We start from the raw sequence: 143,870 nt of genomic DNA, 5'->3' as shown, positions 1-143,870 counted from the left end.
AAAATGTTTCCTTCAGAAATGCATTTGAAGTAATAGCCAGGATGTGGAGCAGAATAATTGGGTGCCTATGGTGACTTTAAAACATGATATATGCTTAGATTTGTAAGCCGTCGTTTCTTTTATTGGAAAGGAAAGAAAGTCTGATATTATTGGGGCCTGTAAGATGATTATTTTTTAAAAATGTCATCAGGTTGCAATTATAGGAAAAAAGATGAAATTATTTAATTTGCCTCTTTGTTCGCTGAATGTCTTGCCTTAGTTCCAACGGTAAAGAGGATCTTAGTTTTCAGCAGTGGATACTATGTGTAAAATCCTTCCAGAAGCCAGGAGAATAATTTTTTTCCCCCATGAACACCCAAACCCTCATGCTGACACAAGGAAGCTGCACCCAGTTATTCTGATAGTAAAAATAAAGATTGCAAAATCCTTCCAGAAGCCAGAATAAGTGTGGCTTTCCCCCCCCAAAAAAAGACCCAATAACAAGGTTGAATTTGGAAAGTGAATATATAAAGCATTGCATGATTCAGTGGGCAAGGAATGTAAAGCTTGAACAATGGGAGAATATGTGGAAGACAGATTTAAAATTTACATTAAATTACAATTTAAAAGAAATCTTTTATCAGATGATGTATTGTTGGTATTTAACACCAGATACAGTAAGTTATGAAGGATGTATAAAGGCATTTCAAATGAACGTTGGAAATGCAAATGTAAAGAAGGGACTTTTTATCATTTATGGTGGACATGTGATAAAGGCAAGAAATATTGGAGTAGGACTCATATTCTAATGCAGAAGATTCTTAAAGTGAATATAAAAATAAAACCAGAAACTTTTCTTTTTGGGTTTAATGGAAAAAGACTTGGGGGGGGATTGGATTTTTGATGTTATGATGTTTTGTGTAGAACGATTACTTTATGCACAAAATGGAAGGAGGCTTCAATCCCCACAATGGATGATGGTTGCAAAAACTGATGGAGTTGGCAGAGATGGCTAAATTGACTGCTCTGATAAAAGGGGAAAAAACACAATTACTTTTGTTTCTACTTGGAATCCGCTTCTGGACTTTCTGCTTGAGGTGGGGAAAAAATATATGAAACTTTGATTCTGGGTTTTGCTGATTAGATAGATTGTTGTTATAGAAATGGCTAGTTTACACTATTATGTAAAAGTAAAAAGTTGAGGTTCGATGTTACTTCTTATTCTACTGCACCAATCAGAAGTCAATGCCTTTTTTTTTCTTTTTCCCTTCTTCTCTACAATTTTCTCTTCCCTTTTTCCTTCCTCCCTTTTTCCTATTATTTGCTTTTGTATTTTTATATGTTATATTATAAACTAACAAAAAGGGTTAACTTTGGGGGAAGATCCAATAACAAGGAAGCTGCACCCATTTATTTTGATTCCCCCTATTCTACAGAAATGTCTGAGCGAGTTATAGTAGCAATTTTTAAATACTCTTCAAGTTTATCGATTCATGTCTGATTTAACTATTTTTGCATGCTGCTGATTGAGAAACTATTCATTTATTTATTAAATTTGCATGCCTGGTAACTGATAAGGATTTATTTATCATCCTTGCAATATTGCATTCTTTGAGAATGCAATCGGACATGATGGCCTGGGACTTTTTTTTCTCCAGTAAATTACAAAAAATATTGCACAATCACAATCTTTTGCAAAATTTCAAGGGTCTCTTTCTCCAAGGCCTGGGCCATCCTGTAAGCAAGACGCTCAAATTTCATGGACTCCATGCAAGAGTATGCAAATCTAAGCAGATTCCACGATGTGGTGAAATTTAGGGTATTTTTTTTTTCAATAAAAGAAAGTCAACAAAGAAATGTTTTAGCCAATAAAATACTTTCACCTAATTGGGATCGTACTAGCTGCCCTAACAGTCATGAATGACATGTTGTTAAGACCAATTTGTTGGATTCTTGTCATGTATGTCAATAACACTGATTCCAAATGCCTTCCAAAGTAAGTTTTTAACCCTGATCCTCCAAAGGATTTAATTTAGCATCAGTTCAGCATGAATTCTATAATCTAGGAGCCATTATTGAAAGTCTACATGGTGTGTAGTTATTTAATATGTCCCAAAGAGTTCTGTATGATTGTGTAGCCTAATTTATAATAGGGAAAGCTTCCCAAGCTCCTGCTTTCTCAGGATAAATCAAGTCTGTCCATGCTATCTAACCTGCCTTACTCAAGATATTTGCAAAGTGCTCCTGCTGAAGAATATAACAAAAACTACTTCTTTACTTATTCTTTTCCTGGATAAATTTCAGCTGTTGCTCGAGCGTCTCACCTTGTTCCTAAATTCTTAAAAAGATTGAAAAGTAATACAATCTCTGCCTGCAGGCTCAACGTCTAATGTAATTGATCCAAAGGGGGAAATGAATGAGGAGGTAATTTGAAAGCATTTTTGGCAGATGCTACTTTTTCAGGCAGAATTCCCACAAAGTCTCTTTTGCAAAATTTATTGAGATGGAAGTGATGAGGTCAGAAGGATTTCAGCAACTAAATTATTTTCCACTTAGAAATAATATCTTTTTATATGCATTATTGTAGAGACTTCTTTCCCTTCCCCTTCCTTCCTTCCTTCCTTGCTTCCTTCCTTCCTTGCTTCCTTGCTTCCTTCCTTCCTTGCTTCCTTCCTTCCTTCCTTGCTTCCTTCCTTGCTTCCTTCCTTCCTTGCTTCCTTCCTTGCTTCCTTCCTTCCTTGCTTCCTTCCTTCCTTCCTTCCTTCCTTCCTTCCTTTCTTCCTTCCTTGCTTCCTTCCTTGCTTCCTTCCTTCCTTCCTTCCTTCCTTCCTTCCTTCCTTCCTTCCTTCCTTCCTCTCACTTTCTTTCTCCTTTCTTCTTCCTTCTTTCTTCCTTCCTTCCTTTGGGGAGGTGAGTTTTGTCATTGATATTTAAAACATTGTTTTCAGTCTAGGAATTGGAGTTTTTTTCCTTTGACCAATAGAAGAGGCTTGGTCATTCTTTTTACTATCATGTTCTTTCTGGAATGAAGGGTCTACCAGTTAGTACCAGCAGAAGACAAGGCATGTCCTCTCCTTTACAAACTCAGAACAACGGCAGTTGAAGCCTCAGGTTCCTTCTAGCAAGGAAGGAGTAACCTAATTAAGGCCGGGAGTTTTCCCTTCTTCTTTTGGTCCTACCATTTGGGAGGTATCACTGGGTAAGGGTCTTTCAGTGTCCTCATTCTTTTAATATAGCAGTTTCTACCTGGCTGCTCATAGAACCAAATGATTGTCGTTTCCGAGGAACATGGGATAAAGCGGGCACGGTCCAGTTGGAATTCCACAAAAAGAAACTGGAAAGGTACATTGGAGACGATTTAGTCCGGTTTTCTTGCTCAATACAAAATACGCCCAAGTTCTTTGACAGATGTCTTCTTCCATCTTATATCCTGCTTGTACAACTCCAGGAAAAGTGGTAGAAAAATTGCTCCTCGTCTTTGCTTCAGTCACTGTTTATTCATCTGGGGAGGGAAGTTGAGCGAGCAGTACAAACAACAAACATTTATAGTAACAAGGTAAGGGACTTTGAAAATTGGTGGCAGGCAGGCAGGCAGGCAGGCAGGCAGGCAAGACTTGGTAAATTAGAATGAAGTGGTATGTGGGAGAGATGTGTGAAAAACACACCTTCAAGCTAATCTCTCCTACATGCCCCTTCTTCATTCTAATTTACCAGGTCTTGCCTGATTTGGTAAATCAAATGTCCTTTTGTATTACTGTGTGGTTTGGAAGTATTAATTCTTTCGAATAGGAAGGCTGTGCAGAGAGTGGGTGAGGACAGCAGAAAAGATAATTGGCAGTTCATTTCCTCCTATCCAGGACAGGACATATAAGCAATGTCTTGTCAGGGTGTGGAGTATTCTCATGGACACTACACATCCTCTCCTTGACCAGTTTTCCTTGTTACCTTCTGGGAGGAGGCTACGTGCTATCCGAAGCAGAACAACGAGATTCTGTCACAGCTTTCTGCCATATAGTATCGACCTTGTTAACTCTCAAGACTCTTTTTTTCCACTATATATTCAAAATGGACTGTGATTAATATACGTGTGTGTGTGTGTGTGTGCAGTGGTGGGATTTAGCCAGGTCACAACACTTCAGCAGAACCGGCAGCTAATTTTTTGTTGCCCGACCTGGAATGGACTTCTGGAAGTGGCATTCACACAGAGAATCGGTGGTTCACATATTTGAATCTCACCACTATGCATGTGTATGTGTATATGAAGATAGATAGATAGATAGATAGATAGATAGAGAGAGAGAGAGAGAGAGAGAGAGAGAGAGAGAGAGAGAGAGAGATACACAGAGAGAGAGAGTGTGTGTGTGCATATGTATATGTGTATGGTTATATATTTATTTTCTTTATCAGAAATAAAATAAATTTCATGTTTTGATGTGTGCCAGAAAAACATCAGGGCATGCGGTTTCTTTAAGGAGTGTGGGTGGTCAAGTGTCCACACTTCATACTAGGCACAGCTAGGAATCTCTCTCTCTCTCTCTCTCTCTCTCTCTCTCTCTCTCTCTCTCTCTCTCTCTCTCTCTCTCTCTCTCTCTCTCTCTCTCTCTCTCTCTCTCTCTCTCTCTCTCTCTCTCCTCTCCCTCTCCCTCTCCTCTCTCTCTCTCTCTCTCTCTCTCTCTCACACACACACACACACAGAGTCCTAAGTGGACCCAAGGTTAGAGAAATGGGTTTGTTGCAAAGAACCAGGAAGCCTTAGATATGAAGAGATTCTGCGTATGATAACATGTAGAAAATCTGCTGCCTGTTTTAAGCCTGAAAAAGTCTGTCTTTTGTTTTTCATTTATACAACAGTTCTCTGAAGCTTAAGAATCAGAAGGTTCAACTGACCAGCTTTGGTCTTTAACCCAGGGATGGGAAAACGTGGAGCAGAAGCCAATCTCAACTGACATGAATCCCCCCCCATCTGTTCTGATAACATTTACATTCTTTCTTTAAAAACAAAGAAATTTAAAAGAACTACTTAAGCCTCCTGAAATAATATGGAAAGCAGAAAGACCACTTTGAAATTGCAACGGACATTATGGCACGACATTAGCTTGATTTAATTCATAATTTTCTCCACTAGAAATTCCAGTCGCTTCGGCAGCCAGATCATCTTTCCATGTGACGCAGGAATCAGCCAAGCAGATGGCAAGCGGTACGGAAAACTGCAATATATCTCCACAGCAAAAGCTCCCAATTGTTCCTTCTGACGTATACCGGTTGTTTTACTGATCCTATACCGCTCTGTGTGGGAGTTAAAATGAATTCAATCTGAGCATTAGAAAACGTTCTCAAGCAAACTGTAAAAAGGAAAGGTGAGAGAAAACATTGGGGGTGGGGTGGGGGGGTGGCTCTTTCCTCTAACAAATGAACTTTGACATGCAACAGTAGAGAGCTGTAGAGCAAACAGACAGTAGTGCAGAAACTCTGCTAATGTGCTTTCAGGGGGATTAAGGAAAAGTACTGTGGGATAAGAACTACAGGAAAGGAAGGGGGGAAAGTGGGAGGATGGAAAGGAAATTAGGAAATGGTAGGGAAGGGAAGGGAATTAGGAAGATGAAGTGGTGAAGTGAAGGGAAGGGAAGGGAAGGGAAAGGAAGGGAAGGGAAGGGAAGGGAAGGGAATTAGGAAGATGAAGTGGTGAAGTGAAGAGAAGTGAAGTGAAGTGAAGGGAAGGGAAGGGAAGGGAAGGGAATTAGGAAGATGAAGTGGTGAAGTGAAGAGAAGTGAAGTGAAGAATTAGGAAGATGAACGTGGTGAAGAGAAGAGAAGTGAAGAGAAGTGAAGTGAAGGGGAAGGGAAGGGAGAAGGGAAGAGGGAAGTGGAAGGGAAGTAGGAAGATGAAGTGAAGTGAAGTGAAGGAAGGAAGGGAAGGGAAGAAGAGGTCTCGAGGTATGAATTAGGAAGATGAAGTGGTGAAGAAAGAGAAGTGAAGAGAAGTGAAGTGAAGTGAAGGGAAGGGAAGGGAAGGGAAGGGAATTAGGAAGATGAAGTGGTGAAGTGAAGGGAAGGGAAGGGAAGGGAAAGGAAGGGAAGGGAAGGGAATTAGGAAGATGAAGTGGTGAAGTGAAGAGAAGTGAAGTGAAGTGAAGGGAAGGGAAGGGAAGGGAAGGGAATTAGGAAGATGAAGTGGTGAAGTGAAGAGAAGTGAAGTGAAGGGAAGGGAAGGGAATTAGGAAGATGAAGTGGTGAAGAGAAGAGAAGTGAAGTGAAGTGAAGTGAAGGGAAGGGAAGGGAAGGGAAGGGAAGGGAAGGGAAGGGAATTAGGAAGATGAAGTGGTGAAGGGAAGGGAAGGGAAGGGAATTAGGAAGATGAAGTGGTGAAGTGAAGTGAAGTGAAGGGAAGTGAAGGGAAGGGAAGGGAAGGGAATTAGGAAGATGAAGTGGTGAAGAGAAGAGAAGAGAAGGGAAGGGAAGGGAAGGGAAGGGAAGGGAAGGGAAGGGAAGGGAATTGGGAAGATGAAGTGGTGAAGTGAAGGGAAGGGAAGGGAATTAGGAAGATGAAGTGGTGAAGGGAAGGGAAGGGAAGGGAAGGGAAGGGAATTAGGAAGATGAAGTGGTGAAGTGAAGTGAAGTGAAGTGAAGGGAAGGGAAGGGAAGGGAAGGGAAGGGAAGGGAAGGGATCAGTGGTGGCACAAAGGCTCAGTGCTTAAGACACTGGGCTTGTCAGCTTGAAAGCCAACAGCCTTGGTTCAAGATTGATCGTCACATGAGAGAGTGAGTGCCCGTCTTTGCCTAGCTCCTTCTCACCTAGCAGTTCAAAAGCATGAAAATGCAAGTAGAGAAAGAAGTGCCACTTTGGTGAGAAGGTAACAGCACTCCACAACGTCATGCTGGCCGCATGACCACAGAAACGTCTTCAGACAGCACTGGCTTATGACCTCGAAAAGGAGCTAAGTGCTGCCCCTTTGAGTTAGCTTGACTAGCAGAGTAAAATCTGCAGTTGACTCCTTTTCTTTCCCATATTTAATATAATTTAATTAACATTAATTTGCATTAAATAATTATCACATCATAATTCAAGATAGGCTGCATCCTGGATCCCACTCACAGATGTTAATTAGACTGTTTTACACATGTATTTCAAGTCTGCCTTAACTTTTGTTTGGTTTATTATCTGTACGACGGGTTTATTGTCTACGACTGCAATAAATTGCATTGAATTAACCAGTGGAGCCACAATACCATGTGCTTCTATTGGCCTGGTATGTACAATTCTGTCCATTTCTGTCCAAGTATAATTGGCCAAGGAGATACTTCTGGAGGGGAAGGAACCCAGCAGAAGAAGCCTCATCCTCACAGATCTACATGGATCTCCTACCCATGAGAAAGGGGGGAAGGAAGACAGAAACACCCTCAAAATGACGCTTCTCAGGAGTTGCTTTGAAGGTACAGTTGAAATAGGCTTCATTAAAGCTTCGAATTCAACAGGCAGAGCTTGCAACTTCCACCAAGAGCAGACATGCCTCTTTCCCTTAGAGGCCTCCGACACTGCAGTACCCTTCACAGGCATAAATTTTAAAAACAACAAAACAAGGCAATGGAAAGCTGGAGAAATGAGTCAGAATGAATCAGGCTTCCCTTAGCCATGAACACCAACTTCCAATGGTTATAAATGAGAGAAGATCCAGCTGCACAGACAGCTATTTCAAAAAAGGCACGACACTGAAAGGTTTGCATTGTGATCACTGCACATGTCGCATTCATCCCTGGCAGCTGCATAAAGCTTTTTCTTTTCTTTTCTTCTCTTTTTTTTTTTGACATAGGAGAGTGGCTAATACAAAAATAACTCCCCTTTCTTTATAGTTCATATTTATATTTTAATTGTGTTCAGGAAAGACAGAAATCGGACACGCTGCGTGCAGCAGAGTGGGTTCTGCATCCTTCATTCATTCCTCCATTTTTTCCCCCTCTTGGGCACCAGGAACCGGTTCTGGGGAAAACAGTTTTTTCACGGACCATGGTTTCTTGCGCTACCTAGATCCCGCGCATGCACAGATGAAGCCGCGCTTGCTTGCATGGCCCAGTTCTAACGGGCTGCAGATCAGTGCTGGTCCACAGTCGAAGAGTTGGGGGGCCCTACCTTAAGGGGGAAAAGAGCCATGAAGTGCCAAACCAGGTGGTGCTTGGTAGTATTTCATGTGTGTGTTTGTGTGTTGGATCAACGTTGTGGGGTGAGGGTAATGAGGATTGTGTGCATGTCACATGGTGCATGATGGTATTTTGTGTGTGTGTTTGTGTGTTGGATCAAAGTTGTGGGGTAAGGGTAATGAGGATTGTGTGCATGTCACATGGTGCATGACGGTATTTTTTTTGTGTGTTTGTGTGTTGGATCAAAGTTGTGGGGTGAGGGTAATGAGGATTGTGTCCATGTCACATGGAGAGGGAAGGAATTGTTTCCATAGATGCCACTCTAGACTTCTCCTCCAGGACCAATAACTCAAACTCTTACTTGCAGATCCCGTTCAAAAATTCCAAAGTCACTAAGAAACAACCCGTCAATATTATTGTTTGGTTGCTAAGTTATGTCTGACTCTTCCCGACCCCATGGACCACAGCACCCATCCTTCCTCCATTGTCTCCAGAAGTTTGCCCAAATTCATGTTAATTGCGTCAATGGAACTATCTAACCCTCTCATGCTTTGCCGTCCCCTTCTCCTTTTGCTTTCCATCTTTCCCAACATCAGAGTCATTTCCAAGGACTCTTCTCTTCTCATTAGGGGGCCAAAATATTTGAGCTTCATCTTCAGTATGTGTCCTTCCAAAGGACAGTCAGGGTTGACTTCTTTTAAGATTGACTGTTTTGATCTCCTTGCAGTACAAGGGACTGTCAAGAGTCTTCTCCAACACCACAATTTGAAAGCAACCTCAGCCAATAGCATCGCTGATTTTGTAATGACAGAAGTAGTCATTGAATGACAGTTAGAAATCTTCACTGTTGGGATGAAGCCACCTTTGATCAAAATAGAATGTCCTTTGTAAACTGGGTCTCTAGAATATGTTGTGCTCTCCCATCATCCTGACATCTGCATGATCAGCTTTTTGAGGATATGAGTAAGGTAGTCCAATTCATGTGGATGGTGTCAGATTTGGAAAAGCAATGAATGTCTAAGAGTGAGGCATTTAGTTATTCACAAAAGGTTTTTCAAGGACAACCTGCAGAGTACACAATATGGAGGTACTAATGAGCTGTGAGACATCTTCCTTGGTGCTTGCTAAATCCCCTGTTCCATCTGATTTTGAAGAATCCAGAAGACAGGGAAAAATATGCTTCTTACAAATACTTTCCTCCCAGTGGTGGCTCAGTCATGACTGAGTCAACTAGATGACATTTTTACACTAGCGAAACAGATCATTCACTCCAGAATCCTCCAATTATCATGAGAAGCATGACACTGAAGCTAGTTTGATATGTATTTGAATAAGACAATTGGGAGAGAGTTTGCTTCAAAATGCATATGCATCTCCGTTCTGCTGAATATAGCACAGCTCACACTGTGTCCCACTGTCAAGGTTTAAAGATGGCTTTATCTAGGCTGTGCATAATTAGAAAGATCTGATAAACATTTTTGAAGAGTGTCATTGTGATGAATAAAGACTTTCAATGAATGTCTTCTCACAAATGTGCAGTAATACGCTCATTTATTCATTTCTTTACTTTATTCAGCTGCTGTTTGCAAACTCCAGAACTTTGGATGGGCTTACAAAGATACAATCAAAATCTCCATAAAACAAGATTTGTAGAGATAAATGACTGATAGGTGATAGGTCATAGATAGATAGATCATAGACAGACAAACAGACAGGACAGAGAGAGACACAGAGAGAAAAACAGACAGACAACATAACACTAAAAAAGAGGCTTTATAAAGCCCTGGAAAATAAATATATATTGAGGGTTTTTTTCTTAACTGTAATAAAGGTAAAGGTAAAGTTTCCCCCGCACATGCGTGCTAGTAGTTTCCGACTCTAGGGGCCGGTGCTCATCTCCGTTTCAAAGCCGAAGAGCCAGCGCTTGTCCGAGGACGTCTCCGTGGTCATGTGGCCGGCATGACTAGACACCAAAGGCACACGGAAGGCTGTTACCTTCCCACCGGAGTGGTCCCTGTTTTTCTACTTGCATTTTTACATGCTTTCGAACTGCTAGGTTGGCAGAAGCTGGGACGAGTAACAGGCGCTCACTCTGTTACGTGGCACTCGGGATTCGACCCGCCAAACTGCCGACCTTCTGATTGACAAGCTCAGCATCCTAACCCACTGAGCCACCACGTCCTCTTTAACTGTAATAAGAAGCGTTTATTTCTGCTCCCTTACAACAGAGTTAATTGACATAAAATTTTACTCATTTTTATTTAATTTCTATAGCCACCCTACTCAATCAAGTGATAATTCAAGTTCTGAAATAGGCTTAATATCTTTGTTTGTTTGTGGAATCACTCAGTTAAAAAATAAACATGCAGGAAAGTCCACAATGCCTGATGTAGGAATTGGCTGGACCATTTTGTATCCTGGACCTGGCCCCTGCAGCTACTATGTACAGTAGATCCCGTCCCTGCTTTGTGTAATAGTATGTATCCCAACGACAATTAGTCTACTCCAGGTCTTATCCATCTGCCTATTTTACTCCTGTGACCAGTATATGAAGTATCTATGGATATCTATGGATGACATTGTTTAAGAGCAATAGGAAACAGATGTCCTAATCCTATCCTGAATACAAAAAGCTCTAATTCAATAACAGTTTTTCAAGCAGAGGGGATTGATTATCCACATTACCTTGAAAGCACATGCACCCTAATATTCTTTGAATTGCTTTCTTTTAGTGCAGTGTGTTGTTATGCAGTGGTGGAAGCCCCACATAGTCCTTCTTCAAAATTAATTAATCTAAGGCTTTGAACGATGCATATTCCACTTCACCGGTATGTCACGGAGAGGTTAGGCAAAGTTCTGACTTAAGAAGAAGGCTTGCAATGGTTGATTTGCAGAGTGATTAAAAGTTTAGGAGGCTGGGATGTAAAAGAGCCAATCTTCTACATTTTCACTGAAGAGGCCTTCCTCTTTACTGATCCATAGTTAAGACAGAAAATAAAAATATCCCTAACCTCATGCATACAAGGCTAAGTTGGTTCTGACGGAGAAGTTGCTGGAATCTAATGGTTTTCATAAGGGGTGGGTGTCAAAATCATCAAGAAGGTGGATGGAGCATTGAGATGCAAGTCTTTTGAACTTCTTTTCACTGGATATGGTTGTGAGCATCTGTCTCTAGAGTTGAATTTGGCTCCCTGTATTCAGCCTGGGATGGAGCCCCAATCTCTCTAAATCAGGACTCTCCAAACTTGGCGATTTTAAGAAGTGTGGACTTCAACTCCCAGAATTCCTCAGCCAGTTGAGGTCCACGTGTCTTAAAGTTGCCTGGTTTGCAGAGCCCTGCTGTAAATTATTCTTAGAATCTCAGCGTTGACTTTGCAGTTCTCTCCAGTGAGTGGAAAAGGAAGCCATCAGATTAACTTCCATTCACATTTTCCACTGTCCTCCATATGCTTATAGACTAAGTTTCTCACCCTTTTAAAATTCTGAATGAATGCCATTGTTCTCTGCAGTCTGTCCTATTGGTATCTCATTAGGGGCAGAGGAGATCATGTTTTCTCCTGGGAAAACTTGCTTCCTTTCGAATTTATTCCCCCTCCTGACAACATACACCTTTTAAAAATCTTCCAGCCATTTCCAAAGGACGGTTGGCCATTGTCCCCCTAACAAGCTGGATTATTAAAGGTTCTGCTTGTCTCTGTTGAATGAATCAGCCAGACAGGCTGGACAGGAGAGATAATACAACAAAAAAGCTAATGACAGCTAAGCAATGCCTTGAAAGCCAAAAGAAAGAATGAGAAGGAGTGAAGGAGGGAGGGAATGAAGGAGGGAGAAGCTGGCTCTTCATGAACTTCAGCGTGGAGTTACTTAAATGAGATTTGAAATACTTGGAAGTTTTTAAAATAAAAAAAAAATAGTTACAGATAGTCCTCGACCTACAGCATTCAAAGGGACTGCTCAGAGATACACTGACACTGAAAAAAGTTGCTCACAACAGGTCCTTGTGCTTACGGCCATCACGGCATCCCTGCAGTCATATAATCAAGATTCAGGTGCTTAAACTCTGGCATGTATTTTCAATGACTGCAGCATCCTGAGATCCCCACTGGCAATCTTCCCAGTTGGTCTGTGACAAGCCGAGACATTGAGGGAAGCCGAATTTGCTGAACCACTGCCGTGATTCACTTAAGAACTGTAGCAAAAAAAAAAGTTGTAAAATCAGGCAAGACTCATTTACCCTTGCTTAGCAATGAAAATTCTGGTCCCAATTGTGGATGCAGTTTGAGAACTATCTTTATTGGGAATCTTGTAGCCTAGAAATTCAGATAGGTAGATGATTAATAGAAGAGAGAGAGAGAGAGAGAGAGAGAGAGAGAGAGAGAGAGAGAGAGAGAGAGAGAGAGAGAGAGAGAGAGAGAGATGCCTTCTACCCTGAGCACCAAAATCAGTTAGGGATGCTCTTTCTGTGGTCTTACCTCTTGATATGGCTCACAGTTCGGTAGTAAAAACTGAGCCTTCTCAATGAAAACTTGCCAAGTAAGGCACTTCAGAGAGGAAGAACAGAAGAAATACAGCTGCCTCCTCTTAGATAAGAAATTCAGGAAATGCTTAGCATACATCTGTGGGATGCCTGTGGAAAACCCATCTGTTCACTCAGCCCTTCCCTGTATGAGTGTGGGATAGCCATGCTTCTTCTTCCCTTATCTATTTTAATGAGTATATTTTATGGGGCATGGTGTACTCCTGTTTTAATGAGCTCTTTATGATTTTATTGCAAGTCACTTGCTTCCGCGTAGGAAGCAGTATGCCGTACAAATAACAAAAACAAGAAGAGAACAAAAAGGAGAGCTAAGGAACAACACTCCCAATAGGCTGAACATTTTAAATTCCCCTGTATCCACCGTTCAGTTTTTACAAGCGATGGAGAAGGGACAAGGCAATTTCTGTCAAAGAAAGGAGGCAGTGAGGAAGGAATGAAAAGTCTTGATTGACTTAGCCTGTTACAGAAATTGAAGGGCCTCGCTTTGCCACAAGGCAGCATTTTGAAGTGCCGGAAAACTCTGGGCTGCATGAAGATTGTTTAATGAAGATTGTTTAATTTTTTATTTAGAAATTAGCAGAGGAACGTTACGCCACACACACCCCTTCCAAAAAAAACCCAAAAAAAAAACACCAAAAAGGTGAATGCCATTTAGATTCCCCAGTGGAAGAAAGACATGACGATTCGCTGTTTCGCTATGAAAACAGACAACTTGAGTGGAGGTTTGTGCTTGCTGGTAAAACTCATTCTTTGCACTCCTTAGAAAAATGGATGAAATTGCCAATAATGACTTGTGACTCTGCCGAAGGACAAAAGTATCTTGCACTCCCGGCTACTCTCAATAAACCAAGGAGCCGAAGGAAATCTTGAAAACAGATGGGGGTAAATTCCAAGTTCAGCAGGGCGAGTGGAAATCGGCAGCACCAGATCCGGTGATCTTTACTGAAGAATCACTCAGAAAACTAAGTTGATGTTGCATCTAATTACGGCGGCAAGACTTTTAGTTGCGCACTACTGGAAGAAGGAGGAATTGCCGACTATAGAAGAGTGGACTTTGAAAGTTTCCAACTTGGCGGAAATGGCAAAGATTTCGGCATATTTGAAAGATCAATCGCAACAGAGATATATTGTGGAATGGAGAAGATGGATTGAATATATTCAGAATAAATATGGGACTAAAAAGTTTCATTTAGCATTTGAATAAGTAGTGGATTTTTATGATGTATGATTAGTTATTTGTTACTTTATTAATATTATGACTATGGAGAGTTAAAGTCCGATAGAACTTAATGTTTTATTTATGTTGTTAGCATATTTTAGTTTATGTTTGTATTATTATACCCTGTATTCAGCTCTGGGAAGTCGGGGAGGGGGGAGGGGAGGAGAGGGTTGGGGAGAGGGGAGGGGGAGGAGGGAGGTCATTGTATTTAAAAATTGTAAAACTTTTCAATAAAATAAAAAAAAGAATCACTCAGAAAACGGGAAACCTCAACTGAGCTGGTACAATCCAGCTGGCTCAGAGTAGAGCAGGGGTCTTCAAACCTGGCCCTTTTATGACTTGTGGACTTCAACTCAACGTGCCTGGCTGAGGAATTCTGGGAGTTGAAGTCCACAAGTCATAAAAGGGCAAAGTTTGAAGACCCCTTGGAGTAGAGACTTGAAGTATACGATAGAAACTCCTCCAGCTGGAAGCAATCCTTTCATCTTCTGAGCAGATGCCAAAACTGCTGCTGTGATCTTGAGGACTGGCTACGTGCTTTGTGCTCAAGCTCTGTTCTCTTGATCTCTCTGAGATCTCCCTGTTCTCCTGAGCTTCATATATTCTCTTCTGATGATTTTGAGAGTTTAAAAAAAATCATTTTTTTAAAAAATTGTAGCATGCTAATGTAGGCTTGCAATGCTAAATCTGTTTTTGGAAAAGTACCTTTGGATATGTGCCTTTGGATAAGTGCTGGATATGTTCGCCACCTTGAGGTATTTGTGAAAAATCATAAAGACAGGATATAACAAATAAATAAACCCTTGCTTTTATTCAGTTTCCCAGGAATGAGAATTACAAGACAGTTCCTCCATTGGAGCTTTCTCAGAGTGGGAATTGGCAATTATTTAGGAAACCCTGAACAGTTATTGAAATATGGAAAGAGAGAGTACGGTATTACAGCCCCAGCAATAATACACCTTCAACTACTTCCAAACATCTAAGTTGCAAGCAATAGCAATAGCACTTAGACTTATATACTGCTTCACAGTGCTTTAAGAGGTTTACAGAGTCAGCATATTGGCCCCAACAATCTGGGTCTTCATTTTACCGATCTGGCTGAGTCGATCAGGACTGAACTGCCGAATTGCTGGCAGTCAGCAGAATTAGCCTGCAATGCTGCATTCTAACCACTGTGCCATCACGGCTGCACCAAAACAAATCAAAATAAATTTTAAAGCTTCCTGAGAATGGGGTACAAACACAAAAGGAAGAAAACAAGACCTTGCAAGGCAAATAAAAGGCATCCCTTTGGGATAGTTGTTGTTGTTAGCTGCGAAGTCGTGTCCGACCCATCGCGACCCTATGAACAACATTCCTCCAGGCCTTCCTGTCCTCTACCATCTTCTGGAGTCCATTTAAGCTCACGCCTACTGCTTCAGTGACTGCATCCAGCCACCTCATTCTCTGTCATCCCCTTCTTCTATTGCCCTCGATCTTTCCCAGCATTAGGCTCTTCTCCAGTGAGTCCTTCCTTCTCATTAGGTGGCCAAAGTATTTGAGTTTCAGCTTCAGGATCTGGCCTTCTAAAGAGCAGTCAGGGTTGATCTCCTCTAGGACTGACCAGTTTGATCGCCTTGCAGTCCAAGGGACTCGCAGGAGTCTTCTCCAGCACCATAGTTCAAAGGCCTCAATTCTTTGGCGCTCAGCCTTTCTTATGGTCCAACTTTCACTGCCATACATTGCAACTGGGAAGACCATAGCCTTGACTATAGGCACTTTTGTTGACAGGGTGATGTCTCTGCTGGGATAGTTGTGCCTCTTATTAAAAACTGTATGAAAAAAAGGCTGCAGGGATTGTGGTCGAGAGGACTTATTACTTTGCCTGCCTTGCTCCGAAATGGACACGTTTGTATAAAAATAGGTTAGTAACAGGCAAGGTTAATTTTTTTTTCCCCACGCAAGGCAGGGATGGTCAGGCAACCGCTCTGTCACTGAAACTGGCTTAGCGTTTCTTTTAATGCAAACTTTGCGCCAAATTCCAGCCTTGGGGGCCTGCCGTGGAATTGAAGTATCAGTCAAAATTCTCGGATGCAAAATGTCAAAGAGAAATCTGAACAGGAAAAGAACCCACAGTTAGAGAGACGTTCTCCCAAATAATGCTTTTCACAGTGCAGAGTTAGAGAAGGGTGCAGAAAACAAATTTTAATGGGATTGTACCCTTATCAACTAGCATGAGAATAACCAGTTTCCTTCTCCCTCAGAATCTTTAAAAGTTAAGATCCCAACATAGGAGCATTAAATTCTGGACTGCTGGATATTTCAATTTGTAGTTGAATTCCAAGGAACTAGAGAGAGTTGAAATAAAAGCTAGGCGTAAACAGACCTGTGTAAGTTCTACAATTCAGTATTGTTCATGCAGGGTTTGGCCTCTAGATCAGGATTTGACCCACTGAACTCTTTTCCCAGTCTTGAATAATACCTTTAAAAAATGGTTTTACATAAGCTTACAACTTTTGTTTTACACGAGCTTCGCACTGGCAGTCCCAAATTAAAATCTAGACACACAAACAAGCAGTTACATTTTTTTCCTTTATCCACAATATACTGCCATCTTAGGAACCCCAGTTCTAAGCCAAAACATTTCATCTCCCCTCTTTGCTTTTCAAAGAAACACATTATTTAAAAAAAAAGAGCAAACAGTGTGAAAGATGATTTTCTTTCTGCAAGATGGCCAAGGAGCTGTGACAACACACACCCTTTCACTTTTGTGTAACCCTTGACATTCTTAATTTATCCTCCACATTGTGCCAACTGTGAGAGATAACACGGTTGTAAATTATTTGGGTGAAATGTAAGCAAGACATAAAATCCCTGCATTACAACATCCAGGAACTAAAATCAGCAAACTCATTTGTTATTTGTGTACAATATGACACAGTGATCTCATTTTCCAACAAGGAAAAAAAAATACAAGCTTCTTCGCACGAGTATAACTTAAACTAATGGGAGATAAACTGCAAGCATGTTAGAAGAAATTTTAGGCACAAACAGTACAGTGGGGGTGGGTGGGAGGGGAAAACAGGAAGAAAGGGGATCCTGGATTGCAAATATATTATTTTACTTTAATATATTTTACAAATACATGTGTTTGTGTGTTAATCCTCAGCATTTCAGGGAAGTCAGAAATCAGCACAGTGTTGACACAGAACCTGTTTTGCAGCTCAAGGTATGTTCTTACTTCTCGGGTGTCCTTTGTCATCTGCTAAAAGCAGCACTCGTAAAATTTTGCTGAAGCATTTAGACTCCGTGAAATACGCTTGGTCTGAATGACACCCCTGAAGCAGCTTTCTTCAATCCTCGGCCTGTTCTGGAAACAAGGTCTTATTTTTGGAACACACAGAAGCATCCAAGATAGGAGAGTGCATCTGAGCTTGTGCAGAGGAACTTTTCTTTCACGTATCCAGCACTGTCAAAGGTTCTTCACAATAAATTTGGGATTCTCACCTGCTGCAGCCCAAGTGAACCGTCCAGGAACTGATGACACAACAGCTTTGTCGTTGCCCGGATGACTTAGTGACAAACCTCAGTCCTAAAACAGAAAACCAGAAGAACAGATCTGTTCGCTACAGTTCACCAGATGTAGCCCAAAAAAGAATCTCTTGGCGTAGAAGGCAGTTGAATCCTAGTAGTTAAAACCTACAACTGGAGCATGGGATCAGGACAGCCTCCAGTAATCCAGTAGCATAGTCAAATGCTGCTAGAAGCAAAAATGAAGCTGACCTCTGCTGAACTTATGGTCCTATTTCAGTAAGTCTTTTATTTTTTTCTGCTTTGCAAAAAAAAAAACAAAAAACAAAATATTCCACTCAACTCAAGCCAAAAACTGCCTTTTTGGAAGCACCCATCAGCCCCCTTGATCCAGACTGACTTCTTCTCAGGTGTCCATCCAACGCTCCATGATGTTCTTGGTCGTCAAGGGTTTCTCCTTCTCCTCGAAAGGAACAGTTTTCTCTCGCTTTTTTTTTGTTCAGCGCAACACGCTTGGAGTTGCCATGCACGACAGGCATGTACAACAGGCACAAAGGCCTAGGAGTGCTGACAAGATGGCGGACAACCGGGAATGGCGCTCGTATTTGATGGCTTTCTTGACCTCCTCGTTGGACTGGGAAATGTAATCAATGGTGTGCAGGATGTTGTACTCAATACTGTCCAGGACCTCCTGTTGTTCCAGAACCAGGATCTCCAAGTGCAAGAAGAGGGAGTGGAGCTCACTGATCTGGGCCTCCAGGTCGAGCAGCTGCTGGTGGCGCACCTGGGCCATGGCGAGGTGCTGCTTGGCTTTGAGCACTTCCAGGTCTCGGCCCACGATGCGCGGCATTGTCAGGCTCTCCACCAGTTGCTTGATGTCCTCCTCTTGGAGATGCAAGCCTGCCAATTCCGTCTGTCTCTGGATTTGCTCCTTCAGCTTCTCCACATAGTGGATTTCCTTGGCATAATGGCGGTTGATGATCTCACGGTAGCGGTTGACCAACACCGAGAACTGGCTGTAGCGAATGCGGCTAATGGCCAGACTCTTAGGGCTGTCCTTGGCCAGGCTCTCCTGGATGCTATTGAGCCTTGGCTGGAGAGCCTTAGCCTCCCGGGTGAAAATGTCCTTCATGGTGCTAAGCTCTTTTTTCTCCTCACCGATGCTTTCTTCCGTGGTGCAGCAGAGCACCTGTTGCTGCTTCTTATCGATGTCCTCAGATGATTGCTCCAAGTTATTCAGAGCCGAGGAGAGGCTGCTGATTTCCTGGAGAACTTTGCTCATCGGACTGCTCTCGTCTTCTTGAAAAGCAGGGTTGTCAAACGAGAAGGTCTCCTCCAGATCCAGAGAGTCCCCATTCTCATACATGCGTCTCCTCAGTTCCTCCAGCCTGTCCTTCATCTTCAGCTCTCTTTGACGCTCGAAACATTTGCAGGAAAGGAGCTGAGCAAGACCCACCCATCGGCTTTGAGAAACATTTTAAGCAACTCCAGAAACTTTTGCGTCAATCTGAGCTGCTGGGGCTGGGAAGCCGGGAGAAAAAGAAAATAATTTAAAAAAGAAAAAAGAAAAAAAAGCTCTTCCCTCCCTCCAGGCTACTGCAAATATTGACCATGGCAAACAGCTTCTAAGCCAGCATTTACCCGGGATCACATGGCCAACTCCGACCGGCTAGACAACATTCCATGCCAAGGGTGGGTGGCACAAAGCCCAACAGTATAATAGGAGCTGCCAAAAGGAATCTTCGGAGAACGGTTGGGAGAAATGGTAACCGAAAGGAGATGTTTTGAAGCAGGGGAAGCCAACTCCAGAGGTGACCCTATTTAACTCCCCTTGTCCACATCAGATTTTGACCCTCCAGCTTGACTGGCATGTGCAGTGCATGCGACTGATTATGCCAAAGGGTGTTCCTTTGGGTTGAATATATCAGGTTTTTAAAACCGAATAGGCTTTGCTTGCTTTAAACCAAAAACCCCAAAGCAAAACAAAGCAAAAAATCCAACCCCAAACAAGTGGTTAGCTCTTTAAGACCCTTTGGGAGAAAGAAACTAGATACAGGGGGGGGACATGATAGCAGTCTTCCAGTATTTGAGGGGCTGCCACCAAGAAGTGGGGGTCACGTTAGTCACCAAAGCACCAGAAGGCAGGACAAGAAACAAAGGTTGGAAACTGACCAAAGACAGAAGCAACCTGGAATTAATGAGAAACTTCCTAACGGTGAGGACAATTAACCAGTGGAATAATCTTGTCTCCAGAAATCATGGACGCTCCATCACTGGAGGTTTCTAAGAAGAGGCTAGACGGTCGCTTGTCTGAGATGGTATAGTTCTCCTGCTTGAGCGGAGGGCTGGACTAGAAGACCTCCAAGATCCCTTCCAGCTCTATTCAATTCCTTGCCCACGTCTAAAATTTGTGCAACCTGCCCTCTCCCAATCAACTGGCAAATAGCTGGGCCTCATTCAACCGAGGGGTACAATGATTAAGATACGGAGAGTCCTCGACTTAACGATCACAACTGAGCCCAAAGCTTTGGCTGCCAAGTGAGATATTTGGTAAGTAAATTTTGCCCCATTTTACGACCTTTCTTGCCACAGTTGTTAAGCGAATCACAGCAGTTCTTAAGTTAGTGACATGGTTGTTAAGTGAATCTGGTTTTCCCACTGACTTTGCTTGTCAGAAGGTCGCAAAAGGGGATCACACGTAACCCCGGGATGCACAATGTGAGTTAGTTGCCTACCGTCTGAATTTTGATCAGATGGTACTTTTAATGGGGACTACTTGCCAGACCGACACATCAACCTGGGCTGTGAATTGTTGCAGCCTGACCGACGGGTCATCGGGAAACCACGCCCAACCCCATTGCCAGTAATGGCGAAAAAGCTCTGATACGTTGTGCGACGTCACATGATGTTGCAAGTTTGACATGTCTGGTATAGGGTCTCGAGCAGGGGATTGGTCTAGATGACCTCCAAGGTCTCTTCTAACTATTCTATTCTTTTATATTCTATTCTGTTCTGTTCTATTCTTAAAAAAAAAGATGAAAAAAGCCACTGTTGCTTTAAGAAGTTAAAAAGCTGAAAAGGGATTGTCAAGGATGGACTGATGGCCGATGAGATGTTTCCAAAAGGCCTTTTCTCGGGTCCAAAGGGAAGGGAGAAGGAGAACCTGGGGACGTCTGCTTTATTTCAAAGGCTTCCGTGAAGAAAAAATCTGCCCGTTCCGTTTTTCAACCCTAAGAGAGGTGGATAAGATTCCAAAAGGTCAGGTGTGAAGGCCATGCAGCCATCCAGATGTGACCAGGTGGCAACTCACGCCGGGCTCACCTCTGGCTGTGTTGGCTGGAGTGGCTGGACCCCTTGGGCCCTCCCCGATTGGAACCTCGAAGGAATATATACAAACTGTCACCACAAAGCAAACAGGTCGCCTTTCCCACCTGACGTAAGATCGCATGACAGGAGCCAGCTTCCTCTTCGGAATTGGTTTCCTCTGCTTATCTAAATGTGCGTAATGGCCACAAGGAACAATGTGCAGCCATTCATTTCCAGAGTGCCACTAAGTCCCGGAACAAAATGTTGGCAGATTTCCAGCTGTTCAAACTCTTTAAATCCCAAACTATGATTTCCTTTTAGGGCAAAGAGGGATTCTCTCCTTGTTAATGATGCAAATTTAGCGCACCATAGGATTGCTCTCTCTTTCTCTCTCTCCTCCCTCCCGAGTGGTACAGGTACTCCTCGAGACCACAACTGAGCCCAAACTATAAGCGAGAAATGTGTTACGTGAGTTTTGCCCCATTTTATGACTTTTCTTCCCACATTTGTTAAGTGCCCCCCCCCCACCTCAATAGCTATGGCCTGCTTAAAATTTATTTATTTATTTATTTATTACATTTTTATACCGCCCTTCTCCCGAAGGACTCAGGGCGGTGTACAGGGCAATAAATACAAAAAACAGGATACAAAAGTTAAAAGCGAATTAAATAAATAAATGCCCAAAGTTAAAACAATAATTAAGATATATTAAACCCCAAACCCCAACCCTAACTCCAACCCTAAACCCCTAACCCTAATGCTTTTGTGATAAAAAATATTCACAGCAAACTAAATCAGCCCTGAGTGTGTTTAGCGCCAGTAAATTTTCTTTCTGGTTTTTGCTTCGCCGTTTTCCTAAACCTTGCCGGATGCCTCTTTCAAACTCTGTAAAGTTTCTCTTTTCATTCCCCCTGTTGATTTCAACTATCAGTTCTACAGCCCGTTGTCCTCTTTTGGAATGTATAACTGATTCAAAGGGGAAAAAAATAATAATCCCAAAGCAATTGTAGTTTAATTAGGTCACCTGCTCTGGAAAAAGTGCAGGTAAATCATTGACAGAAACTCAGAATGACTGAGTCACGCTCTGACATCACTCGGAACAAGTGGGCAAGTGGAGAACTTACTGATCCAGAACACAAAGCATTTTGTCCGACAGGTCTGGAATACATAAAAGGAACAAGAATACTGAAACATTTGTTAAATGGCAAATCTTTAACGAGATGAAAGATTGAAATTCCTTCATGGTTGTATGCACTGTGCTTTCCACTGGCTTTTTTCCCAAGAGCAAATAGATTTTAGTTCTGCTGACAGTGGTCCATTTTGGCTACTTTTGATTTCACTGCTGACTCTATGTGGCGACTGGTCCTTCTTGTATCCCTAAAAAATTCCTATAGAAGAAAGAAAGAAGGAAAGATAGATAGATAGATAGAGAGAGAGAGAGAGAGAGAGAGACAGAGACAGAGACAGAGACAGAAGACAGAAAGAAAGAAAGAAAGAAAAAGAAAGAAGAGAGAAGAAGAAAGAGAATGGGAAGGAAGGAAGGAAGGAAGGAAGGAAGGAAGGAAGGAAGGAAGGAAGGAAGGAAGGAAGGAAGGAAGGAAGGAAGGAAGGAAGGAAGGCTCACTTGCCTCGTAATGAAGCTGAGTGCAATTTTTCAGAATAAACATTAGGTACAGAAGTACATAAGAAGTGAAAGATTGGAAGAATCGGGGGCCATCAAAAGAATAATGGTGTCACAAATTGCATCTGAATTTGCCCACTAAACCTACGGAAGGGCTGAGAGGAGAAAACATGCTTAGCGGACAGGAGGGCTCAACAGTTCAGCTCTGAGCAAACCAGGGGTTGGAAAGGCCAGCCCTTAAATATGACTCTGTCTTTGTTACAAAGCAATTAGCTGGAGTGTTTATGGAAAGTAGCTTTTCAAGTCAAGGCCAGATGGAAGAGACAGGATGTCAGAGGTCCAGGAAATCGGCACTGGTTTCTGCCTTGGGGCTGCAGTTTCTGCCTTGGGGCTCAGGAAGATTCAGGCTTCACGGCAATGCAGCTATCTGCAGAATGAATCATATTCGGTAACACGCAGCCTGGGAAAGCTGATACGAGCAAAGGGTTTAGGCAGACTGCAGACGACGTAGGAAACCCCCGAGGGTAGCATGTGAAGGAGAAACTCAAACCAGCAATCTTCTCCATTTAATCTTCAGGGCCTGTTGGGCAACTGAATCCTCTCTCTGCGGTCCTCAGGAAAATGTGCAGAAAAGCCCTTCTGCCTCTTTCTCTCTTTCCCCCCCCCCCTTCTGTTTTTTCATTCCACTTGACGCAAGGCAATTTGCTTTTGAAAATGTCTTTTGGAAGGAAATCCCAGTGAAATTCTTCTGGCCGGAGTTGCTTTGCATGTGTTGGGACATAAATAGAATAAATAAATAAATAAATAAATAAATAGGAAGAGAACTGCCTTCTGTTTGGCTTTGGCCATTTGGTGATCCAGCTCAGTCCTGTTGATTTTATGAAACGGTGGCTTGACATCCAATAAATGATTAGGATTGCTAAGTCCTCAGAGTTACCTTGATGGTACGATAGGGATGGCCAATAAATTGTATAGAAAGGTAGATTAGAGATTGAGACTGCCAGACAGGCAGACAAAAATAAACCCACAACTGGGTAGATTTGCACCACTTGCAAAGTACAAGGAAATCCTAGTAGGGCTTCATGAAATCTACTCACTGGGGAGGTCTCCAGGATTTCCACTGGAAATTGACATTTTTTTAGGATACCTCCTCTGAACAAAGGAGATATTCCAATTGGCATCCCTGCCATGTTTGTATAAGCTAATCAGACATCCAGATGGCCTTTCTGATGCACCCAAACTGCAGGGTGGAAAAACTGATTCCGATCAGTGTCAACCTTAAAAAGGTAAAGGTAAAGGTTCCCCCGCACATGCCTGCTAGTCGTTTCCGACTCTAGGGGCCAGTGCTCATCTCCATTTCAAAGCCGAAGAGCCAGCGCTTGTCCGAGGACGTCTCCGTGGTCATGTGGCTGGCATGACTAGATGCCAAAGGCGCACGGAATGCTGTTACCTTCCCACCGGAGTGGTCCCTATTTTTCTACTTGCATTTTTACGTGCTTTCAAACTGCTAGGTTGGCAGAAGCTGGGACGAGTAACAGGCGCTCACTCTGTTACACGGCACTCGGGACTCGACCCGCCAAACTGCCGACCTTCTGATCGACAAGCTCAGCGTCCTCACCCACTGAGCCACCGCGTCCCTCTCAGTGTCAACCTTGTTCTTGGTTATTTCTGGATTTCTACTGCCTTGAAATCCAGAATATTTTTTTAAAAAGGTAAGGTTACCAATAATCATCCCTCTCCCATGTTCTCAGGCAAAGTGGGAAGCCCTTGAACAAATATAAGCATTACATGGTGAGCCTGAAACTCACTTAAGGCAAGGACACTGAGCAAGTAGTACTCCAAGGGAGGAAGGATGGATAGAAGGGCTGTGATGCTTCACAATATTTTTTTTTGTGTGTGTTTGTTTGTGTGTGTGAAGTTCTTTGGATGTCTATGGAAATTCTCAGTCATCCTGGTCATGGTTGTCCCAAAGGTGCTTTCTTTCAAAAGCCAACTTGGACTTTCTTGTTTTGCTGCAAGATGTTTCGCTTCTCATCCAAGAAGCTTCTTCGGTTCTGACTGAATGGCGGAGAATGGAAGGGTTTATATTCCTTGCAGTCATCTGATCATTAGAGCTCTTTTTCAGAGTCGCTAAGGCTTCGTTCTTTGGATGTCACGCAAAAGCAGCACTTCCCTGCCATTCAGCTACAGCTTCATTTTTGCATCTACTTTCCATCTGAGACAGACCTGAATCAAGACCCTCTAATAGCACTTAGACTTATATACCGCTTCATAATCCTTTACAGCCTTAAGTGGTTTACAGAGTCAGCCTCTTGCCCCCAACAATCTGGTTCCTCATTTTACCGACCTCGGAAGGATGGAAGGCTGAGTCAACCTTGATCCCATCAGGATCGAACTGCTGGCAGTCGGCAGAATTAGCCTGCAGGAGTGCCTTGTAACCACTGCACATCTAATGGGTCTCCTCAGCTGATATGACAGCAGAGTTGCCAACAGGAAGGCCACCTCTGGGAGCACCATTTTAATCTCACACAATCCCCTTAGTTTAACAACATTTTAGAGAAAGACGAGGAAATCAAGGAATCAACTGGGAATCATCTGCCCGAGATCGATTGGGAGACCAGTTTGAGCCTTTTCTTTTTAAACTGGGCCCAGTGCAGGTTCTGAGATTTCAGGATGTATGACAGACACCAGCTCTGTCTTTGAGATTTGCAACTGCCTGGGTAGAAAAAGACCCGTAGGCTGTGTACACGTGTGTGTTTTCCCCCAGAGGGTGTAGCCATCATCCTGACCTCAAGTGTGTGTGTGCGTGCGGAAAAGGTAGCCCGGTTCTATTTTTTAAACTTGAGTCTTGAGGTGTTGCTGATTTTATTAATTAGAAATTTTTCCTGCCCATCCGTTTCTCCCACCTGTTGCATGTCACGGTGTCATCAACAGGAATATAAATGGCTCCGTCCTAATCTCCTTGGATGCAGCCTGCGCAAGGGGTGGATTAGGTTTGAGGAAGCTCATTGTGTACCTAAAAAGCAACAAGAAAAACTTGCTATTCCCCTCCAGGCCCACCCTCTTCCCCATTAAGCCTTCTGAGAATCAGTAACGGGTGTCATGTTAACTGCGCTTCCAAAGTACATTCGCTTGAGGAGTTACGTCCTTTTAGTTTGCAGGCATATACATAGAATGAAGGCTACTGCTAAGCTTGTAAGCCGCCCTGAGTCTTCGGAGAAGGGCGGGATATAAATGGAATTAAAATAAATAAATAAAATAAAAATACAGGTGTTTGGTTGACTCTTTAAATGACCTTTCTCTGCTTCCCTTCTCTTGAGGTGGAGAAATATAGTCTGGCTTTGCGTACCTGCCGGGATGGGCTACGGAAATAGGGGGCTCATTTTTACAATGTCCTTGAGTGCTCAAATGCTAGATGCGTTTCACCAGTGAAAGTCAGTGTCAAATGAAGAGCACATGCAGTCCTTGACTTACAACAGTACAATAGTGTCAAATATCTGTAGCTCAGGTGTAGGATGAGGGTGGAGGTGCGTTCTCCGAGCTTGAGGGTTGGTTTCTGAATGTTTTGTTACCAGGCTATGTAACATCTTCAGCAGAGTTTAGGGGAAGTTTCCCAACTGTAAATTGGAAGCAACCCTTGTCTTAGAAGAAAGGTCCAGGTTAATGGCTTGGAATGTAGAAATGAAAATGCCGAAGGAGAAGCCAAAGAGGGTCTTCGAGAACAGTTAAAACATGTAGCAAAATTAATGGCCAATAACAAATTTGCATCCCTGTGAACATCCCTTGAACAGCTCAGATCTCTCTTAGGGATTAGCCTCTTTACCACCTCAAGCAACTGCAAGTCAAAATAGGTTGGCTGACTGCAAATCTTCAGGAGCTTGAATTGTCAAAGCTGAGTTCTCTTGAACTTTCAATCACGGGAGGAAATTGAGTCAATTCTGCATGGCCTGTCAGTAGAGGAAAAGGAACTCAGCAAAAGAGCACAGGGCCATGTTTGGAACTGCCACAAACACATCCTGAAAGTCTTCAGATTTATTTATTTATTTTTTTAGGTATGCACCCATTGCAGCTATGATTCAGCCACTCCTATGTGGAAAGATTGTCTTTGAAAAACAGCTCTCTCTCAGCCTCAGATCTGACTGCAAAGGAGACAGGTGCCCTGGGGTCATAATGGAGAGCTTGTGTAAAGTGACAGCTCAGGGGTAGAAAGACAAGAATAATAAATGGGGTGCCCCAAAGGTGCTTTTTCAAGAGGCAACTGAACTTCCTTGTTTTTTCTTTGAAAACGTTTCACTCCTCCTCATCCAAGAATTCTTTGGGACAACCTTGACCTGGATGACAGAGAATCTCCATAAACGATAAATGGGGTGGGAAGCGTAGAAACAAAGCTGAAACGACACAGCCACCCCCCAAAAAACATGGCTTGTTTTGACATTCGAAAGACATGTCCAAATGGAGCTCCAAATCTCAATGGCTAGCAGTAAAAAAGCAAGCAGGTACAAAGGAGGGAATTTTGTAATCACGAAATCAATAAAACAACAGGAAGAAAGCAGCACAGCACGGACCCAAGCAGATAAAAGCAGCAGTAGCAGAAATGACAACTCGATAATAGCAACATCAGTTTCACTGCAAATCTGTGAATAATGCGTACCCACTGAGATTAACAGATTCAACTCTACTTACTAAGCCTCATCTTAAGAAGAGATCCTGCTAATAGGTAAACGCTGGAGAGACGGAACTAAGAGGAACAATTTCCACATTGTAGCTGGCATGCGCAAGTGTTTTAACTGTTAGATCAGACATGTCAAACACAAGGCCCGGGGGCCAGATCCGGCCCGTGAAGTGGTTTCATGCGGCCCGCGAAGCCATCCTGGAAACAGTGAGGGAACGGCCCCTACTGCCTTGGCCCTGGCCCAGAGACCCTCCTTCTGCCAGAGACCCTCAGATCTGTCCCACTCCTGCCCAGGCCCCCATAGGCACCCTTGATGCCAACGATGTAGAGCTGGCCATGCCCACCCAGTAGGCCATACGCACTCTAGCCACGCCCACCCAGTAGGCCACACCCACCCAGCCCACACCCACCCGGCCCCCTGAGGGCAACTGCAATGCTGATGCGGCCCTCAATGAAATTGAGTTTGACACCCCTGTGTTAGATTGTTAATGACTGAAATAATTGGTTCAGATCTGTTGTAGTGTTGAATCTGGTAGTTGAGACCCAGCTTCAAATCCCTGCCACCCATGGAAGTCTCCATGATAGCCACTTCTCCCACCAGGGAATTGGGACTAGGGGACCTCGAAGGTCCCTTCCAACTCTGTTATTCGGCATTCTGTAGACTTTCCTAACCCTTAGGTTAAGCAGAAATCTGCCGCTTGCCTGGTATCACGGAAGCAAAGTCTTCTCTCTCTCTCTCATCTTGCCTGTGCAGCCACCTGCAATTTAGCAGCCTGCTGATATTATGAAGCTCACCCTACCCTGACAGGATAACAGGTACGTGATTTCCTGAGCATCCCGAAGAATGGGTGGGACAAAGGTGTCTCCAAAATGGACGAGGAGAGTCTACCTCTTGTGGAAGTCAAGACAGTTGAGGTAGTACTTGATTCTTATGGCCCATCAAGTCACCCCTGAGGGCTAGTGAGGCAGGACCAAGTTCCTGCAGTTTTTCAGAAGCAGTTTATTCTTACCTTCTTCTTTCTAGGGACAAAGAGAAAGTAATCCAGCTGGCTTGATCCCTAAGCCAAGATTGGCTCTCCCAGTTTCCGTCCCGGTGCCTTAACCATTACACCAAACTACCCTGGAACACATCTTTGAGTCAAGTCTTAACTCTTAGCAACTACGGCAGTTTGGTAGGCAAGGTTTTTCGGAAGTGGGTTTGCCCTTGCCTCCTTCTTGCTAGAGGCTGAGAGAGGGAGAATGGCCCAAACTCACCAAGCTGGTTTCTTGTCTAAGGCAGGATTAGAATTCATAAACTCTTGGTTTATAATCTTGGACTTTCAACCAGTACAAGCCAGCTATCTCATGCAGTCTTCGACTTTAGCTATTAGGAGATGACTCAGAGTGAATCAGGAAGGGCACTCAGCAATAACGAGCTATCAAAGGGAGTGTGTCCCTCGTTTAAAATAACCACACACACACACACAAAACAAAAAAACAAAACACCAAGCTAGTACATCGAGGAGAATGCCAGATTACAATTATTTCCTCTGTGTAGTAAACAAACATGTAAAACACTTACCTGTTTTGTTGGAAGAAACTGGAAATATTGTGCCTTATGATTTTTTTCTGCGAGTACTTGATTCACTCAGTATGTAAACGGAAATGTAACAGTAAGGGAAAAACACACAGAAGATACGGAGAACCTACATTAAAAATCAGGACCACCAATCATATAGTCTAAGAAATCCAAAATGATACCATTAAAAGGTCTGTCCGTTCGTCCGTTCATCCATCCATCCTTTATTTTCACTTCTTTAGCTGCCCATCTCCCTCAGAGTTCTTTGCTTCAAATATCCCTTTGTGTTTCCCATAAAACTCATTTTTTTTCCGGAGAGAAAGTAGAGTATCCAAGGGGATGCAATTTGAGCTAAGACCCCTGGCTCACTTTAGCCCTTATTTCTAGTGAAAGCTGCTCTTGCAAATCATTCGTCTTAAATCAAAGCCCCTTTTGTGGGTCAAAGGACACATTTGGCTGTGATGCTACAGAAACCGCTCCTCCGCTCCCAGCTTTTATACAAGCTTCCTGAATCACTAGCTGCTAAATCTAATTTCCTCTATTGTGCAGATTAATTAGAATATTGATTCCCCCCACACACACACACTGAATGATTGTCCTCAGTTAAGAGTAAGGATTTCTGGTGGTTTCCTTTATTTCTGGGCAAAATGTTCCAAAGAAACACCTGAGGATTAGAGCAATTTACAGGGTAAAAGCTCCAATCTCAACTGAGGTTGTAAATTGAGAACTCTCTGTAGGACTTGTTTCTGTGTCTCCAAAAAAAACCCCCAGTTCCCATACTTTTTGGCTTTTTGTGAGATTCTCCCATACCCTGAACTGACCGCAAATAAAAGACATTTTCAGGAGTGGCATGTTTTAACGTAAATTACCATCATTACCTTTCTTTTGTATTCTAGCGTAACAAAATACAAGAAAGCAAAATCCAAAGAATGAGATGATTTTTTTTTTATTAAGATAATCCCAGAGCTGTAAAATGAAACATCCTAAATTACAATGTGACATTCCTCGCCCACCCAATTCATTCCCACCCCATCTTTTACCCACCCCCAGGGGAAAAAAACTCTAGGGAAAAAAAAATCTTTACAAATTTACATTTTTTACAATACAAAAAAAACAAAAACAAAAAACCACCACTAATATTTCATTGCATATAAATATTACATTTGGTCTGCCATTCTCAAGTGGCATTAAAAATCCCTGAAGCGTTTATAATTTTAAAGGGACCTGAGATAGTGGATGTAAAGGTATGAACTTTTTAGGAACCAACCCCTAAAATCAAGACGAAAAAAAGCAAACAGAATCCGTTTCAATCATGTGCACCTTCTATTTTTTTTTAGGGGGATTGGCAAAAATATTTCACAAAGTCAAGAACACAGCATCTACGCAGGAGATCCGTCCATACAACTCAAAAGTCAACTGCAGAAAACGGCCATTTCTAAACAAAGCTTCCGTGATGCTTTAATTACAAATAAAAATAAAAATAAAAAAAAAAATGGGGAGGGCGATCGGCATGAAATTAAAACAAAATAGACCGAAGGATGGAAATAAGATTAATACCACTTCGTTAAAATTCACCTCTCAATACTGCCAACCATCACTGGAAAAGCACCCCAAGCAGAAATCCATGACAATTTGCTACGGCCAGCTCACCGCAGGACAGGAGTTACACTAATATCAAAGAAATGGTGGAAGAGAATCATTAAAGAAAGGATGCCAAAAGAGGGACAAAACAAAATGTCGAATGGCAAAAATTGTTGAATTGTCCCGCGGCGAGTTGTCCTATTCCACCCCAAGTGCTCTAATCCTACTCTGACATACCGGTAACTTCCTTCATAACTGAGGAGGGAAAAATCAAGACAGGAGGAGCCATTATTCAACCAAGGCAGAGATCTGCTAGCTATGCTATACCATTTGAGTTGGAAAACTTGGATTATCGAAATGTTTCTTTTCATCGGCTTAAGAGGCGATGTGCAGGATTATTAGTGTTTCCAGTTTCTTTTGTTTTAAATTCTTGGCTCGAGTAACAAAGGACAGACACATATTTTACGCATACACATATTTTTTTTAAAGCACCATATTCTACACTGTGAAGAAGTTAAGGCGGATTTAGCAGTTCTACTGAAAAACGAAGCGGAGGAAGTCGGCCGCTCGGGCATGTTCAAGATCAAGGGAGTGAGTGCTTTTGGTTCATCTTAAGAAGGGCTGGCGAGAGAACTGACCAATATAATTGCAATAATATTTCTTGGTGATCCATAATACATGGATGACATTGCTGCTGGCCGACATTCAGAATTCAAAGCTATCTATCTATCTATCTATCTATCTATCTATCTATCTATCTATCTATCTATCTATCTATCTATCTATCTATCTATGTTTGTGTTTGTTCTTTGCGTTTCAATGTTCTCAAGAAATATAATTGCCAAAAAAAATCTGGATTGATATATTACAACTTTTAAAAAAATAATATAACATCTGATCTAGCCAGAGTTGGGGAAAAATGATCTCTTGTCATTTATAATACATATTTTAAAAATAACATAAGTCTCTTTAGGAGTCTTCAACTATTTGATCACCTTTGGGTGTCAAACGGAGCCTTTTATCTATAAATATTAACACTATTTTTTTTAATTGAAAGAAAACATTCTCATAACATTTTATAGCATAACCTATGAAGCCAACACACAAATCTTTAAAAAGCATTTAGCATTATAATATACACTTAAGCAAAAGCAGTCCTCTATAAGTTGCTGACGCACTTAACCTAATTTATTCTTTAATTCATTCTTTTGTTCCAAAGTTATCAGCTGCGCTAAGATAAATTATTCAAGTTAACCTCTATTTTTCTGAATTCCCCACTGCCCCGCCCCAAAAAGGAACCAAAACACAGACATAAAAATTAAATCCCCATTAGTTTTGCATGATTTGGATTATTAAGAAATGTCTTGGAACTAGTTTCTAAGAACAGAGGCAGGATTTTATAGGCAATCATATTCCACTCTATATAAAATTATTAGAGCACATGAGTTGGCTGCTATTTAAGGATTTAGGACTACACGGGTATAAGATGGAACCATCTTATTCGGCTTGAGCAAGAAGGCTCAACTAGCATCTAGAAATTAATAGCTACTTGAAAAGATTACGTCTCCACCCTTAACTCTTAAGGGTCTGCTTGCTAAACATTCATTTATATTTCTAAAGGGATTCTGGCTTTTGTGAAGATAATGCTTAGTTAGACGGTGGGGCTCGTGAATTTGTGATGTGGCCCACCCTTCTTGTTAATTACCACACACACACACACACACACACACACACACACAACCCGCAAGCCCTTTTGTTTCCTGACAAAAAAGAACCAGAGAAGAAACTAGTTAAGACCTTAATAGATTTGACCACCCATTTCTAAGATGCTCTCCCAACTTCACAAGTTCAAGGAAGCATTATGCACATCAGAAGCATCTGTTATTGCTCGAGAGTAGCGCAAGATTTCATGTCATCACGGAAAGCACGTATATAAAAAGAAACCTCGAGTTTCTGTTTGGAAAAAAAGAACTTTCTCCAGATGTACTTTCTTCAGCCCAAGAGCCTATAAATAGGATTGTTCTTTCCTCATGCTTCGTGCCAAGCCCTTTCTCAGTCACGGATGCTCCACCTGGGCAATTCTTTGGATTCAGTTCCAAAAAGGGGCTTAGAAATGAGAACAATAAACCTGTCATCAACTCTTTTAGAGCAGGGTTGTCTGGGTTGCGGGAAGCTGCAGGAGATGCTCCTATCATCTCAAGAAAAAGATGTGGCTGCTTTAAAGAGTTGTGAACAAGCGTTATGCTCGTGTTTTTGGTTGCTCCAAAATTAGCTTTTCCAAATTATTTCCAGAGCATTGCATTGTCCTAATTAACACAGATCCAATTAATACTTCTCAATAAAGTATTCCTTTTTTTTTACTGCCAACTACATCCTCCAAGGAGCTACATCTAAAGAAAGAGGCTGATTTGCCTAAATCTATTGTCTGTGTTTTAGAGAGGAATTAAACCAGTTTCTCTTATCACAGAAAAATTCTGCCTACTCAATACCGGTACGATTCAGTAAGAATTTGAACAATGAAAATGAAACATCTATCCTTAGACACAACTTTTTGTTATTTGGAACAACTTTTATAGTCCTGGGGTAATTGTAAGACTATGGGATTATGTCTGCTTGATACAATATCCTAAATTTAAAAAAAATAGAGATTTCTTGGAAACACACCTGCCAGCTATGTAAGAAACACATCCTGAGTTATTCCTCCTGTAGAGAAATATGTCCTTGGGATGAAGAACATTCTTCAATTTGAATAAACGGAGCAGATCCGCATTAACAGAAGATCAAATACTTCCAAACACCTACTGATGGAACTGCAGCAGTTGTTCAATTAAAATGGGCTCTAAGATGCTTTATTCTTCTTCACCTGTCACCTTTTACAAATTTGACCACACCACAGCAATTTGGTCAGTGCCTTCCCTCTCGTCTAAAATACAGCATGGATTTGCGTAGGTTGTGAGGTCTGTCCGTGCTTCGGTGTGATTTTAAATAAATGCTTCAGCCCTTGCAAGAACACAACACCTCTCTACTAATACCCTAAAGCAGCCACAGGCATTTGTGAAGCTTCCAAGGTGCTTTAAGGAGTCGATTCATTAAAGCAGCTCTAAAAAGCCAAGCCTCTGTTTGGAGGGTCATTTAAGGAAGAGTAAGGGATGCTAGACTCACATGAGTTCCAAAGCATTTTCTCCAAATCAGCTTTGAATTACCCCAAACCCAAGTATTGGAGTATATATTGCGTTACGAAAGATCTATGCTGCATCTGTGTGCAGACTTTTTATTACGTTATTGTAGATCCTACTCTTATTTCGTGAAGAGCAATCAACACCAATGATTGGGGCCAGGCCAGCCCCTCCCCCCAAGAAAGCACCTGATCACAAAACTGGAAGAAGAAAAAAAAAACTAACAAACCTCTTCCTCTTCCTACAGAATGATTGCTACTGGGAATTCTATATATGCACCTTGTCCATCTCAGAAGAGACAAATATACCTTAGGAACATTAAACATGCTACAGCTGCAAGGGAAATGAAACTTTTCTCTGACTGGGTGACATATATTGAATATACTTTTAAATGCAAACACAAGAGCCCCCTGTGCAAGACTTTTTCCCCTCCCAGAATTAAGTAAAACGTGATTATTTTCACTCCAAAAATCTCCAGCGAGCCAAAATTCATATTAGATGTTCCATTATTTGTGAACTTCCATCTATATGTCAATGGGAGGGGGGAAAAGGTACACAGCATGCAGAACGGAAGGAAGAGCAATTCCATCAGCTCCTTCATTGAAACAAACAGAGGAACTAAAGGAAGTTTATCTTATAAATCTCTGGGTGAGGAGGTCTAAATTCTTTCCTGGAAGCATCATGAGTGACTTAAAACATTAAAGGAAAAACAAAAACAAAAAAAGATACAACAGTATGTGCATATTAAGTGAGCCAGCAAGGATACCTCAATGTCTTTAAATGGAGGTGTTAAGGTTTGTTTTTTTTAAAGAATCAAATAAAAAGATTATAATAATGCTAGGGCTGCACGGGGGAAATGCACGCACAGGGCGGTCCACCTCCACGAGGTCTGTGAGAAGCATCTGATGACTTGATTGTCGGACTGGAGACCAACGACATTACTCTGTAGTTTATCAAATGATTTTGTTCCTGCCACATCATCTATTACAATGTCATTATTTCAAGAAGGAAACAGACTAAACTCAGAAGTTGGGAAGTAGCTAAGCTGCTGAAGGAGACATTTCTGGATGAGGAAACCATTCCATATCGATGTCAACATCTTGAGACCATCTCAGTGTGTTATCATCCTGAGACCATCTCAACTGGATGTCATATAAAAATGAAAAAGGGCGGCAGGAAAAGAAAAACACAGATGCAAGGGTATTATTTGCGTTTGGCACCTGGTGTATCTTAGATAATCCTAGTTCTCAAGTACGTTGTTCGTAATAACATTAATGTAGGTGTTAAAGAGATTTCACATCTTTGATTTGCTACATTATTTACAAGGCACCAACCCACCCACCCTCTCCCTTTTAAAACATAAATTAAACAATAAAAAACAATGGGGGGAAGGGAACAAAGCATATCAGGACATCCCTATGGGAGCATATTTCAGTATCTATCACAAATTTGGGGACTTTTGGCCTGGAAAGGGGGTGGGGAGGGGGGAGAGATCAAAAGTAATCTGGATCCTGCGCACAAGAGAGAAACTGTAAACATTTTATAGCTGCCTTTTAGGATCTGTGTATTGTGCAAAAGTTATTATGATCGGTAAGGAAGTTCATGGCAGACAATGTTTTAAAAATCTTGGTGAGAAGGTGCTGCTTCTATAATGCACAAACACACACAAAAGGGGGGGGGGAGAAAAGAAAGCAACAAGGAGAGACTTTGTAAGCACAAATTTAACTGCCACGAGTCCTGTGTGACCAACTCAAGGTTTAGTGTGATTAAAAAGCATTTCTGCAGGTAATAGGATGTGCAAAGAAGACTTTGGTAGCCCGCACCAGCCAGCAAGCAGAAGCCTTCAAACACCTTATGGAAAAAGCACCATGGGGAGGTGGGAGGGGGGGCAGGAATCAGCAGATTCCCTCCCCCAGAATTTGCTTAGCGGATTTTCTGGCGTGAAATTCCCTGCAGTAAAAAAAAAGCCTTGGAAGTCCTAACGTCGCAGTTCAGGTCTCTCCTCCTCTGCCCACGTCACCATTGCGCCGTGTCGGTTTAATAATTCCATCCCATAAGATGGCTAACCCTGGCTTTCTCGGTCATTTTCCGTACCCTGCCCGACCTGGAAGTACCAAGGTTCAGGGGATCCTCGGTGTGCACGAAAGTGTCATTGTCCGAATCGTCGTTGTATAAAACCGTCCGCCGGCCTTCGTTCCTGGTTTTAATCCGAGGGGGCCGGCCGAAGCGGCTACCAAAGGCGTTCTCGTTGAAGCGGCCGCCAAAAAGGTTCTCGAACTCGTCCTCGGCCATGCGGGGGCGCTTGGCCCGCGAGGCTCCTCTCCCACGGCCTCTTCTTCCTCCTCGGCCTCCTCTCCGTCCCTGGCCGCATCCTCTTCCTCCCCGGCTGCCTCGGCCCCCTCGGTTCCACCTTCCCCATCGGCCCCAGCGCCCTCGCCTTCCGGTCCCCCTGCCCTGCCAGTTCCTCCGCCCTCTGGGAAGGCTCCTTCGGAGTTTTCTTCTCGGCTTTGCTTGCAGGGATTTGCTGTAGTCGTGGTCTCCATCGACGTAGTCTTGATCTGTCCTACAGCTGGATTCGGAATCGGAATCCGAGCCAGCTCTGCTTTCGGAACTGGAGCCCGAGTCTCCGCTCTCGGAGGACAAACCGGCTTTTTCTTTTGGTTCTCTCTTCTCTTGGCTCCCCACGTCCTCCTCTTCGGAGGCACTGGAAATCTTCCTCTTGACCCCCGTTCGAGATTCTTTCCCGTCCCCGTTCGTCAGAGGCTTTTCGGAAGGCTGATCTAGAGAGACCCAAATCGATGCAGATATGAATGCTAATACCAAGTTATCCTTAGTAGCCCAATGGTGAGAAGACCCCCGACCCCCCCCCCCCAAACTAGGACAACCGTTCTAAGGATTAAGTTCGCTAACCGGTTAAGTTCGTGTTGTCTGAATGGATCACCCCACAGTGTATAATGGGGAAGAGAAACACAAGCTGCTAATATCTCTGGAAGGCTGCGTTTTCCTACGAAGGCAAAATGGCACCACCATTGCAAACCATCTCAGTTGCTCAAGCATAGATGTAAGATGCCATTTGTGGATTCGCCTTCTTGGAACTGCTTCCGTGCTGATCGAAGGGGGGAAAAAGTCCCTGCTTATTTTGCTCTTCTCCACTCCCAAAGAGAACCGAGTCTCCCTCCCCCCACGCCCCCCCACCCCACCCCACCCCCCAATAGGCTACCCCATTATTAAAGCAGAAAGAAACAAAGGAGAGGCAAAAATGAGTCGCTCCTAATTTAGGGCAGGGTTTCCCAACCTTAACTTACAAGATGCGTGAACTTTTTAATTCCCCAGAATTCCCCGGCCAGCGGTACACAGAACTTTAAAAGCATGTGGCCTAGGGGAACTCTGGGAGTTACAAGTCCACACATCTTAAGGTTGCCAAAGGGGGATTCGTAAGAGGATAATCAACCAAAAGGAAAATCCCTTTCAAGGAGGGGAGGGGGGGCAGAGAAGGAAGAAAGGGACAAGTTTTGACGTCTGCAGTTTCCTACCTTGTTTCACTGGTGTGGATTTATTTCTCACCGGCTTATTTTTTCCTGCTTCGACATCATTTCCACTACGGTCCTGGCTGCTGTTGGAGCCAGACGAGGAGTGCCTTTCCATCTCTTCGGCAGTAGCCGAGCCGGGGGCTTCCTCTGTATCTGAAACTTAAGCAGATGCTCAGCAATGGGGGAAACAGATCAGATAAAAAAAGGAAACCTCAGCCTAAATCCTGGAGACAGAAGGGTGTTTCCCCCCCCAGCCCCCCAAGCAAAAGCCATTTGCTGGGGGGGGGCACTCTCTGATACTTAAGATCAGCCTGCAACAGATTACTGAATTGCTAACTTTCTTCTAATTGCAGGTAGCCCTTGCTTAATGGAGAGTTGTTTTACAGCCGCTCGTTCTTAATAATGGCCACAGAAGGACAGCTTTAAGGCCCTGGTCACTGTAAATGCGTTGTCTCCCTTCGGTCACGGGACTACATGCCGGGTGGATCGGTTTTATGACCGCTCGAGAGATTTCATGGTCACTATGATTCATGCTTTTTGCTGAGTTTTGGCCAAAAAAAAAAAAAGGTCTATTTAAATGAATGGCCCCTGGGGGAGGTTATTATATGGCCACCCTGAAGCCTATTAAGCCCAAATACCTCTCCAATATCAATATCTAGGGCAGGAGTAGGCAACCTTGGCTCGTTGATGACTCGTGGACTTCAACTCCCAGAATTCCTGAGTCATCAAAGAGCCAAGGTTGCCTACCCCTGATCTAGGCTAACGCAGAACATTCTTGGAAAATGAGATGATATCTACTGACCTGAATTGAATCCAGCTTGCTGGAGTAAAAATTTATGGCACGGCCACTTGAAACATGTTTTTAATTTATTAAGGTGCTTTGCCCTTCAGAGCCCCCTGGCCAAGATGGGTGGCTGTACAAATTGACCCGACTGACTGAACGAATACATGAACCAACTAATCCTACTTACCATGAGATGAAACTGAAGAATTAGTCCTAGTTAAAGGCAGTGAGGTATTCAAGTTTGCTTTGGGCTGCATCTTCACTTGTTTTTGTTTTCCTTTTGGGCTGAAGGCATGGAAGAAGGAAAACAAATAATAATAACAACGATAACAATGATAATAATAAAGTTGGAAGGGACCTTGGAGGTCATCTAGTCCAAATTGAACAAGAGATTTTGGTTAATCGTAGGGAGCTTGTTGCATGTTTTTTTTCTTCCCTAGTTAGACACTATTCTGGCCCTTCCTTTCCTTTTTCCACTTTACAAAGTCTGACCTAAGTCTGATCAGCAGATCTTACTCTCTGCTACGTCTTTCACTGTATCATGCACTGCAGGGTCTTTGAAAATTGCTTTCGACTTCCCTTCTAAAAATCTTCCCATTCATTTTCTTGTGTGCGCAAAGGGCTGCAGTGGATTGATGGCCACAATTGAAAAAGCAGGAGGACACCTAACATTGGATAGGATAGGATAGGATAGGATAGGATAGGATAGGATAGGATAGGATAGGATAGGATAGGATAGGATAAGAGAGAGAATAGAATAGAGAATGGAATAGAATGGAATGGAATGGAATGGAATGGAATGGAATAGAATAGAATAGAATAGAACAGAATAGAATAATGGAATATAGAATAGAATAATGGAATATAGAATAGAACAACAGAATGGAGCAGAACAGAATATGGGTGTCAAACACGCCGCATCACGTGACATGTTGCAACGTATCGTGACTTTTTCTGCATTGCCAGAGCTGGGGTGGGCGCAGCCTGCGTAGAATGCAACCAGCCCACGGGCCGGCAGTTTGACACCTGTGGAATAGAATAATAGAACAGAACAAAACTGAACAGAACAGAAGAAGAAGAAGAATGGAGTGGAGTGGAGTGGAGTGGAACAAGAATAACAGAACAGAATAGAACAGAATACTTTATTGGCCACGTGTGATTAGACACACAAGAAATTTGTCTTTAGTGCAGAACCTCTTGGTATAAGCGCAAAACAACAGAGTAATAACAGTCATAATGATGATACCAATAAGAGGTTATAGTAGAGAGATGAGAAGGACAGTAATAACATAAGCACCATTTCACACGCAACAAGCCCCTTCGGCTACTACCTTGGCTCTTTGCTGCTAGAGGAAGAACCGCTGCTACTACTTCGGAGCCGCTTTCGGTACCGCAACCGCGGCCTTCGCCTCTTCTGACACTGAACAGCTGACTTGTACTCAGAAATGATGGTTTTGATGTGGTTTTCGAATAAGGCAGAGAGTCGGAGTGTCATGCTATAGATCTGTGGAAGGAAGGGAAGAAATATTTGCATTCAAGAGCGATGTGGACCAGAAAGTTTTCCAACCTTACATTGGTTTGCTTGTTACCCACGTTCCAGCAGAAGCTAATTCCTCAAGTATATCCTAAGTGTTTCATAGATTCGGCCAAAAAACTAGCTGCACAGAGGTGTTTTCAGTGGGGCAAAAAAAGCTTTAACAAGAAAGGAGTCCTTTAGCTGATATTGGCAATGCGGTTTTTCCCCCCAGATTTATTACAGGTAATCCTCAACTTACGACCAAAGTTTCTGTCATAAAGCACGTCGCCACGTGACTGGACCAGAATCTATGACCATTTTTACCATGGTTGTTAAGCTTCCCCAGCCGATCGTTATGTCAGAAACTGGCTGGGTTAAGTTGCAAATCACAATCACATGACTGCAGGACACCGTAACAGGTGCATAAATGCAAGATGGTTGACAAGCACTTGAATTGTGAACGCATGACAATGGGGGGGGGGGGCAGTGCAACAGTTGCAAATGCAAATGGTGGTTGTAAATCATTTTTTTCCTGAAACCATCGTAACTTTGATCTGTCATTTAATGAACAGTTGTGTAAGTTGAGGAGCTGTATAATAGTTTATTTTATTTTCCTGGGCTCCAAGATCACTGCAGATGGGGACTGTAGTCAAGAAATTAAAAGACGCTTGCTCCTCGGGAGGAAAGCCATGGCAAATCTAGACAGCACACTAAAAAGCAAAGACATCACCCTGTCAACAAAAGTGTGTATAGTCAAGGCTATGGTCTTCCCAGTTGCAATGTATGGCAGTGAAAGTTGGACCATAAGAAAGGCCGAGCGCCAAAGAATTGAGGCCTTTGAACTCTGGTGCTGGAGAAAACTCCTGCGAGTCCCTTGGACTCCAAGGCGATCAAACCGGTCGGTCCTAGAGGAGATCAACCCTGACTGCTCTTTAGAAGGCCAGATCCTGAAGTGGAAACTCAAATACTTTGGCCACCTAATGAGAAGGAAGGACTCACTGGAGAAGAGCCTAATGCTGGGAAAGATTGAGGGCAAGAGAAGAAGGGGACGACGGAGAATGAGGTGGCTGGATGGAGTCAATGAAGCAGGAGGCGTGAGCTTAAATGGACTCCAGAAGATGGTAGAGGACAGGAAGGCCTGGAGGAACGTTGTCCATAGGGTCGCGATGGGTCGGACACGACTTCGCAGCTAACAACAACAATATAATAGTTTATTGGCAAACATGACTTTGCCAACAGGGCATCCCTATCGGAAGCGAAGGTGCTAATGTAAAGAAGAGAATTAAGAGGAGTGGTTAAAAACAACTCTGACTGGAATGAGAGAAAACAGTTAATTTTCAGTTAATTATTTTCAGTTAATTTCTTAATTTTAAAACATGACAGTATTTAAAAGCTGCAGGGGGGGAATATGCATCTTAGGCAGGAGATATATAGAATAGCTACTGATTACATGTTCATATCTTACCCTTGATTTCTTATTGGGAGTGTACGCTTTGGAGTTGTAGAATATCAAGCGGATGTCTTTGTAGAATTCGAGAGGATTCATATAATTACCCGCCTCCAAAGTTTCTTTCACAGTGCTGAAGTCCATGGGAGTGTCCACAATGTCTCGATAATCCTGAGAAGAATATTTTTTGCACCTATGAAAACTTCAAAATCTAATCAAAGTGATCTGAAGGAGACGTTTATTAACCCGGTGTCAATTTATTCACCCCCGTCTGACTGAGGAGAGTTAAGACTGCCCCCAATTTTCCCATCCCTGATGTTAAAGGGAGGATATTAAAACTTCCTTTCCCTAAGTCTCATGGAATATTCTTACTCCAAAATGTACTTCAAGCCCAAGAATCAACTGGAGTGCGCCAGATGCTTTTCCCACCCTGGGTTAGTGGCTGGAAATGCTAGAGCTCTGGGTGTGAAGAGCCTCAGAGACAAGACTGCATGGTCTCGGGCGATTTGTTTTTCCTGTCCTCCCAAACTCAGGAAAAGAAAAAAAAAAAAGCAAAACTCACAGGGTAGGAAAAGAGATCAACAGGTTGACGAAATGGCTCGGAGTCTTCACGCTCATAGATCAGACTTAGTAATTGCTTGCACTGGTCTTTCCAGGCATCCACGTGTCCCTTTGAGGGTTGCCTTTTCATTTGCCTTTTGACCTTGAGATTTTTATTTTTTTTAAAAAAAAACCCAGAACATATAAGCTGAATAATCGTTTAACACAGGCACCAGGTATCCAGAATCACAGTAGTACAAATGAGTTCCCTTTTTAAAACAAAAAACAAAAAAACAAGACCGCGTCTTATATTAATTTTTGCTCCAAAAGATGCATTAGGGCTTATTTTCCGATTAGGGCTTATATTCGGGAAAATACGGTACCAAATGCATCCGTCTGGCTGGTGATCTTAATTGGGGCTTATTTTTGGGGTGGGGCTTATTTTCGGGGAAACATGTTATGTCCATAAAATAGCTAACTTTTAATGGAGTTTTTTTTTTTACAGGGAAAAAAAAACATCTCTAGTTAGGACATCTCAAGTTGATTTCTATTGCTCATTAAGTTACCTGTACATAATTTTATGTATGTTAGTCGAAATCACGAAACTTTTATTATGGGCTTTAACAATACAAAATGAGAGGATATAGAAGGGCATAAAACTATAATATAAATTGCAAAGAGGGTACCGAAGTATAAAACTATAATATAAAATATGGGTATAACAGGCACACAAGACTCATCATAGGGGATCCATTTCTAAGAAAGAATAAGATTAAAATATGGTAAAAATGTATATTTTACAAATACATGCATATACATGTATACATATAAATGCCCACCCACAAACACACACACACACGCATGCATAAACATGAACATTAATACAAGTAGGTCTTGTTTAGTGAATATTCAGAGTTACGACTATCATGAAAAAGCAATTTTATAACCAGTCCTCTCATTTATGACCGCCACGGGTCTATAAAAGAAAGGAAAAGATTAGAACAGTCATAGTTTCACGTAATGACCACTCTGTGTAACAAATGAGTTGCTGGTCCAAACTGTGGTCGCTAAATGAGGACTGAATGCATAGAAAGCAAGTAAAGATAATTATTAGTCAAACAGCCCTCACAGTGCTCAGGACAAAGTGTGTTGCATCCATAGGATTAAGGCTCTTCAATCAATATCTGTTCACAAATTTAGCACTCTGTCTCAAGCAAGCAGTTATTACAGTCGCGCACAAAGTTCCCTCTTCTGCATCCCATAATCCTAATCCAATCCAAGATTCCCTTTGCTGCATTACTGACAAGCAATAAAACTGATATTCCAATCAGTTAAATAGTGGCTGGCAAGCCATGTTCTGACCTTATAGTATTCATCAGGGGAAGAAGGACAGGGAGATTTATTCTAGACAGGAAACAGGAGCATTTTATTCTTATTTTTTTTTAACCTGGCTTCTGTCTCCACCTTTTTTTGATACTTAATTCTGAATGCTGCTTCTACTTCTATCAATATTTGGGGGAAATCCTGCAATGGCAGGGGGAACGCGAATGCCTTTGTTCATGAGAACCGGACTTTTGACTTTCTTTAAAGGAAGAGAAAGTAGCTTGGTTTTTCTAACTTAAGAAGCATTACATCACAAAGAGAAATCAAGGGGCACCAGAGGGCCACACAACAATCCCAAGTATTTTTGGAGTAAATAGGCTTGAAAGAGAACTTAGGTTGCTTACCGTTAGTTTTCCAGAGGAGGTTCCTGGACCTTCTGAATCAGCGGATGCTTCTGCCACCTACAGCAAAATGTGATTACTACATGCGAGAGAACAGCTAAAATAAATTAATTCAAAATACACGCACACATGTACACCACACTCCTGAAAATTATGGCCTCGGGCAATATCTTAATATTTGATGAGATGACAAATCAACCATGGGCTTTTTGAGGGGGAAGAGAAAAGCTAGTTCTGCAATTTTTATGGCCAGGTTTTTCAGAAGTGGTTTGACACTGCCTCCTTCCTAGAACCCTAACTTTTGGGTCGCCCCCCCCAAATTCACTTCTGGTCCAAACCAATTCCTCAAAGAACCTTTGCTTTTTACCTGTTCTTCTTCATCTGTGCTACTCAAGTCTTCTGCTTTCACTTTGTTGTAGATCTCCAGAATATCCGTACAACTCTGATCCCTAAAGAGTAGTAAGAGGATCGGCATTAGGGCTAAATAAGAAATTTTGAAACAAAATAAATACCCCTCCCCAAAGGACATTATGCTCACTGATTCCTAGAGCAAAAGATTCCATTAAATGTTCACAGATCACACAGCAGAATTTCTACGGTGGGAGGAAATTTGACTTGTGCCTTTTTTATTTTATTTTATTGGATTTATATACCACCCTTTCCCGAAGGACTCAGGGCGGTTTACAGGATACTAAAACAGTGATACAAAAATTAAAAAGCAATTAAAAAGAATTAAATTTGATCCCTAAGAATAAAAACCCCAATTAAAACTAAGAACTCTCAGCCCGGACCGGGAAGCTCAAAGAGCCAGGTCTTCAGGTCCCGGCGAAATGAACGAAGGTTGGGGGCAGTCCTAGTTTCCACGGGCAGCTGGTTCCAGAGGGCAGGCGCACCCACAGAGAAGGCCCTCCCCCTAGGTGTTACCTGCCGGCAATCTTTAACCGGCGGCACCCTGAGAAGGCCCTCCCTGTGAGAGCGCACTGGACGAAGGGAGCTTGATGCTGTCAGCAGGTGTTCCCTCAGATATCCCGGACCCAAGCCATTAAGCCATTTTTAAAAAATTTGGTCAACAGACAAGCACACAGAAGGAGACCAGAGGAGGAAAACATCTGATCCAGGCAAGTTTTCAGAAAAATATTCCCTTCAACCACAAGGAAACTGACTGCTTACCCAATGTAGTGCAGCAAAACATCGGTGACGATTTTGGCTGCTTTGACAATAGGGCTCTCAGGCTCATTAAAAGTCCTTGCGTTATGTTCAATGTATCGTACCTCCCACATTAATGCCGATATTCGCCTGAAAAAGGAAAGAAGACAAGACACTTTTTCTCATTATCTAGCCCAGGGGTCCCCAACCCCCACGGTCTGTGGACAAGTACCGGGCTGCGGCACGCCAGCAACCGGGCCGCACAAACAAGCGAAGCCCCATCCACGGGATGCAGGCAGCACACAAAACCAGGCCTCCTCCGGTCCGCAGAAAAACCTCTCCCCACGGAACCGGTCCCTGGTGCCCAAAAGCTTGGGGACCTCTGATCTAGGCAACTGAAAAGGGTTTGGACAAGACACACCATACATGGGCTCTGCATACGGTGTTTTAAGAGCAAGTCCAGTTTTTTGAAAGTTAATAAGAAAAACTACGGGTGCCCTGGGCGCCATTCCTTTAAAGAAAGCCCTGAACTTCAGAATGGCATGCAAAAGTTGTTAACCGTTTACTGAAGAGACTCACTGTTGTTAGTTAATTAAAATAGTTTTGTTTTAAATCAACTTTGGTGGACTGCAAAACCTACTTATAAATACAGAAGACACCTAGCTTCTCAAGATCACACATCCCAAGTCCAGACTTGAAAAATAAATAAAATAAATAGAAAAAGACCTTTGTGTTTGCTAGGAAATTAGTTGGCCCAATCAGAAGAACTTACAGTTCTCTTTAATTAAGAAGTTGCAACAGATTTAATTTAGCGTAACATCGAACAATGATAAGAAACTCTTTTATACATTACTGAGAGCAAGCATTAATCCAACCTGTAAAATCTGTTTTCAAGTCTTCTCCTTATTGTGGTGAGGTCAGTTGGATAAGCAACAACAGTGCAATACAGAGGATAGGCACTAAGGTCAACTGCAACTGCAAAGGGATTGGAAATCTCTGCGGAAAAATAAAATACAGCAAAGGTGAACTAAATAAAACTTTTTAAGTAAAATAGTAGAAGCATTACGTGTTTTTAGGGGGGAGGGGGAACCTCTCTGAAAATGAAGTTTGACTTTAGATAAATATTACTCTAAGCCCTAATACCAGGAAATGTTCCCGAGATATTCTCCTAATTCAAATTTTGACAAGAAACAATTACCGGTAGATTTCTTCTGTTCGTGTTATGATGTTTCAAGCCAGCCTCGCAGGCCTGGAAAGTTCATCATTTAGATTATTTAGATAGATTATTACAAGGAATTACAAACAAGAACAGATGCTTCTTTGTTGTTGTTGTTAGCTGCGAAGTCGTGTCCGACCCATCGCGACCCCATGGACAACGTTCCTCCAGGCCTTCCTGTCCTCTACCATCTTCTGGAGTCCATTTAGGCTCACGCCCACTGCTTCAGTGACTCTAGCCAGCCACCTCATTCTCTGTCATCCCCTTCTGCTCTTGCCCTCGACCTTTCCCAGCATTAGGCTCTTCTCCAGTCAGTCCTTCCTTCTCAGGTGGCCAAAGTATTTGAGTTTGGTACAATATTGGTTGTTGTTGTTAGCTGCGAAGTTGTGTCTGACCCATTGCAACCCCCTGGACAACGTTCCTCCAGGCCTTCCTGTCCTCTATCATCTTCTGGGGTCCATTTAGGTTCACGCCTGCTACTTCAGGGACTCCATCCAGCCACCTCCTCCTCTGTCGTCCCCTTCCTATTTTGCCCTCAACCTTTCCCAGCATTAGGCTCTTCTCCAGTGAGTCCTTCCTTCTCATTAGGTAGCCAAAGCATTCGAGTTTCAACTTCAGGATCTGACCTTCTAAAGAGCAGTCAGCAGCAGATCTCCTCTAGGACTGACTGGTTTGATCGCCTTGCAGTCCAAGGGACTCGCAGGAGTCTTCTCCAGCAGATGCCTCTTTAACGTATTGCAATTGATAATTTTCTTTATCTTCCTCCCTCTTTCTTTTCTTCCTTCCTTCCTTTCTTTCTGTCCTTTTCCCCTCTTTTCTTTTTTTTTCTTTTCTCTTTTTCCCAGCAACTCTGGGTAGCTTAACAATTAAGAATTAACAATTCTGCTGATTCTACCCCAACAGGGGCAATGGGACAAATCCAGACCTTATGAATTAAGGTTGCCATACCTAGGGAAAGCAGCTGATCGATGCCTCGGAGAACCCGCACGCATTCTTCATCTCGGGAATGGGAGCCCCATTCTCCTTCCTGGGGCTTGTATAGCAGAGATGCCAGCTCCTCGGTGGTCACGGGGACTCCAGCCCCCACCTCATCTGGATAAGCCGCTGCAGGGGGGGAGGAGGGAGGGGGAAAGAGTGAGTTACCTGGATGCATCAGGTTGCTGCATTATGGTAATGATATATAAAGTGTCTAAAACAACACTATCCATCTTTCACTTAAGGCAACCTCTGCAAACGCGCCACAAAACAAAATCTGGGTAGGGCTGAAATTATGCTCCAGTTTTAGATGCAACTCATGATTATGGTAACAAATTCAAAGGCAAGCGATGTTCTTATAAAACTCATATGACAATACAGGTAATCCTAGACTTAACAAGCACAACTAAGCCCCAAATTTCTGTGACTAAGCGAGACATTTGTTCAATGAATTTTGCCCCATTTTACAACCTTTCCTGCCACCGTTAAGTGAATCAATACAGCTGTTACATTAAGGACACGGCTGTCAGCGAGTCTGGCTTCCCCTGACTTTGCTTGTCAGAAGGTCACAAAAGGGGACCACATGGCCCCGGGACACTGCAACCGTCATAAAACGTGAACCATTGCCAAGTGTCTGAATTCTGCTCATAGGACCACGAGGATGCTACAAAGGTCGCAGGTGTGAAAAATAAGTCACTTTTTTCAGTGTTGTGGTAACTTTGAACCGTCACTAAACCTGTAATGCCTCTAACCCCATCAGTCAACATCATCTGCCTATCCCAGGGGTAGGCAACCTTGGCTCTTTCATGATTCGTGGACTTCAACTCCCAGAATTCCGGAGCCAGCATGGCTCAGCTTGGAAACCTCTCCCTTTCCCCTCAGCATGGGTGGCTCAGGAATTCTGGGAGTTGAAGTCCACGAGTCATAAAGCGGCCTAGGCCTAGGCCAGGGGTAGGCAACCTTGGCTCTTTTATGACTCGTGGACTTCAACTCCCAGGCTGGCTCAGGAATTCTGGGAGCTGAAGTCCACGAGTCATAAAAGAGCCAAGGTTGCCTACCCCTGGCCTATCCCAAACCCAAATTTAAATTTATAGGCCATCCAAGTCCACCTTATGTAGTGTGATCCTCATCTGAGAAATACATTACTCGAACTTCCCTCCCTCCTTCCCCAAAGGAAAATACCATTATTTTTGTATAAGAAAACCCTCTGTTATGCAATTAAAAAGTTGATACGTTGACCTTCTCCTGTATTCTTCAAATATATCCTGTAGAGCAGTAGTTCCCAACCTTTTCTATACCGTGCCCCTAGAACGTTTCTGATGTATTCGCGCACCCCCCCTTACAAAAGTCTGAAATAATGGCAACGAATTATGCACATACACTATGATTTTGAAAACCCAAGTTTTCGCACCCCCTGGAATATCGTCTCACACCTCTGATTGGGAAGCCCTGCTGTAGAGTAATTGTTTGAAAGGGCTTTCATTTTAATTTTACTATGCTGCTGTAAAAACTGTGTGTAAACCGAAGGCAGCCCATGAGGTCAAATTAAATATTGTTGTTTTAATTTGCACCCTATTTCTGTATTACTTTAGATTACTTTCAACTAGTCACTGAATGAAAAAAAGAATAGAATTCTTTTTTAATGTAAAGGCTTGGCAAAACTGAATCTAATTTGATCTAAAATGCTGCGGTAATATTTTGCCATTGTAAAAAACGTAAACTCTATGAAAATGGAGGTAGAAAACAAGCATTATTTACTTCCTTCTGGAATTGATTCCATGTCCCAGGGGCTCATATTTTCTCTTTCATTGTTGTCCCAGCTATAAAATAACAACAATAACAACCACAATAAAACATCTCAGAAATAGCTTAGTCAAGTTAAGACATGCACGGAGAGACTTTTAGGAAAATTTTCTTGCAAATCTTGGGCAAGATCCAGTCCATATTTCAACACAATCTTTTTCTTTTTTTTATCAGTTTGTCCTTCCTACCTCCACCCCACCAAATTTGTTCCCATTTTGTCTATTCTGCCAATAAAATCCTAACCCAGTGTACACAATTTATTTCCAGCGTTCCGCCGGGTGGCAGAAATTAAAACAAAATGTAAAAAACAGCTTTTCATGGCAATTGAGCGGAAATCTTGTATTCTAAGAAATTGGGATGTCAATGCTGTGACGATGGATGTTCCCGCTCTTGACAACTGAGGGAAATGGCAGCCATTTTTTACTTTGCTTTCTGCGTGCTTTCTCTGTTGCTTAGGAATTAAATGTAGAAAGGGGGATGGGGTGAGTGCTTGAGCTCAGCTAGCCATAATAATAATGCCGATTCGTGGGAACTCAAGGACACAAGCCGATAACGTTTTGGTGGGCTGAGAAGATGCAGAGGGAGCCCATGCTTCAGGTTAATTGAAAAATGTGATTTATGACTGCTTCACGGGGGTGGGGTGGGGTTTCAACTTGTTACTTTGTATCTGGGGGAATGGAATTTAGTTTTGGGTTCAACTATGTAGTGCCAATACCGTGTATCCTAACAAAATGTTCTTTGAAGAAGAATTCTTGCCTTGAAGTTCTTTTGATGGGTTCATTTATTGGAACCATGACATTGGATACAAATATTTCAAAACCAGCGGATTATCAACACTAAATTTATGTACAAATTTATGTTTTTTCTGGGAATTTGTGTTTTTTTTTGCACTAAAATTCCAACACTTAGATTCATCCTTACTGAACACTATAGCACTGGAAGGAACTGTCTGGATATTCCGCTTGGAATGGCTGTTGACTCTCTACGGTTCCAAACCACCAGGCATCATCAATTATGCTACGAAATCTATCCCCTGCAATAAGAAAATCAGAGAAAACAAAGTAATATCCGCAGAGGCTTGTAAAATAACAGAATACCAAAGATGAAAGGCACCTTGGAAGGTCTTCCTAGTCCAACCCCCCCCCCCCCCCGTTCAAGCCCTCCATGTCCTCTATCATTTTGGACAAATGGCTGTCCAGCCTCTTCTTAAAAAACTCCAGTGATGGAGCACCTGAAGGCAACCTATATCAGGATCCATGTTTTTTGAATGGCGGCAGAGATTTTGGAATGATTGATTCTGAAAGCGTTGTTCTGCTTACCCAAGTGAATGCAGAATATACATCATGCTGCAGAATAATGTTAAAGCAAGCCTTCTTTTAGGGACCAGGAAAAGCTCAAAGGTTCCACAGTAAACAGGTAAACATACCGATCTGCCAGTTTCTTTCTTTGGCTTCATTGTAAAATTGATGCAACACAAGGAAGTCAATAACATCAGGCATGTCATGATACCTGTGAGACAAAAGCAAAATGACTCAGCCAAGAAGACCGAGAGGGTGGTGATAATAATAATAATAATAATAGAGCCAGTTGGGTGGAATGGTTAAGACAGTGGTCTTCAAACTTGGCCCTTTTATGACTCGTGGACTTCAACTCCCAGAATTCCTCAGCAAGCATGCCTGGCTGAGGGATTCTGGGAGTTGAAATCCACAAGTCATAAAAGGGCCAAGTTTGAAGACCCCTGGGTTAAGACATCAGGTGAGAAACTAGGGGACTGTGAGTTCTAGTTCCACTTTAGGTATGGTCTAAGGTTGCTATGTATGGTTGGTGAGCAGTAAAAAAAAAGAAAAAAAAAGAAAGAGATCTCCATCATACGTTTTTGGGAAGAACGAAAGGCACATGTAGCATCTCCCAAAATGCATAATTTTATTAAAATACTGTGGCTGAGACAGCCAGTTTGGTGTAGTGGTTCAGACGCCAGGCTAAAAACTGGGAAATCTAGTCTTGCCACAGGTACAAAACCAACTGAGTGACATTTGGCCAGGAAGAATGGAAGAAAACCACAGGGACCAGTCCAGGCAATTGCAGGAGCCAAAAACTGTTATGAAGGCACTGCCATAAAAAGAATAACAAAAGCAGTCGTCGCTTACGGACTGTCTCATTCAGCAACCGTTCAGAGTTACGATGGTGGTAAAAAAAGTAACTTGGACTAATCCTCGCATTTAAGACCTTCACATGTCCCTAAAGCCAAGGAAGTAAGCGCTTATGGAGAAAGATCACTTAGCAACTGCTTTGCTTGGTGACTTAGTTGCCAGTCCCAATTGTGGTTGTTAAATGATAAAAAAATAAATAAATTGAAACAACTGTGGTGCTCGATGACTCTGGGTGGTTCATAACAATCCAGAGACATTACAAGAGCCAGGCCTTTCTAAACATAACATTTTTGAATTTATTTAAGTATCACTTAGGCCTTCAATTATTGTTCCGTATGTGGAATTTTGCATGGATGTCAACATGACAGAATGATTGCGATACTCCTCCACCGGCAACTTTTTGGGGAATCCCTGGCAAAAAAAAAAACACGACTGGAAATAGAATGGGAGGGGAGGGGAGGGAAGTCAACGGCTCAAAAGCATCACCAGGAAGATTAACTAGAGCTTTAGTGAGCTACTCACTTTATGGAAAACGATTCCCCTGTCATTTTGCCCGAGACGGGGTCAAGAAAGGCAAGCTTCAAGCAGCACAGCGTAGGCGGTCCAACTTCATACTTAATTCCTACAATCTTCACAAACTCTTGTTCCTGTTTGTCAAAGAGAAGAGTTCAAGAGCTAAGGGTTGCTTCCGGTGCTAAATTTCAAAGCAAACCTAGGCAAAGAGCATTTAAAGGGAACCGCACCTTTGAACGTCTTCTTACTTCAATTCTAGCAATAACGAGAATAAAACGTGGATGCCATCACTGCATCCTTAGAATCAGAGTCAAATCAGGACAAGGTTATACAGAACCACCGTACTGTTTCTTTGCTGGTGGCTTAATAAACAAGGGACATCCCCCCACCCCACCAACCCCGGTCACAGCTGTTATAAGCTGAGTTCTTTATTGTTTCACACCTATAGACAGAATCTTCCCAGTTCTTTATTGTGTGAAATAATAAAGAACTCGGAAGAATTGCCATATGTCACTCTTGTTTTTGGACCTGATATACACAGTGGCCCATTTTCCTTATAGCATGCTATACCTACTTGGCTCAAACTTATTTATATTTTATATTCATCCATCTATCCGTTAATTCATTGGTTCAGAAGCCAATCAGGCAGAAACGTTCATGTCCTATCAAACTCCTCCATCAAAGACAGGACTGTTTTCAAGAGCTCTTTGTGCCAGATTCAAATCATGGCATCCGCAGACGGGACTGGGGGGGGGGGGAAACCCTTACCTGGAAACTATTACCTAAAAGCTACTTCTGAATAGAACACAGCTGGGTGGGGAATTCTGGGAGTTGACATCCACCCATCTTAAAGTTACCAAGGTTTCTCAGTGCTGGGCTAAACTAACGGTTGGACATTAGTTTATCAAGTGCATTCTGGCCACCATCAATAACCCACCCAAAAAAATATTCTCGGCCGCTTACCCTGAGTTCCATTTTATTCCATGGCTGCTTTTGCAGGTTAACACTATAAATTTTTGCTTTCCGAACTGCACGCACGTAAGCTTCGTGCCCCTGCCTGAAATAGATGATCTGGAAGAAAGGAAGGTGAGAAAACAGGGCTGTTTATACGATGGGTTCAGAAAGCAACTTCCGTTAAAATGTTTCAAACATGGCCTCGTAAAAATAAACCCTGGGACGCGGTGGCTCAGTGGGTTAGGACGCTGAGCTTGTCGATCAGATGATCGGCAGTTTGGCGGGTCGAATCCCGAGTGCCACATAACAGAGTGAGCGCCTGTTACTCGTCCCAGCTTTTGCCAACCTAGCAGTTCGAAAGCACGTAAAAATGCAGGTAGAAAAATAGGGACCACTCCGGTGGGAAGGTAACAGCGTTCCGTGCGCCTTTGGAGTCTAGTCATGCCGGCCACATGACCACGGAGACGTCCTCGGGCAAGCGCTGGCTCTTCGGCTTTGAAACGGAGATGAGCACCGGCCCCTAGAGTCGGAAACGACCAGCACGCACGTGCGGGGGAACCTTTACCCTTAAAAATAAACCCTATTTATTTGTTAATTACTGCTCATCTTTGGAACTCTGGAAATTATATCAATTTGCATATTACAAGATAGAAAGAAGGGGCCCCGGAGTACATCTGCTAATGAATCGTAACTTCACATGTTTCAGAGTCCATTTGCTTGTTTCATCAAATCATAGGAAAAAGAAAAAAAAGAGAAAGAAATGTTTTTTCACGGTGTCCAAACCTAGAGACATAGTCTGTTGCATAAAGTAAATGATAAGTTGTCTTTTGATCAAAAGAACTGACAGCTGCCTGAGCAGATGAGCTGCTTAGGTATCCTGAACACGCAAAGGGGCACCGGACTGAGACGGCAGCATAACTGACACTGAATTCTAGTCCTTGGGGACAATTTAGGGTTCCACTTGAGACAACTTCTGCAAATGTGTTTGTAAGCCGAATCAAGAATATCAACAAGCCTGGAGTGTTTTCCAGTTTTACTTGCAATTCATAAAAAGGACAACAAACTCAAAAGGTCGATGTGGAAGAGAATAGAATAGAATAGAATAGAATAGAATAGAATAGAATAGAATAGAATAGAATAGAATAGAATAGAATAGAATAGAATAGAATAGAATAGAATAGAATAGAATAGAATAGAATAGAATAGAATAGAATAGAAAATAGATTAGAATACAATAGAATAGAATAGAGAATAGAATAAAAAATAGAATAGAATAGAACAGAATAGAGTAGAACAGAGAATAGAACACAATAGAGAATAGAATAGAAAATAGAATAGAACAGAATAGAGAATAGAATAGAATATAGAACAGAATAGAAAATAGAATAGAACAGAATAGAGAATAGAATAGAATAGAATTAGAATACTGCTATTTCTTCTTTTCTTTAGACTAGCCATTCTTCACGTTTTAGCAAATTCATAATACCAAATGCTATAATTTTATTAAACAAATTTAGATAGCCACCCAACTCACACATAGGTGACTCTGAGCAACTTACAAAATGTAAAAAATAAAATAAAAGCTCAACATGTAAATAAATAACTTCTTCAAAGTTCCACCCTTGCAATAAACTCCCCCCCCCAGAAGTACTTAAATACTTTTGGTATAAATACTTTATTCCAAATAGCATAATTCTTATGATACTTTGAATCTACTGTAGTCATTCCCCAAGGTAAATTCTGACATGAATTGGGATTGTCCCAGCATGTCTGAAAAAAGTTGATCCCTTTAAGTTTTATTATGTGTGGCTAAAATTGTGCAAATTTCACTGGGGTCTCATCCATCCATCCATTTTTATTACGGTTGCAGACCAGCACTAGACATAAAAGCATTGAAAACAACAACAACAATAATAATACAAAATAATATATTACGGTTAGTGGTGGATTATCAGTGGGCAGTTACAAGTCTGCCTAATTTTCCTTATAGCATCATGAAATTTGGCCACATTCAAAGAAACTGCTTCGCGCTGATCTGATAAAAGAAACTGTACATTAAAAGAGATCAGAATTTCCCGGGTTATTAGGTCAGGTATTATGAAATGAGTCAGTAAGCCCTTAGAGAAGGTGCGGTGTAGTCGCTGGAGATTAAGTTGAGCCAAACACTGCAATCTGCGAGTACCTCATCTCCCATCTGTGGGACAAAAGGAGAACGCCGCGGGATGGTGTCTAAGATCCAGTGAGGAGCAAACCATTCTTCCGTAGGTTCAGCATCCATTGACAGCAATCCACTGGGTTTCTTAAAAAAAAACACAGAAACATTTCTAGGTTCAAAGACAAGCAGAAGGACCGAATAACTGATGCACAGATCTTAAGGCGATGGGGAAGGACCTTGCCTTAAACGAACACTTTTTGTTTTGTGTGTTGGGGTTTTTTTTTTGGGGGGGGGGGGAATTCGCTTACCTTTTTCCGAGTCTGCTTGGCTTTCTTGCGCTTCTCTTCCTGCCCTTTTGTCTCTTTGACATGCTCATCTTCAGAGCTGCTGCAGATCTGGCGAGCCGCTTGTCTCGTCTGTCTTTTGGGGGGCTGGAGATTGATCCCAGCGTCGGCGGTCCAGTCGGAGTATTCGCTGGACGAATCGCTGGAATTGTCACGTTAGGAAAGAATGAGAAACAAATGAATGGGATGAAAGGCAATTCCAAGGGCTTCAAAGGGACGTTAAGAGCTTGTCGCCTGCCTAAAAGAAGTCACAGAAAGTTTATTCCTTCCTAGTTTAATAGTGGTTAATTTTTTTCTAGTTTAATTCTAGTTAAATTTTCATTTGCCACTAAATTCTTCTTCTCTCTCTCTCTCTCTCTCTCTCTCTCTCTCTTTCCATTCAACCCTGCCAATTCTCGTAGACTGCCTGGACGAGACATCTGCAATTTTCTTGGCAAGGTTTTCCAAACGTGGTTTGTCATTCAAGGCAGGATTAGCCTGGTGCCTTAACCACTACACCAAATTGTCTAAATTCTAATAATTCATCTACCACATATTCTTGATGCAATTTCATTCATTCAATCATTCAATCATTCACTCGTTCATTCATTCATTCCAGGGCCTCAGAAGAGCATCGAGAAGCAGTGTGCTTTTTGTATAATTAAAATATTCTCTTTTCTGTGAAGGGTAATAATCAAAAACACCTGGAGCTGCTTTCGCTTTGCCACGCAGCTACGTTGTCATCGCCAGAGCCATCACTGGTTCCCACGGAATCATCTTCCTGAATTGGAGACAAAAAACCACAAACGTTCTTCGTTCCTTTTCCTTTGGGTGAGGTCCTCCTAAGTTAAGCTTAGCAATGGAAATTCTGGTTCTCAACAGCGGTCGTTAAGTCAAGGACTACCTGTATAATTTATTTTTATTTTTATTTTTAAATGAAAGGGAAACAGCAAGGCAAAAGGCCATCACACCCTAAAGCAAACCAATGAAACAAGCCTGGGGTGTCTTCCCACCGTCATAAACCAATAATTCTAAAACACGATTCTCACACAGCTGCAATTTTTTTTATTTTTTATTTTAATTCCGTTTATATCCCGCCCTTCTCCGAAGACTCAGGGCGGCTTACAAGCTTAGCAGTAGCCTTCATTCTATGTATATGCCTGCTTATTAGGGCTTTCACACCCCTCCCAAGCGGCATTATTACAAAGTCAGCTTAATTGCCCCCAACAATCTGGGTCCTCATTTTACCTACCTCGGAAGGATGGAAGGCTGAGTCAACCTTGAGCCTGGTGGGACTCGAACCTGCACTAACTTAAGGAGGCATTAGCCCACTGCTCCACCAAGGCTCTTGCCTTGGTTAATTGTTAATTGTTATGGCTAACTGAAACAACTCAAGCTTTCCCCCCTTCTCCATCTGAAAATACCAAATAATAATAATAATTTTTTTAAAAAAACCCAATGAAGACAAAAGGTAAAATGGCTACAGCTTCTCAGTTGTCGCAGCGCTGACACACTTACCTCAGAGGAGCTCTCCAAGTCTTCCTGGGTGTGGGAACTTCTCCTTGCACTTTGTGAGGGATGTTCAATGGTGGAACGTGTCTGGTAAGCGTGTTGCCGCCTGCGCTGGTTTCTGCGCAAAGACCGCCCGCTGCCGGGTTGATAATCGCTCTTTTATGATAACCAGGGGGGGGAAAAGATGATAGAAATTTAAATTTGAAGGGGGAAGCGTTTGCTGCAAGAAATGTTTTAAAGTGAACCAAGTTTTTATGTTCTTGAATGTAGCTATGAATGTAGCATCTCAAATTCTAGGCACACATGCCTGCCTGCCTGGCTGGCCTTTTTTTTTCTTGTACAAACGTAAACCGCAATTACAAATTTGGAAACAGTCCAGTTCATTTATTTTATTTTTTAATTCAGGTAATTCGGTTATTTGAAAGTTTTAGAATTAGAAAACAGAATCGTGTTCAAATACAATGCTCTTCTCCATCGGCTTCGCTTCTACCAAGAATTCCCCTAGGTCTAAACCTTCCTTTCAATGCATCCTATCATCCATCCGTATACAGAATGGCTACATTTCCAACTAGTTGGTGAAGAGGGTCCGTGCCTGGAAAAAAATAAATCCCATTTTTGAAAACGTTTCTCACCCTCTGCAAAGTGTAGGATGGCTTTCTCTTCTTTTCAAGAGTATACAGGTGGATTTCCAATTCACCTTTGGCTGCTCGGCATTCTTCCTGAACTCTTGAGGAAAAAAAAGAACCAATTTGGGTTATTGTCCAAATATTTTCAAAGATCTCCCATTACTTGCTTTTAAACTTTTTTTTAAAAAAATTCTTCTGAGGAGGAAGAGTGACTAGCGGTTTTACCTACTCTTTGCAGCTGAGGCATTCTGCTAGGTCCTTAAATTGCTTAGACTTGTGTTTCTCAAGCTTGGCCATTTTTCAGGTATGTGGACTTCGACTCCCAGAATTCCCCAGCCAGCATGATGGGCTAATTTCCCAAGATGCTAAAGAGAACTATAAAGGTAGTCCTGGACTTAGGACCACAAGTGGGACGCAGAACTTCATTAAGTCAGGTGGGGGTCATTAAGTAAGTCATCACATCACTAGGGTCTTACAACCTTTTTGGGGCACAGTTGTTAAGCGAATCTGGCTTTCCCTCCCCCAGAAGTCCCCTGGGAAGATCGTGCGTGGCGGTCATGTGACCCCGGGATGCTGCAATGCAACTCTTGTAAATACACATGCCGGTTGCCAAGCCCCCCAATTGTCATCACGTGACCAAGGGGGCACTGTGATGGTTGCATTTGCAAGAATTGGTGGCCATGTTTTTCAGCACCATCACAACAGTCGCTAGAAAGACGGTTGTAAATTGAGGATGGTGTCTCTAATGGGAAACTCCCAAGGGTCATTTTCAGCGACCCCCGACCCGCGTGTCCTTGACAAAGCCTTTTTTTTTTACCTGCTAAGTCCAGCAGGCAGCTCGTTTACTACTACCCTCCTACTCCATGCCATGAGATCTCTCTCTGTGGCCATCTGGCTTCTTGGAGCGTTGTGGTGCATCTGACGGACCCCTTCAATCTGACCGCTCCGTCTGAGCCCGACATTTGTGGGGGAAGCCATATCCAAGCTTGGGCTCCTCAGAACTACCAAAATGAGCAAAACAAAATCAGATCAATAAAAGAGAATATTTGTAGCTCAGGGCTGAAATGAGGGGTTTCTTGGGGCTTTCTAAGCTTGGTGGTTTTCTTGCAGACGTTTAATTACCCAACTAGGTAACATCGTCAGTGCTAGGAGGGAGAGGGGTTTGTGGAAAGGAGGAAGAAGAGGAGGAGGAGGAGGAGGAGGAGGAGGAGGAGGAGGAGGAGGAGGAGAACAACGGTCTGTGGGGTCCTTGTTGCTCTGACCTTGGTTGTTTTCTTGCAGACATTTCATTACCCAAATAGGTAACATCATCAGTGCTAGAAGGTAGTGGAGCTTGTGGAAAGGAGGAGGAAGACTGTGGGGTCCTTGGTGCTCTCTGAGCTTGGTTGTTTTCTTGCAAGCGTTTCAGTACCCAACTAGGTAACATTGTCAGTGCTAGGAGGGAGAGGGGTTTGTGGAAAGGAGGAGGAGGAGGAGGAAGACTGTGGGGTCCTTGTTGCTCTAAGCATGGTTGTTTTCTTGCAGACGTTTCATTACCCAAATAGGTAACATCATCAGTGCTAGTGGTTACTTAGTTTGGGCAATGAAACATCTGCAAGAAAACAGCCACGCTAAGAAAGCACCAAGGGCCTCTCAAAATCGGAACACCCTTGTGCTAAGCAAAAAAAAACAAAACCTGCCAGCATTTTTGCTTCATCAAAAGGACAGCGGAGACAAGTTGTGATTTTCTAAAAGGTAAAGGTTCCTCCGCACGTGCGTGCTAGTCGTTTCTGACTCTAGGGGCCGGTGCTCATCTCCGTTTCAAAGCCGAAGAGCCAGCGCTTGTCCGAGGACATCTCCGTGGTCATGTGGCCGGCATGACTAGACGCCAAAGGCGCACGGAACGCTGTTACCTTCCCACCGTAGTGGTCCCTATTTTTCTACTTGCATTTTTACGTGCTTTCGAACTGCTAGGTTGGCAGAGGCTGGGACGAGTAACAGGCGCTCACTCTGCTACGCGGCACTCGGGATTCGACCCGCCAAACTGCCGATCTTCTGATTGACAAGCTCAGCGTCCTAACCCACTGAGCCACCGCGTCCCTCTTTTTCTACACTCTTGCAGATGAACGAGAGGAGGGGACTCTTACTGTGCACAGACTGCGATCTACTCTGCGGAGGGTTTGGGGGCGGTTCGCCTTCGCCCAGCCTTCTCAGATCTTGCTCCCGCTGCAGCTCTCTAATCATCCCATCAAGGATGCTCTCGTCTTGATCGTTGGTCTGTTGCCCGATCACCTGCTCCACCACTTCACCGTCACCTTTGTGAGACCAAAGAGAGTGTCAGGACTGTTGCATTTTTGGAGGGGCAGGAGCACTGGAAGGGGGAGAGCTTTGGAGATTTTGGGGGGGGGGGAAACAGCTTCCTTAGCATGTCCAGGCTTCAAGCATCAATCCTGCCCCTAATAGCTCCCCTCACCATCATAGAGAACGTGGCTTGATTTCAGGGTCCTAAAAAAAAAAGAGAGCCCCATTCTACCCCTTAAACATCCTTGCAATACTAAAAATGTTGGTCCTACTGTGTTTCCCCGGAAGTAAGACCTATGCTGAAAATAAGCCCTAGCTTGATTTTTTTTGGGAGGGTGTGTGTGTGTTAATATAAGCCCTACCCCAAAAAATAAACCCTAGTTTGGGGACAAGGCGCACACCTAAAAATCAAGCTAGGGCAGGGGTGGGGAGGTGGAACTGCCCCACACGCCCCACACCTGCTTACCTTGCAGCCAGGACTCTCCTCACTGGCCCACCTCTTCTGCGGTGTGCCCCGGCCTGCATTTTGCCGCCAGAGTTCTTTCCGGAAGGCCTCTGCAGCCGAGTACCGAGCTATGGATTCAGTCTGTAGCTTGGAACTCGGCTGCAGAGGCCTTCCGGAAAGGCCTATGACTGCAAAATGCAGGCCGGAGCTCCATTCTCGTCTGCAGGATGAAGCTGCTGCTTCAGCCCCAGAAGAAGTGGGGTGGCTGGACGGGGTTGTCTGTGCCAGAGGGGAGTGGAAAAGACACACACACACACACACACACACACACACGTCCCCAGAATAAAACCTGGTGCCTCTTTTGGAGGCAAAAATTAAAAAAGTCCGGCTCTTATTTTGGGGAAAATACGGCACCTGCTTATTAGTTGCTCTGTTCTTGTGTTTGTGATGCCTAGACTCTGATGCTTCCCCCCCCCCACATCTTCTTTTTTTAGAAACAGAGATTCCCGTTAGATCTAACCCACAAAAGACAGACCAGGTGCAAGCAAACACTCTCTGTTTGCATCTACGCCATTCTGGAAGAGATTAACACTATTGCTCTTCTGTAAAATTGTGGCAAAAGTGTTGTTTCCTGGCCAAAAAATGGGGCAGACTGCAAACAGCTGTAAATATGGACAGGTTGTCAATTGTCCAAAATGTGGTCAAGTGAACCACAGGGTGGGGGGCAGCCATTGCAACTAGGCCGTAAGTACCTATTTTTTTGGGGGGGGGGGTTTCTATCATAACTTTACATGGCCAAGAAGCCATCGATCCTAAGTCCTCCACTTATCACCTTCGTATAGTGACATGTTACGACAACACTGAAAAAAGGGACCAAGGACCGTTTTCTCATACTTGCAACCGTTGTGGCATTCCCCCATGGTCATGTGATCAAAATTCAGATGCTTGGCCACTGATGCATATTTACGACCGTTGGTGTGTCCCAAGGTCACGCGGTCCCCTTCTGTGACCTTCTGACAAGCAGAGTCAATGGGGCAGAACTCACTTAACCCATGCCTCGCTTAGGAAGATACATTTGGGGCTCAATTTTGGTCGTAAGTTGAGGATTACCTCTATTACATTCCAAAGGTGCCAAGTGTACAGGCATTTTTCAAGGAATTACCGTACCATAACTGGACCCCAACTAGCAATATCCATGTTACCCTCTCTGGGCCCTTTTCACAGACCGTACCACAAACGAGGCCTAGGTGATGCTCTAAGGATCCCCACCACCTCCGGTCACTTCAGCTCTTGTTAGAAATTCTGTACCGTTTGCTACGTAGCCCAGTTGAGGGATAAGTTGTTCATCTTTGCAATTTTCCCGCCCTGGCACCAGTCGCTGGTATCTTGTGGGGTGGGGGTTCCCATCCACATCTACCAAGAAGGGGGGAGGCATGAGATGTGGGGCTTGTTGGGTTTGTTCATCTAGCACATAATTGTTAGCGTCACGGATCAGCGGCCGATAATCGGTATGGAAGAACATCTGATCTGGAATCTACATGAATCACAAAGAACACACACACACACAAATAATTATTATTATAAATACAAAAAGCAGGCTACTTGGAGCAATAGTCTTCCCTATAATGGTGTACGGGTATGCGAGCTGTAGACACCAAGAATGGCTGATCAAAGAGGAACTGGCCTCTTTGAACTTGTAGTGCTGGTGTAAATTACTGCATGTACCGTGGACAGCCAGAGTAACTAAGAGAGGTTGTTGTTATTGTTGTTGTTAGCTGCAAAGTCGTGTCCGACCCATCGCGACCCCCTGGACCACGTTCCTCCAGGCCTTCCTGTCCTCTACCATCTTCTGGAGTCCATTTAGGCTCACGCCTACTGCTTCAATGACTCCATCCATCCACCTCATTCTCTGTCGTCCAATAGAGAGGTGCTGAATGGTATAATGCCAGATACATCACTAGAAGCTAAAACCACAGGACTACGTCTGATCTGCTTCGTCTATGTCGTCCGTGCAAATTCATGAGAGAAGGCAGCAACGCCAGGAATGGTTAGTGGAACAAGAAGAAGGGGGCAAGCAAAGAGCACGCTGGCTTGATAACATCAAAGCTGATACAAAAATGAATATCCAACAACTGAAAAAAGCTGTGCATAACAACAACAAGAGTTGGATAACAGAATAGCATGGAGAAAACCAGCCTATAAGGTCACCAGGGTTGGACACGAGCGAACAATTAAAACGAACTCTTGATACAACTCAAAGATTGCGTTAATGCTTTAATCTTAATATCTTTTTTATGGAGAGAAATTGTCTGGAAGTTGGAAAGTTTCAGCATGGCCTCATCCAAGCATTCAAATTTATTTACTTATAACTTAGATGCTGCTTTAAGGATAAAGCGGCTCTTTCCAAAGGAGCAGATTGAATCAAAATCACACATCTGATGTGTATGCAGAACAGAAAAGGTTTTGATGATTTGTTGTTTTGATTAAACAAGCCTAACGTTTGCTCTTGTCAATGCAAACAGACGTTCTGAAACACGGGACTAGTGGTGTATATAATTTCAAAAATCACAGGGATTGGGATAACTCCCAGTTTCTTAGGAGAGTGAATTTTATTTATATATATATGGCACTTATTTTCCCTAATCCATTTATTTCCAAGACCAATTCAAGGTATGATGGGCAGAGATTATGGGACCTGTTATCCAACATATCCCAAATACACCATTGGAAGGAATCTGCCTTAACTATTACAAATATCACAGAGCAGAAACAACAAAAGGTAATTTATCGGAAGCCTGCATTGGCTTGAACGGAGCCCAAACCACATCTTTAAGCTTACCCGTACATTGACAATATTGATGACAGTTTAATCTGAATTATGTAATGCACATAAAGGTAAAGGTAAAGGTTCCCCCGCACATGCGTGCTAGTCGTTTCCGACTCTAGGGGCCGGTGCACATACTAAGCTTATTTCCAAGGCAAATTCAGCTCTAGGAATGTTCAACCTTACCTTTTCAAAGTGCTTATTGCATCCAAAACCAAACAGCAAGAGGTGGCCGTGTGAATCTGTGCAAGCAAAATGCTGACCATCTGGGGAGAATTTGCAGTCAAATACTGCACCGTGGCCCTGGCCCTCAATCTGTTAAAAGAAAGAGAGAGAGAGAGAGAGAGAGAGAAGGAAAGAGAAAGACTCCATGTATATAACTGTTTGACTCAGCATTCCCGTGTCTTTAAGAGGCTGAGTATAAAAAGAAAGTTTTTTTCCTGGAGTTAATAATAATAATAATTTGGAAGGGACCTTGGAGGTCATCTAGTCCAAACCTCTGCTCAGGCAGGAAACCCTATACCATTTCAGACAAGTGGCTGGCCAGTCTCTTCTCATCCATTTTCTCTCTCATCCATTTGACTGCTGTAACTGCTATGTTTTGGACTTTGCTGTTTCACCATGGGTATGTATGCATTTTATTTCTTGTGTATATTTGTAGGTAGCGGGTTATAAACCACCATTTAATACAAACCACTGTGTACTGCATTTACTTCTGGGCTACCTCAGCGCAGTAAGACTGTGCATGCTCTGACACTCTCAATAGTTATGCGAGTACATCTGTGTGCATTTGAGAAATAAAGACATGCTCAAGGAAGTCATGTTATTTCTCTCAGGTGAAAAAGCCAAACAGAATAGAACGTATTTTCACCTTGTATATGATCATGATTACCACTATTACTTGTATGTACACTGAGACCTTATGCACCAGAAACAAATTCCTTCTGTGTCCAACCAAACTTGGCCAATAAAGAATTCTATTCTGTTCTGTTCTGTTCTCTATTCTGTTTTGTTCTGTTCTATTCCATTCCAATGTTCCAGGCCAGGTCTTACCATGTTGAAGTAATTGCGAATTTTTGTTCCTTTCTCAAGGTCCCAAATGAAAATGTTCCCATCGTGGCCCGCAGAAAGCATAATCCTTTGGTCAAACGGGTGAGCTTCTAAAACAAACACTTCATCATCGTGGCCCTGTAACAAATATAAAAATAAAGAAAAAGATACAAAGTCTGTCCGCAGGTGGATGGTAGTTTTCATACTTACATGAGGACGGTAAGATTCTCATAGCATGGTGCTGATAAGCCAGGCTGAGTTCAAAATACTTGGAAAGCCAGATAACAATAACAAGAATAATAATAAAGTTGGAAGGGACCTTGGAGTTCTTCTAGTCCAACCCCCTGCTCAGGCAGGAGACCCTATACCAGGGGTGTCAAACTGCCGGCCCGCAGGCCAGACGCATCACGCAGAAGCCGCGCCCACCCCATTGCTGGCAATGGCAAAACTGTTGTGATACGTTGAGCGATGTCACGTGACATCACGAGTTTGACATGCCTGCCCTAGACCATTTCAGACAAATGGTTGTCCAAGTCTCTTCTTAAAAACTTCCAGTGTTGGAGTATTCACTGCTTCTGGAGGCAGGCTGTTCCACTGGTTAATTGTCCTAACCGTCAGGAAATTTCTCCTTAGTTCTAGGTTGCTTCTCTCTTTGATTAGTCTGCTTCTTGTCCTGCCTTCAGGAGCTTTGGAGAATAGCTTGACTCCCTCTTCTTTGGGGCAGCCCCTGAGATATTGGAACACTGCTATCATGTCACCCCTCCCCCTTCTCTTCATTAAACTAAAAGGTAAAGGTAAAGGTTCCCCCGCACATGCGTGCTAGTCGTTTCCGACTCTAGGGGCCGGTGCTCATCTCCGTTTCAAAGCCGAAGAGCCAGCGCTTGTCCAAGGACGTCTCCGTGGTCATGTGGCCGGCATGACTAGACGCCAAAGGCGCACGGAGCGCTGTTACCTTCCCACCGTAGTGGTCCCTATTTTTCTACTTGCATTTTTACGTGCTTTCAAACTGCTAGGTTGGCAGAAGCTGGGACGAGTAACAGGCGCTCACTCTGTTACGCAGCACTCGGGATTCGACCCGCCAAACTGCCGACCTTCTGATCGACAAGCTCAGCGTCCTAACCCACTGAGCCACTGCGTCATTAAACTACACATACCCAATTCCAGCAACCGTTCTTTATATGTTTTAACCTCCAGTCCCCTGATCATCTTTGTTGTTCTTCTCTGCACTCTTTCTAGAGTCTTGACATCTTTTTTACATTGTGGTGACCAAACTGGATGCTGTATTCCAAGTGTGGCCTTGCCAAAGCCTTGTAAAGTGGCATTAACATTTCACGTGATCTTGATTCTATGTTACGCAAACCTGCTTTTGAGGCAAATCCAAAAGTAACATGGAATTCTCAGTCCATCTTTCCTCAAGGAAGCCTGCGCAGCTTTATTTGCCAAACTGCCAGCTCGGTGATTGGAAAATAAAACATTAAATGTTAAAGTCATTATTTCAAGCACATTATTTGCACCATATTGGTGCCTTGGGTATCTCTGACAAAACTAAAGGTAGTCCTCAAATTACGATCACAACTGGGAATGGAATTTTCATTGCTAAGCAAGATGATTGTTGAGTGAGTCGCACTGGATCCTATGACCTTTGTTTGTTTTTTTGCCATGGTTAAATGAACCCTTGCCGTTTTTAAATGAATCACATAGTCATTAAGTGAATCCAGCTTCTCCTAGTGCAGACATGTCAAACACAAGGCCCGGGGGCCGGATCCGGCCCGCGAAGTGGTTTCATGCGGCCCGTGAAGCCATCCTGGAAACAGTGAGGGAACGGCCCCCACTGCCTTGGCCCTGGCCCAGAGACCCTCCTCCTGCCAGAGACCCTCAGATCTCTCCCACTCCTGCCCAGGCCCCCATAGGCACCCTTGATGCGAACGATGTAGAGCTGGCCATGCCCACCCGGTAGGCCGTAGGCACTCTGGCCACGCCCACCCAGTAGGCCACACCCACCCGGCCCCCTGAGGGCAACCGCAATGCTGATGCGGCCCTCCATGAAATTGAGTTTGACACCCCTGTCCTAGTGACTTTGCTTGTTGGAAGCTGGCTGGGCAGGCTGCAAATGGCGACCCCGGGACCCCAGGTTGCTTCAACCCTCACAAATAATGATGGTTGCCAAGCACCCAAATTTTGATCATGTGCCTGTGAGGGGGGGGGGGGGAAATGCTGGATTGGTCGTAAGTGTGAGGACTGGCTGCAAGTTGCTTTTTTCAGTGCCCCTGTAACTTTGAATGGTCACTAAATGAATGGTTGTAAGTCAAGGACTGCCTATGTTTTACAATTAACGCAGCCACCCTGGATGATAGCAGGGGTGCTTTTCTGGTTGACGGTTAGTGTAATAAAACATGGAAAGGCAGGGGAATAAGCCACATGAAACCAAAACGAAGCAAATTCGTGCAGGCTGCCAGCAAATTTGGGTTTTATTTTATCGTATTTTATTTGCGGGGTGGTGGGGGAGAGAAACAAAGTTCAACAAAGCAGAGACATTTACAAAGAGAACAGAAATTGGCTGGTGCCTTTAAAGCAGCGGCCCCCAAACGTTTTGAGCACAAGGGAGCGGTTCCGTGGAAAAAGGTTTTTCCATAGACCAGAGGTGTGTGTGTGTGTGTGTGTGGTTTTGCATGCTGCCTGCATCCCACAGATGGGGCTTTGCTTGTTTGCATAAACCGGTTGCTGGCATGGGACCCCTGCTTTAAAGTGCTGCTATCTTAGATGTCTTATTCGAAAGCAGCTCCAGCCTTGTTGGCCAACATCCCTTGGGGCTCCACGTTTTTCGCAAGCCTGATCCAAATTCGGATTTGAAGAAATGCAAACTGGAGGCATCCGGGTTTCAAAGTCTGAAAGACCTACAGAACTTTAAAATGCTGATCTCTGCAACAAACCCAACTTGGGTAGTTTTTTTTTTCCTCCTTAAACTTACAGATAAAGTATGGAGAAGCTGTCCAGTCGAAGAATTCCACACTTTCAGAAGGAAGTTGTTCACTGCTGTAATAACAGTGGCATCGTAACGATCCCAGGCTACCATTGTCACCTTCAGCTTCGTCACTTTGTCTTCTCCAGACAGGACGCTGTTCCTGGGGAAATTAAAGCAACAGCAGCATAGCAAATGATCAATAATGACAAATTGATCGATACTGAACTACAATACCAACAGAAGGGAATAGTTGTAGCTCAGGGTTGAACTGTGGGCTCCTTGGTGCTCTCTGAGCTTGATGGGTTTCTTGCAGACGTGTCAAAAATTAAAATTAAATTAAATTACCCAAACGAGTGCTAGAAAGAAGTGGGGTTGGTTCTTATCCGTGTTGGTGGGAGTGCTCTTGGCAGTTCCTTGATTAAATTGTTGTTTAGTGTTAACTTGTCTGCATTGGTGTTTCTTGATCAGGGTATTGCTTACTTGATTGTTAGTCTAGTGTTAATCTCTGCTCAGCTAAAACAAAAAGCTTTTTGATTTTTATTTTTTTTTACCCGGTCATTTTAGTGGCCATATCCAGGACTATGTTCTTCCATTCTTGCTGCTGGTATTGCCAAACTCTGGCCGTGCCATCTCTGCTTCCGCTGACAAATCTTAACCTGCATTTCAGAGTTAAAGGAACAATTACTCCATGCTGTTTGGATCAGGCCCTGCTTTATCTGTGTCCATTTCAGCCTCCGGTCTTCTTCCTGCTCAAAGCCTGCTCAATAATCTTCCCATCAGTCTTCAACCAGTAACTATGTACAAGCTAATATCAAAGAACATTAGCTTTTCAGATGCATATATAACACACACACAAACACCTACAACTACACTGAAAGACACACACACACACACACACACACACACAAACACACACACAGAGAGACAGAGACAGACTTCATCCAATGAAATGCTGTTTGATGCAGCCGGTTCACATTCAACTTTCACTGCATATTTAATAACTACGTACTATAAAATTAAGGAAATAATTGAGAAGCTACCCATAATCTATTACTAGCTTACATTTTAATTTAGAGATTATTCAACAGCTCATGCATTTAATGAATGTACTTTCACGGAGGGTTAATATTTACAGAACGTGTAACGTGTTAACAATAGGCAGGGACGATATGTATACCATCAAAAGTTTAGAACTGGACCTTCTAGTTGTGTCTCTTTCTTAATCACCCTTTTAAGTTTGTTTGTTTTTAATAAAGCATTTGAGAAAAAACAGCATTCTAGTAGAAGAACATCTTAAGAAATCCTTACCTGTCTCCATTGTTGCAGAACTGAACGGCAACAACCTTGTCCTTTGGAATAATAGAACAATGGTTGGAATCAACATCTTTACAAAAACATATTTCATTCAGGCAGCTGTTTGATATTTCTTCCCCTCTGTTCCATTCCTCCCACAGGTATTTGTCAGAGTTGATGCAACCCAATTAAGGGTATCCTGAACTGCATTAGGCCTGTTAGACCCCCCCAAAACCAGGGAAGACATGTGACCAATCTTCCAAGCAAGTTTCTTTATTGTTCCATGCCTACAGACAGAATCTTGCCAAACTGAAGCAGGCTACTACCTACATCAAGCAGAGAACTCTTATAAAGCATCTGAATTCCAGGTATTGGAAGGTTGTCAGATCACAAAAAATTGCTCTGCACTGTCAAATTACAAGACACTGCATCTCTGTGAAATTATACTTGTATTTTCTTATTTGCTAAATCATCAGTGTGCTGGTGTACATTACAACTATTGCAATGGCTCACAATGAACATTCTAGTTCTTTGAAGAAATATTACACACAAGCATTGGTAAGCAAATACTATCTATTTATTGGAAAGTTTCCTATAAGATTTCCAAACGAACCAGTAAAATTGCCTCTTCCATTTGGGAAAAAAATGTAGGCCACCCAAGAGTTCTTCTCTAGACTTGTGTGTAGGGGTTAGAACACCAAAATTTTCTCTTCAAATTTAATCCAAGTTTCTCCTGTTTAACCCTTACCATGTGAGATTCTAGCTCTGCTATTTTTTCAGGAGATTCAGAGCCCGAATAATATATTCGGATCACGTGGTCTGTGCTTCCTGTTGCAATAAACATGCCGCCTTAAAAAAAAACATCGGGAGAAAAAGAAATTGAAAATTATCTTTAATATTTCAATCCCCAGAACAGTTCGCGCAGTCATGGCAGATTCCACAATTAAGTTTTTCAAAGGAGCGACACATTTGATGAATTTTAAGCATTCTGTACATGCCACTAAAACCTTTCCCTAAAATTGCCGCATCTTTATTACAATTTGAGGAAAGTGGGTCTGAAATGCAACCAATCAGCCTAGTGTTTAGAATGATGCTACCACGGAGCTAAAGAGAGCCACCTGCATACTTCATTAATTTGTTTTTAAAAGGGAAATAACAAGACAACATATTATAGCAGTTGTCTCCCTTAGGTTTCAAGAGAAGCATTCAAGGATGAAGATCCTTCTAAGATAGTTTTGCATATAAAGTAAACTGTTAGCAGAACCGGTTTGTCCCAAAGCTGAACATAAATCCGATGCTTGTTTGTTTTATCACAAGCTACAATTTCCATTTATACATGTACAAAACTTTACATGGTCAAATTTTTTAACCAGAGAGCAGTTAGTGCAGGACTAAGAATCAGAATAGTTATTTACTTTATTTATTTATAAAATGTATTGCCCACCCCCAAATCCCATCTTAACATAGGGTAAAACTCTGGGCGACTTACAGTCACATATACTGTTAAAACATAAAGAGTTAAAATCAGACATTGAAACCAAAGACACATGGGGGGGGATGGATGGAATGGAGAAGTGGGATATGTCAATCAACCACCTCCATGGCGCTGTTTTCCCACGGGGTCCCCCACATCTTTAGGCCAACCTCACATCAGAAGGCAAGATGTTCCAGAAAGCAGGAGCAACAGCAGAGAAGGCCCTCCCCCTCCTGGAGCCCGCCACCGGAATAATCGGGTAGCATGCCTCCTCTGCTGGCACTAATGTTCTGAGCCAATCCCAGTGGGGCTGAGGCAGTCCCTCAAATAACCTGGACCCATGCCGAGAAGGGCTATTTCAGTAACAAACTGCTTTACACGCGTGTATAAATGATCGTCTCTGAACGAAAGTAAACTCATTTCCTAGTAGCAAAATGCTTGCTGGATATTTTGGTCAGTGAAGAATGGAAATAGTTAGAAAGCTTTCCTGTGTATTCCAATGGTAAAAAACAACAACACCCTGTACAATGCTTCCCCCCCCTTTTTAAAAATATATATATATTCCTGATATAAAGCTGCAAATTGCTATGTGATTTCTATTTATACATACCAGAACTAAAAGATGAACAAGATATTTGAACGCCAGGTCTGGATCTCTCTGCAAATTTCACCGGCCGTTCCCTGAAGTTAAGAGACGACGTTTCAATTAGTTTATATTAGATAATGCAGAGAGACTAAGCCTGCAATTCTACATTCAACTTGCTAGGAATCTGTATCAACAAACCCAAACACCATTACTTTTCAGCATTCCTAGATAGTACTGTACTGTTGGCTAGATTTCGTAAGACATCAAGATTTCGTTAATTTTTGGAGTCTCATTCAGTATGATCGTACATTAGTTGATCAGATTTACTTTCCAAGAATTTAGCTGGTCTTTTTCGTAACGGGTTTCCCGATACTCCCATGTAACACCTCTACTCCGCGAGCTGCATTGGCTTCCGGTTGCCCTCCGGGTGAAATTCAAGGTGCTGGTTATCACCTATAAAGCCCTACATGGCCTGGGTCCGGGTTATTTGAGGGAACACCTGCTGCCGGCATCAAACGCTCTTCGCCCAGTGCGCTCCCACAGGGAGGGTCTGCTCAGGGTTCCGCCGGTGAGAGATTGCCGGCGGGTGACACCCAGGGATAGGGCCTTCTCAGTGGGAGCGCCTGCCCTCTGGAACCAGCTGCCAGTAGAGCTGAGGACTGCTCCCGACCTCCGATCATTCCGCCGGGGCCTGAAGACCTGGCTCTTTGAGCTCTCGGGCCCAGGCTGAGGGGAAAATTTTTAACTGGGGTTTTAATGTACAGGGTGAATTTAATGCTTTTTAAATTGGTTTTAACTTTTGTATGTTTTGATTTTTAATTCCCTGTAAACCGCCCTGAGTCCTCAGGGAAAGGGCGGTATACAAATGCAAATATTAAATTAAATTAAATTAAACTTTCTTAATTTCCCCTCAAAAACACCACATTCTGCCTAACATTTGGATGTGGCACGCCTGGGAGAAAAAAAGATTTGAAACTTTTGTTTGAAACAGGGATCAGTGTGGAAACTTGCTTTGCAGGGAAAAAGCCCAAAGGCAAATCTTTATCACCCTCAGTAAGATCCTGCTATGAAGAAATATACAAATGGGATCAAGGCAGTCAAGTTAAAAGGATTTTAGGGTACAGGAGTGTGAAATCTGTCAAGAGTTTTGAGAGCAGGTTGGTTCACACGCTGCATTAAGCCAAGGTTTTTCAACTATGGCAATTTTAAAGATCCATGGACTTCAATTTCCAGAATTCCCAGATAGCATGCTTGCTGGGGAAATTCTGGGCGTTTTAGTCCACCCAACTGAAAATTGGATTGAGAAACACTGAGCGAAACCAAAAACTCAGGACAAACAGATGGTCCAATGTATGTAATGCCAGCCAACTGAACTGGCTCCTTGTAAAGGCAGACATCAATTTTAATCCAAAAATACATAAAGAGATAAACTGGGATTTTTTTCATTTCCTCAAACAATGTTCTCCATTTCCATATTCTTCCAATTTATCCCAGAAAAATCCTGTATCCTTCAGGCATCTGGAATTTTAACATCTACATGCCTTACCCAGCAAATTCAGCCGGAAGGTTTATACGAGTCATTATCAGAAAGACCCAGAAGAATTCAGATTGTTTGTCCGTCTTCATTCTCAGCTGATGCTACACTGAATTATAATGTACACTTGTTTCATCTTTATATCGCTGTTCTGCATCATTCTAGGGATTCTAATAAATGCTACTATCCCCCTCCTGAAATTTATCCAGCATTGCTGCTCAATCGTGAAGGCTAAGAGAATAAATTGAATAAAACAACGTACTTGAATTTCATTGTGTTTAAATGCCATTGCCAGAAACAAATTGTTCCATCAGCACCAGTAGAAGTGAGGTATCGAGTTGTTCCTTTTCTTGCAGGGGAAAACTAAAAATCAAAAGAACGAAAGTTCTAATAAACAGGCAAAATACTTTTTCCGTATGCTTCTATAAAAATGTAACGGCCGCCCTCTGCTACACAAAAAGTTACTGTGTACACTTTTTTTTAATATGGGCTGTATTCACTTTATGTTAAGAAAACTGACAGATCAGACAAGAATGTTCAAAGAGCAAGCGATCTGACGAAGTCAAAAATTGTTTGAAAATTACTAGCCCAGATGTAGCAAGGAAATGCAGTTTTAATTCTTGCCGTTTAGCAAAAAAGTTTTGATTCTCGCCATTTAGCAAAAAAAGTTTTAATTCGCGCCATTTAGAAAAAAGTTTTGATTCTCGCTGTTTAGCAAAAAGTTTTCATTCTCGCCGTTTAGCAGTTTTGATTCTCGCTGTTTAGCAAAAAAAGTTTAATTCTCGCTGTTTAGCAACAAAAAGTTTTAATTCTCGCTGCTTAGCAAAAAAAGTTTTAATTCTCGCTGCTTAGCAAAAAAAGTTTTAATTCTCGCTGCTTAGCAAAAAAAGTTTTAATTCTCGCTGCTTAGCAAAAAAAGTTTTAATTCTCGCTGCTTAGCAAAAAAAGTTTTAATTCTTGCTGTTTAGCAAAAAAGTAAAGACATGGGGAAAGCAGAGGAAGCCCTTTTTTCCCTTACCTGTATGGAAGTAATGGAAGCCGAGTGGCCCAACAGCACCGCCACCGGTGCACACGTTCGAAGGCACCAAACTCTGACTACCTTGTCACAACTGCCTGCGGCAAGGAGGGTGTTCTCATAACTGACCGCCATGTCAGAAATTTCAGCTGAATGTCCTCGGAGGGTTGAAAGCAAGCGTCCGTTATCGGTAGCCCAGATTTTCACCAAGCAGTCATCTGAACCCTAATGTTTCATACGAAAAACAACAACCACCAAAAAACAGAGTTTGGAAGGGATCTTGGGAGATCTTCCAGTACAGGGGTCCCCAACCTTTTGGGCACCAGGGACCGGTTCCGTGGAGAGAGGTTTTTCCGCGGACCGGAGAGGGTGTGGTTTTGTGTGCTGCCTGCATCCCGCGGATGGGGCTTCGCTTGTTTCTGCGGCCCGGTTGCTGGCGTGCCGCGGCCCAGTACTTGTCCACGGACTAGGGGTTTCTAGTCCAACCCCCTGCTCAAGCAGGAAACCCTATACCAGGGGTAGGCAACCTTGGCTCTTTTATGACTCGTGGACTTCAACTCCCAGAATTCCTGAGTCCACGAGTCATAAAAGAGCCAAGGTTGCCTACCCTTGCCCTATACCATTTCAGACCATTTGAAACCCCAAAGTCTAACATGCAGAAAAATACCACTCTTTCCCCTAATACTCTGTATCAGGGGTAGGCAACCTTGGCTTTTTTATGACTTGTGGACTTCAACTCTCAGAATTCCTGAGCCAGCCATGCTGGCTCAGGAATTCTGGGAGTTGAAGTCCACAAGTCATAAAGGGGCCATAGTTCCCCATGCTGGCTCAGGAATTCTGGGAGTTGAAGTCCACAAGTCATAAAGGGGCCATAGTTCCCCATGCTGGCTCAGGTATTCTGGGAGTTGAAGTCCATGAGTCATAAAAAAGCCAAGGTTGCCTACCCCTACTCTATATGGTAGAGTTTCTCAATTTTGGCAACAGTAACTAACAAATAAATAACATTTATTTGTAGGATTCAGTAGTTGAAACATTTTAATGGAAGTTGCTTTCTGAAGCCAATAATGATACAGGAATACCACCCAGTTTCAGAAAACGTATTTCACAAAATTGAGTATACAATCCACAGTACAAGCTATTAAAAAATAGAGCATAGCAAAATTATTCAACGTTATGGAATATTTCAGTTCCATTCCATACTCACAGTGAAAATTCGTCTGCCAGTACGATCAAATGCTACACAATACACAGATGATAAATGACCCAGAATTCTCTTGTGCATCTTGATGTGTTGATAAAAAGACGTTGGGAACAAATGGCTGAAACGTCCATATCCAGTCAACTGTCTGGCTCCTATTAGGTTCGCTGCAAAAAGGGGAAAAAATGCTGTTATCCTCCTGATTATACTTTTCTTTAATTGGCCTCATTTTAATGGTCTATTCCTGTCCACCAGTAAGAGAGAGTATTATCCTGGGTAAGAATTAGCACTGACTTAAATATCTGCTCTATGAACATTTTGGGAAAGAGGTGACATAGGGAAAAAATAATAATAATTATCTTCGCCGACTTCCAACGTGGGACTATCTAAAACTTTTGCCACTGCTTTTAACAAACGATGAAAGTCCAATTTAGAACGGGACAGCCCGATGACACACCACCAATTTAGGGAGTTACCCAGAGAGGAAGACATGCCTAACGTGGACCTTCTCTGTGTTTCTTTCTCAGTCAGTCACAGTAATGTTTATTCGCTCAACGATCGGCAAATTACTTGAGCTTGAGTTTGGGTATCTAGCTGAAGTCACAATGAAGCCCTGTCCCAATTTAATCATTCTGTTCCTGGTTGCATTCCTAAAATTATGATGGATCTTTTTGGCTTAAAATAGCAGCCCTGCTTTTGTTATTAGGGGAGTAGAGAGAAAGAAATCCCCTCTATTTTAGCTTTGCGACGGTAGGCCACCATTTCCAAACTGACGCACTGAACGGTTGCTTGCTGTGGTTAAGGTACCAAGCTGGAAAGCCAGAGGTCTTGAGTACAAGTCCCGCCTCAGCCACGAAAGCCAGCTGGGTGACTATGGGCCAGTCTCTCTCTCTCAATCCAACCCACCTCACAAGGTTGCTGTTGTGGGGAAAACAGGAGACAGAGGCGACTACATTGGATAGGTTCGCCGCCTTGAGTGATTTGTAAAAATAATAAAGGCAGGATACAGATAAATAGCAAGAGCAAGAGCCCTTAAGACTTCTTTACTGCTTCACAGTGCTTTACGGGCCTCTCTAAGCGGTTTACAGAGTCAGCCTCTTGCCCCCAACAATCTGGGTCCTCATTTTACCCACCTCAGAAGGATGGAAGGCTGAATCAACCTTGAGTCGGTCAGAGTCGAACTGCTGGCAGTTAGGCAGAGTTAGCCTGCAATACTGCACTTTAACCAATGTGCTACCATGGCAGAGATATTAATAGCAATAGCACTTAGACTTATATACCGCTTCACAGTGCTTTACAGCCCTCTTTAAGCGGTTTACAGAGTTGGCCTCTTGCCCCCAGCAATCTGGGTCCTCATTTTACCGACCTCGGAAGGATGGAAGGCCGAGTCAACCTTGAGCCTGTGAGAATCGAACCGCCAAACTGCAGGCAGCCAGCAGGCAGCAAATGTAGCCTGCAGTACGGCGCTCTAACCACTGAGCCAGCACAGCTCATAAAACACTGGGACATAACATTAGTGCGTAACAAAATGATTCCTTACCCACATTTGGTGGCTTCCAGGAGTTGATGGGGACTTCGGGAGGTCTGCCCCGATGCAGTGCTGCCAACGCGGAGCCCTTCCAGGCCGTATGCCTGCATTCTGTGCAAAGGGGATTCAGAGGGGATCAAAAGCCTGACCCGAGGCCTCTGCGGTTCCAGTCGTTATTATTATTTTCCCCCCGCTCAAAACGTATCAGCGTCAGTATCCCCTTTCTGCTCCTTTCCTTCTCTGCCAAGCAGTTTGCAGGAAAGGGTTTTAGTTAACTTGTTTCAAAAAAAAAAAAGAAGACATGGCACAAAATCCTTCCAGGAGAATCCGTGTTTCCAAAAGCCCCTTTCGATGCTTTTAAGGTTTTTAATTGACTCGTTTTAAGTTACGCTGCTATTAACTAAGAGGGATGTGGTTAAAAACAACAACAAACCCCCCCCCCCAAAAAAAATGCTTCAACTGTTTTGTCTGTGGTTCTGGTTCTATTGTTACGTGGACGTTGGCCCGGGGTCGCCTTCCTTGCCTCCGCAAGGGGGAATAGAAATAAAAGAACAGTGTCTCACCTTTGGCTGCCCTTAGTAAAGACTGCCGTCCCACTCCTAGTAAAGTCTGCACTCCGAGGACACTTTGTGGGATCTCCTTATCCAGCAGGGGCCCAATTCGCTCACAAATTTTGAGGAGGTAATCCGGGGGGATATGGGCGTTGGCTGCTACCTGAATATTTAAAAACAGAAACAAAGAAACATGAGGGGGCGTTGCTTACATCCAACCTTGAGAGAGGCAAGCAGAAATCAAGGTTAAAAAAACATTTCAGGTAGTCCTTGACTTATGACCACAGCCAGGACCACAATTGCCATGGCTAAGCAAGGCAGTTAAGAAGACAGCCGTCTCGGATTTTATGAACATTCCGGGACACGGTTGTTAAGTGAATCGCTGCCGGATGGAAACTAACCAAGGAGAGAAGCAACCTGGAACTAAGGAGAAACTTCCTGACAGTTAGAACAATTAACCAGTGGAACAACCTGCCTCCAGAAGCTGTGAATGCTCCAACTCTGGAAGTTTTAAAGAAGAGACTGGACAGCCACTTGTCTGAAATGGTATAGGGTTTCTTGCCTGAGCAGGGGGTTGGACTAGATGACCTCCAAGGTCCCTCCCAACTTTATTATTATTATTATTATTATTATTATTATTATTATTATTATTATTATTATTATTATTATTAAACTGTTAAAAGAAATCAGGTTGCCCCCGTGGATTTTTCTTCATGGAAGCCCCCGCCCCACGGGGAAGGTTAGAAATAGGGATCACATGACCCCAGAATGCTGCAATTGTTTGCAAATATGGTTGCCGGTTGCCAGGTACGTATGTTTTGCTCATGTGACTGCAAGGGGGGGGGGGAAAGAATGATGAAGTGCAATGGCGCAAAGATTGGACCGCGTTCCAGAAGATCAAGGAGCAAATCTGCCTTCAGTCCCCATGGAGACTTGAACCGGTTCCTTTCTCTCAACTGGAGGTGCAGAAGGTGGTTCTTCTGGAAAAATTTGTAGGAGGAGGTGCTACAGACACTACGGTGAGAAAAGGCAGATGTAAATAAAAGGAAACAAACTGCTCCACCAGTGAAGTCGTGTAATGGTACATAAAGGGAAAGGTCCCGCCTTGTCCGGTTGAGTTTGTCTTTAATTGGATGTGCTCATCTCTGTTTCTTAGCCGAAGGAACCAATATTGTCTGAAGACTCTTCTGCGGTCATGCGGCTAGCAAGACTACATGCCAAAGGTGCGTGGAATGCTATTAACCTTCCCAACAAAGTGGTAACTATTTATCTACTCGCATGCTTTCAAACTGCCAGGTGGGCAGGAGCTGGGGCAAGTAACGGGGGCTCCCGGTTGCAGGATGCTTGTGTCTCAAGCCCTGGCTGTCAGCTTTCTAGCTGACAAGCTCAGCCTCTTTAACCGCTGCATACTTGATAAATTAAGAAAATCATATCAGAATAACAGAATAAGAAAGTTGGAAGGGACCCTGGAGGTCTTCTAGTCCAACACCCTGCTTAGGCAGGAAACCCTATACCATTTTCAGACAAATGTTTGTCCAATCTCTTCTCAAAAACTTCCAATGTTGGAGCATTCACAACTTGAAGGCAAGTTGTTCCACTGATTTAATTGTTCTAATTGTCAGGAAATTTCTTCTTAGTTCAAAGTTGCTTCTCTCCTTGATTAGTCTCTCTCCCCCCCCCCGCCCCCCCAGCTGCTTCTTGTCCTGCTCTTCAGGTGCTTTGGAAAATAGTTTGGCTCCTTCTTCTTTGGGGCATCCTCTGAGATATTAAAACACTGCTATCATGTCAGCCCCTCACCCTTCTCTTCATTAAACTAGGCATACCCAATTCCAGCAATATCAGAAAAACTGGAGATCTAAATGCCCCGAGTAATGCTTACTAAGAGGTCCAGTTTCCCACAAAAGCCAAATGCAGCGCTCTGCAAAACCCGTAAGCGTGAAAAGAAGAAACCTTAAATCTAAGAACTGAAGAGCAGAGAGGTGTCAGTCTACCCCTGACAACACATTTAACTATTATTTTAATTACAGGTTTAGAAAATAAACTCTGATTCATGCAACATGCTACTCTATAAAGCATGGTTTATATAATTCCATAGCTGCTTCCCACATTTCATTTAGCCAAAATCAAAGAGGACCCATTAAGGCTTAGCAAAATGCATTAATTCAGACGCTGTCTGAATTGAGAAGTTTGTTCTAGCTAAGAATGGTTAACTTTGCCTATGCCTGTTTCACGGTAATTTCACCTAGGGCAGGGGTAGGCAACCTCGGCTCTGTTATAACTCATGGACTTCAACTCCCAGAATTCCTGAGTCAGCATAGCTGACTCAGGAATTCTGGGAGTTGAAGTCCATGAGTCATAAAAGAGCCGAGGTTGCCTACCCCTGACCTAGGGATTATTACCATATTTTGGGAAGAATACCGTTTGTTCATTACATTTATACAACCATAAACATTAAGAAAAATACTTGGGTTTTTTAAATTCTTTTTTAATTAAATTGTCAGAGAATGCTCCCTTAGGTGGTCAGAAATAAGCAAAATTCAATCACTGCCAGAAAAACCAATACCAGTTGCTCAATGTAATGGATGTTAACATTGCAGTTGGGATACCTAATGAACTGTACAGCCTAAAAACATAATCAGTTTTCACCCTTAGAATTTTATACGCAATAAACTTCTAAACACACAATGTCAAAATGTTCCCTGCATTTTGGAGAAATGGATTTGGATTTGAGCAGCCCCGGGTCATATGGACAACACTGAACTGAACATCACACTGGTCATGATAAGATGAACAGATGCCCTCTATAAATGGGACAAAATACCATCACCGAATTGTGATTGTGGGGCTGAAAAACAAACTATCTAACACACAGTGACAGAGCCTATAATGGAGATTTCGCTGATTTCCTAGCTGCGACAAATGAAGTAAAAAATTATATTTGCAGCTTAGATGTACGTTTGCAATCTTCCTGCTAAAAGAGTTCAGATTTTATATTCTGTGTTTTGTATTTTAGCCCCGTGCTCCTTTTTACTGAAATATGAATAAATAAATATAAATAAATAAATAAATAAATAAGCTCCTAAACAGACTGGGACGGTCAAATGTTATAGATGCAATTCATTTGTAAATTAAGAACTATTTGATGCTGGCAGACAGGTGTTAATGGAGGAACATTAAGATAGTTGGAGAGCTGGAGGTGGCAAAGTATCTTGGCTAAAGTGGGGGGGGGGTTAACAAAACAATAAAGCCCCTTTGTGTTGTAAAAACAGCTGCAAACACAAAGAAGGGGACGGGACATTTTCACACCTCTTAGGAACAGTGTCCTTTATTATTCAGCTGGTGACCAGAGTGCATAGCACAGTGCTTTCTCAGGCCATCTACATTTTCATAAGCAATGCCCCATCATTGCTTTGTGGCAGTTTTATTCCTAATTTAACTGAGCTGGGAAGCAGGCCGGCATGTGCAGCGAATTGGATTTGCTTTTTGGTGTTCAAATTGTTCAGACTCAAAAGTTACTCTGTCAAGGTTCTTTAAGATTATAAAATGGAAGTGTGGATGGAATTGGGAGTGACATTTTAACTCCCATTTGCCACAGCTAGCATGCCAGTGATGTGGACTTTGGGAATGTTAATACAAGCCAGGAAAAGAAACACACACAAAGGAATCATGAGTGGTCATACTGAAGAATAACACTATGTACTTTTCCAAGTAGTTTCTTGTACTTAATGGGACTCCCTCATAGCTACATGTATCAAGGGCTACAGTCCTAAAAGCTATAATTCATTTTAAGATGTATTCAAAATCATTCCAGTCTTAGCTGATTAAAACAAGAATAAAGAGGATAAGCAGTTCTCAGTATGAGGGGGAAAACCTGCAGTTCTTTATGCATTTTCACGAATCTTACCTTTATCTTCAAACTATGCTAGCTGATTTCAATTATTTGATACTGGTATGACATATTAAAACAGACAGGGTAAAGAGGAAAAGGAGTATCCATTACAATTAAACAAATCAAGTTTTAAATAAGGTTCCATCTTCCGATTCACACAGATGATTTCTTAGGAACTGTATCCATTATTATTCCAACTTTCCTCCCTGTTTGTTTATTTTTATTTATTTATTTATTTATTTATTTATTTATTTATTTATTTATTTATTTATTTATTTATTTAGATTTATATACCGCCCTTTCCCGAAGGACTCAGGGCGGTTTACAGGGCATTTAAAAGAGAATCAATACAAACATTAAAAGAAATTAAAAAAGATTAAATAAAACCCTGAGAACAATAAAAAAACCCAATTAAAATTAAAATTAAAAAATTCTCAGCCTGGGCCAGAGAGCTTGAAGAGCCAGGTCTTCAGGTCCCGGCGGAATGAACGGAGGTTGGGGGCAGTCCTAAGCTCAGCAGGCAGCTGGTTCCACAGGGCAGGCGCACCCACTGAGAAGGCCCTACCCCTGGATGTTACCCGCCGGCAATCTTTAACCGGCGGCACCCTGAGGAGACCCTCCCTGTGGGAGCGCACTGGACGAAGGGAGCTTGATGCTGGCAGCAGGTGTTCCCTCAAATATCCCGGACCCTCGCCATTTAGGGCTTTATAGGTCATCACCAGCACCTTGAATCTCACCCGAAGGGCAACCGGAAGCCAATGCAGCTCGCGGAGTAGAGGTGTTACATGGGAGTATCGGGAGACCCCCATCACGACTCGCACGGCTGCATTCTGCACCAGCTGAAGCCTCCGGGTGGTCCTCAAGGGCAGCCCCATGTAGAGAGCGTTGCAGTAGTCTAAGTAGTCATGAGCGCATGAGTGACTGTGCGTAGGGCATCTCGGTCCAGGTAGGGTCGCAACTGGCGAACCTGGGCAAAAGCCCCCCTGGTCACGGCTCCTATATGGTCTTCAAAAGTGAGCTGCGAATCCAGGAGGATGCCCAAGTTCCGAGCCCTATCAACGGGGGGGGGGGGGTAACACCTCGTTTAAACAGCAGTAATGTCAAAAAAACACCCAAAAACCCCCCCCCTGCCATAAACATGCTGGAAACTTCCCAAAACTTAGGGGGGGGAATGCAAATTGATCCTGGCTTTCTAAGAAATTATCAGTTGCAGGGTAAAACTGGGATTATTCTGAGTCACTAATTTCACTCTGCTCTCCACTGTATTTACTCTTTGAGATAAAGGAAATTACTTCAGAGAAGGCATATCTTCTAGCCTATGACAATAAAACTGAAAGTTAAAGAGTATAAATGTAAATATTTTGCTAAGGAAAATCAACACTGAAAATTGCAAAATCTCTAACCCAGTTCACAAACATTCCTCAGGAGGATCTCTAGTATGCTGGTTTACCATTGATCTGAACTTATAAATGCCTGCACTCAAAATACAAAAATTCTGTTTTTTGAACTAGTTCCTTACAAGTGTTGTAAACAAGCCAACGCTATGGAATCAACGGAGGCAGGCAATGTGCCAATAGTATTTAGAAAAATTTGCTACTAATACTTTCTCTTACTCTCAGGTGTTCCCAATTTATATAAAAGTACCAGATATACTGAAATAACCATTCATAGTTCCCAAAAAACAAAAAACAAAGGGAAGGTCAGTATGGTGTAGTGTTCAAGGTGTCAGGCTAGAAATTGGGAGGCTGTGAGTTCCAGTCCTGCTTTAAGCCCAAACCCAGCTGGATGACCTTGGGCCAGTCCCTGTCTCTCAGCCTTGGGAACCCACTTCTGAAAAACCTTGCCAAGAAAACTTCAGGGACTTGTCCAGGAAATTTCTAAGTATCAACATTGACTTGAAGACACACACACTATCAAAAAGCTACAATAGAAGGTATATTTGAACTGAAGTAACCATAACATGCAAGCATAAACAACTTCGGTATGTTGATTATGTCGTATCAAATATGGTATTCACCTACTGTGCAAACGATTTTCAAATCAGAACTGAAAAGGTGATCCCACATACTTTGCATCGAGCAAAATTAATTTGCACCAATGCATTAGTGGCCCACGTTCAGGGAACCGCTGCCTCTGAACTCCATTTCTGCATTATTCTTTTATCAGAATAAAGAGCTATAATGAACAAGTTCCGTGAAAACTTCCTATCAAAGACATATTTTTTTTTGCTATTACCACTTTGTATAAATTGGGGTAACAGCTCTTTTATTTCACAAGGAAATGTAGGGATTTTCTTCATTTAAGATTATATACATGTTCCACGCCTCTGCAAGCAAAATATAATTGTTACGTTTAAAAATTCATTTACATTTACATTTTGTCATCTGGGCCCTAAAGGGACTAAATGACACCAACTCTCAATAATTTTTTCTTTGTAACATGACAGGAGAAAAGGCGTAACATTTTTTCTTACTAATCCAGAAAGATGAGGGAGGAAAAAACACCTCCTTCCCTTGGTTCCTGTACTGAAAGGTACAACCAATCAGCTGGCACCTCTCATCACCCACAAGGAAGTCCTATCTAATAGACGCAGCACTATTGGTCTGGGTTGAAACTTCTTTTACGTGCCCTTAAATAACCCTCCCCTGCTTTCTGGATGGTAGATTTTCTTAGGAGGGAAAAAAAAAATCACACAGAAAAAATTCCACAAGCCACTCAACAAGTGACTCCTAACATCCACACTTTTCCTTTTTCCAGATTTTCTACTGCAACTGTGAAAAAAAAACAAAAACCCACAACAACCCGAAGAGGCTTCCCCACACCCCAAGCCAGCCCCCACGACGCTGAAATTTAAAAGCCAATATTCACTCACTCACCAGATCCTCAAAACTTCTTCGGTGTTCCTTTCCCTGCCAATCCAAGCGCCTCGGGATCAACTAGCAAAGAGGAGGGGGAAACAGTTGGCTCACCTTGAAATACTGGGTGAAGTGGAAGGTCAAACAGCTCGTTCCCCCTCCCCATTAAGGCATGATATGCAGGGGAGGGTTGCACTTACCCACTGGATGCAGCTGCGCTTTCTTAAAACTATGGTTTAGTGTCCATAAGCTGCAACAAGCCAAGTTAGGAACTGCAGCTCACAAAGGAAGGGTCCTATGCCACACCATCAAAACCAAACCACATTTTGGCTTACGGTAGTTCAGAAATGGGAATGTTTGCCCTGGAGCACCTGTGCCTGACTTCTGAATGGGGTACTCCCTATCCAAAGCAGACATCTAGGAACCATTTCTGGACGGGGACACACACACACACACACACACACACACACACACACACCCTCCCCAAAGGCTGCATTTGCACTTCCTGTGTCTGGCAAATTTGGTCTTCTATTCATATGGAGCCGGTCCCTTGTCAACCCCGCTTAAGGCTTTGCCCTGCCAGGACCAACACAAAAGCTGTCCCAACCAACCAACTCTGATTAAAAGAAAAGAAAAACGGGGTGTTTTTTTTCTCCCCTCTCTATCCCCCCCCCAAATCCCATAGTAGAAATGAGCAGGGTCTCGGTCCAGAAAATCTAGGAAAAAAAATATCCACAAAGTGGAAGATGGTCCAAATGCTTTGGATCAAACCCATCAGGCAAAAAGCTTGGAAAAGCCGCTTTCTCAGTCGTCTAGCTATCAAACTCACGCATGTGCGTGCCTCAAACTCACGCATGTGTGTGCCTGTTTGTAGGCGTTGTGCATCTTGTATACAGGGAGAGAAAAAGAGAGATGCACAAACATTTTATAAAGGGAGAAAGTGAAAAGAAGAAAAAAGAAAAAAAGAAAAAAAAAGAGAGAAAGGAGTCCGCTCCGTGGATGGGGGGACCCTTCCCACTAGGAATAAAAGCCTTGAGTTCAGGGGTCCCGCAGCAGGATGGCTCCCGAGGGGCTCTCCCATTAGCCTTAGGCCAGGGGGTCCCACATCGGGACGACCCCCCCCAGCCCCCTCTCCTTTAAAAAGAGGCAGGGGGCACAGTGGGGGACCTTCCCCTCCCCCATTTTTAACCCCCCTCCCCTTACCTGGTGCTCCTCCAGCTCGGCCACCAGCACCTGCGGAGGGGGGAGAGAGAGAGAGAGAGACAAAGGGGTGAGGAGGGGGCGTCCCCGACCCCCTCCCCAACTGGCAGCCCCCCTTTCCTCCCCCCCTCCGGACCCCTCCTCACCTGGGCCGATTTCTTGCAGGGTCCGGACTGGAGGAAGCGGGCGATCAGGTAGTAGAGCTCTGCGGACGAGGCAGGGAGAAAGGCTGCGGTCAGAGCAGGCCGGGCAGACCCCCCAGGACCCCCCAGCCCCGGCCCGGCCCCAGCCAGCCCCCTTCCTCACCGGCTTCCAGCTGGGTCGGGGCCGCCGCCATCCTCCGTCCGGCCCGGAGGCGCAGGCCCGTCGGCGGGCTCGAAGCGGGCGGCGCTCCTCTCTCTCTCTCTCTCTCTCTCTCCGTCTCACGGCCGCCGCCGGCGAGCGGGGCGAGGAGTCTGGGCGGCCGCCTTCGCCCTCCGCCGCCGCCGCGCCGCCGGCCCCATGGAGCTGCGCCGGCCGCGGGACGGCCCTCCGCCCGGCGCCGCGCTCCCACCGGCCAAGGCAGGAAGCGGCGGCAGCGGCGGCGTCGCGAGGGAGGGAGAAGCCGGGCGAGGGGAGCGGCGGGGCGGACGAGACCCGGCAGCCCCGGGGAGCCTCCGGCCGCGCGGGGGCGACGAGCCGGCCTGGCGGGCGAGCGGGCGGGCGAGCCTGACGGACGGGCGGGCAGGCCGCTCTCGGAAGAGGCGGGGAAAGAGGCCGCGGCCTGCGCCCGAGCGACGCCCGGCCCTGCCCTGCCCAGCCCTGCCGCGGCCTGAAGGGGAGGGACGCCCGAGGGTGGCGGCCTCCCTCCCACAACAGCCCGGTGAGGTAGGCCGGGGCTGGAGGAAGGACCCGCCCCCATTGGGCCTCCCCCTTAGGTGGTATAATTGGGGGTGGGGGGTGAGTTTTAATTTTATTTTATTTGTTTATTATAATCCCCTCACGATTTAGCCCTCCGCAGGAGGCCTTAGGCTGCCCCATCTGCAGGTCTTAGGCTGCCCCATCTGCAGGTCTTAGGCTGCCCCATCTGCAGAGTGTGAGGTATTCGGTATACCGTACGTGTAAATAAATAAATAAACACACACACACACACACACACACACAGAGAGAGAGAGAGAGAGAGAGAGAGAGAGAGAGACATACAGACACACAATATATGTATGTGTGTGTGCATATACACACGTGTGTATACACACACACACGTATATACACGCATGCATATAGATAGGGATATAGTTATGGATATCTCCCACTGGACTGCAGCACCATAGAAAGTGCTAGTAAGTAAGTAAATGAATAAATGAATGAACAAACAGATAAGTATGTTGCACATACACACATACATACAGATAGAGATATAGTTATGGATATCTCCCACTGGACTTGATGCTCTCTGAGCATCATAATAAATGAATGAACAAACAGATAAGTATGTTGCACATACACACATACATAGAAATAGAGATATAGTTATGGATATCTCCCACTGGACCTGATGCTCTCTGAGCTTGGTTGTTTTCTTGTAGACGTTTCATTAACCAACTGGGGAACATCATCAGAACTAGAAGGGGTTTGCTCTCTGCTTATATGCAATATCAGCAATTCTAGTTGCCCCTTGTACACACAGAGAGCAAACCCCACTCCCTTCTACTACTGATGATGTTACCTAGTTTGAGTAATGAAACATCTGTAAGAAAATAACCAAGCTCAGAGAACACGAAGGACCCTGCATATAAATGTAATAAATAAATAAAAATACACCTACTGTATTTCTCTGAGCACATATGCACATCTTACATTTATTTACTGGTGGTTCTATGCTACTCCAGAAAAGTGGGGAGGGGGAGATTATTATTATCCTGCCTATAAAAATAAAAATATATAAATCAAGGTGGTGAATGTGCCAAATACACCTGTCTTCTGTTTTTCCCACAATAACAGAAAAAGTATACGTGAAGGTGCATCTCTCTGTATACTGTATATATTCCGTATACATCTCAAAGTTTGTGTGCTACTATACAGACGCCCCAAAATATTATATGAACAAGGAACCTGCCTAGTATTTGGATACACACACACTCTTTAGAAAATCTCTAAGGCAGTTGCCCAGTGTGAGCAGCTGTAAAATGTCCCAGAAAAAAGCAGAAGCAAACCATTCCATTTTGCTGCCCAAATACTTTGGAGAATTATCACCCCCCCACCCCCACCAAGTAGAGATCAACAAAGTTTGTGTTTACTTTTCCTGGGGCTACACCAAATGGATGTTGCTATGTGTGAAATTATACATAATTGGGACATTGTTTTGGGGGTTTTTTTTGCTTTTGATAGGCACCCAAGTAGAGTCTCCTGTGTTCCTGTGGCCCTTCCTGTAATAAAAGGTGGAAGACTCGCCAATCTCTGTGTTAAGGTTAGTAACTTTCTGGCCATTACTCTGATTGCTTGCATCAGCCATCCTAAACCTGATAGGAATCACAACCCCATGAGCCAATTCTACTTTATTGTAAATCTGAAATACAATTCTCTCCTTCCCCGCCTTACATCTCCTTTACAGACCAAGAAACTAAGAAGGGTCCCTTTTAAGCCTCTTCCCCTGTCAGTTATCCATCTCTAGGCTACTGTAAGAGATGACAGCTATGCTATCTCTTATCTGATTATTCCCTTGGCTGTATCTCTCTGCTTTGTCTTCCAAGGCCATTCCTACGCACCATTACAAAGAGGAATTGAAATTTAGAAAATAGGTAAGTTTCTTCTGAGCCTCTTGCCCCTCCCATTATCCAGCCGTGGGCTACGCTGTCTCTTATCGGACCATTCCCCTGCCTGTGCCTCTGTTCTGAACCAGCCCTCTTCTGGCCTTGTAAAGGCAAACCCCTATTTAAGAAGAAGAGACTGGAGAGCTTCCAAGGCTAAAAGGCATCTGCCAAGATTTAATTACGCAGTTAACAAAAACACAAGAGCTTGTCTTCTCAAGCGGAAAAGTTGCTTTCAGCAACCAGCCCCTCCCCAAACACTCCTTTTATAGAGAGCTCAGGGCGTGGTCTCCCTGTGCCTCCTCCCGAGGAGTCTCACAGCCTTTCTTTGTTTGTTCCTGCTCGACTGCCTCCTGCGTCGGGCGTCCTTGAACAGGGCCAGCTGTGGGTCATCTTCCTCCGCACTCTCGGGCTCACGCAGCTGAGAAGAGGTCCCCGGCTGAGGACTCTGCAAAGCCTCCAAATCATCATCAGCCGGTTCGTTTCCCTCCTCCCCCACATCTGAGTCATCCGATACATCGGAGCCGGCTGTCGGACCCACAGGCTGGCCCTGAGTCACAACAGCCTCTTGTCCTGGTGTCCCAAGGTCTTTCCCATAGCTCCAGGTTGAGAAGCAGATAGCAATCACAACCAGATCAGCTAATTCTGCTTCATTGTAAACCTACATTGTAAATCTAGATCTAATGGAACCGACCAAAAAGATTCTATCAACGTAGCTTTACAGTAAAGTAGAACTCAGGAGAAATCTCCTGACAGTGAGAACAATTAATTGCCTCCGGAAGTTGTGGGTGCTCTGTCGCTTGGAGGTTTTGAAGAAGAGATCGGACAGTGGTTTTTGTTCAGAAGATCTCCAAGGTCCCTTTCAACTCTGCTATTCTGTTATATGCCATCACAGTTTGCAAGCCCTTTGTCCAAGGAGAAGAAAAACCTAGCTTGCTTACAGGGCCATCTCTCCTTGCTCGCATCTACCCATCCCATCCATTCGGGCAGGATGAGTGTGCTCTGTGTTCTGTCAGCTAAGGAGTGTGACTGTCAAGACCCAGAAGGAGTCTCTTTTCTGCCATGGCTTCCACTTTCTGGAATGTTCTCCCTCTAGAGATCAGATTGTATGCTAGCCTGACAGCCGCGGATAGGAAGATATTACAGAGGGTGGTGAGCACAGCACAAAACATCATGGGCTGTCCCCTGGACACCACTGGATGACCTCGCCAGGGCTCGCTGCCTTGGAAGATTGAGGAAAATTCTCAGGGACGACTCACACCCTGGCCGGTACCTCTTTACTCTCCTACCATCGGATAGGAGACACAGGAGTATAGCTAGCCGTATCAACAGGCTGAAGAACGATTTCTACCCATGGGCTGTCAGGCTCTTGAACGGGAAATAACTTTAGGTATGATTGACTTGTGGGGCCGGTGCGTTGTGTGTAATTAGCTGACATGGTGTAACAAGATGGTGGGTTTGTTGTCACTGTGAGTTGGGGGGGCACGAGGAGAGGCTCAGCCAATCTCAATGTATACATGTTGTACTTTGATAATAAAAGTTCATTCAGATTGGTTCCATCCTTGTTGGGCTTCCATAAGGCCCTGAACTCGTGGCTTTCTAAGGAAGCCTGGGTCCCACATATGGGATGAAACCCATTGCTCAGCTGTGTTGAATTTCAGAATGTAGCTTTATGATCTTTTTTCCAGCTGTTCTCTTTTTTATTTTTTCCTACATAAATCAGAATAGAACTAGAAGAGACTTTGGAGGTCATTATTATTATGTTTTTTATTGTTTTTAATAGTGTACATTGTCCAGAGTCAGATGTGCGAGATGGACAGTTGTGTAAGTCCTTTAAAATAAATAAGAAAGTATATTTTTGGGGAGAAATAGTAAGGGAACATTGGTCATCTGCCATGACATAACGAGGTGCAATTTCTTTTCAAAATAGAGTCTTTGGCTGACGGGACTGAACTATTAGAAACATTTTGTCGATGTGTATAAGCAAAATAAACAGCAGTTACTTTCTTTCAACTCCTGAAGTAGTTGCTGTGGATAAATTATCTTTTTATTTTAGAAAGAGAGGGGTGGGGAGGAATATTCATTGTTTGAATTTTGTGACATTTTGTATGGGGTTAGGGTTAGTGTTCTGTTCCAGCCTACTACCGGCCCTGCAGAAAAGTCAGGGACAACCCCTTTACAAAAGGCAAAAGGCTGGAAGTAAGCCCGCCAAATTTATTTACAGAAAACGGATCCAAAACAGAGCAAACTGAGCAAAACAAAACACGAACCACTAAAACAGAAGCTGCTCAAACGGTTGCCTTCAGCAACCAGCCCTCCCACACATTCCCCTTTTGAACAGTTTCAAGGCGTGGCTTCTCTCTGTCTTTTTCCGAGGTGCCCCATTGCCTTCCTCTGTTTACTCCTGATTGACTGCCTCCTGCGTCGGGCGTCCTTGAACAGGGCCAGCTGTGGGTCATCTTCATCCACGCTGTCAGGCTCACACAGCTGGGTCTGAGTAGTAACCAGATGGGAGGGGCCTGGCTGAGAGCTCTGCGAAGCCTCAGAACTGTCCTCTGCAGGCTCTCCAAACCCCTCCTCCTCCTCCTCCTCCTCTGAATCGTCCGACCCAACTGCCGAACCCACAGGCTGACCCTGAATCACAACAGTTAGGGTTACTAACTGAAAACAAAAACCATGGGGACTTGGTAGAGTTCAGTGAAGCATCCATGTTGTTCCGTGAAAGTTCTTTCGATCAAGGTTTTCTTTCCCAAAATGTTGGCTGGGAAAGTTGAAACTATCGTTCACGCTGTTCCTTTCAGAATTTTTTTTAAAAAAACTAAAACAATTGATAAAACTAAAATAGATGATACGCTTGGAAAATAGCAATTTTAAGGCAGTGTTTTTCAACCTTGGCAATGTTGAGCTGTGCCGGCTGGGGAATTCTGGGAATTAAAAGTCCACACAAATTAAAGTTGCCAAGGTTGAGAAACATTGCCTTCAAGTAAACCCTATTATATTAAATATCAAAAAAGTCCCTCTTTTAGGGAGCTGGGTGGTTCAGAAACAGGAAAAATAAAATAAATAAATAAAAATGTATAGCAAGGTCATTATTCTCTCAGAAGATGGCAGCACTAAGCCAGCCTTGGCTGATCTTGAAAGTTAAACAAGGTCAGCCTCCATTAATAGTTGGATGGTACATTTTGACTAACCGGGAAATCCTAGGACTGTAGGCTAGGCAGAATTTTTTTTTTTGGAAGAAACAGTGACAAATTGCTTTCGTAACACTGCCCAGAAAACTGCTTAAATGCAGTCATTTAGGAACCGAGTCTGTCAAGGTCATTATTTAAGTTACAGACTTTAACGTTTATATGTTTGGGGGCAGTTTAAATGTCAGTATACATGTAAGCCATACTGAAGTGGTAAGGATAGCTTAATTGACACATGTAGAATATGGCTTTGCTTTTGAAATGACCATCATTTCCGCAAATTATGCCTTCAGTTGTGTTAAGAAACAAGCAGTGCAACTTCTCCACCCTCATAAGGAAGTATTTAAGGAGTGGCCAGGAGAAGAACTGAGTCAGCCTCTGACACACTAATTATTTTATTTTGCTGCCTTCCTAATCTTCCTCATCTACAACTGATTAGGTAGCTTAACCTTGCCTTCCTCCACGCCTTGTTAACCTAATAAAGAGTTAAATTCCCAAAGCAGCATACCATGGGCTATTTTCCAAAATGCATTAAATAAATCCTGGTTTGGCATCCCATATTAACTGTATTCCCCCAGCTAATTCTGTCTCTCTGCTGCACGTCTCTCTGATGGTACATAGTTTTCTCAAACAGCTGTTTACCTCCTGACATATATCCTTAAAAAGCAGCACAGTACTGTACATTAAAAGAAGCCTAATTTCTTGAACGTGTGTGTTCCTTTAATATTTTTTTTTCATTACCTAATTTAAATGAGTATTTTAAATATAACATTAAGGTAAAGGTAAAGGTTCCCCCGCACATGCGTGCTAGTCGTTTCCAACTCCAGGGGCTCATCTCCATTTCAAAGCCGAAGAGCCAGTGCTTGTCCGAGGACGTCTCCGTGGTCATGTGGCCAGCATGACTAGAGGCCAAAGGCGCACGGAACGCTGTTACCTTCCCACCGGAGTGGTCCCTATTTTTCTACCTGCATTTTTACGTGCTTTCGAACTGCTAGGTTGGCAGAAGCTGGGATGAGTAACAGGCACTCACTCTGCTACGCGGCACTCGGGATTCGACCCGCCAAACTGCCAACCTTCTGATCGACAAGCTCAGCGTCCTAACCCACTGAGCCACCGCATTCCTTGCAAATATAACATTAGGGGTAGGAATAATTTTATAGAATACAGGTAGTCCTTGACTTACAACAGTTCAGTTAGTGGCTATTTGAAGTTACAATAGCCCTGAAAAATATGATTTATGACTGTATTTCACCCTTATGACTGTTGTAGCATCTCCATGGTCACGTGACCAAAGTTTGGACGCTTGGCAACTGACTCATATTTATGACGATTGCAGTATCCCCTGGTCATGGGATCACCCTTTGTGACCTTCTGACAAAGTCAACAGGGAAGCCTGATTCACTGAACAACTGTGGCAAGAAAGGTCATCACATGGGACAAAATTCACTTAACAACCGTTTAACTGAACCACAGAAATTTTGGGCTCAATTTTGGCCATAAGTTGAGGACTATGTACTTGTAAATCACTACTGGATACAAAATGTAGGTTTTTACAGGGGCTAGATTTAGTGAGCTATTGGGCCTTTTATGTGACTGGGCCTCCTAGCAGATGTGTTAAGAACTCCCCATTTAGAGTGGGTTTATGTAGTTTAACAAATCTCATAGCTATGCTAAGTGCAAAGGGCCTTGAGTTCAAATCCTTGTGGAGCTTGCACCTCTGTGCCTGATGAGTGCCAATAAACCGATAGCCAGATGTGTAGTGCCTCCTATTGGTCAATAGCAATTATTAACGTTCCCAAAGTGTGCTGCGTACAGTATTTAGGGTCAGCTATAAAACTTTGATATCTTTTGCTTTTATTTTCCCACTGTCTCTAATCCAATGCCTGTAGACAAAAATAGAGATTGGTGATTCCTCTCTTGGAGAGGCCTTTGGTGCTCTCTGAACTTGGTTGTCTTCTTGAAGACATTTCACTAACCAAACTAGGTAACGTCATCAGTGGCATTATGGTAGGGAGTGGGGTTTGCTCTCAGTTTAAATTCTATAGCTTGTCCTGTCATTATTGGTGAGGATGATCTTGGTGGTTCTTTAATTGGGATGTTTGCTCTGAGCTTGTTTGGCAATTCCTTGATTGAGGTATTGTGTACTTCTTGATGATTGGACTGACGTTAATCATCCATCATTATAATAATGAAGTTGGAAGGGACCACAGAGGTCATCTAGTCTAACCCCCTGCTCAGGCAGGAAACCCTACACCATTTCAGACAAACGGCTGTCCAGTCTCTTCTTAAAAACATCCAGTGTTGGAGCATTCACCACTTCTGGAGGCAGGTTGTTCCACTGGTTAATTGTTCTAACTGTCAGGAAGTTTCTCCTTAGTTCTAGGTTGCTTCTTTCCTTGGTTAGTTTCCATCCGTTGCTTCTTGTCCTGCCTTCTGGAGCTTTGGAGAAGAGGTTGACTCCCTCTTCTTTGTGGCAACTCCTGAGATATTGGAAGACTGCTATCATGTCACCTCTCGTCCTTCACTTCATTAAGCTAGACATGCCCAATTCCAGCAACCGTTCCTTATATGTTTTAGCCTCCAGTCATAGTTTAATCTATGCTCACCTGGGTGTTTATCGATACCTCTCTTAAGAGTTTACCAGCTCCTTCCTGTAGCTGATTTTTTAAAAAATATTTTAAAATAAAAGCATATTGCAATCCAGTGAGAAACCTTGTAAGGGAGCAGAAATTAAAAAATACCTAAGTGAAATGGTAACGACAGGTTGGAAAGAAGATATAAACTTTCATGATATTTATGGATACAGTTTTATCAAACATTTGTTACGGCTTGACAATCAAAGGTAAAAAATAGTAGAAGACAGGATATAACACTATTTGGTTTGAACCTGGTAAATGCTACATTGCTGTCACTTCGGTTTTTCTCGCCACTCCTGATGTGATTTTTTTTCCTGCATTATTGGGTGGGTGGGTGGGGGTAGTGATATATTTTGCACACTCCTTTATTTTGTGTATAAAACTACGATCCAGCAGATTTCTTTATAAAGTACTTGCATATGTGTCTTGAGTTGAACCATTGAACAATTTTTTGTTGTTGTAAAAGCTTTGCCACCTCTTCTGTCAATTTGTTCTTTGCTGATCCCTAACCCTCTCCCAGAATTTCAAAAGCACCACCCTGCCTTGTAAATATAGGTATCCTTGCTTGTTTTGTAAAATGAGGAACTCTAGAAGTCGTGGAAAAATGTTGTGTGCTTCAGATTCAATATCATTGATCTCTCTGTCAATCTGCATCCCTCGAATATTTCCTCTAGATGGCGCGCCATAATTAAAATTGCAATAAAGTTGATCTTTGTCCTTCCCTGCATGATTTCAAATATCTATTGCCAATGGAGCCTATGAAATATTAATAAATTACTCTTAAGTAATTTTTTTTATTATTATTTTAATCCTATTTATATCCCGCCCTTCTCCGAAGACTCAGGGCGGCTTACAATTCTAAAGCACAAATCAATATGCTTAGCAATAGCCTTCATTCTATGTATATGCCTGCTTATTAGGGCTTTCAGGACCCCCCCTAAGCGACATTATTACAAAGTCAGCTTATTGCCCCCAACAATCTGGGTCCTCATTTTACCTACCTCGGAAGGATGGAAGGCTGAGTCAACCTTGAAACCTTGAATAGTTAATTGGTGGTAAAAGAATGCATATACTGTGTCCAAAATCAAATTATTTTTTTTTTAAATTCCATTTATATCCCGCCCTTCTCCGAAGACTCAGGGTGGCTTACAAGCTTAGCAGTAGCCTTCATTCTATGTATATGCCTGCTTATTAGGGCTTTCACACACACCCCAAGCGGCATTATTACAAAGTCAGCTTAATTGCCCCCAACAATCTGGGTCCTCATTTTACCTACTTCGGAAGGATGGAAGGCTGAGTCAACCTTGAGCCTGGTGGGACTCAAAACAAAAGATTGGGAGACTGGCACAAGTCTGGAGTCAACTCCAGTATTTTTCCCTTTATGTATAATTTGTTCCACATTTATTCATTATTTCATGTTTAATTAATCAGATCAGTAGAGATTTCTAGTAGAATATTAGTTTTTCTTTTTAAAAAATTCTATGATAAAGCAGTAAATTAGTAATATAACAAATAGCATGAGAAACAAATATAAACGTAAGATACAAATAAGATACAAATGTAAATGTACTCTAATGCTTATATACTGTTAATCAAAAACATATAAAATATACTTTTTAAATATAATTATCTGAAGTCTCCCTCTTTTGAAGCTTCTTTTTGGTTTTATCTCAAGCTCTTTTTCTTGAATTGTCACCTATTGGGGATAATGATTTACTTTTCAGGTGATTTTTATGTATCTGCTTGATGATAATAGATAAACCTGATCGAGCAATGAGCTTTTGAGTGATTTGGTATACAAAAAAGTTCTCATGCTTCTTTTTCTTTATTTACGGTCTTCAAACCATCAAGAAATCCACCAATCTTCCATAGCAATTTATTATAAAACAAAGTAAGTTGAGTTACAGAAATAAGGAGACTTGCCCACACATCACCATTCCATCTGCTGTATTCATTTTATTATTACTCTTATAAGCTCTCTCTTTTGATTCAGCTCTCTCTTTTGTCTTTACTCCATCTTCAAAACATTTTTTAGACAGTGGAACCACAGGGAATTGAAGCTCTGATAGAAGTACTTTTCTGATAGAAATGTGCTAATTGCACACGTTAAAAAGAAAATGATTCTATCACACTGGAAATCCAAAATGAAAAGTAAGTAAGACACAGTTGGTAAAAAAAATGATTATTTTTATCTATTGAGTCAGTTTGGTTTTCATATCCTTCTTTCTTTAGGCATTTGGCCAGGCACTTATAGGAACAAGACTTCAGGGCTGGATAAATATTTTATCCTTATAGCAATCTATAGCCACGTTTAATGTTATACGCATTTAATCCATCAAGCGAAACTCACTCATCACTTTGACTTAAGGCTAAGTTAAATTTGGCATAAAAGGAGCTTTCAGCTCAGTCCTAAGTCATGGCTAATTTAACAGTGAATTGAATATGCCAAAACTGGCTGGTTTTACTGAAAACTAAACCATAAACCTTGATTTCCAAACAATGGTAGCTGATTTCAAACAAATGGTACAGCTTCCTAATTCCCATTAGGATAGTATGATGTTGCAAACATGTTTTAGTTTGAAGGTTGCTTTCTGACTTTCAGAATAAAAAAAATAGCTTTCTTTTGCTTATTTTTAACCTTAACTATGACGAATCTTCTTTCAGTGCACAAATCTGCTGCCATCAAATCTACATGGGTGGTTGAGTATCTACGAACATTCTCAGTCATCCAGGTCATAGCTGTATCAAAAGTGGTTTTTATTTTTGAAAAAGCAGCTGATTTTTTGAGGAAGAAGTTGTTTTGCTTCTTATCCTGGAAGCTCCATCAGTTGTATATTGATGAATAGGATGTTAGGAAGTGAAAAGATTTCTTCCTCAAAAAAAATCACTCTAGTTGCCTTTTCAAAAATAAAAACCGCTTTTGATACATGGGTGGCTGCTCTTATATAGGTGATTTATTAGGGCTTTTTGTGGCACAATGCTGAAATATAGCTTGGTGTAACGACTTAAATACTTGTTTCTAGAAATGTCAGATGTTAAAATCCATTTCTGCGAGTGAAACTGTACTTAAATGATTCTACCTTTGAAAAGTTAAAAAGTTCCATTAGAAAGTTCCATTGTTCTACATTGCTGGGACCAGGCTATAAACGGGCTAATTATACGAAGAATATATCACTGGTCTTATCACAACTTTACTGAACACCTTGCTGTTCCTGGGCATAATTTAAAGGGCTAGTTGTGACTTAAATAATTCCTTGGAGGTTTGTATTCTCCTTCCCCAAGTCTTTTCTGGACTTAGCATATGGAAGAAGCCCCCAACCCCCCATTTTTTGACCCATCCTTACAAGAGATACTTTTGCATGGAAATTCTAGAATAGACTGTTTTGGTGACTGCTTCCCTGAAGTATGCAAACTGCAGCCTACAAAAAAGCACTTTTGGGGGTCTTGGGATCTTCTTGGATGGTGCTAAATTTCTGATTGAATTGTACATGGACTATTTCATTTTTCTTTCAGTATTGATATACAAAACCGTGCACGGACACTGCTATTATTTCAAACCTTTGATCTAGGAGTAATATTAGGACATGGTTTTGTATTTCTCCATTCTACACCACAGTTTTCTTGTTCTCTGTCTGGTAGGTTAGCATGCTTCGCTTATATGAATCTTACAACATTCCATTCCATATGAAGGTCTTGATTGTACCTTACAGCACGTATGTCCCATTGTTCCTTGTGCGATTCAATCTCTTCAAAATTGCAGCTCGCCTTTCTTTTTCCTTTTTAATTTTTACAAACTCTGCGGTCTTCTTCTTCTCCAGGTTTTATTACTGCACTTCCAGTTCACTTTAAAATCGTTTTCTGTTCATGTAAAATGAACGCAACCCTCTTGATTGAATGGTGACAATGGTGGATCAAGTAAACCTTTAATTTCCCACCTTTGGAATTCAGATCACCCTCAGAAATCTGTTTTGTTTCTGTGTGCACGCAGCATTTTTCTGATTAAACTATGCCTCTTATTTTTCTGCCCTGATCAAGTAACATTTTTAGATGCCAAACTGTAGCGCTGCTTGCTGTTCCCATATGAATGCTGAAGCTCTCGATTATATGACTTAAAATGACAGCGTCCGTCAACCTGCTGTAGCTATCTGAAATACTGGGAATAAACACTGAGAATGACCTCCTCCTCCAGACATACAAAAATCATGTACATGAAAACTGAAAGCCTCAAATAAGAGAGGCAGTATATGCCAGGCCAGTTATCCTCAAATAAATAAATAAATAAATTGTGGCTCCCTCTGCATTAGCTGTTGGGAGAAATGCATTCATGTTCCTTACCATCAGGTTCATTGTGTACTGTTTTTGGACTAATTAGGACCATGGCATGATCTAAGGTCAGAAATGGAACAAATGGTTTTTGTTTTTCTTTTAGTCTGACCCATCCACTTTCTCTCCCCACTTTTAAAATGCCATCTGCCATTACTGTGACACTGCATTTTGCTCCCCCCCCATCAGCTTTACTCTAATAACTAGAATATATGCAAGGTAATAGAGCTATTTCCTTCCCCCAGGGGAAAAAACAACAACACAGACCTAAAACTGCTTCCATTCTGTTTCTTCTCTTTTCCAGAAGCTCGCAATTTAAAAAGAAAATTGCGCTGAAGGAACAAAACAATGTTTTATTTTAAAATCATAATGGTACTAACTCAGCTCCCCATTTTATCATGCAAGCAGCTGCAGACTCTTTCTCTTCCAAATGGGTGATGTAAGAGCTTCTTTGTCAGCCAAAGCTGTAATGAATAAAAACCTGAGATCCTAAATCCCAGCAATATTTGAAGAAGCCTGTAAGGATTCTGGTAGAAGAGACAGAGCTGTTGAGTTCAAGCTCGTAGGCCTGAAATGGAAACAAAGATATTAAAATTCTGTTTCTGCAACTTGCTAGACCTTTTTTTTTTTTTTTAGTTTTTCCTTCAGATGGGAGGAATGGATGTGTTGAAGCATCAAACCCCAAATACTGGGCCTTCAACCTTTCCATTGCATGTAGAAGAATATTTCCTATTCTGCACTTTTGCACCTGAAATAATTTCATTTCCTGTGGGTAGTTCGACATAGATCCATTTTGAATTCAGGATGTGTGTAAGTCTAAGTTCCAGTATTTTTAATGACTAGTGAGATCCAGTTTGATGTAGACTCAGGAAACTGTGAGTCCTAGTCCCACTTTGGGCATGAAACCAGTTCCCGTTTCTCAGCCCTAAGAATCAGACAAGGACAAACCACTAACAAAATCTTGCCAGAAAACTGCAAGAGCTAATCCAGGCAGCCACCAGGAGTCAACACAGACTGGAAGGCGAGCATGCACATGGTATACCTAGCAGATGAAGTTCAGCAGAAGAGGAGCTGAAAACAGCAGGACCAATAGAAACTTAGCTAGTATCTGTGGCTCTTTGCCTTCTTAAGTGACTGAGATGTTTGTTATCCACTGTGTATCATCGGCTGCTTTTCTCTTCCTTCTCCAATATTCTTCCTTTTATGCTATCTCTTTTAAATAGGTAAATTTGCTGGCAGTTTGCTTCTTAAACTCTTCTGGAGCTTTTTTTCCTATTAAATAGTAGGTTAAATCACACAAGAAATAAGTGACGAAAACTACTTTTCGTGATCAGCAAATTCCAAATATTTTTTTTCCCTTGTTATACCCCTGTATAACAAAAGGTGCTATTAACGTGTGCAGGTAATGTTTGAAAATTTTTCTCCTGTCTGTACAGAAAACAGAACATTAGGAAAAAGGTTTCCTGATATTCTCAACGTCCTATTTTTCTTTATTTGGGAGATTACAGCAGGACTCTTTGATTTCTTTGGGGATATTTTGTACTTGAGAACAAGCACTGAGCCAGTATTTTTAAATCCACTGGAAAAATATTCATAAGGAATCAATGTTTTTCATGATTACTGTATAATCTGTTGCTTGAAATTGTACGTACTGTATTGTTTATGGGGTCCTAGTCTTGCTACTTCACATTTGTGAAATCTTCAGTGAATCCCATGCTCTCTGTGTATTTCATAGATGACTCAGTTTAATATATTTATAAGTATGTTTCATGTTCAGTTAATCACATATTAAAAGGTAAAGGTTCCCACGCACATGTGTGCTAGTCGTTTCCAACTCTAGGGGCCGGTGCTCATCTCCGTTTCAAAGCCGAAGAGCCAGCGCTTGTCCGAGGACGTCTCCGTGGTCATGTGGCCGGCATGACTAGACGCCAAAGGCGCACGGAACGCTGTTACCTTCCCACCGTAGCGGTCCCTATTTTTCTACTTGCATTTTGTCGTGCTTTCGAACTGCTAGGTTGGCAGAAGCTGGGACGAGTAACAGGCGCTCACTCTGCTACGCGGCACTCGGGATTCAACCCGCCAAACTGCCGACCTTCTGATCGACAGGCTCAGCGTCCTAACCCACTGATATAAATATGCCCGATTGTTTGTTTTGAAGATTAGTGATGGGAAATTAGAAGCTTATGGAAAGACTTTTTAACAGGTTTATATATTAAGATTTCCATATTCCATAGAAATCCTAGAAACAGTCTTCTATCTGCGGTATCTTTAAAACATTGCTCTGTCATTCAAGAAAGATGTGGATATTTGAACGCAGGCCAGATTCAGTTTTTACTCATCTTTAACTTCCGTGTGTAGTACTTTTTCTTCCCCAAGAAGAAATTGCATATTTATAACTCAAACCAAAACCAAATATCAATCCACCCGCTGCCTTATTATTTTTTTTAGCCTTTCTCTGAGTTATGGCAGCTGATAAATAAAAGAAGATTGAACTCTCGTTGTTGTATTAGAGTTTAATCTGCCTTTTCAAATGCAAAGATGCTTTTTAAATATATTGCCCATTGTTTAACCTTTAAACCAAAGCCTTTTTTCCAACTTTATAGGCAACAGTTAATCAAAAGCGAAATAAAGAAGTTACTATGGTTGTATAAATTAGCAATGCTTGCAATCTTCCCTATTCAATAATATATTGATTAAGGAGAATAGTAGTCAGTTACTGAATAGCATGGAGACAAGTATGAAATATCATTATGTCTACAAAGGGTTAGGGTTTTATTTTTATGCTTTGCCTCCTGAAACAAGGCAGTTGCCTAAAGAATAGCAGGATAAAGAATAACGAACAAATTAGTTCCTTGGGTTTATAAATTACATCTTCAACCCAAGGCATACTGTGCTATTTTCAAGCAGTGGAATATGAAAGAGCTTCTGCCTAACAGGTAGTCCTCGATTTACAACAGCTCATTTAGTGATCATTCAAAGTTACAACGGCACTGAAAAAAAGTGAATGATGTCTGTTTTTGATATGATCGTTGCAGCAGCCCCATTGGTCACGTGATCAAAATTCAGACTCTTGGCAACTGACTCATACTTATGACGGTCGCTGCATCCCAGGATCACGTGATCCCCTTTTGCGACCTTCTGACAAGCAAAGTCAATGGGGAAGGCAGATTTACTTAACAACCATGTTACTAACTTAACAACTACAGTGATTCACTTCGCGACTGTGGCAAGGAAAGTCGTGAAATGAGACAAAACTCACTTAACAAAGTGACTTATGACCATTTTTCACAGTTACAACCTTGGCAGCAACCCCAGGATCATGTGATCAAAATTCAGACACTTGGTAACTGGTTCATTACTTACGACCATCCCCATGTCCCGGGGGGGGGGGTCACGCGGTCCCCTTTTGCGACTTTCTGACAAGTAAAGACAATGGGGGAGCCAGATTCACTTAACAACCGAGTTACTAACTTATCAGCTGCAGTGATTCACTTAACAACTGTGATAGTCGTAAAAAGGTACCAAACGCGCTTAGCAAATGTCTCGCTTAACCACAGAAATTTTGGGCTCAATTGTGGTTGTAAGTTAAGAACTACCTGTAGATGTCTTCAGGTAGACGTTCAAAGAAAATGGGTGAGAACATCAAGCCCTGAGACCAAATTATGAGCTTCTGGCTCAATTTCTCCCACCCTGCCCATGTTGTTGTTAGTTGCGAAGTTGTGTCCAACCCATCGGGACCCTATGGACAACCTTTCTCCAGGCCTTCCTGTCCTCTACCATCTTCTGGAGTCCATAGCTCACGCCTACTGCTTCATTGACTCCATCCAGCCACCTCCTTCTCTGTTGTCCCCTTCTTCTCTTGCCCTCAGCCTTTCCCAGCATGAGGCTCTTCTCCAGTGAGTCCTTCCTTCTCATTAGGTGGCCAAAGTATTTGAGTTTTAGCTTCAGGATCTGGCCTTCTAAAGAGCAATCAGGGTTGATCTCCTCTAGGACTGACCGGTTTGATCGCCTTGCAGTCCAAGGGACTCGCAGGAGTCTGCCTGCCCTGCCCATACCACATATCTAAGAGAAGGAAGGAAGGACCAGTGAAAACCAGTACCTACCCTGTCCCATTGCCCCCCTAATGGCGTTGAATAACTTATTTCCCGGGTATTTGATCTTGAATCAAATGTCTTACCGCACAGGGCCTTCAAAATCTTCATCAACAGATAACAGCTTTGGAAAAACAATTCTTCAGACTTAGAATGATATCTGTTTTTTTTATTTATTAAATTTTTAATGCCCTATAAGTGACTCTGGGGGATGGGGGGGGGGCTGAGCAGAGAAGCCACCGTCACCATTTTTTTATTCACACTGCATGACGCTCCATTATAATAGATTGTTGAATAAGATAAGAGTGATGGCTGCTATGCTACGCCCAATTCATTAGAAACCAAAGAGGGAGCCTCCTTTTTTGAATACGCATTCGTATGATTACATAACGAAGCAGCCAAAGGAAAAAGTGAAAAATTAACAGCGATTTGCAGGCAGAGCATTGGCAGTACATAAGCACAATAATACCAAGGAGTGCCATGCAAATTGGAAAAAAAATGGTTTTGTTACAAAGTAGACGGACCCAAAATATGCAAACATCTGCTCTTATGCAGAGTCTAAATTGTTCCAAACATTATAATTTTCCAAATTTAAAAAGTTGGCAATCGCGAGCAATTGCGTTTTATCAATATACTTTTTTTTAAAAAAAAAAATCTATCCCGCTTGTCAGCAGCATTCAAAATTGTCTGTCTTATGGCCATCGAAAACGCTGGTGTTGGGGGGGGGAGAGGGGGGAGGGGTAGTTATCTATTGCTTTTTTAGAGGCAGCTGCTGCCCACTCAGAAACAGATGGCAGGAATGTTTGGAATAAATCTGATTATTTAGCGTTAAAAAAAAGAGAGGTAAACTGGTCCTTAAGCATAGCATGCCATTTTATGCATGCCACTGATCTAATGGGTTGCTCATCCTATCTATTCATTCGCAGGGCTGTTGATGCGAGGGCCCATCTTTGAAAGCAGCTTTCAACAACTGTCTTTTAGATGTGCCGAATTCCAGTTCTGTTACGTCCAAAATTCTTTGCCCATGTTGATCATTGTTTCTTTTAACTTGTTCCTCTTTCCACCTTTAAACTTAACATATATTTATAAAGTTTCTTCATCGATTTTTCATCTGCTGTCAGTAGTATCTGGTCAAATTCCGTGTACTTTATATAAAATCCAGATGTTTAAACATCTTTTTCTGTATCTCGTATGGATTTGCAGATATGGCCACCATGGTAAGTCAATACCCTGTTCTTCTAATTCTTGTCTTATTCAAACTGCCTTTATAGGTCACAGTTAACTATGAATTCCAGGTCTTGTCACCTCCAGCTTTGTAGCCACTGAGATTTTTGCTAATTTGAGTTTTTCACTGTCCCACCATTCCCTCTGCTTTATAAAATGATTTGCTACACATCTTTTAAAAAACCGTTTAAAGCATTTATGAATATTCTTAAAGGCCATTAAGTTTGATCAGCTTTAGGTAGCATCAGTGAGACATATAATACAAGAAAATCAGCCATAGCTAAAATTAACCTGTTCTATTTGCCATATAAACATCCTTTTGTTTTCCTTTTTCCTAGATTCATTACAGCTGGCATTGGGCAGCCGTGAGTAAAGTTTTTACATCATTTTAGTGCGTGTCAGAATGAGCTGGAAATCCCAATATTTCAAATAATGTGCTGGAAAGCGCAATATGGTGGCCATCTGGAATTATTAGCTGGATTTTAAATATTTGCAATAGTAATGATACAGTGTTTACATTTAGAACAAAATCAGTAGGTCAGTAATGTAGTATGTTTAGTGGGTCACCTTAAGAACGACACAGCCTTACTGTATCTTTTAAGATGAGTTTGATTTTGGCTTTGTGTGACATACTGATCCAGCCAACTGTTATTTATTATAGACACTGTCAAGCAAGCATATGCGTTTCTGGTTTAAATCTATAATCAACCAAATATTTGAAACTGTTAAGAAAACAAAGTAACTTTCTTATGAACTTTGAAATTATGTTTGAATAGCAAGACAGGAAACAACACTGGAAGAGTAGTAATCTTGAGTGGCTGAAACGCAGTTGTATAGATCTTCTTACTCTTTTTCAGAATTCAGTGTTCAGAATGATCTATAGGCCTGCTCATAAAACTCTGCCTACATTTAAGATGTTAGTTGCGAAGTTGTGTCCGACCCATCGTGACTCCTCCAGGCCTTCCTGTCCTCTACCATCTTCTGGAGTCCATTTAGGTTCACACCTACTGCTTCACTGACTCCATCCAGCCACCTCATTCTCTGTTGTCCCCTTCTTCTTCTCTTGCCCTCAACCTTTCCCAGCATTAGGCTCTTCTCTAGTGAGTCCTTCCTTCTCATTAGGTGGCCAAAGTATTTGATCAGGATCTGGCCTTCTAAAGAGCAGTCAGGGTTGATCTCCTCTAGGACTGACCGGTTTGAACGCCTTGCAGTCCAAGGGACTCGCAAGAGACATTTAAGATAAAAGTGTTTCTCAATCTTGGTAACTTGAAGAAGTGTGGACTTCAAGTTCCAGAATTCCCAGCTGAGGGAATTGCCTGAGGAATTCTGAGAACTGAAGTCCACGCATCTTGAAGTTTACCAAGATTGAGAAGCACTAATTTAACATCTTGGGCTTTCACTGTACTTTTGCAAATATGGTGTTGTGGATTCCTTATGCTTCCTCACTTAACTTGCAGATAATCCTTTCCAAATAAAAATGGAACGGTTTCCGTCTGGAGGATACAAAGCTGCCCGATGGTGGCTTCCTTAGAGACCACCAGGTTCCACAGCTCACCTGTTAAAAGCTCTTTTTAACCTTCAAAACGAGGCCTGGCGCTGACTTTCCCTACAAGACTGCCTCCTCATAGCAATAGTGCTTAGACTTACCCCCCCCCCCCCGCCCGTGCTTTACAGCCCCGAGTGGTTTACAGACTCAGCCTAACAATTTGGGCCCTCATTTTACCGACCTGGAAAGGGTGGAAGGCTGAGTCAACTTCAAGCCCTGTCAGGATTGAACTCCAGGCTGTGGGCAGTTTGCCTGCGATACTGCACTGCATCACCAGGGCCTCTGGGTGGCTAATCCTTAGCAGCAGTCTCAAAGCACCTAAGATTGCCATTTAGTACAGCCATGTTTTGTGAATGCCGAAATCATCACGGCAACTATTTTTGTGAATGAGCTATCAACCCCTCCCCATTTCTCACCATCTCAAATGAACCAGGAATGGCGAGGGCTTCTCCACATACATACTGCATCTCTTCTCTCTCTCCTGCTCCTCAGTTTGCAGGGAAATGCTATTGGTTGGCAATAGTCTGTACCGAAATTCGGATCTGTGATAGTGATGGAGCAAAGGAATAGCCAGGCTCAGAGCAGGGTAGCTGGGAAACCATGTTTTGCCAGGATATTAAACACAACTTGGGCCTCTTTCTTCTTTTTAAAGAAAATGCAGAACCAAAGATCAAATCCCCAGTAACATGAAATGCAATCCCAGTTAAGTATATCGCCTTTCCCTGCCCAAGGGACAGGAAGAAGAGAGCCTCAAAGGCAGAAAATATGTCTATAACAGACATGTGAAACACAAGGCCCAGGGGCCGGATCCAGCCCCCGAAGGGGTTTCATGCGGCCCGCGAAGCCATCCTGGAAACAGTGAGGGAACGGCCCCCACTGCCTTGGCCCTGGCCCAGAGACCCTCCTTCTGCCAGAGACCCTCAGATCTGCCCCACTCCTGCCCAGGCCCCCATAGGCACCCTTGATGCGAACGCTGTAGAGCTGGCCACGCCCACCCAGTAGGCCATACACACTCTAGCCACGCCCACCCAGTAGGCCATGCCCACCCAGGCCACACCCACCCGGCCCCCTGAGGGCAACCGCAATGCTGATGCGGCCCTCAATGAAATTGAGTTTGACACCCCTGGTCTATAACATAACGCAGCCCAAAATCACGAATCTTTCGAGGAGACATTTTATTAAGATAAATCCAGCAAAATTCCTAACAGTGGGTATATTCAGTCAAACCTGTCCTTCTCTTTTTTAAAAGGTTTTTTTTTGTATTTCATTTAAAAAGATGATTACATATTTTAATATTATTCTCCAAAATGTGACAAAATAAAACTACATTTGGGATACAACAAGTTTCCAGCTTCTTAAGATTTTTTTCATGAAAATATCTCACCTTCTTTATAAAAGCAAGTCACAGAACCACCGGAATGTCTGACACAATTGTGGTTTTTGTGTGTGTGTGTGTGTGTGTGTTGTTTTTTTTTTTAGACCTCCCCACGTTAAGAAACCATACAACACGTAACAAGGGTAAAATTAAAATCTGAATTCCGTATGACTGACACACAAAGGGATTATATACTGATAGAAGTCAATAGCTACCACCACTGATTCTTTCTGGGTACCATACAAACTATGACAATCACAAAATTTTAAAAACAATGATTTTTTGTTGTGGTTGGTTGGTTGGTTGGTTTTGAAGTCCAAGTAACCGAGATGAAGACGTTCCATGATTAAATTCATGCTAAAAAAACCTGCATTTATAAAATAGTTGATAAAAATATTCCTCTCTTAACAATACAGTATGGAGGTACGAATACCGAATGATGGAAATGAAGAGGGCTAAATCTGTTACTCGGACTTGGCTTCCTTGTCATCAGATACTTCAGCAGCTGGTGCCTGTTAGTGTTGGAGAGAAACAGAAATTGAATTAGGCTAGGAAGAGAATCCATTGCAGAGGACGCTGGCTGTAACCGTAGCTCAGTCCCAGAAACAATGAATCCTGCACACTTTACCCACTTCCATCCTTGCACACGACAGCAGAAGCAGACTCCCAGGTTTCGCTTATCAGCTAACTCTGGCACCAAACCGTATTTTTCCCCCCTAACTCTGAACTCCTATGGGCACAATGCCCATCAGTCTGTAAGGAAGCCATCTTGAAAGCATGGCATGGCACAGCTTCCATGTATGGCTACCCTCTCCCATTATACGCAGAAGGCAGCTGCTGAATTTAAAGAAAAAAGACATCCCTTTTAAAAACACATTTTTGCCCAATAGGAACCTGCACACGTACATAAATATTGCTGGCAGTTTGGATAAAATAAAAAACAAATAATGTGCTACATAGAAGAACAGAGAGGGAGAGCGAAAGAGAGAGAGTGAAATATTTGCATGTTGGCTGAGGAAAAAAAAGAAAACAGGCAAATAAATGAACTAAAATGGCCAGCTTTCTGGCACTGGAGACTAATTTTTCCCTGCAGTGCATGCCTTTCCTTTCTCCTGAACTGCTTTTCCTAAATAACTATTATCTGGGAGGGAGGGAGGGTGTGTGTGCGCGCCAGCCTCCTCCATGCTTGTTTTAGGGAGAAGCTAAGCTAAAAACGAGATGTAAAAGTTAAAACGACAAGTTTCCTTAACGACTGCGTGGTTCACTGCAGCGATCTGCTTAACAACCATATCAAAACAGTCGTACAACTTGAGCCTGACTCACTTAACAACTTTCCTCATTTTAGCAATGGAAATTCTAGTCTCAATTGTGGTGTTAAGCCAAGGACTACGTGTATAAGGATTGGATACAAAGCGGAAACTGTTGAGTGGAGTTTCCCAATTCCCTATGTCAGGAGGTCCTCAAACTTGGCCACTTTAAGACTCGTGGACTCCAACTCCCAGAATTCCCCAGCCAGCCATGAACTGGTGGAGCAGTGGGCTGATGACTCCTTAAGTAACACCAGCTGCCTGCAATTAGTGCAGGTTCGCGTCCCACCAGGCTCAAGGTTGACTCAGCCTTCCATCCTTCCGAGGTAGGTAAAATGAGGACCCAGATTGTTGGGGGCAATTAAGCTGACTTTGTAATAATGCCGCTTGGGGGCCCCCGAAATCCCTAATAAGCAGGCATATACATAGAATGAAGGCTACTGCTAAGCTTGTAAGCCGCCCTGAGTCTTCGGAGAAGGGCGGGATATAAATGGAATTAAAATATAAAAAAAAAAGTGGCCAGGTTTGAGGATCCCTGCCCTATGTATTTGAAAACGATTCTCGGGACGGCGGGATATATCGTACCTCGTTAGTTTTGGTATCTCCATTCTCAGAGTGGTTTTCTTCTTTAGCATCTTCTTGCTTAGTTTCATCTTTCCCTTTGGCTCCCTTCTTCCCTTTTGTTACCTTTTTGTCTTCTTTCTTATCATTCCCACCTTTTTCTCTCTGTTAGAGGGAATCATATGCACACATTGTCTCACTTGGGTCACCAATCCACGGCCTAAAACTGGCACTCAAATATAAGATTAGTATCTTTATTTGTTGAGGGTAAAGCAGTACAGTTAGTCCTTGTTTAGCGAGTGCCTCATTTATCAACCGTTCACAGTTACTACTGATGAAAAAGTAACTCTTTTTTTTTGACAAATCCTTGTATTTATAACCCTTTCAGGACTGCTACTTTTCTACCGGCGCATATTATCTTTCATATTTTTTATCTTTTTTAAAAAAAGGAGGTATTGGCAATCTCATCCTGAGGTGTATGGACACTACTAAAAATCACCGTCTCAAATAATAAAGCGTATACTAATGATTGAAGAAATCTTTTATCCGTGCTTTCAGCACAAGATTAATCACATTTGGATGCCATGCGGGGAGAACAAAACCTTGAGATCAGTGTTTATGTTAATGCAATTAAAAAGGCTGATAAAAACAAAATGCATCCAAACTGTACAGAGGTTTCCTATGCCAGGATTCCCAGCTACTTTCTCTGCAGCGTTGGCTTATGCAGACTGAATATATCTCTTTGATTGGATAAAGAAAGGTTTATTTATTTTTTCTTAGCTAGCCCAAAACAAAAGAAAATAGATAAAATGTTTAGCTAAAGCCTGGCCTGACTTTAACTCATTTCCATCGTACATTGTAACCTATGTAGAATGACCATTTGTAAACATTGTCAATCTGAGTTTCCAGGATACATTGCATGCTGCAAGTAATAATGTACATATATAAACCTAAGGGACGCGGTGGCTCAGTGGGTTAGGACGCTGAGCTTGTTGATCAGAAGGTCGGCAGTTTGGCGGGTCGAATCCCGAGTGCCGTGTAGCAGAGTGAGCACCTGTTACTCGTCCCAGCTTCTGCCAACCTAGCGGTTTGAAAGCACGTAAAAATGCAAGTAGAAAAATAGGGACCACTACGGTGGGAAGGTAACAGCGTTCCGTGCGCCTTTGGCGTCCAGTTATGCCGGCCACATGACCACGGAGACGTCCTCGGACAAGCACTGGCTCTTCGGCTTTGAAACGGAGATGAGCACCAGCCCCTAGAGTCGGAAACAACTAGCACGCATTTACCTTTACCTATAAAACTAAAGGGGGGGGGGGGGGAAATGCCAACTGCAAGACTAAATTTATTTTCTATGAATTAGCTAGAATCTTTTTTTTGTATATATTTTATTAATTTTTGTAAGGTTAGGGTTAAGATTAGGGGTTTTTAAAATAACATTTTAAATATTTAGCAAACAGCATATTGTCCGGGTTCATGTATTTAAAAAACAATAAGTAAGAGTTAATTTCTATATTATCATAATCAGTATGTTAGTTAATCGCTCAATAGTCTTCTTCTTACTAGTATACATTCAATGTTACATAGTACATATCATGTTCCTTTCTCTCTAACTCGTTTTTCTAGCCATTGGTAAAAATTGTCCCATGTTCTAAAGTACACTGAGTCTTCTTTCTCTTTAATGTCAATCTGTCTGTCCATTTCTGCACAATCTGAAATTTTCTCAATTAGTTCTTCCATTGGTAAGTTTTTCATTTTTCCCAATATTGGGCAAATACAATTCTTGCTGCAGTTAATACATGTAAAATTAAATATACACAATCTTTCTCGTAGTTTCCTCCTATTATGCCTAAGCTGGAATCTTGATGTAACTTTATCTCAGTTTCATCATCACCACCACCACCAGATTCATTAAAGTAAAATTTTGAAACTTTTATTTACAATCCAGCCTTTTCATTGAAGCTCTGGCCAAGCTCAAAATCATACAAAATCCAGTCAATATAGCACAGGGCTAAAATCAAGTGCCCTTCTAAACGCATTGGACTTAGCTAAGAGATTTTGTTACATTTCCATACGGTTTTCTCCTCCCTTTTAATAAATTCACAGGAAAATTATGAATGTAACTGAATAACAGAGTTGGAAGGGACCTTGGAGGCATTCTGGTGAATCCCTGCTCAAGCAGGAGATCCTATGCCATTTCAGACAAATGACTGTCCAATCTCTTCCTGAAAACCTCCAGTGTTTGGGCACCCACAACTTATGGAGGCAAATCGTTCCACTGAACAATTGTTCTCACCGTCAGGGAATTTCTTAGTTTTAGGTTGGATCGTTCCTTAGTCTCCATCCATTTCTTGCCTTCAGGTGCTTTGGAAAATAGATTGACCCCCTCTGCTTTGTGACAGCCCCTTAGATATTGGAACACTGCTATCGTGTCACTACTGGCCTTTTATTTTTTTCAATACAGGTTCCTTGTTCTCCTCTCACAGTAACTCTAAGACAGGGGTCTTCAAACTCGGCCCTTTTATGACTTGTGGACTTCAACTCCCAGAATTCCTCAGCCACCATGCCTGGCTGAGGAATGCTGGCAGTTGAAGTCCACAAGTCATAAAAGGGCCGAGTTTGAAGACCCCTGCTCGAAGCTAAATTGAAAGCTAGCAGCCACCTTTAAAGATAGTGAATTAAAACTGTCCTTCCCCTCCTCTACCAATGAAGTTCTGCAGTTTAACCACTAAGTATCATTCAGTTACCTCCATTTTACTTCATATATCTTCTTTCCCATGGCTTATGTGAATGACAATCTGTCATCTTCAGATATAATCTGATCAGGCCAGAGATTTTACTTGGCTCCCACAGATGAACAGTCTGGAAAACGACCGCCTTGTTGATTGTTTTAGGATGCCAAGCCTATCCCAGACTCAAACAGCCTTGGCACCGTATTTTGGATTGCTAGGGATGTGTTCCCCTTATAAAACCATCTTAGTCACGGTAGACAGCAAAGATTCTTAGGGGAAGGAATTTTCATTAAAAACTCCAGGGTTCACTTGTTGTTGTTGTTAGCTGCGAAGTCGTGTCCGACCCATCGCGACCCCATGGACAACGTTCCTCCAGGCCTTCCCGTCCTCTACCATCTTCTGGAGTCCCTTTAAGCTCACGCCTACTGCTTCAGTGACTCCATCCAGCCACCTCATTCTCTGTCGTCCCCTTCTTCACTTACCCTCTTTCAACTCTGCACACCTAAGAGAGCAACACAGTTGCTCATCCTTCCCCCCCCCCCCTTTTAGATACGTCTTAGCTACTCAGTTCCTTGGCCGTACAATTAAAACCGTGCTCTCAAAGTAAGCAATTGACTAAATAAGATGGGAATCTCACCTCCATATAATCAAAAGCCCCTAATGCAACCTCTCCAAATATATTTCCCCCCTAGTAAAAGTAAATATTATATTTTGTCGTTATCATCATCATCTATATCAGGAGTCCTGACTGGTACCGGGCTGCGGCATGCCAGAAACCGGTCCATGCAAACAAGCAAAGCCTCATCCGCGGGATGCAGGCAGTACATGAAACCAGGACGCCCTTCCTGTCGGCGGAAAAAAAAATCTCTCCACGGAACCGGTCCCTGGTGCCCAAAAGGTTGAGGACCTCTGATCTATATCATGTCATTCATACAACCTTCTTTAAGTCTATTCTAACATTGAGGCATTCTAAATTGAGGCATTCTGGACACACAAAGATGTCATTTATTTACCTTCGGTGCTGCCTTTTTCGGTTTGGGCTCTGGTTTGGGTGGAGCAGGCTTCTGTAAGAAAAGCAGATAGATATGCTGTAAAATAAACACAGAGTTCCTGTTTGTTCAATTTGCTGTAACAGTCTCAAACCTCTTCGGTCCCTTTTAAAATGTCTGACGTTTCTGGCCCTTAGGATTACAAAGGTAGCCTTAAAATAAAGTGACAGATGTATTTCATAAACCACCACTGACTCCGGGAACATTTATTCCAGTGCATAGGTTGTTTTTGGGCATGATTTCTATTTTGGATCTGATTTTTTTTTTAAAAAAATATTTCTTTCAGGTGTTGCAATCTACAAAAGACCATGTATTTGAGATGGGTAGCTATAATCACTGAAATAATTTCCCCCCTATTATAATTGGCGAAGTAAAACAGATATGTATGGTTACAAAAAGAACAAGGATATAGATCAGTGTTTCTTAACCATGGCAACTTCAAGTTCTATGGACTTCAATTCCCAGAATTCTTAGCTGGCTTAGCCATGCTGGCTCAGAATTCTGGGAGATGTGAAGTCCATCTATTTAGAACAGGGGTCTTCAAACTTGGCTCTTTTATGACTTGTGGACTTCAAGTCCTAGAATTCTTCAGCCAGCCCTGCTGGCTGAGGAATTCTGGGAGTTCAAGTCCAAAAGTCATAAAAGGGCCAAGTTTGAAGACCCCTGATTTAGAAGCTGGCAAGTTTGGAAAATACTGAAGCCTTTAGCTCATGATGTGGTTTATCATGGCGAAGCAATAGTTTCATCTATTTATTTAGAGTAAATATTCCATTTAGACTTGGAAATAATTCACAGGAGGCTACTTGAATGATATTTTGAAAGATCTATCGATTGTAACAGCTTTAATGTAATATGGATTTTCTTTTTAAAGAGGCATGTACTCACAGCAGATAGTCTAGCCGATCGTCTCTTTGGCTGCCAAAGACAAGAACAAATTACTAAAACCAAACATCAGTTTTCTTTAAAATAGAATTCACAGAAATTCAAAACATACCTTAGGCAACCACACTGACTCAATTTAATGCGAAAATTCCATTACATTGATTAAGGTTTTCTTCCAAATAAATATGCATCGGATACAGTTTTGCAAAAGTGAAATGTAATATTGAAGGAATGTCAAGACTGTGGGCTGGTTTGCAACTCTTACAGCACAGCAAACCATAGCTGACTGGAACAAAAACAAGCATTATGTCTACATACTCTCTTCTCTTGACACTTTTATTAATACAGTAAACTCTAGGGTCAGTTAAACTAGGATTGTCTTAAAACCGAACTGGGATACTCTTGCTTATCTGCTGACTACTTATCAGGATGTAGAACTTAGTATGGTTAGCAGTTTCCCAAAATGTTTGCTTCGTTGTGCATAAAAAAACCCAAAAATGATACTGATGGACAACAGCATTTGTTATCTGCCCAATTAAACACATTTTGTTGGACAGAAATGTGAGAATGAGCCACTTGGGTGCATTAACGAAAACACCAAGACACCATGAGTTCTAGTCCCACTTTAGGCCAAAGCCAACAGAGTGATTGTTAGAATCTTAACAGTGAGAAGGCAAGGGCCAACCACTTCCACAATTGTTGCCAAGAAAACTGCAGGGAGTGTTCTGTGTAGTTGCCAGGAATCCAAAGTGATCTGAAGACAAGAACAGAACTAGCCATTTCCTGGGTTCACTTGTATCTCCGTTCTCCAATACTTACGTGGAGTTTTATTTTAGCTTTTGACCAACTGCAGTTCTGTGTGACACTGAAATATGGTTTGAAAAAATATTTGAACCCGAAGCCTAATGTCATCCTGGCCCTTCCTCACACTAATCACAACTTAAACAAAGCTACATAGTTTTTACATCAGGGAAATGACAATTTAAATTGAAAAGTAGAACTCTCTCCCTTCCAGACCCACAGATGGAGAAAAAGAAAAGAGAGGGGAACAGAAGCCATATTGGCTTGAGGTTGGCTGCAGCACATTCTCCAAGCAGAAAGACTGGTTTCTTGGTAACAATTAAACCGAGGCAGAATCCTAAGCCACGTTGTGGTTTACAATCTGTGGCTCAAAAGATTAATGTACTGAATGCAGCCAATTGTGGCTGATAGCATGACAATACTATGAAGAAAACGGGGGGGGGGGAACCCAACATTCTTACTGTTTTTCTCTTTTAAGCAAGTCCAACTGCGCAGATTTTTTTTATTGCATGCATTAAGAATTCTGCATGCCACTCTGCATATAAATTGTGTGTGCACTGCTCAGTTTGCAAATTCTTGGCAAAGTCAATCTTCCAACATATCCTTGCCATGTAGATTTAAAATCCTACCACATGCTCACATTGCATGTCAGCCCTTGTGCTGCAGAGCAGCATGTTCAGCTTAGCTTTTCCCAACTCCTTTGAAGACTCACTTCATCTTGACAACTGAATGTGTGTGTGTGTGTGTGTGTAAAGAAACTTACCTCCTCCTTTATTTCACCTTCAGCTGCAGCCTAGTTTTAAAAAGAAACAAGCACAATATAAACTACTGTTGTTCCAATGTGACTAACATAAATGGTCTAGTAAATAGGAGACAGCAGACATTTTTAATATAAAACGCAAAAAAAAGGCTTTATTGGGATCAATCAAAACTATCTACAGAGTTCTGATTTGTGGAGGCAAATGATAAAAGAATTAACCGAGCGGGCAACTAGGTTTACACATACAGGAGTGCAAGAAAACTTCAGTAGGAATTAATTTCCCTCTGGACTTTGTCAATTCTACATCAAGCCTTCTAACTTTCCCTCTACGTTTCCGGAAAAAAAATCCCAATAAAATATAGCATAGGACACATTTTTTTTTAAAAAAAAATGGGGAACTGATCAGATTCTTCTGCCAACAGCTGCAAATTTTAATAGTCCGGAGGCTTTATTTTTACATGGTTTGAACTCTCTTCCAAACTCCCGGACTACACATCCCAGAATGCCTTGGGCAGGTCCGTTTTGCTTAACGTCATCGCGTCCCAAATTTTTTAAAAAAAAACGGAGGAAAAAAAAAATTCCCGCCAAATAACCTGCAAGAACAAGGTCGTTTGCAAACGACCTGCAAAGGGCGTGGAGCATTTTAAAAGCGTCTGGCTTAGCTTCTTCCCTCCTTCCCGGGGAGGTGGGTACATACATCGGCAGGCTCGTTTGCTAAACTACAACTGCACAATCCGAGACACCAACCCCCCGCCCCATTTTTATTGCATGCTTTCTTTCCCCCCCCTCCCCCCACGCTCCTTATGTAGCTGCACTTCCAAAAAGGGAACCCCGAGGGGTAAAATCTCAAGTAGCGGATTTGCAAAAGAATAAATGAAAAAAATAAAAATAAAAAGAGGAGCAAAAGAAAGTGCGCGCGGGGGGGGGGAAGCTAAGCTTGTAAGCCGCCCTGAGTCTTCGGAGAAGGGCGGGATATAAATGGAATTAAAATAAAAAAATAAAATAAATACTGCTAAGCTTGTAAGCCGCCCTGAGTCTTCGGAGAAGGGCGGGATATCAATGGAATTCAAATAAAATAAAATAATAAAATAAGAGAGACGCCTCTTTGCTAAAGTTGCATCGATCTGGGGCTTCGGAAATCTCTTGCCACATCTCTTCCCCCCCCCCCCACTTCCACCACGGAGGGCAATGGCAAAGCTCTGCGCCCCCTACCGGCTCCGCCTCGCCACTGCACCACCATCTGGTATGACAAGTAGGAGGAAGGAACACGGAGGGAGGGAGGAAATAAAAAGAACAAAGGCAATCGCAGGAGAGCCAGAGACCCCGATCGGGGGAAGCCTCGGTCCAAACCCCGTCCAAACGCCCTTCCGACGGCCTAAAGACAGCTCGGGGGTGTGTGGGTGTGGGGGCTCAGCAAGGCTTTTGCATTTTGGTGGCGGAGGAGGAGGAGGAGGAGGAGGAGCGCCAGCCGAGCCTGCGGTCAGCAGCGGCACTATGGCTGTTTGCAATCCAGCATGGAGACGCACCGAGCAGGCTTCGTCTGGCAAACAAACACCCCCCCCTCCACCACCACAACTAAACTCCACTCTGCCCGGCTTTGGGCTGGTGGCGATCGAGGCTGCGAAGCGCTCTCCCTGCCTTCCAGCGCCGCTTGCCACGGCACCAGCCAGCCGCCTGGAAAACGCTTGCACGAAACCGCACGCACACACATACACACAGCACACAGAAGCAGCAGCGCGCGCGCGCGCGCAAGTCAAGCCATCTTTCCCCCCCCCCTTTCTCCCCGCGCAAAGGGGTCTTCTCACGCGTCTCCCTTCCTCGGTCCGTTGCCCCCCCACCACCATGTTCGTTTGCTTACCTTTCTTTTGGGCATAGTTGAGCCTTTTAACAGTTGGTTGCAAACCCGAAAGAGATGCGGATTTTTGCAAAGGGGGAGGAGGAGGGAAAGGCGGCCGCCCTCCCCTCGAAACAAATGCAAAAAAGATGAAGGGGGGGGAGGAAAAAAAATCAAAGCACCGCGCGCGAAACAAACCCGCTTTTTTTAAAAAAAGGCCCGATTTTGGTTGGTCGGTTGGATTTTAAAAAACAAACAAACAAAACAAAAACAGAAAGTCTTTTTCTTTGCAAAACTGTATAAAAGCAGCACGAGTGAAATTGCAGCAGCAGCGGCGGCGGCAAAAAAAAAACACCCAACAACCCTGATTCTTTTTTTTTTTAAAAAAAAATAATAATAATCCCCCTTCTTTATTGCAAACAGTAAAATACACCAACACTCAACCAAACTGCATGAATGGGAAGCGCGAGGAAAGTCCGGGCCTAGAATGACGCGCGCCTGGGCCAATAGAAAGCTCGGGCCAGACCTGGGCAAAGACGCCGATTGTAGAATTCGGGCGAGAGGCGGAGCCAGACTCTTAGCGCGAGAGAGGCGCTCGCGCGCGTCGCCCGCTGCTCTTCGCCGTCTGCGCAGGCGAGCGGCCCTTCAAAGCGCTTCCTGACCCCCCCTCCACTCTTTTTTCCCCCTCTGCAAATGGGCAAGATGGCCCGGGGTTCCCAGACCAGCCCCCCCCTTGTATGCCCCCCTCCTTCCCCCTGCCCCCCCCTTCTCTAGCTTGCAACACCCACGTCGTCTCTCCTGGCGCCCGGCCCCCTGGGGCAAGGAAAAGGGGAAGGACCCCGTGCAAAGTCGGGCGCTCGCCACGGCCTCTTGGCAGCACCCCGTCTCCCTCTGCAAGAGGCGGAAAGTTCCCCGAAAGTTCCCCCGTGGAAGGGGGCTTGGGCAAAGCCGGCGGGCAAGCGCGCGCGGGCGAGCTCGCTTTCCTTGCACGGCTGCAACATGGCTGCCCTAGCTAGCGCCTTCCCTTGGCGAAGGCAGTGGCTGCGGAGGAGGAGGAGGAGGAAGGGTGCAGATGGAGGAGGGGGTGCTAAGAGCCCCGGGGTGGTGGTGGTGGGAAGCTGGGTCCGATGGGTCTTGCATGGAAGGATCGCCCCAGAGCAGATTGCCAGGGGCGGCAGCGTGCAAGGGGACGCTTTCCCCGCAGCGGAGGTTGGCTTGAAAGGGGACGAGCGTTGCATTGCTAGGCCGGAGACCCGGGGCTGCGCCGCCTCTTTCCCCTCCAAACGGATTAGGGGAAGAATTTGGGACCCTGCATTCCTTATTATTATTCCTGAGTTTAATTTGAGGGCTCTACCGTTCTTCTTTCTGAAAGATTCCAGAGCGCTTTTAAAGGAAACCATGGACAGTTTTAAATAAAATTCGCCTCGCTCAAGCGTCGTACCTTTCTACTTAAAAGCACTCGAAGGGGCTGTATATTGTAGCCTGTTTGTCTGAAGCGGTACTCTATGCATGCATCTTTAATCCGATAGCAACATTTGTAAACTCCTAACCGACTTGTGGATTGGGGCTGATTCCCACATTGGATGAGCTATTCCCCCTTAAGAGAACTTTCAGCAGTAGGTGTGGATTAACGTGTTATTGTTTCGAAGTTGTCACCTTTTAAGCACCTTTCATGCCTATGGTAGGTAGATCTGATTAGGACCTCAATGCCAGACAGTTAAAGAGTTACAAATGCCCACTAATGACTTTGCAGACTTTACTTTGGAAAGATTGTATCTGACGTTATTTAAAATGGCTTTCCTCTTCCTGAAGATATTTTTATTTTTTTCCCCTAAGTGAAAAAAAATATTTCTTTGGGAAAGTAAATATATATATATATATATTTTCTTGTTTGGGAAATATTTTCTTGCTTGGGAGAGAATTTTCTTGGGAAAGAAAATGGTTTGTGGTTTAGTTCTGATTTGCTTTGAGTTTTGATAATAGACTTGAAAATGTGAAGGCACATCTAGTAAAAAGGGTGTTCCTCACTTTTGTGGAACCAGCTTTAAAAGGTACAAGGATAGTGTTTCTATGGAGTGTTCTTAGCAAGGGTGAAAACAATGAGCAGCAAATCTGTGCAATGGATGCTCTCTCTAGTAGAAATTTTAGAGCAGTGGCTGCCCTCTACTTGGTTTTAAGAAACAAGTCTGGTGGTCTTTCCCTAGATTTTGTTCACTGGTGGTGTATGGCTGCGGATTCCATGCTTTGCCAGTCTCTGCTTCTTCATTTCAGGGCAGGCAAAAGTGTAAAGACCACCTTGCATAGAGACAGGAGCCAGGGGCACCACTCAGCCAACTCTTATTTTACTTGGTTGGGGTTCCTTGATAGTTCATTGAATGGTGCCAATCCAAAAACTGAGCTAGTCGATAGGAAAATCGGTTTCTCTACCCCAGGAAATATAGACCTTTATGCTTACCTCTATAGAAGGTAAGAGATTTCTGGTGTCCAGATAAGACATCCAGTTGACTTCAGCTAGATCTAAGTTGCAGGGATTGTTATTCTTAGTGTCTTTCCTTTCTGAGGGAAGGTCAACAGAAATACAAGTATAAAATAATAGGAACTAGTTTGAAGAGGGGGAAAAAAATCCCTCGGATGACAATCACTGATCTTTCATTCCGAGGGATGAGTTGCAAGTGATCCGTCAAACCTGTCTGGTCTACTTCTCCAGATCTAACCATTTCTTCACTTCAAGCAGGTCAAAGTGAACAGAACACACCTTAGGGGCAGATGCCTTCCATTCCCATTTTCGCACAATCTTGTATTAAAGCAAGAGTGGACAAATCGGCACCAAAACTGTAGTGGATTTGGCCAGCTGAAACCCAGCTTCTTGCCTGCTGTACCCCAAGGTAGATGGGCTGGGCCGTCGTAGAAAAAAAAGAGATCTGGAGATTTTTGTAGATAGAATAAAATGGGTGGAACACCATGTACCTTCCTTGGTTTTGGCAGTCTGTTACAAAAAGTTAACTGGTATATTTTGAAAACCAGGGATTATGGCTTAGCAACTGTGTAAATCCAGTTTTTCTGATTTATAAACTTTAGTTTGAGGGGTCCTTGTTGCTCTCAACCCTGAGCAACAAATAATCTCCTTTATTAAAACTTTAATCTTTAATCTTGAAGATGTTTCATTACCCAAACTAGGTAACATCATCATTGCTACTAAAGAATGGGGCTTACTACTGATGATACCTAATTTGGGTAACGTAACGTCTGCAAGAAAACAAGCTCAGAGAGCAACAAGGACGCTTCATTTCAACCCTGAGCAACAAATAATCTCCTTTATTAAAACTTTAGTTTATTGCTTAGTACATGGATCGCCAACAGAGCACTGGCAGCACTTCTCTTGATTTCCCTGATTGTCGTTTATGTGATTAAAAACAAGATAAGGGCATGTTACTACTAAGCAAAGCACCTCAGTCTCAGATATTATAGTACTCTTACTCTCAAAAGATATGTCTGGGTTCCATGTAAACCCCAGAGAACATCTTGGAGAGTAAATTTTATATGTGGTGGTAACTTAGGAATTTGAGAAGTATGTGTCCCTATCCAGAAAAGGCAAAGGGAGATTATGATCTTTTAGGACCATAAGGGCGTCCAGGCTGACACAGCGGTTTCAGATTCCATGGTTGGATCCTGCGGCCTTCTAAAAGCTTTCATGTATCCTAAATCAGGGCTTTTTCAAGGGGAAGCTTTAATCCCTTTAAACAAATGTAATTAGTTTTACCCCCTTTAATTGACTCTGTCTATGGCTTTTAGAAAGTTTCCCTTGAAGGTAAACAGGCTTAATTTAAAGCTAAAGCTTTTTGCAATTGCCCAGCCTTTCAGTCCGGATTGCAACATTGTGACACGTGACAAGCCTGAGGCAGCTTATTAAAGAAAAAACAACAACAACCGGAGTTTATGTGTTTCTTTATTTTGTGAGCCTTTCTTGCTTCGCACTTGATTCCTGTGTTTTTAAGGGTACAGGGAAGGGATTGTGTTTGTGGTGTGTGTGTGTGTGTGTGCATTCTTACTACACTGCGGAAAGAACTCAGAAGGGAGAGAGGAAGAATGGCCACCAGCTAGCTCAGGGGTCTACAAACTTAGCAACTTTAAGACCCGTGGACTTCAACTCCCAGAATTCCTCAACCAGCCATGATTGCTGAGGAATTCTGGGAGTTGAAGTCCACAAGTCTTCAAAGTGCCAATTTTGAAGACCCCTGAGCTAGCTGGTAGTGGTGCATATTAATAAACATGGATAAATTCATCATACATTTGTCAGTGCAAAGGGAAAGTGATTCAGCAAAGGCACAGCCACCAAAGAAATTAAAACTGGTACTTTTTTCCTTTTTTTCTATAGTTTGTAATATTTTATTAGATTATGAAATAAAATACAAAAATACAAAAGCAAATAGTAGGACACAGTGGAGAGGAAAAAGGAGGGAAAGTGAGGGGGGAGAAGGGAAAAAGAACAAACTTCCTCTATTGCAGTAGAAGGAAGCAGTAACATTGAACCTCAACTTTTTACTTTTCCATAATATTATAAACTAGCCATTTCTATAACAACAAATGAATCTAATCAGTAAAACCCAAAATCACCCCCCCCCTTTTTTTTAGTCATCAAGTTTTTGGCACCTTGCTAAGCACTGGTGGTACTCAAATATTGTCATGTTCTAAAAGTGGTGTTAGTTGCGAAGTCGTGTCCGACCCATCACGACCCCATGAACAATGTTCCTCCAGGCCTTCCTGTCCTCTACCATCTTCTGGAGTCCATTTAAGCTCACGCCTACTGCTTCAGTGACTCCATCCAGCCACCTCATTCTCTGTCGTCCCCTTCTCTTGCCCTCAACCTTTCCCAGCATTAGGCTCTTCTCCAGTGAGTCCTTCCTTCTCATTAGGTAGCCAAAGTATTTGAGTTTCAACTTCAGGATCTGGCCTTCTAAAGAGCAGTCAGGGTTGATCTCCTCTAGGACTGACCGGTTTGATCGCCTTGCAGTCCAAGGGACTCGCAGGAGTCTTCTCCAGCACCATAGTTCAAAGGCCTCAATTTGGCTGGACGTACACATTAAAGAGCCTGTGAGCCAAGATGCACCCCTATCTTACTTCTCTTTGAGTTGGCCTTTCTTTAACATACTGGCTTTGCCTATTGCTGTACACTTTTATTTTCAAGTTCTCCTGGAGTTTGCACATCAGCAGAAGTTGCCACCTGTCTATGGTAATATTTTTGAGTTTCTCCTAATCTTTGTTCTGAAGGTATAAATGCCAGTGGTGGGTAAAGCAGAACTGGGCTTGGACAAATATTTTTTTCCAACCAAAACAGATGAAGCAGCCCGTCTTTTGCCAAGATATGTTCTGAATTGTTTGTTATATGGGTGCATGGCATGAGGCTTGCTTGAAAGGTTAATGTGGTGATTATGAGCGTAATAGATGTGATACAGTATGATCCTGAAAGGGGGGGAAAGCTCTCTTTAAGGTATTTGTAAGAAGCAACCCCTTAAGGATCGTGTTTAACGTTTTCTGTTTAGAAATGAAAAGCAAAAGGTTGAGGTGTTTTTCTTACTCTGTTGCACTGAAAAGAATTAAAATTCACTACTTTTTTCTTTCTGCGATTCTCTAACTTTAATTTTTTAATTGCATTTCTGTTTTATCTTTATCTTTATCTTTATTAGACTTATATACCGCCCTTCTCCCGTAGGACTCAGGGCGGTTCACAAGGTTAATTTATGATAAGTTTTAATACAATGTTTTCATTTTTGAGTTATTTTACTACATAATTTATAGTTAGGTTTTTAAAATGGGCAGGGAAAGAAAAAGTAAGGAATTTGTTTTCTGTTTCAAAAGAAGACTTTTAACAGTGTTGGTCTAGATTCCTTGTTTTTCTCTTCCTTCCTCATTCTTTTTTTCCTATTATATCATGTTTCATAGGTAGGAAAACGTCAGGTCGAGATGGCCTTATTTTGTATTAATTGTTACAGAAGACACACTAAGAGCCTTTCCAGATGGTGAATAAGGTGTAAATGCTTCAGCTAAACAATACATTAAAAAGCACAGTAATTGAAGCATGGGAGTGGTGAAATACTTGCATACCCTCTGGTTTCATTCATCCTGTATGTTCATCAAAGTCCCAGCTACAAAATATCTTACTTAAAAAAAAACAAATGCAAGCAATGAATAAATAATACCTTGCTCTTCATCACTTAACTGAGATACTTTGAACTGAACAGAAGCAGAACCAATTCAGCCGACCAAATTATCATCCTTCATGATAAGAGCACCCCTTGTTCTTCTTTGTTGTCACAAATGAGGATAGCGTGTTTAATGGCCCTCTTCAAACATTTTGCAGCATAACAATGATTTCAGGACCAGCCTTTTTGGTCACCTGTTATCTTGCAAAGCCAGTTCCTTCTCTGGTTTGAAGGTAAAAAGAGAGGCTTTATTGAGCAAACCAGGCTGTTTCTAACTTCCCTGTGGAAGTCAGGTAGCAGTTGACAAAAAAGATATATATTTTTTCCTTCCCTGCCAGTTGTGGTCTGGTAGATGCTAGTGAATTTCCCCTGACTCTCCAGCTGCTTTTTTGTGGAAAGAGAAGAGCAGAGTGTTGGCTGGTTTAATGGAAAAGACAGTGAAGGAACCAGAATGTGCAACAAGGGCATGCCATTTTATAAGGGTGGGGTGGGGGTGGGGGAAAAGGGGATGGACATACAGAGCTCTATGAAGCCAAGGTGCTTGTCCATTGGTTGGCTTGCATCCGGATGGGTTGCCTTGGGGGTCTGGTCCCACCCACTTTACCTTTAGCTCCCCACCACCACTGCCCAAGAATATAGTCAGATTATTGCATGGCCTGTAAATATAGCTCTGCCCTAATCCACACCCCCCCCATCTTCTAATCAAATTAAACCCAGAAGCATCTTGACCAGCTCTCATCGAACTGCCTTCTTGAGACAATGGAAGAAATATTGCATGCTGTTTATTTGCAGAAGTAAAAAGACACTTAGGACGTGAGTCACATGGCTAGAGGGCCAGATTGCCTGTCAAAACTCCCTCTCATTTTTTCAGTTTTTCCCCCCTATTCCGCTGCCCCATAATAGGTCTGTGGTGACTGAGATAAAATATAAATACTGGATAGAATTGTGCTTCCTTCCTGTGGTGTTTCATTATTTATCCGCAATGTTTTCTAAGGTAGCAGTTGAAGAGTCCTTGTTAATCCGCATCTCAATTGTTAAACTGTTGCTCCACCAGTTGTCATGGCCATTATTTGTTGCTTCTTCAGAGCAAGGTGCTGTGGATCCAGACCAACCGGTGAAGCACCTATGCAGCTCGTGTTTTATTGCGAATGAGGTGTAAAGAAACCTCTGGCTATTGGGCAGTTTAAAATTAAAAGTAAATACATTTCAAAGCTATGTAAAGGAAAGTTGAAAAGTGGCGGGATTTATGCATCATAATAAACTAAGATGTACTTTGTTCACTTTCAGCCTAGTAGGTTCTGCCATGCCTCTTAGTTGCAGGTTATTAATTAAGCAGTTGGTTACTTGATGTGTAGAACTCCAGGCTTTCAATAGAAATAGCACTGACACATTTTGTAGATATCTGCATTTTTTTTAAATAAAAAAATAGAACTAAGGTGGCTTGAACATCCCTTCCCTGCAAGGAATAGGAGGAGGAGCATTGTATATTGAATTTTGCATTTCTTGCTGGAACCAGTTAGTCTAGCCATGCTGTCTGGGGAATTCTGGGAGCTGAAGTCCACACGTCTTTAGGTTGTCAAGGTTGAAAAACAGTGAGTCAGTCCCTTTAATTTTCTTGGAAAAGAAACAGCTGTTCCAGCAGAGGTCTCTCTTGAGTTGCAAAGTAGAGCAATGCTTCTTATACACTCAGATCTGAACACCCACACTAGCATGACCACCACCCACCATTTTCAAATCCCAACTCCTTCAGATAGATGTGGTCATATTGAAAGTACTGAAAGTCTCTCGACATTTTGCAAAAAAAAAAAAAAGTTTGAAACTCAGGAAACCCATCTGCCCATCTTAAGTGTCTCAGACTAGACGAGCTTGCTTATCTGTCTGTCTGTCTATTTTCTACATCTCTCTTCTCTCTTAACTGACTATGATGGTCACGAAAGGGTTCAACCAAGGCTAGCAAAAGCTTAAGAAGCCACGGATCCTTGGGCTTGGTACAGCAGGCTGCTGGCACATCCCTGGGGGTGGTGCTAGCCATTCTTAAAAATCCCCACAAAGGGTATAAACTAATGTGCTGTGTTATATTTTTACTCCAGGGCTTCATTTACTTCATTACATGTCATCAATTTATACTTGGCCCATGTCTCAGGGCAGTGTATTTTCCTCAGGGAAGACCATACTATACACACAGTCCAGACCAGCAACATAAATACAAACATAACTGCTGGGGGGAAAGAAAACAACTTATTCAGCAGGTCCTACCACTCCCAGATTCATACCTTCCAAAAGCCAGCCTGGGAGGCAGGATTGGAGCTAACCAAAGTGTTTTGGGCGGAAAGGGGTGCTGTTCCAAAAACAAGGACTGCCCTAGGGTCCTTGTTGCTCTCTGAGCTTGGTTGTTTTCTGGCAGACATTTCATTACCAAACTAGGTAACATCATCAGGGCACCCAAATTAGTTAATACCATCAGGGCATCAGCACTGATAACGGTCCCTAGTTTGGTAATGAAATGTCTGCAACCCAACCCCCCCCCCCCCGCACACACACACACACCATTTCAGATGGCAGCAAGGACCTCACAGTTCAATCCTGAGCTAGAAATATTCATTTCTATCAAGAAGAAGCACCAGCGGAAAAGCCACACTTTCTGGGTTCTGCCAGATGATGGGACCTGACACATGTCCACCTAGAAAAATGGAGAAAGAATGGGGTTATTATCACTACTACCAGGAAACCTTAAGGATTCTTAAAATGGGCCTGACCCTGTGTCCTACTTGCCTTCCTTTGTACAATTCTTACAATCCACTGAGATTGTAAGGTAGGCTATTTGTACCTGCCTACTGATACCTAAACCGTGTTTTTTCCCCACCCTGGTTTCCAGCTTTATGCAATATCCTAAACCGTTTAAACTTTCAAGCATGACTTCAATTCTGGGAGCTGAAGTGCACACATCTTAAAAGTTGCCAAGGTTGAGAAACACTGCCCCAAACTACAAACGCACCAACTGGATTTGCACAACTTACAATGGGGTTGGCTACTGTTTGTGTTATGCATATGGAGCTGGTAGAGAAATTGTTTCCTTTTGTTGAAAGTAACAAAACCACAGGAAGTGAAGACATGTGTTATGTATGCAGGCATCTGCATAGCAACAGCCCTCAGGGGGCGTTGGCCTGGACAGTTTCGGCGGGAAACCTAGGGCCAACCCCATTGGCTGTTAGCTTACCTGGCCAGGTATATAAGGAGGCCAGGTAGCCCTCATTCCTCAGTTCACTTCCCCTTCCAATAAAGAGCTGAACTCACACACCGGCTGGCGTCTCTCTTGCGTCGGACCCACTACACAATAACATGTCTCCTGGAATTACAACACAGCATTCTTGGTTACCTCAAATTGTTGATTGATCAAAAGGCTGAAGATCTAGAAAGGGAACAAATGATGATGCTCTAGTGCAGTGTTTCTCAACCTTAGCCATTTTAAGTTGTGTGCACTTCAACTCATGCTGGCTGAGGAATTCTGGGAGTTGAAGTCCACATATCTTAAAACGGCTAAGGTTGAGAAAGATTGCCCTGAAGGTCTCCTGCAAAGGATACACTTGGGTATAAGCAACTAAGAAGCCTTAACCTTGTAGAAAATGTGATATGCTATATATAAATCTGAACTCTGCAGATGCTAGGTTATGCCACCCATCTCACTGTTCAAAGCAACTTGGTTAACCATTATTTGTACCGCTAGCCAATTTTTTGGGTTCATACAACACAGTACAACCCACAATTGCTGTACATGCCACACTTTAAACCAAATTCAAACATCTCATTTGGATGTGCTAAGTTCTATGAACCATACCTGTGGCTGAAATACATGCCTGACTGCCATCTTATGTGTGCACTTTGTTGGACAAGACACACTTGATTTTACACAGACTCTGAACAAAATACAAAACAAACCACATTAGTTTGGTATGCTAACCCAGACAATTTTAACTTAAGTCAACTAGGGGTGAAATGAATTATGGTTTAATGCTGTGTTTCTTAAAAGACCCTCACAGACCACCTCAAAATCAAAATTGCTTACCGGGCTGTTGCAAATAATACAGTATTAAAATCCCTGCATACAATTATCACAAGTGGCAGCCCAATCATTCCATTTTAATATTTTAATATGGTAAATATTGATAAATAGACCTCATGCAAACAAAAGCTCATGGTGCGTGTTCCCCATCATTTTTAAAAGGGGGGAAGCCAAAAGTTCAAGAAACACGGATTGAATCTAAAGCTCAAATTCAGCCAGTGCCTTTGAAGGGCTTTGATTAGGCAAAGCCACAATAAACAAGGTGAAGTATATTTGGAGCATTTTGTAAAAGCCTGGCTTTATTTTTTTTTAAAAAAAAAGGAAAAATCAAAAGGGGACCTCTTTACGCCCGTGACCCGGGACCAAAGCAACCTGGAAATAAGGAGAGATTTCCTGACAGCGAGAATTAATGAATGAATGAACCTTTATTGTCAAAGTACAACCACGTATACATTGAGATTAGCTGAGCCTCCCTTCGTGCTCCCACCCACACCACACACTGGGCCTCGCAAGTCAATTCTGCATAAAGTTTATAAAAATTATTTCCCCGTTCGAAAGCCAGTGGAACGACTTGCCTCCAGAAGCTGTGGGTGCTCCATCGCTGGAGGCTTTTAAGAAGAGGCTGGACAGCCGCTTGTCCGGAATTATTATTATTATTTATTTGACTTATATACCGCCCTATTCCCGTAGGACTCAGGGCGGTTTACAGGGCAGTTCAAATCATAACATCATAACATACCAAAATTAGAAAAAGTTAAAACAATTAATTAAATTTAAAGCCCAGAATTTAAAAGTTAAAAAACATTAAAAACCAATTAAAAACCAGTTAAAAACCCCTCAGTCTAGGCCCGACAGCTCAAAAGAGCCAAGTTTTCAGGTCCCGGCGGAATGAGCGGAGGTCGGAGGCAGTCCTAAGTTTCATCGGAAGCTGGTTCCAGAGGGCAGGCGCACCCACAGAGAAGGCCCTCTCTCTGGGAATAATCTTGGCCACAGGTCTGCAACCCGCGGCTCCGGAGCCACATGCGGCTTTTTCAGCCGTCTCCTGCGGCTCCCAGTCCTCTGCCATGTGCAGTCCAAAAAAAAAAAAAATTGGGACTAAAAAAGTTCAACCAATCAATTCAAATATGCAGGGTAGGTGCATATCTCGCCTTGGCTCCACTGTTCAGTCAATACCTGTTCTGCGCATGCACGCATGTACGCACATGTGCACACATTTTTTGCGGCTCCCAGTTTTTCCTTTTGTGAGGGAACCGGTTCCGAGTGGCTCTTTCACTGTTTCAGGTTGCTGACCCCTGCGTAGGCCCTAGGGCAGGGGTAGGCAACCTGGGCTCTTTTATGACTCATGGACTTCAACTCCCAGAATTCCTGAGTCAGCATAGCTGACTCAGGAATTCTGGGAGTTGAAGTCCATGAGTCATAAAAGAGCCCAGGTTGCCTACCCCTGTCCTAGGGTCTCCTTGGTTGAGCCAGGGGGTTGGACTAGACGACCTCCAAAGCTCCCTTCCAACTTTGCTCTGTTCGGTCCAGCTCTTTTCCCCAGCCTGGCTTGAGCGAGGATGCTAATATCCCGGAAGATGGGAGTTGCAACCTGGAGCATCTCAAAAGGCGGGCCAAAGGCTGGCTTGGCTCCGGGCCCGGAAGGGGCCGGGGTGGGGGGATGGGGATGGTTGGAGCGCTGGCGGAGACGAAGCCAAGCCTTCCCAGCCCATCATCCGCCGTCTTGGCGGGCTTGCTCCGCATCGCAGCCCGGCTCTCTCTTTCGGAGGGGCTTCCTCCGCCCCGCCTTTTGCCCGGGGCGTTGCAGACGTGCTCCAGGCTGGGGAGGGAGAGAGAGAGAGAGAGAGAGAGGGAGGGAGGGAGGGAGGGAGGGAGAGAGAGGGAGGGAGGGAGGGAGGGAGGGAGAGAGAGAGAGAGAGAGAGAGAGAGAGAGAGAGAGAGAGAGAGAGAGAGGGGCAGGGCGCGAAGCTCGGGTCTAAGAGCAGCGGCAGCCGCGGGGAGGTGGAGCCCTCGGCCCGCTGGACCCCGCCCGGCTCGGCTCCAGCCTCTCCAGCCCCACCGTTCTGGCGAGGAAGCGCCCGCGCCGGTCCCGCAGGATGGTGATCAAAGTCTACATCGCCTCCTCCTCCTGCTCCACCAAGGTAAGGGGGGGGGGGAAAAACCCTCCCCCGCTTCCCCTCCCCGGCTGCCTCCCAACTTTCTTCGCCTTTGTCCCGGGGGAAAGTTGCAACCGCAGCCCCCCCTCCCTCCCTCCCTCCCTCCCCCGAGAGGGTCCCTTCCCGTGGAGAGGGTCCCTTGCTTTCCCGGGTTGTTTTTTTTTGCAGCGACCCCTCCTCCCTCTCTCTCAAATGGGAGCGGGGCTCAACTTTCGCAGGGCTGGTGCTTTGTGGCTGTATCCCCCCCCCACCTAATTCTTTACACACACACACACACACACACACACACACACACACACACACACACACACACACACACAGGGTTTGGGGCCATAGGATTCCAATTCCATGCACTGGAAGGCTGGTGTCTGGATTTGGGAGCTTCTCGGTTGAAATGAATACCTGATTGTCTTGCTATTGAGGGTGCATAGGAGGTGGGGGGGGGGTGTCTCTTAGTTTTCGTAGGCTGGCTGGCTGGCTGGTCTCCTCTGTAGTAAGACCTACCTGGTCAGTGCATTTTACTCCTAGGTAAAGAAGAGATTTGCGGCTTAGTTTCTCCCTCTGGCTATAATAGTCCAGTCTATCTTCATTGGATGGAACTCTTTCCTGCTCAGGGCTGGACCGCAGCAACCATTTTCCATCTCCTAGGTCCCCTGCTTGAGGCTTCCTAACTGTGTGCAACCCTGTTTCCAATTTAGAGGAAGCTTTGATCTGAAGCTTTTGGCTAGTCTGGAGAGCATCTGCCTCTTGAAAATGTACCGATTCTTTCTCTGTGCAAAAATTCTTTTTTTTTCTTCTTCTTTTCTTAGTGCCTTCTAAGGCTCAGGTGATAAAAGTTGCCTGGGAGGAATCAAGCTGCCAGTTTGTCATTTTTCCTCCTTTGTATATTCACCTTTAAAAAAAACAGATTGCTGATATTATCGAAACAATAAGCATCCCTTTAATCCACTTAGCACCTGGCACTCGAAGGGAAGATCCTGCTGCTTGAAACCCAAAGCTTGGGTCTTTTGTTTTGATTTCAGCAAAGGCATTAGTGCACTCCCAGTTGTTTGCTGTTGGCTCCAAATTTTATTTTCGTTTTGCGGTTTTTCCCAAGCATCCGGTCCTGCAGAGCTGAGTGTTTACAGATTTCTTTACGGTGCTGCTCGGTTTTCATCCAAAAATGCCTCAGCTGTGGGATGCATAATTCGGTAAATGAAATTTGTGACTCAGCATTGATGAGGGACGTGCAAAGCTAGAGTAAAACCAAGGGCTGTTTCCCACAATGCACGGGGGATGACCAAAAATATCGCATTGAGTAGGGAGAGGTGCTGAGGGGAGATTTGGAGGCGGCAAGCTTGGTCTTCAAACTTAGCCAGTTGTGGGTTTGTTTGTGTGTTGTTGTTGTTTTGGTCAATTCTCTGACTCGCCTGATCTATCTCTTGGATGACTAAGAGTAACGCTATGCCCAGATAACCTTGGGAGACAGGAGGGAGGGCTGCAAACTAGACAAGCGGCAAGCAAAAGATGTCTCGGCCCAGAGAAGCAGAGAAGAAGTTATGGGAAACATTTCAGAAAATGCCCTCCTTGGTTTTCTGGACGGAGGGAGTGCATTCAGTCTTGCAAGAATCTGTTAATATTATGCTTGCAATAAATATAAAGCTAGCTTCTTGTCTAGAATCATCTGGGCAGGGCTATCACTTAAGAAAACAAAGTGTGGAGAACCTTTGCAAGTCCTCCCTTCTTATGCTTTAAAGAAAGCAATTGGGTGTTACCACTGGACAGACTCTTTAAACGCCAGCTTAAACTGCTAAATCATAGTTCTCACTTGAGAACGAATCTTGGGGGCTGCTTAATACTTTTCTGAGTCAATCATCTGACACTTTGCCTCTTGCGCGGGTGACCTTTTTTTACAAGTCCAGGGTTGACTCTTAAAAGTTCAGGTGGAAAACTCTTATTGAGCTACAGCTTTAGCCTAAAGGCCTTGCGGAAATCTGAGAGCTTCGGGAAAACTAACATAAAGGCCTTTGCGCAGAATTTCTCTCGCAGAATTAGTCTTACTAAGTTCAGACATGGTACTAAACCAGTGTGTGTGTGTGTGTGTGTGTGTGAAAGTATTGTGGGTGCTCTCACGGGTGGAGTCACTGCTTTAAAGTGTAACCCATTTTAGGCAAAGCCTATCATTAAAAAACTGTTTTTAGCCAGGCTGAGACAATGGCGGCGTAGTAGGCAATTTGTCTTGGCGTTGAGATTATTCCTGAAATTTCACTCTACAAAATGGTAAACAGGGAGGAAGAAGAGTCTTCCGTTCCTTAAGCATCAAAGCTATCGGAAGCCATCTCTGCAATAGAGATAATTAGCTTTCATCCTTTAGTCAGTATTCCCAGCTGAAATATTTTAACTATTATTGTAATTGCAGCTGCTGCTTTATGCTTTCTGACTGGTACCCTTTCTTTCTTTTTTCTTTTCCTTTTCTCCTTCATAACTGGACTATAAACCTCTGAGGCAGGTGTATTTCTGTCGTGAATACCACTTCATTTCTTTTTTGAGCAACATCCACAATAAACAGCCAGTTGAAGATGGCTGCTTCGGTGGCCATTTGGAGATTCCCAACAAGTGCGCTTTGAATTCATGCAGCAGGGGAGGCTGGGGAATTCTGGGAGTTGAAGTCCACACATCTTCAAAACTTGGCAAGTTTGAAAAAACACTGACTTAGAGTCAAAGATGCCCTACCTACAGGTGGCCCTTGAACATAATAAGCACAATTGGCACCCGAATTTGCATTGTTAAGCAAAGCAGTTGTTAAGTGACATCTCATTTTATGACCTTTTTTTGCCACAGTTGTTAAGCGAATCATGCAGTTGTTAAGTGAGAAGCCAACTGGGAAGGTGGCAAATGTGATCACATAGCCCTGGCTGCAACCATTGTAAATACACGCTGGTCGTCTGGGGCCCAAGTTTTGATCATGTGACTGTTGGGTTGCGGCAGTGGTTGTGAGTATGAGGACCAGTCATAAGTCACTTTTTTCAGCGCTGTGAATGGTTATTAGATGATTGTGAGTCAAGGACCACATCAAGGGCCTGCAAAATATCTAGGTCTCAGCTAGTCCATATCTCTTTATAGCCTGTACATTCTGATTTTTCCAAGACTGGTTTGGCCAAAGAAGATCCCTGAAGTGTCTGTAAGTGTGAATCCACTTACAGGCTGGATTCACACCCTCTAAGGCAGGGGTCTTCAAACCTGGCCCTTTTATGACTTGTGGACTTCAACTCCCAGAATTCCTCAGCCAGGCATAAAAGGGCCAAGTTTGAAGACCCCTTGCTCTAAGCCAGGGTCTCAGTGTGCTGTATGAACTCAAGCATCGTGGTTTGTGTACGCTGTGATTCATCGCTGAGTGCAGGATTGGATGGTTGGGGATCACATTCAATATTTTTTGAGGACTAGAAGTGGGTGGATGGTCTCATTCATCCAGTCTTCCTGCTCTTTGGATTCTTTCCTTGGTTCTTTTAAAAATTGTTTTTAGCTTTATTTTAGACCTTGTACCTGTGGTTCTCAACCGTTCATCTACTGGCCATTAAAAAGTGTTTATTTTTTTGGAACAATCTGAACAAACACCTTTAAAGGAGGGTAGAGCTCAAGTGGGTGAGACCCAGTGTGGTGTGGGGTAGTGATTAAGGCACCAGGTTATAAACCGGGAGACTTTGAGTTCTACTCCTGCCTTGAGCACAAAGCCAGTTGGGAAATTTTGAGCCAGTCACTCTCTGAAGCCCTAGGAAAGAGGCAATGGCAAGCCACAACAACAACAACAACAACAACAACAACAACCTTTGCCAAGAAAAACTGCAGGGACTTGTTCAGACAGTCTAAGAATCAGACACAATTCAACAGAAGGAGAAAAAAAAAAGGCTTAATCCAGGCTTAATCCAACTGTTTAAGTAGTTTCCAGGTCTCTGATTTGCTAATAATGTTGGAACTTCCCAATTCATTTTATTGTTGTTGTATAAGTACTCTTAGTTTGGATTTGTGCACACTGTAGTGAAAGAGGCTGTGTGTGGCTAAATGCTAAAATCTGCCCTGAGTGTATATATTTTTTAATGATCATACAAAGAGAGGAAATCTAATCATGGCACTGGGCTTTGGTGGATAAAATAAAAGTCTATGAGAGCCTGCTTGGATGTCATCTTTAAAAGGATGGGTTAGATGTGTATAATAAGTTATAATTGGCAACATCTGTTGTTCCAAACCAAGCTGGAAAATTCAAAAGGAAAAAGCATGACAACCAGTCTTTAGGGAGACATAATTCTTTAATTCTGTGGTTTCCTGGCAAGCTTCACCAAGCAGCCTTTCTGAGAACTACCCTAAAAATATGAAAATGTAAATTGTTAGGAAGACTCAGAATCAGTGGCGTCTTTAATAGTGCAGACAAGTGGAAAAGGGACATTTGTGTTTCAACCAAACAGCTAGAACATCAATTAAAGGAAATGGGTGGAAAGGTGAATGCAGCTAGCTGGAATATCCTACAGATGTTCTTTGGTGATCCTAAGGACTAGCAACTTAACATTGAACTAAATGAAGCGGGACAACCAAGGTACTGACTTTTATATTTCATGCTATTTTTTTTTCTTTTTTGAATGGGATACTGTTTGAATGGAAGCACCCTTGCCAAAAAACAAAAAAAACCTATTCATCTTGAATTATTCTGGCTGTTAATCCTTGAACTGTGGTTGGCAAATGTGATGTTTTAAATACCTTTAAAAACAACAGAGGGCAAAGGTGAATCAAACAGTCTTAGGGTATGTTCAGCAGAGCTCAGTAAGCAAGCCCCCCCTCCCCACTCGCTTTACTTGCTGGACCTTTAGCAGTTAATGGATAACCATGTTAAGCCTGCTGCCCTCCAGCCAATGGAGAGGTTGCCTCTGTGTTTATTTTGGACGATACAAAAGCCATTTTCAGAGCTTTAAAAGTCAAACATTGTTTGGCTGATTTCAGAGCCTGCCAAGAATCTGGGGCTTTCCTACTGAAAGGCAGTAAAATTGGGTGGCCTCTTGGATAACTGCTGTCGTCCCACTGCTTTCTGAAGGAGCTCAAATTGTGGCCACAAGGCATTCTTTTCAGACTGGATCATCCTACAGTTAGTGGCTGGCATCCAATTCGCCCCCCCCTCCCCCAACTCACATTTTACAGAATGGATAGTGATTCTGTTCCAAGGAGTCTTTGGTTTTTAGCAAACTGGAGTTGCAATCCTCAAGAGAGAGAAAAATGCCAGACCTATTCAGAATTATTCAGGTCTAGAATGGCGATGTCACTTTTGGTGCCTGTCAAATTATAATCGACAGGTTTGCAGGTCTTAACTTTTCAGGCTTGAAAATAGCCGCGGTGCTGGAAATCTAGAGAAGAAAGCTGAAATGGACAGAACAAGGCTTGCTCTATTGATCCAAAGCAGTCTGGTGGAACGCTGGCTGCAAGGGTCCTTCTTCATGGGGGGAATCTAAACAGACAGCTGTACTAGAGGTCCATGCCACTTTTATCAAAAACTGTGTGATTACTCAACCAGTAGTCCCAAAGGTGCTTTTCCAAAAGGCAACTGGACTTGTTTGTTTTCCTTGAAAATGTTTTGCTTCTCCTTCAAGAAGCTTCTTCAGTTCTAGCTAAGCTTCTTGGAATTGATGATGTTACCTAATGAAATGTCTACAACCAAGCTCAGAGAGCACCAAACACTCCGCAACAAATTCTTTGTATTAATTTGACTTCTTCTTCTTCTTCTTCTTCTTCTTCTTCTTCTTCTTCTTCTTCTTCTTCTTCTTCTTCTTCTTCTTCTTCTTCTTCTTCTTCTTCTTCTTCTTTTTCTTCTTCTTTTTCTTCTTCTTTTTCTTCTTCTTCTTCTTCTTCTTCTTCTTCTTCTTCTTCTTCTTCTTCTTCTTCTTCTTCTTCTTCTTCTTCTTCTTCTCCTCCTCCTCCTCCTCGTCCCCCCCGTCCCCCGTCTCCCGTCTCCCTCCTCCTATGAATTGGCTCATTTGTTCTCTTAGATTTCAGCAGAAGAGCTACTGGGTAAGAAATATTTGGCTAACCTCAGGAGAGGAAAGGCAAATTGGTTTTTTGTTTTTTTTTTAAAGCAAAGTGACAATGCGGCCCTTGTTAGATATTATGGAACAGCTTTCTAAAACAAATTGCTTTCAGTCCTAAAACTATTTACTCTGGTAGCAATAAATATCAACACGTGTCCTGTTGCCAACTATGGTATTGGGGTGGTAGTCACCCCAAAGAGGATTCAGTCTAGATTGTGATCACACAAATACTGTGTGAATCTCTATATAGGTTTTTATTATTAGAAATAAGATCTATGTGGCTTTGCAGTATTTGTTCAGCTTTTATCTTGATCTCTCGAATCATTGCACTGAATACATTTGGGATATAATCCTGGATTTGGATTCTCACCCAGCTGTGACTTTTTCTGGATGACTTTGGAAAGGAAAAAAACAACACATTTTCTCTTTGCTCTGATTTATTATTTCCAGAACCTGCAGTGGTAGCAATTGTGGAGATTTTAAAAAAAAGATACAAAATACCCCCATGTAATGATTTTTAAATATGCAGTAGAGTCCCATGATAGTATTCGGTGTATTTCTTTTTTTCTTTTGCTACAGTGACTCAGACAAACACACACACACACACACAGGCGTAGATCAACAGATCTGAGAAGAGTTGGAGTGTTGTTTTAAGTTGTCAGCCTCGCTCAACAATCTGCTATGTTTACAGGGAAAAATGTTACCTACACCTTTTGTGAGAGTAAACTTGAAGAAAGATTACAATGCTTTCTTCAAATAAATGTCCCGTATAAACTGGTTGCATTGCTGCTAAAGGATTTTTCCTTAGTCTGGTGTCTGATTAAAGTGGATTAAACTGCCATTTTGGAGCTCTTTCAGATGCTCTTTCAAATGCTCCCTAATTTTTGCACATTTTTAGATTTCCTTATGTTTTTCAAAATTCAGCTGCTTCAGATTCACCCTTTCTTACTAGCTGTAAAATTCAAAGGGCTGGAAAATGTGCGCCCTAAACTTGAATTAAATAGTGCTCGGTTCTCAGTCCTCCAGAGTTGTCAGCCTTCCTGGTGTTTGCAGCTGGAAACTCTTGTCAAATGGGAGGCCCATCGGAGCAAATCCAGCTGCTGTTGGTTTACTGTCCTGTCAAGTTGTCAGAAGGCAGAGCAATCTTTCCATCTCAGGGCTGAAATGACACACTGATCTTTTTTTTTTAAATTTCTTTTGTTTCCTCTCCTTGAGTCAGCAAAAGGTTGGGTTCAGAGCATTCTGGAGAAGTGGAGGAATTTTTTTAATGCATAGTGGGGAAATAGGAATCCCCCTAAGGTTAATGGGTCCTTTGCTTTTCGTTTGTGATCCTTGCTTGGCTCTGCTCTTTGAAATGCGGACCTGGGAACAATAGCATTGGATTGCAAGGTTGGGATTCAGATGTGAAAAATGGAACGAACGGCTGCAAAAGTTGATGGAGTTAGCAGAGGTGGCCAGATTGACTGCTTGGATTAAAAAAAAGAAAAAAGATCACAACTAATTTTGTTTCTACTTGGAATCCGCTTTTGGACTTTTGGTGGGAAAAAAATGAAACTTTTCATTCTGGATTTTGCCAATTAGATAGGTTTGATGTTATAGAAATGGCTGATGCAATGGCGCACGTGCCCACAGAGAGGGCTCTGAGTGCCGCCTGTGGCACGCGTGCCATAGGTTTGCCACCACTGTCTTAAGGGAAGTCAGCATCTGCTTGGGATAGCAACAGCACTCAGATGTAGATACCGCTTCACCGTGCTTTACAGCCCTCTCTAAATGGTTTACGGAATCGGCATACTGCCTCCTCCAACGATCTTGAGTTTTTCATTTTTTAGCAATCTCAGAAGGATGGAAGGCTTAGTCAACCTTGGGGCGGTCAGGATGGAACACCTGGATGTACTGTAGGCAGAGTTAGTCTGCAATACGTGGCACCCAGTTAGCAAGATTGCTGGAAACCCTTGGGAAACAGATGAGCTTCTTATGGCTATTTTTAAAAAAAAGGTTTTAGCCTTGACTTAAGCTGTGGTTTCTATGACTTGGAACCCAAACTAAGCCTTGGTGGAGCAGTGGGCTAATGCCTCCTTAAGTAACACCAGCTGCCTGCAATTAGCGCAGGTTCGAGTCCCACCAGGCTCAAGGTTGACTCAGCCTTCCATCCTTCCGAGGTAGGTAAAATGAGGACCCAGATTGTTGGGGGCAATAAGCTGACTTTGTAATAATGCCACTTGGGGGTGTGTGTGAAAGCCCTAATAAGCAGGCATATACATAGAATGAAGGCTACTGCTAAGCTTGTAAGCCGCCCTGAGTCTTCGGAGAAGGGCGGGATATAAATGGAATTAAAAAAAATTAAAAAAAACCTACCACAGCCTATCCTGAGAGACAAAACCGATCGACACACTGCTTGACAGATTTTGGTTTGGTTTACCAAGCTGTGAAGATATTTGGATTTGTACCGGGAGACTCATGCTCAAAGCTTCTCACACAAATCAATTTCCGTTAATCCTACCTACCTACCTTACAAAGTGATTGTGAGGGTAAAGAAAGGACATCCCCTCTGTCCACCAAATTGTTACGTGATGCAGAATAGAGGAAGGACATTTTGCTGTCCTACTTTAAGTATCTATTCTGCTACTACTTTGTACCATAACAAGTTAAAGCTGGAATAACCCAGAACTGTTCCATTTGGGAGCCGCTCTGCACATGATCCGTTATATTATTTCTAGGGGCTCTGAAAAGTTCTGAGCCTTTTAATTGGTCGCAGACATAGGTAGAGAGTGGATGGTTGGATGATTGTTGTTAATAAGTCCTTTGACTTTTTATCTCTTTACCTGTTCATATATTTCTCTCTCCCTTCTTTGGTCACCTGTTTTTGCCAATTAAAAACAGGACACAGCAGGACAGATTTTTGATATTTGTTGATTAATAAATGCATTTTTAAAAAAATATTTGTCAAAGTTTAATTTTTTTTTAAATGCCAAGCTTTCCTTTTGCTAGCTGTCTGCTTGCTCAGAACTGGGTATCAGAATTGAGTGGGAGCGTGTTGAGAGCAAACTCGATTGGAAATTACCCAGAAGAATTTTCCAACAAAATCTGGATTCCTTCCACTTTGGTATAATCATCATCATATGACTGGCCTAGTTTTGGCTTAGTGCATTGTGGGAAACTATCCAAATCAGATTTATCTGGTAAATCTTTAGCATATGATGGCATCATAGTGCCTCCTTACTTATTTGGATAGTTTCATAAGTTGTATTCCCACAGAGAACCGATCTTTGAAAGAAGAGTAACAGCTGGAGTTAAAAGCTTGTCAGTGCAAGTATTAACTATATTCACACAACAGCAAATCAGGAGGGTCTTTGGCCATGACTGCTGATCAAGCTATAATAATATCGTTTGCCCAAACGGTAATTTCAAAATATGCAAAGCCTATTATGGTTTTAGTGCAATGTGTGCCATCTGCGATTGGAGGGGGTGTGGTTTCATGTACTGCTTGCATCCCGCAGATGGGGCTTTGCTTGTTTGCACGGACCGGTTTCTGGCACGTTGCAGCCTGGTGCCGGTCCACGGACCGGGGGTTGGGGACCCCTGCTTTAAAAGCCTAGGATAGGAAGAAGAAACCTGCTGATGTTCAGGTAGCATTGAAAATCCTACCCATGAATGAAGCTGTGAGATAGGCTGTGAGTTAATTATAATTACCATAGCATCTGATGAGCCACAAGTTCCCTACCTCTGGCTTAAAGGTAGATAAGAACTATCATTTTGCTTCATTGGAATGAATACAAGAAGTTCTTGACGTACGACCCCAATTGAATCCAAACTGCCTGTCGCTAAGTGAGATAATTGTTAAGTGAGTCATTGCAGTTGTTAAATTAGTAACCCAGTTCTTAAGTGAATCTCTCTTCCCCATTGGCTTTGCTTATAGGAATGTTCCGAAAGGGGATCACATGATCCCAGGATACTGCAACTGTTATAAATAAATAGAACCTGATGTTTAATCATGTGACAATGGGGATGCTGCAACAGTTGTAAGCGTGAAAAATGGTTATAAGTCACTGTTTTCAGTGCTGCTGAAACTTTGAACTGTTGTAAGACGAGGACTAATTGCATATGACTTACAACAATTAGCATTGATTTCAGCTCCCTAAATTCTTGAAGATAGCTGCCAGATTTCCATCCACTATTGCCATCAGCTCTACTCCGTGAGCTGCATTGGCTCCCAGTTGTCCTCCGGGTAAGATTCAAGGTGCTGGTAATGGTTTTCAAAGCCCTACATGGCATGGGTCCGGAGTACCCTAGGAATCACCTGCTGCCAGCGTCAACTTCCCTCTGTCCAGTGCGCTCCCACAGAGAGGGCCTCCTAAGGTTTCCACCGTTCGGAGAATGCCGTCTGGTGGCTCCCAGAGGGAGGGCGTTCTCTGTGGGCGCGCCTGACCTATGGAACCGTTTACCGGTTGAGCTCCGGATGGCTCCCGACCTTCGCTCCTTCCGACGCGACCTAAAAACTTATCTGTTTGAGCAATCCGGTCTGGTCTGACGGGTTTTGTTTTAATTATTGTTTTAATGTAATTTATCTTCTGCATTTGGGCATTAGGGTTTAATTTGTTTTCAATTTCTGTATTTGTGCATTTTGATATTTATGTCCCTGTTCACCGCCCTGAGTCCTTGGGGAGAAGGGTGGTATACAAATCAATAAATAAATAAATAAATAAAAAAATATGATCTTTGACACAACCGGGAAAACCATTGGTGTGAGCAGTCTTAATTAGGAATGAAAGTCAGCTTTCGCCCCGGTGCCATTGGTTTGCAGCCTACGTGCATTCCTGGCCTGTAAACCTTTCTACACCGTTGACAGAAATAGATTCCTTAGATTTTTGTGTGTGCACTTGGCTTACGGCAAGATGCAAATAATGTGTACATTAGACCAGGAAGTCAAGAACTTGGAAAAAGTTCATGCCCAAATATCCTTGCCGTGGATAGATTCAGGCAGATTCTTTTAATTCCAAAGAGCGCCTTGTGATTTGGGACCATCAGGTAAAGACATCTAGTGGCTAAGGACATGACTAAGATTATGTCTTTTTGGAAAAATGAGGCTTTCAGGCTGGTCGCAACCTCCCCTCTTGTCTTCTCCTCTGAAACACCAACGTTCTCAGCTGCGCTCTTTGCTGGGTGCACTTTCAATCTGGAGCAGTAAGCACATTCCTAGTGTTCTTTTAAATGTCAAACAAAGGCAACACATGCAGACTGGCTCAGTTCCCTGCAGATAAATTAATTTCTCCTGGCAGCAGTCCATTGTTCCCTGTTGTCACCCTTTTTTTTCCCCTCCCCCGTTTGAAATGAAGGCCTGTTCTGAGCTCAATCAGCAGAAGTCCAAGCAATTTGAATGGACGGATGCTGCAGGCTGCAGCCAAAGACATTTGAATGAGCCCGTCAGGAACTAGGCGTAATTCCTGAATTTCAAAAAAACAACAACAAAAAACCGAGGTGATCCCCTGCCTTGAAAACAAGTGTTAGCACATGTTCAGGTGTGTCAACACCATTTGGAGAAAGCCCTGAGATCTGTAGCTATGCAAGAGCATTTTAGCTGGAACAAATTGGAGCCTCCTTGCTCAGTCTCACCTCTTCCAGGTCTGCTGGGACACAAGACTGCCAGATCCCTGCTTGCAAACGTGTATGGAAATGTTTTCTGGCATATTCTGCTTGTAGCCTTTTTTACCCCAGTAAGCTAGTAAACACAGTTGTTAAGTGAATCTGGCTTCTCTGCTTGACTTTGCTTGTCAGAAGGTCACGCAAAACGTGTTCACGTGACCCTGGGAGGCTGCGACCGTCGTAAATATGAGTCGGTTGCTGAGCATCTGAATTTTGTTCAGTGACTATGGGAATACTTCAAGTGACCATGGAAATGCTGCAAGGGCCATAAGTGTGGAAACGGGTCCTAAGTTGCTTTTTTTTCAAGTGCCGTTGTAACTCTGAACGGTCGCCAAACCATTGTAAGTTGAGGATTGCCTGTAGTTGTTTTCGTTTGGTCAGATTTCTGTCTATAGCGAAGGAGCAATAAAAGAAACTATTCAGAAGTAACTTTTTCTTGATTCTTGGGATGGGGGGGCTGACGTGTCCCACTAAATCAGTCCAGAGCTCCCGCATACACTGTGCATCGCTATTTCAAGTTTCTCTTGCTTTGCCTATTGCTTTTTCTTTCAGACTGGCTGAAACTCATTCCTGTATCACGTGGTTTCCGCTCTAAACTTTCAAGAGAGTTTGTGACTTAAAGGAATTTGGTCAACCACTCAGCAAGAAAGAGATAGGGAGTTGAAATGCCCCTGGCTCGGGAACCTTGCCTCTCTGGTGCATTAGAGAAAAAGCTGCATTATTTCAGTAATAGCCATAAAGAGGTCCCAAGTGAAGGCACACTTTTTCCTCTAGACCAGGAGTGGGGAAGATGGCCCCTTTATGACTTGTAGACGTCAACTCCCAGAATTCCTGAGCCAGCCAGACTTGTAGACTTCAACTCCCAGAATTCCTGAGCCAGCATGGGGAACAATGGCCCCTTTATGACTTGTAGACTTCAACTCCCAGAATTCCTGAGCCAGCCAGACTTGTAAACTTCAACTCCCAGAATTCCTGAGCCAGCCAGACTTGTAGACTTCAACTCCCAGCATTTCTGGGAGTTGAAGTCTACAAGTCATAAAGGGGCCATCGTTCCCTATTTCTGCTATAGTCTAGACAGTGGTCAGATTACTTCACTGCTAATGAGGGCAGTAAAGTCCATTGGAGAATGCTATCAAAATAAATGAAGCCCATTTGAAAGTTTTTGTTGTTGTTGTTGTTTGGAAGGAAGAAAAAAATATACCATCTTTTAAAGTCCAGATTTTTCATTTAAGGTTACTTAACTGTGACTGAGTGATCTATGTGGACTGTAAGCTAGATGTGCTAGAAGGCCACCATTTAACTATGAATCAGCAGTGTGCTGCAGCTGCCAAAAAGCCAATGCAGTCCTAGGCTGCATGAACAAGAGGGAGAGATTCAAAATCTCAAGAAGTGATATACTGCACTGCTGAGACCACACTTGGAATACTGTGTCCATTTCGGGTCACCAGCCTACAAAAAGCTGTTGAGACCCCTAGAAAAGGTGCAGAGAAGAGCAACAAAGATGATTGGGATGCTGAACCATATGATGAATGATTGAGGGAGCTAGGCATGCCTAGTCCAGGGGTCTTCAAACCTGGCCCTTTTATGACTTGTGGACTTCAACTCTCAGAATTCCTTAGCCAGCTGTTGCACCATACATTGGCCAGTCATGTGCAGCCAAGAAGCTCCCTAGTAGAATAACCTGTCAGTTACACTTGCTGGTACTCAAGGTCTGCATAAGAGAGTTTGTTGGGTTTAGTGGTTAAGGCATCAGTTTAAACCAGAGGTCTTCCAACTTGGCCCTTTTATGACTTGTGGACTTCAACTCCCACTGGCTGAGGAATTCTGGGAGTTGAAGTCCACAAGTCATAAAAGGGCCAAGTTTGAAGACCCCTGGTTTAAAAGGAGGAGACTGTGAGTTCTAGTCCTGCCTTAGGTACAAAACCTAAGAAGCAGTTTGTCTCTCAACCTAGGAAGGAGCTAATGGCAAATCTTGCTAAGCAAATTGCAGGGACTTGTCCAGACAATTGCCAAGAGTCAACAATCACTCAAAGGCCTAGACCAGGGGTAGGCAACCTCGGCTCTTTTATGACTCATGGACTTCAACTCCCAGTTGACTCAGGAATGCTGACTCAGGAATTCTGGGAATTTAAGTCCATGAGTCATAAAAGAGCCGAGGTTGCCTACCCCTGGCCTAGACACAGATACACACACAAATACTCTACAAGTTCTCTTACACCATAAGTCTGTGTGTGCTTCTAGGTTTAAGTGGTGTCAGTCCACATTCTCATCCGTCTACATGTCTTTCTCATTGACGTTGCTAAAATGCCCATGGAGCCAAGATCTTTCCATTGCATCTGTCCATTGCAAAGCCAAAGAATTGGCTTGCATGTCTTCTTCTCATTTCCTCTTTCAATTTGTCTTCCTACATACCAGACAGCTCAGCAACCATATTTGGAGTTAGTTTGCCTGTCTGTTGCTCTCACATCTGTTTGCTGGAGGACTAGAATGTTTTTGCTTGCCCATATATGGAAAAGCTGCTTGGGAAGTCCTCCATCTGGCTTGAATTAGAAGTAATGTCACCTCTTCAGTTCTGATTTTCTCACTAGCTTCTAGCCAGCCACTTCTTATTATGGCTTCCTGGGGATAAGGCTGATCAGGAGGGATCAGGTGTGTGGCTTGAAGTCTACAAGGTCCTTGTTAACAATCAGATTCCTTGTAATCATTCACGTCTCTGAAGCAATGGAAGGAAAAGTTGGAGACTGTAATCAAATGTTTTTATTCCGAGAAGGAAATTGTTAATGGAAAAGCGACAATTAAGTCTTCCTGTCTAGAAATTGGATAGTTATGCATGTTAAGCGTAGGCTCTGTTCAGATGAAGAAATGCATGCAGGCGTAGACACTGAATGGGCACGGATGCATAAACTCTGAAAATAACAGAAAACCCAAGCAAATATGTGTGATTCTCTAATTATCAGCTAAACAATGTGATAGAATGGGAAAGGTGTTAGACCAAAACTGGGGATTTTCACTCTTTGGTTAACCCCGAGATTCAAAACTCACAAGTTGTTGTAGTTGTGGGAAAAATGGAAACACAGTGGCTGTGTTTCCATACTGCCTTGTGATTGCGGAGGAAAGGTGGGACATACATATGTCCAGGTTCCTTCTGTTGCTCTCCCTATATATGTATATATATATGTATATATATATGTGTGTGTGTGTGTGTGTGTGTGTGTGTGTGTATACATACACAGGTTGAGTTCCTTTCAATTCTCAGCAAAATAAGTTTCAAATCCAGGTTTAAGGAATTCAAGGATTTTTTTCTTTTGAAATAAACAGCAAAATGGTTATTAGTTTGATTTTGGAAACTTGCAAACAGACAAAGATGGATTTTAAATAAAGATTTTGGAATTAATTATAAGAATCCTTCCCATGGGGAAAAATGTTTTTGTTTTGAATTCTCTTAAAAAAAAATAAGTTGAGATTTTGAAGGGTGGACACTAGAGGGAACCAGAGGCAACTTTACTTGTATCAGAAGCACCTTCAAATTGTAGACATATATAACATCCAACACTGAGCAAGTAAAACAGGCACAAAATAGGTCACAGAAATATAGTTCATGTAAAAACCATGAAGAATAAATAGGATTAAAACTAAATGACCTTCACTCAGTATCGGTCCACATCAACAGCATTTTCTCTCACCGGCATGATTTCTGCCTCCGTACATGTTGAAGGACATTGTATGCACGGTAGCATATGTGAGATAGATTGTTCTTCTTCTCATTCACAGAGGGAAGGAACTAAATATTCATTGGTTCACCTATCTTTGTCTTAGATTAAAAAGCAGCAGCACGATGTGATCTGCTTCTTAGAAGTCAATAAGATTGAGTTTGAAGAGAAAGACATTGCGGCCAATGAAGAGAATCGCAAATGGATGAGGGAGAATGTCCCGGAAGAGAGTCGGCCAGCCACCGGGAATCCATTGCCCCCTCGAATCTTTAATGACAGCCAGTACCTTGGGGTAAGCAACAGCCTCTGGTTTTTTGTGGGTTTTTTTTTCATTTGTGTTGAAAATCTGTTAGGAAGCTTTATTGTATAAGCCTCACATCTAGAGTCCCTGCCACAGCTGGACACATGATTTGCGTGTAACTTTTGAGGTGGAGTGAGGTGGAAAGTCACAACAGAAGAGAAATGCCTGGTCTACTTTATTTGAACTGAAAAGGCCGAACAGACTTTTTCTCCCAGGCTGTAAGCTAAGCCAGTGTTTCTCAACTTTGGCATTTTAAAGATGTGTGGGCTTCCAATCCAGAACGATCAAAATATTTTTAAATTAGTAGAAATGGAGACACAAATGCTTTGTCCAGAACCAAGGACGTTTCCAGATATTTCTGGATTAATGGGGTCTGCAGGCATTTCCATTTTCACATCGGCAAAGAGGTGGTGCTTTCTTTTTCTAAAGATCCCTGTCCTATTCATAGCCCTCATATATATATATATATATATATATATATATATATATATATATATATATATATATATATATATATATATATATATATATATATATATATATATATATATATATATATATATATATATATATATATATATATTTAATTTGTATACCGCCCTTCTCCCGAAGGACTCAGGGCGGTGAACAGGGCAATGCATATTAAAAAACAAGATACAAAAATTAAAAGCAATTAAACAACAATGCCCATGAATAAATTAGTATACATTAAAAAGTTAAAACCGATTTATAAAACCCAACCCCATCCCATCAGGCCAGGCCAGCTTGTTCAAAAAGGTAGGTTTTTGATGCAACAATTAAAACTAGTTTAAACGTGGAACCTTTTGCAATGTGAAGATTCTGTCATCTAGGGAACAGCAGTCAAATATACTTGAAATTGGCTGCATTTCCCAACTCAGAAATACTTCTCGGAGACTGAAGTTACTCAGCCTATTTATTTTTCCAGTGTTAGTACAATGATCAGATTTCCTACCAAACCAGCTGGATTTTGTGTTGATTTTTGAAGCCAGTAATATATAACTGAATCTCTCAAGGGAGTTCACTCTGCAGGGATGAATCCCCTATCACAACCACTTTGTTTCTTACTAATATCCCAAAAACTTGTTCTAAAGGATTAGTTTGTGAAGTCAGCTATAATAGACAGGAGAGAATTTATTTAAAGAAAAGTATTAATATGAAGTTCTAGGACAGGGGTAAGCAACCTTGGCTCTTTGATGACTTGTGGACTTTGACTCCCAGAATTCCTGAGCCAGCATGGGGGAAATATGGCCCCCTCATGGCTCGTGGACTTCAACTCCCAGAATTCCTGAGCCAGCATAGCTCAGCTTGGAAACCTCTCCCTTTTCCCTCAGCATGGCTGGCTCAGGAATTCTGGGAGTTGAAGTCCACAAGTCATCAAAGAGCCAAGGTTGCCTACCCCTGTTCTAGGACATATCTTGAAAAAGCCAACTATCTAGATTCTGGTCAAAGCTTAGTTGAGTTTTGGATAGGTATCTCTGCTTCCTTGACTACCATGAAAAGTGGGAAATATATTAATATTTATAAACAGGCAGGATGGATCCTGCCGAAACATTCTCTAATGAGTTCCTTTCCCCCAAAGATCAGCTACTTCAAATTGGTTCCTAAGGGCTATAGCATAGACCAGTGATGGTAAACCTTTTAGAGACCAAGTGCCCAAACTGCAACCCAAAACCCACTTATATATCATCGGGTGCCGGGTGAGTGTGGCCCTTTGGGTGGGTGTGACCCAGTGGGTGGGCGTGGCCAATTGGGTGGGTGT

General features: G+C 42.8%; 4 protein-coding genes and 1 long non-coding RNA gene across 6 annotated transcripts in view; 2 read left to right on the top strand and 3 right to left on the bottom strand.

Annotated features, from left to right (window-relative positions):
- Window positions 1–15,667: 15,667 nt before the first annotated feature.
- On the bottom strand, window positions 15,668–20,099 carry LOC308673221 (syntaxin-3-like). The gene has a single exon (XM_081336746.1). It carries the CDS (start codon window positions 18,775–18,777, stop codon window positions 17,878–17,880), a length of 900 nt encoding a protein of 299 aa, XP_081192872.1. The 5' UTR covers window positions 18,778–20,099; the 3' UTR covers window positions 15,668–17,877.
- A 14,582-nt stretch (window positions 20,100–34,681) lies between these two features.
- On the bottom strand, window positions 34,682–83,435 carry BRWD3 (bromodomain and WD repeat domain containing 3). 2 transcript variants are annotated; one of them, XR_014027556.1, is made up of 41 exons: window positions 83,197–83,435; window positions 83,037–83,095; window positions 82,894–82,923; window positions 81,712–81,771; window positions 74,959–75,109; window positions 74,408–74,506; window positions 72,874–73,034; window positions 71,673–71,894; window positions 70,917–71,017; window positions 69,145–69,215; window positions 67,809–67,909; window positions 67,076–67,116; window positions 66,319–66,423; window positions 65,774–65,927; window positions 62,809–62,943; window positions 61,942–62,070; window positions 60,240–60,465; window positions 58,333–58,500; window positions 57,024–57,207; window positions 56,213–56,306; window positions 55,587–55,736; window positions 54,773–54,849; window positions 54,054–54,231; window positions 53,773–53,889; window positions 51,600–51,707; window positions 50,646–50,770; window positions 49,400–49,482; window positions 48,895–49,006; window positions 47,929–47,990; window positions 46,144–46,299; window positions 44,855–44,975; window positions 44,004–44,129; window positions 43,201–43,282; window positions 42,837–42,893; window positions 41,132–41,272; window positions 40,588–40,740; window positions 38,938–39,110; window positions 37,794–37,891; window positions 36,826–36,981; window positions 36,203–36,398; window positions 35,836–36,072 (listed from the first exon to the last, which is right to left on the bottom strand). XR_014027556.1 is itself a non-coding variant. In XM_081336401.1 (40 exons), the coding sequence occupies exons 1-40, from the start codon at window positions 83,225–83,227 to the stop codon at window positions 35,330–35,332; spliced, it is 5,340 nt and encodes a 1,779-aa protein (XP_081192527.1). In that variant the 5' UTR covers window positions 83,228–83,410; the 3' UTR covers window positions 34,682–35,329. The 2 variants fall into 2 exon arrangements, 1 of the variants encoding a protein (XP_081192527.1); XM_081336401.1 differs by lacking the exon at window positions 36,203–36,398 and having other exon boundaries at window positions 34,682–36,072; window positions 83,197–83,410.
- A 2,183-nt stretch (window positions 83,436–85,618) lies between these two features.
- On the top strand, window positions 85,619–87,625 carry LOC308673019. The gene is made up of 4 exons (XR_014027555.1): window positions 85,619–85,667; window positions 86,053–86,153; window positions 87,460–87,500; window positions 87,607–87,625. It is a non-coding gene; the product is annotated as an uncharacterized lncRNA (long non-coding RNA).
- A 16,726-nt stretch (window positions 87,626–104,351) lies between these two features.
- On the bottom strand, window positions 104,352–114,416 carry HMGN5 (high mobility group nucleosome binding domain 5). The gene is made up of 6 exons (XM_081336634.1): window positions 114,007–114,416; window positions 112,152–112,181; window positions 110,591–110,620; window positions 109,670–109,720; window positions 105,952–106,092; window positions 104,352–104,571 (listed from the first exon to the last, which is right to left on the bottom strand). The coding sequence occupies exons 1-6, from the start codon at window positions 114,019–114,021 to the stop codon at window positions 104,524–104,526; spliced, it is 315 nt and encodes a 104-aa protein (XP_081192760.1). The 5' UTR covers window positions 114,022–114,416; the 3' UTR covers window positions 104,352–104,523.
- An 11,725-nt stretch (window positions 114,417–126,141) lies between these two features.
- Window positions 126,142–143,870, top strand: part of SH3BGRL (SH3 domain binding glutamate rich protein like) — a 20,726-nt gene continuing 2,997 nt past the window's right edge. The window contains exons 1-2 of the mRNA XM_081336829.1: window positions 126,142–126,380; window positions 141,896–142,081. Coding sequence (XP_081192955.1) covers window positions 126,336–126,380; window positions 141,896–142,081 — 231 coding nt within the window. The 5' untranslated portion in view covers window positions 126,142–126,335. The remainder of the gene's footprint in view (window positions 126,381–141,895; window positions 142,082–143,870) is intronic.

This window comes from Vipera berus (assembly GCF_964194415.1).
Source record: "Vipera berus genome assembly, chromosome: 11".
Classification (NCBI taxonomy): domain Eukaryota; kingdom Metazoa; phylum Chordata; class Lepidosauria; order Squamata; family Viperidae; genus Vipera; species Vipera berus.
The sequence above is the reverse complement of the archived record's forward strand: the minus strand, read 5'-3'. Positions and strand labels throughout refer to the sequence as shown.

Coding starts and splice junctions, on each gene's coding strand:
- LOC308673221 (XM_081336746.1), bottom strand. CDS start 18,777: ATGAAGGACAGGCTGGAGGAACTGAGGAGACGCATGTATGAGAATGGG.
- HMGN5 (XM_081336634.1), bottom strand. Junction 109,721..110,590: donor GATCGGCTAGACTATCTGCT/GTGAGTACATGC, acceptor CTTTTCTTACAG/AAGCCTGCTCCACCCAAACC. Junction 104,572..105,951: donor GAGATACCAAAACTAACGAG/GTACGATATATC, acceptor CAACACTAACAG/GCACCAGCTGCTGAAGTATC.
- BRWD3 (XM_081336401.1), bottom strand. CDS start 83,227: ATGGCGGCGGCCCCGACCCAGCTGGAAGCCG. Junction 53,890..54,053: donor CCAAGCAGACTCGGAAAAAG/GTAAGCGAATTC, acceptor TTTTTTTTTAAG/AAACCCAGTGGATTGCTGTC. Junction 43,283..44,003: donor GTTTTGCTGCACTACATTGG/GTAAGCAGTCAG, acceptor ACTACTCTTTAG/GGATCAGAGTTGTACGGATA.